This window comes from Eptesicus fuscus, chromosome 3 (genome assembly GCF_027574615.1).
Source record: "Eptesicus fuscus isolate TK198812 chromosome 3, DD_ASM_mEF_20220401, whole genome shotgun sequence".
Classification (NCBI taxonomy): Eukaryota; Metazoa; Chordata; class Mammalia; order Chiroptera; family Vespertilionidae; genus Eptesicus; species Eptesicus fuscus.
The window spans coordinates 43,519,192-43,663,370 of record NC_072475.1 but is presented as its reverse complement, the minus strand read 5'-3'; the positions used below and the strand labels follow the sequence as shown (position 1 = coordinate 43,663,370).

At 40.1% G+C, this 144,179-nt stretch overlaps 1 protein-coding gene, 1 long non-coding RNA gene and 1 other non-coding gene across 3 annotated transcripts; 2 read left to right on the top strand and 1 right to left on the bottom strand.

Annotated features, from left to right (window-relative positions):
- Positions 1-45,379: 45,379 nt before the first annotated feature.
- On the top strand, positions 45,380-45,483 carry LOC114228372 (U6 spliceosomal RNA). Its single transcript, XR_003614517.2, has one exon. It is a non-coding gene; the product is annotated as a U6 spliceosomal RNA (small nuclear RNA).
- Positions 45,484-63,296: 17,813 nt separating this feature from the next.
- LOC129148567 (uncharacterized) lies at positions 63,297-72,902 on the bottom strand. The gene is made up of 3 exons (XR_008555544.1): positions 72,449-72,902; positions 70,531-70,657; positions 63,297-64,641 (listed from the first exon to the last, which is right to left on the bottom strand). It is a non-coding gene; the product is annotated as an uncharacterized LOC129148567 (long non-coding RNA).
- A 2,670-nt stretch (positions 72,903-75,572) lies between these two features.
- On the top strand, positions 75,573-121,847 carry EHHADH (enoyl-CoA hydratase and 3-hydroxyacyl CoA dehydrogenase). Its single transcript, XM_008157552.3, has 7 exons — positions 75,573-75,688; positions 80,276-80,379; positions 87,657-87,829; positions 91,329-91,440; positions 99,010-99,114; positions 113,300-113,641; positions 119,446-121,847. The coding sequence occupies exons 1-7, from the start codon at positions 75,615-75,617 to the stop codon at positions 120,705-120,707; spliced, it is 2,172 nt and encodes a 723-aa protein (XP_008155774.1). The 5' UTR covers positions 75,573-75,614; the 3' UTR covers positions 120,708-121,847.
- Positions 121,848-144,179: the final 22,332 nt, after the last annotated feature.

Below are 144,179 nucleotides of genomic sequence, written 5' to 3'. Positions count from 1 at the left end.
ACAGCCTAATGTGTCCCATTGAAGGCAGGCCTGCTCGCTTACTAGAAATGCAGGCACAGTGCCTCGGGGGTAATAAGAAGCCTCAGTGGGCTTATTTTGCAAATTGAGCCTTCTTTTGTAACAGCAAGTGTGACAGCCCTCCTTAGGACTCTAACAGAGTCTTTTTCAGTCTGGGTCCCAGATCCACTTTCTTTGGTTGAAGGTGGAAACTGCTGTCCTGGCTGCCACCTGCCTGAACCTGTGACCCATCAGCTCAGCCAGTCTCCCTGAGCTCTGCCTCCCTTTTATCCATCACCTTTCTCCAGTGCTTTGTCTTTGGCTATTTCCTAAGCCCTTTACCCTTAGAATCTAGAATTCCACTAATATATCCTCCTAGTACTGTTCAATTCTACTATTATCCTCAGCCCAGGAATTCAGAGTACAAATAAGCACATGGAAAACAATTACCATCTGCCAGTGGGAAGTCCTACATTGTTTTTCCTTAAAATTTTTAAACAATTAAAATTGCACAGGTACTACACCTTCTCTTAGGATTGCCCTGTAATATATATTGCTTTCTGCAAGATGTTTTCATCATACAGCCACACATATAAACATTATTACTAACTGGAACCACTCTATGAACTTATTGTAGATGTTAGGACTCTTGCTAGCCTTCTCTGCTTGACTATTTATACAAATAAAAAAGGACATAAGGAAAATTCTAGACTGATTAACACAAAAATGAAAAATAAGTTTTCTGTTTTGCAATATTTTTAACTTATCTTTTTTCTTTGACAAAACCTGCAAACTCAAAACACCAATCCATCAACCAACTTGTTATTTGGAGAATTCTGAAAAGAATAATTTTTTTTAAAAGCTAGTAACGCTCATGCAAAATAACAAAATCTTAATTTTTCAAAGACTTTATACACATTGATGGATTTAATGGGCCTTCATTTTCTTATTTACTGCAGTCTTTCCTCCTTCATCACACTCCAGCCTGAATTAGAGAATGGTAGGAGGAAGTGAGAGATGGACAGAAAGAGCCAATATGATGAATTTTGTTTTTTAGTAGCACTAATAAAAGTCAGGTCAAGGAAACATCTACAACAGATAACCAAACTGAGGTTATTAGATAGATTATCTGTTGCCACATCCCATAGTAGCCCAGACTCCCAAATCACTCATTGAATGAAAGCTCTCACTTGACTACAAAGAACAACGGCCAAGACAGATGACATTTATAATGGGCATGCCTAAGACGGCAAGGTCAGATCTCATCAGGACTATTTCCTGCTGATGAGGAAGTCCCTAGGCACTTCTGAAAGTGCTTTAAGCTTTTTATGTCTCACCCAGATATCTCCTGACCCTCCTGACACTTTCTCCGCCTCTTCAACTATAGCAGCATCGTGGGGGTTGAACTTCTACAAGGATACTATGAAAAAATTGGAGTAAAGGTAGATTTTAACCAAATTGTCTTGGAAATTGTCACTTGCCTATTTACTTTGGTAATAACCAGATTCCAAGAATTGGAAAGGACATTGGAGATCACGAAAAACAATTTCTTTATCTCATATATTAAAACTGAAGCTGAGGAAAGAGAATTGTCTTGCCAAGGGTGTCCTGAGACTACTCCATGGGCCCTTATAGTCTTAGTCCAATTCTTTCCTCATTGCATCATTGTGCCTTACAGAAAGTAAACAGACGACATGCTGAATTTATCCATTATTAATATAAGTCATCTTCTAGATAAAGAGCAAAGGCAGGTAAATGGTTGCATAATAGAACTTCATTATTTAAAACTTTATTTTACAATTTACCCTCTGTTAAAAGTGGCACCTGTGAATCTCCTGCTGAAGTGTAAAAAGCAAAAGAAATTTAAGTGTCTTCTATATTGTCTACTCTGGTGGTTCTCTGCCCAATTCATGTGGGAACTAGACACATGCCCCTCATTGACTATCACTCACGATGCAGTGATTCTCAGTGGTGACATTATGAAGGACCCCCCACAGACACACACACATCCACAGACATACTGAAAAGGATCTATAATAGGGCAGCAAGCAGAGTTTCAAAATGTCTCCCAAACACCACTCTTGCCCTGGCCGCCACCAATGGAAAAAGCACTAATCCCAAAAAATGGTGTCACACAATAAACCAAAGTTTCAGAGTGTCTACCCTGCCAAGCTTGGGGTATAAAGTGGTGAACAAAAAGTTAATACTAAATATTAACCTTGCGTTTCATTACTTAGAAGACACTATATATCCAAAATGCCTGACTTGGTCAACCACCAGCCCCAGGGTTAGATGGTTCCTTAATTTCTTTGACTATACAAAGACTATACAATGAAAAAGTCCCTTTTTTTACTTTACTGCATCTCCAGCACTCTTTATTCCCTCCCACTTTTATTTTTCTCCTTAACATTTATCACTGTTTAAACATAATTTATTTATTTATTGTTTGTCTTTACCAATGAAATAAGCTTAAGAGGGCAAGAATTTTTGTCTGTTTTTTCCACTGCTGTGTACCCAGTACCTAGAACACATAGTAAGTTCTCAATAAATGTGTTGATAAATGAATGCAAACACCTCTACACCTGCAAATTCTATTTGATCAATCTTCTTTTCCATCATGGTCTCCACCCCATTTCCTTTAGTCATTCTTGCATGCCTAGTATATTGGCCTTCCACCCTCCTAGAATTTTTCCTGCCAGCTGCACCTAGGCAGAGTATAGCCAGCGTAGGATCCATGATGAAATATCACATGATATATACTTCTTTTACCCCCACTCTCTTATCTTCTACTACACCTACTGTGCCAACACTTATCCCTATATTATCCCCACAATCAAAATTATCTTACTCTTTGTTCAGTCCAGAGCATTTCTAGAGAAAATCTAAGATTCATGCTAATGACTGGACCAATAACAATTCTTGGTTAGGACTCAATAATGCTCAAAATCCATGATAAACAGAAGAAATGGGATTAAAAATTAGAGCTGAATTTGAAAATGGGGCATGATGTGCACTACCTGGTATCTTTGGCTGAGTCAGACACTTTCTGAACCTATTTTCTTATCTGTGAAATGGGGGTAATAGTACCTACTTCATATTCATGAGAGTTATATTTTAAATGAAATGATGTATGTGAAAGCTCTTAGCAGATTTATAGGCATGTAGAAGGTGCTTAATAAAGTTAGCTGATACTCTTCTTTCAATTTAACCTATTTTACTAACCTCCAGGGATGCCCTCACTCTTTGAAAATGACTAATTCCTACTGAGCAAGAAAATCCATGCTTTCTGGTGTGACCTTCTTAATTTTCCTCTCTTCTCTCATTTCCATATCAGAATTCTATGTCTTCAGTCATCCTCTCTCCTCTTCTTTTCTAAGACTAGCCCTTTGTCCATGCCAATAGTTTTCAACCATGGCTGCACATCAGAATCACCTGGGGAGCTTTTCAAAAATGCAGGTGTCTGGGTCCATCACAGACCAATTAATATGAATCTCCGGAGGTGGGAGCATGGCATCGGTATTTTTTTTAAGTTCCCTGGTAGGGTGACAAGACAATTCAATAGGGGTTGGGGGACAAGATGGAGGAAGAACAGTTTTTTAAAAACAATTATTGCTGGAAATGGATGGATATCCTCCTTCAAAAGAATGAAATTGAATCCATGCATAAAAGTGAACTCAAAATGGGTCATAGACTTAAATGTAAAAGATAAAACTCTTAGAAAAAAAAAAAACATAGGAGTAAATCTTCATAACTTTGGGTTAGGCAAAACCTTCTTAGATACGACACCAAAAGCACAAGCAACAAAGAAAAAATAGATAAATTAAAATTTCTGTGCTACAAACAATATCAAGAAAGTAAAAAGACAACTCACAGAATAAAATAAGATATTTGCAAGCTATATATTTGATAAAAAAACTTGTACCTAGAATATATAAAGAATACTTAAACTTAATAAGAAGAATATTAATAACCTAATTTTGTAAATGGGTAAAAGATGTGAATCAACATTTCTCCAAAGAAGAAATACAGATGGCCAATAAGCACATTTCCTGAAAATGTATAGTTACCAGATGACCCAGCAATTCTTCTAGGTATATAATCAAGAGAAATAAAAATGTATCTTCACACAAAAACTTGTTCACAAACTTACATAGCAGCATTATTCATAACAGGCAAAAAGTGGAAACAAGTCAAATGTCCATCAATTGAATGAATAAATAAAAATGTGGTATATTTGTAAATGAATATTATTCAGTAATAGAAAGGAATGAAGCACTGATATATTCTATAATATGGATGAACTTTTAAAACCTCATACTAAGCAAAAGAAGCCAGTTATAAAAAAACATATCTTGTATAATTTTGTTTATATGAAATGATTAGAATATGAGAATAGGCAAATTTATGTATAGAGAAAGCAGATTAGTGGTTGCCTAGGGCTGGGGTGCTGAGGGGAAATGAGGAGTGACTGCTAATGTGTATGGGGTTTCCTTCTGCAATGATGAGAATGTTCTAAAATGATTGTGGTAAGGGTTGAACAACTCTCCTAACATACTAAAAACAACTGAAGATGAGAGAGAGAGAGAGAGAGAGAGAAGAGAGAGAGAGAGAGAGAGAGAGAGAGAGAAGAGAGAAGAGAGAGAGAGAGAAGAGAGAGAGAGAAGAGAGAAGAGAGAAGAGAGAAGAGAGGAGAAGAGAGAAGAGAGAAGAGAGAAGAGAGAGAAAGAGAAGAGAGAAGAGAGAAAGCAAGCAAGTAGCATTCGTCTCCCAGGTAAAGTCTGTTTGCAGAGACCAGTTTCTGAACCGCAACACTATAACCCTACATCTCGTGTGGTAACTTACCTTCTAGAGTCCTTAGGGGTAAAGATGGCATCTTCTAAACCTTTCCCCAATATCCTTAAGGAATAATACCCAACAAAGAGCAAAAATGTGATATCTTTAAATTCTTTTTTAAGTAAAAGAGTGTTCTTGGGAGAATGTTGTCGATTTTAATTAAAATTGCTAGAGCAGTGGAAAAAAACAGACAAAAATTCTTGCCCCCTTAAGCTTGCTCTCTTAAGCTTATTGTCACCTGGCAGATTGGTCATGTTGGCTATCTCGATTCATTCAACCCCCCCAAGTAATTAATTCAGCTGCAGTGCATAGAGGGAGGGTAGGTAGACAGTGTAAACCCAACTGACCGGTTCTGCCATCCAGAGATTGGTTGTTTTGTCATATACCAGTGGATGTGGCCTCCGGCCCTTAGGAACCATTCTTTTGACAGTTCCCCATGACATGGCTCTGGTTTGACTGACTTTGTTTACTAAATAAGTTAATTCCTACTTCTGGAGCAGCTTCAATTTTTAAACAGAAAGCCATCTATTGACAGTCACTGGTACACAGGATTTTATTGTTGGACATTAAACAATTAAGAGTTATTGTTTTTTCCCCTACAAGTACACTATACATGAAAATAAATATAAACTAGAATACAGACACTAGGAGTGGAAGAGAGGGAAATTCTATAGCCATTCTCGATCTTAAAGAGATAGTTTTACTTTACTAAATCCATAGTGCAGACTGCATTTCTTGCACAAAATAAAACTCTCTCTTGGCAAAATATATATATAAAAAGAGTCTGATCAATATCAATATATATATAAAAAGAGTCTGATCAACATTGATTATTAAACACATTATTTTTAAATTCTAAGAATTCAGTCTTTTCATCTGGCAGTGAGCTAACAGATTTCAATAATTTAAAATAACTTTAAAATTGCTTCTTTCAACCAAGTCTCTGGAGGTACACATAAAAAAAATTAAATAAATCTAGATGTTTACAAATATAGGAAACAATGTCATTTGTTTAACCCAGCCCATAAAAAACAGCAAAATAGGAAACCATACTTGTCTGAATATAGGACAAAGATCTGGTTCAGAATCAGGCAGAAGTTCTCCCTTCTATAACGCTAGTGAGTTTAACTGCACTCAGAAAAACAAAATGAGTGAGGGCACTGCCAAGATGTGAAGCAAAAGAGAATTCTAAATCCTCAGGTAATTTTGAAATGAAATGAGTTTACAGTTAGAAGATTCCCCAATAAGAAAATTCAAAAGGTATCATTAGAGCCATAATTTAGAAGCCTTGTTTCATGAGAAAAGATTAGAATATGAAATTCTCAAAACTAAATATTGATCATACAAGGTAAACATGACGAGGTTGGATGATAAGACATTTTGCTTCCTCTCTCACTAGAAAGGACTGCTAGGTCCCTGCCACAGACTAGAACATAAATTGCTCTAAGTGAGGCATTTGGAAAAGGCTATTAGATTAATCGGGTTGAGGAGTTGCCCAAAGGCAGAACATGTCACAATGTCACCTCTCTCTTCTTTACTATCACAATTTTCACCAGAATAAACCAGAGCCTTGGAAAACAAATTCAATCACAAACACTAACTTCTTGTTAACACTCCAAGCAAACTATCAAACCAACTTAACACACTGGACATATCAGAACTTTTCCATGTTGCCCAAACACCATGGAACAAACTATTTTCAGTATCTTGGAAAAATAGTCAGGTGCATTTCTACACAATTATGGAACATATTAAGAAACCATTTCTTAGTTTTCATGAAAGGATAGTAAAAAGTCGGAATTTAAGGGTAATTCCCCTTTTGCCTCTGGTGCAGGCTTTTAGGTTTTTGAAAATATAAATAAAATGTACAGAGTGACATGAAGAGCTACAAATATGTATAAATGCACCACTCCAGCTCCCATAATAAAAGCTTTTAGGGAAAAAAAAATGGTTGGACAAGTATTCATCTTCCCCAAATTGCAATCCCAAGATATTGGTTGTCACACAATTATGAAACAAAGGCAAGGTGAAGGGTGAGAAACAACAGCAAGGACAGCAGGAAGGAAGACCAGTGCTCAGCGGGCTCGATCCTGCTCCTTCTAGCCGGCCGGGCTTTCCCCAGCACCTTTCTGGTCTGGGTTCCGGGCTTTTCCTCCAATACAATCCGCATCATCTCTCCGAGAAACGAACCTCTCTGTAAGGAAAGCCAGGCCAGCATCCAGAGGTAACGTGCAGAACCGTAAATGAAAAATGTCCACGTCTCGCCGGCAGACAAGCAAAGGAAAGCCAGCTGTCAGTTTCAGACGCTGCTGGCTGTAACGGGGTTTCGGGTTTCTCTCTGTCTCCGTCGGTCTGTCTCTCTCACCTTGTCTCCCTCCATAACAGCAGCTTCCTAATCACCGCAAATCACAAATACAGTCTCCCATCTGTCCTTGTATAATATAGGCTGAGGAAACAGAAAAAAAAACAAAACCGAGTGCGATACTCACAACAATGAAGAATTCCTACACATGTCGTTCCATTTTCTTGCACCAGAAAGATGAAAGGTGAATGTAAAAAGCCTTGCAGGATTAGAGAAATGAGGGGGAGGGGAATTCCACCCACACAATCCAGCAGCCCACCGCAAAGGAGCCCGAAGGCTTGCTGACGTCACAGATTCATGAATGGATGTAAATTGGGCTGGTTTAGGATTCCGCACAGACTCCGCTGTGGTGTGTGCCTTGAAAAAGAAAGGGAGGGTCCAGAGCAGTGCCGGCCAATAGGCTTCGGGCGGGCATGGCGTGCCTCCTCTTAGAAGGAATCTGGTCACAGAATAAACAGAGCCCGCCAATCAGGCGTCTGCCACGGCCTCAAGACAGACTGGCAGCTTGAGGAGTGTGTGTGTGTGTGTGTGTGTGTGTGTGCGTGTGTGTGTGTGTGTGTGTGAGTCAGGTGTGTAGGTGTGTGTTTCAAGTTGTGATAATCAGGAAAACATTATTATTGCTATTGAATGAGGGGATCAAAATAGAATTTCAGTGGAATCAATGCTACCAAAAAAAGCATCTAGAGAAATGACAGTCTTTTATTCCTTAGAGCTATTTTCTTTAATGCTTTTCTTGCTGTTCAGCAATGTGTATGATGTGATGAGATTTTAAAAATAATAATAATAAAAGTCAGAGAAATAGTTTCCAAAGCTGATAACCAAGGGACATGCTTGTCCTGCACACCAAGACTTGTCAAGGCAAAATAATAGGGGAATAACCTGGTGATTAAGGAAATAAAAATATGTAAGACGATATTACATTGTAATTGTTTTGTAGAACAGTATCATCTTGCTGACCTTGCGATGCATCAAAAGTGGGTGTGGAAGAGTAACTTATTACTACCTTTAAATAAAGTAGAAAATTTCCTACTTTTGGTTTATTAAACTTCTGACATTCCTCCCAAAGAGCTCCTAATGAATCTTAGAGCAAATTTTAATTTTAGTAAGATGCCTTATTATTAACAGCAAAAACAACTGTATTAAATTTACCCAAAGAGCTCACAACATTTAAAAAAATTAAAATAAACTTTAACACCTTTATTAAAGTATAATGGATATACAAAGAACTGTACATATTTAATGTGTACAATTTGATGAGTTTGGAGATATACAAACATCTGTGATACTATTGCCAACATAGTACACATATCTAATATCTCTAAGTGTTGCCTTGTGTTCCTTTGTGGTTTTTCTGGTTGTTTTTGGTTTTGGTGTTTGTGATAAGAACACTTAACATGAACTCTACCCTCTTAGCAAATTTTGAAGTACACAATATAATATTGTATTCTAAACTATAGGCACTATGTTTATAGCATATCTTTAGAACTTATTCATCTAGCATAACTGAAACTTAATACCCATTAAATAACAACTCCCTATTTCCTCTTCCCTCAGCCCCAGGCAACCACTATTGTATTCTCGGTTTCTATTAGTTTGGCTGCACGATTTCTCATGTAAGTGGAATCATGCAGTATTTGTCTTTTTTGTGACTGGCTTATTTCACTTAACATAATGTCTTCTAGGTTCATCTATGTTGCCATAAATGACAGGATTTCCTTCTTTTTTAAGGCTGAATAATACTCCTTCATATGTATAGCCCACATTTTCTTTATCCATTCATCTGTCACTTACATTTGGATTATTTCCAAGTCTTACTTATTATGTATAATGCTGCAATGAACATAGGAATATAGATATCTCTTCAAGATACTGAATTCAATTCTTTTGAAAATATACCCAGAAGTGAGATAGCTGGATCATATGGCAGTTCTATTTTCAATTTTATGAGGAACCTCTATACTGTTGTCCATAGCTGTTGCACCATTTATATTTCCACCAGCCTTGCCAGCAAGGGTGTACAAGGGTTCCAATTTCTCCACAACTTTGCCAACACTTACTTATATTTTATCTTTTTTTTTTTTTTAATATATTTTATTGATTTATCACAGTGAGGAAGAGAGAGGGATAGAGAGCTAGAAACATCGATGAGAGAGAAACATCGACCAGCTGCCTCCTGCACACCCCCCACTGGGGATGTGCCCGCAACCAAGGTACATGCCCTTGACCGGAATCGAACCCAGGACCTTTCAGTCCGCAGGCCGACGCTCTATCCACTGAGCCAAACCGGTTTCGGCCTATTTTATCTTTTAATAATAGCCAACCTAAGAAGTATACGGTGATATATCATAGTTTTGATTTGTGCTTTCCTGATAATTAATGATGTTGGGCATTTTTTCATATACCTGTTGGCCATCTGTATGTCTTCTTTGGAGAAACATCATTCAAGTTCTTTGCCCATCTTTCACACTGGACTTAGCAATGATTTCCTGGATATAACACCAAAAGCACATCAACAAAAACAAAAATATACAAGTGGGACTACATCAAAGTAAAGAGCTTCTGCACAGCAAAGGAAACAATCAACAGAATGAAAAGAGCAATACAAAATGGCATAAAATATTTGCAAACCATGTATTTGATAAGGGGTTAGTTTCCAAAATATATAAGGAGCTCATACAACTCAAATCACAAACACAAATAACTTGTGACATTTATCTACTATTTAAAAAAGTGGAAAGTTACACAAAAGTGGAGATTAATACAATTTACTGCTCCTGTATCCCATCACTTTGCTTCACAACTACCAATGCTTTACTAATACTGATCACAACTTTTTTTAACTTGGGAAATGGTCTTAAGTCCTTGAATCTGGAACAACAGTGGTTAATATAAGGTCTCAGTTATGAAGTGTCCAGTGACCAGGAACATTCTGAACAGAGATCTGTTCTCCCAGTCAGATTATTTGAACAGCTGAGAGAAGAAAAGCATTTGCCTCTTTCTTATGGTGAGTTCAAACCTGACACTAGTAACTATTGCACTGCTTAGCTCATTTGGAGAAAGAAAACTAGTAACTATTGAAAACTTTTGTACACAAAGATGTTCAGTGTGCTATTCTATATATTAAAGCAACAGAATATTATTGGTAACATATTCACCAAATTTCCACAGAAACTTATTGTAAAATATCACTATGGAAAAAATAAACCAAAGAAATTTACCCAGGTAATATGGGAGTGCTCAAGACCAATACAGTACTGATATATTCTTCATAGGCTGAGTGCACCACATTGGACTATATCAATATGTCCAGGTCCCCAGATTATTTTAGAACCCACAAATGAAAATATAAGAAAATACATCTCTTTTTTTTTAACAGAAATCAAAACCAACCAGAATACGCTAAAAGAATCAGATTTACACAATTTTTTTTCTTTCAAAATAATACAGACTAACTCATAGAAGGCAGCAACCACTTTGTGGAACATGTCAATAAAATAGCCAATCTGTTATAGAGGCTTAGAGTTGCTGTAAGGTTTGATGGCAACATCATTAGGAATAATAAGTCCACCAGGAATCAGCATAGTCTCTGTGAAGCAATTCAACAAAACAGTCTGTAAATACTTCTAATAACTGCCACCTAACATGCTGGCTCACAATGTAACCTGGCAAATAGAAACCAGCTGGCTCTATGGACTTGCCATTTTAATAAGCTGAATTCAGTGTGGTTAGCATGCTTCCCTGATATTACCACAGAAATATCAACTGGGCCAACAAAACTTTCTCCATGTCAAATATCATGGGAAATCACTGAGAAGATAAGTTGTCCCTCCAAATGACAACATCTATAGAGATTCTTGGAGGAAGCTATTGTTGTTTTAGGGACAGAAGGCAGGCAGGGAAAGGGGACCATGAGAAATGTACATTGGAGAACAACACTGCTGGGAAACTTCCTGCAATGATGGAAATGTTCTATAATTTGCACTGTCGAATACAGTAGCCACATGTGGCTACTTAGCATTTGAAATGTGTTTAGGAACTGAATTTTAAATTATATTTAATTTGAATTAAGTTAAATTTAAAAGTTAATAGTCCCATGTGGCTGGTGGCTACTGGGGACACAGCAATTCGAGAGATATGAAGCTGAGTACCATCATCACAAGGAATTTTGTATTTCAGCGTTGGGCAGGCTAAGTGTGAAGACTACAAAGTCACTATCAAGGTGAGTAGTTCTTTTAAGATCCAAAGGATTCGGTTCAACTTTTAATGATGACTGAAAGATGATTCTGGTCTCATTCCCAACAAGATATTAAAAACTCATTATTAGAAAAAGACCCTAAGAATAGAAGTTAAAGTACAATTATTCTGCTATAAAAATATGAGCTAGTTTAGGTTGGATTTTTATTTTAGAAAAATTAGTTGTTTTTTTTTTTAAAGTAAAATAACATTTAAGTCAGAGTCTAAGAGAAGTCCAAAGTATTATGACCCTGTGACAATTTTTTTTCAGAAATACCAGGATAAAGAAATAATATAATGACCTCAAATGTCAATGCATAAAGATTTGGATTTCCTTCACCAGCAACACTGTGTAGTAGTGAAAAGCCAGTAAAGATTTGGGTTCTAATCCTGATGCTACCACTTATCAGTTAGTTATGTAAGTTCAGAGAAACCTGGGTTTCATTTTCTCATAATTAAAATGAGGATAATAATAGGCTCTGCCTATTTTGTGAAAGTTAAATAAAACAATGCTTGTAAAAAGTCTAGCACAATACCTGCATATAGAAGATACTCAGTAAATGATACTGGTAGCAGTTTTTATTTTATTGCTATTATTCAAATACCACGGGTCCTTCTACTCTCTCAACAAGAGAAATTTCAACTGTACAGAACCAAGAATGAAAAAAACACAGAAAAGAATACAACCTCTTTATTTTGCTTGTAATATAGCCTGAATATATCTTTGCAGGAAATTTAAAAAATATATATTAGTGACACATCTTTCCCCCCAAAGCTTATTCAAATAATTTTCCTTTGGGAGGTTGGGGAATACTCTATGAGGCTCTGAAGCAGAGGAGAGGAAAAGTCCTCAGGAAGTTAAACTATGTGACTAAAAAATCTCTTTATAAAAACAAAATAAATAAAAAGAAAGATAATTTTTTTCTATGTAAAGATGGAGTATGTATATAATGACATTAACTAATATGGAAAACAATCTGTCTACAAGGTGGGAACACTGGTCAGAGAATTTTCTACTTCCTTATCAGAATATTAATCCCAACTTTCCTTGTTTTCAAAGCATATCTTTAGTCAATGATTTCAATATTCAAATTTCAATACTCAAAGACCTCAGCAGACTATTACTTCTATTTTCTGTTGCTGTTGCTGCCCAGATCCCAAATGTCTATCTGAGAAAGTGATTTTTAAGAAACATCTAAGGAAAAACATTCTTATAAGCATCACTAAAATCATTCCTTGTATCAGGAAGATAGATCATCAGAAAGCTACATGCTACCTAAATATCATTAGCCTAGAGACTGATTGGCAGAATCACTATCATTGAGTTACATTTTAATGTTATAGTTGCTTTTACCAATAATTATTGTAAGGAGCAGTCATATTGCTTCTGTGTTGTCCATTATTCTGCATGTCTCACATATAAGGAATTCATAGGAGGAATTCACTTTAGAAAAGATTTCTGTTCTTGAAGAATTATTAGGCATCCACCTTTTAGATGACAACAGTTTAATCCACTGAATAGCCACTGTTTTGTCCCTGCTTCTGGGAAACTCAGAGCATTATGCTCAAGTCAGTCTATTTACTTATATCTATACATACTATATTTTAGCTTTTGTGGTGTATTTAGTATATTTGCTTTTTTATTCTTGTTTTGGGTTTGATTTACTTTTTGTTAACTTTATTGCATATATACTTCATGATAAGCACTTCAAATCCTTTTTGAAAAGGTAGACTATAAATAAAAATGCATGCAAAATACATACCCATTAACTTTTAAAAAGACACAAGTCTTATGTTGGTAAATTCAACAGTTATCTTCATGATAAAATAAAACTCTAAAGGTAGCACAATTATGGCAAACTTTGAAGAATATCATGAGTTGAAAGGATTTGAAGTCTTCAATATTTTTTACCAAAGGATAATAAAACAGAGAGTCAGCTAGAGAAAAGGAATTGCTTTGAGATTTTATATGCTTTTTTAGAATAAATCTTAATAACTTAATGACATTTTAATGTATTATCCCTGTCAAAAGGATGACTAAAAATGAGGGCCACAAGAATTCTTCTCTGATAGATAATGAAAATACACTGAAACAAATCAAAAGCAAATGGATTTCTCAATTAATAAAATATTTAACATCCCTGACACACACCACTCCATAATATACAAATTCTGGCAAGATATCATAAACCAAACCTTTGGGAGACTAAAATGAATATCTTGAGTTTATAAAGGCTCTCACATATTGAAAGAATAAAAGGAAACTTTATACATTATTTTACTCATTCACATAGAATTTGTCCTACTTTCTGAAAGGTCATGGAAAATGAAAACTTAGCCATCTAACTTCTATTCTTCTGATCCTGTTTTAATTTCCCCCCATTTTTAGCTAGATATAACTTGGCATTTCCACTTTAGCCTCAGAGTGCAGGCAACATAATCAGAAGATCAAAACATGGGAATAGTGGACATCTGCCTTTTTTTTTTTTTTAAGCCTGCCCCTGCATATTTTCCATTTGGGAAATTGTCTCTCCCCAACTTTCAGTCCAAATGGGTAAGATGGTGCAATCCCACTTGAATCTTGGGCTGCAAGAGTGACCATGGCATCAGGCTGGCCAATTCACCTTCTCAGACATATGATTAGTGAAATGACAGACACATGACCCAAGCCAACCAATGAGAGTTAGCTAAGTCATCCCCAGGATGTTTGCTACAACTATTGGAGGTGGGGGGAGCACATTTGTTTAATCAGGATACTCTGCATAATGTAAGCAGAGAGCTGCTTTGTCCATATGCAGGACGTAGGATACAGGAAAGCAGACCTGAGAGATAAAGAAAAGACAGATTGCTGACAACAGTAACTGAGAACCTAATTTCAGTGAGATCTGAAGCTACTTATTCGCTGGAGCTCCCAACTACATAAACCAATCAATCCCTTCCCTCTGACTCCCATGGTGACGATGCAAGCATCCCGCCCTGCCCCTGGCCGCTCAGCTCCTGCGTATGCAAATTAACCCACCATCTTATTGGGTTAATTTGCATACTCACTCCTGATTGGCTGGTGGGCTTTGCGAAGGTATGGTCAATTTGCATATTACTCTTTTATTAGTGTAGATGTCATTAACTGATTCTCTTCGGTCATACTTAAGACACCCCAATTACTATCCATTGCTTTTACTATGAGAGCTCCTTTTCTGACATTAATAATTTCAATACATTGGTAGATTTCACTTTCAAATTCTGTTTTCTAACTCTCAGATAGTGTTTGTATTTCATTTTGTCTTTGTCATCTTCAAATATTCTTAAGACCCAGTATCTTTCAATAGCAAGCTCTACCTTTGATATTTTAGAGTCAGTGATGTTTACCTGTTTGTACTATATGGCAAGCATTGGGCTAAGAGCTCTCTCTATATATATCTCATTTAATTCACACAATGATCTGAGGTAGATATTTTAAGCCCCATTTTAAGATGAGGAATGTGAAATGCAAAAAGGCTTAAATGATTATAAGTTACAAAACCAATTAAAAAAAACAGGCAGCAGTCTCTAAAACCTATGCTCTTATTATGCTGGTCTGTTTGTGGAAAAAAGATAATTTAACCGGGAGTCTTACACAAAAAGTATTAAAGCAATTGGGTCTATTTTTAGAGAGATATGTATAGTTATTGTTTAAAAAGTTACACTATAGTATGTATTAAAGAAGTCCATTTAAGGGTATGAACCATGCTCTGAATATTCCACAGGACTGGCAGGGTGACCTAAGATAGTGGTAAAGACAATAATAGTCAAATGAAAAAGCAATCTGTTAGAACCTATTTTATAAAGTGAATTATGCAGGACTACCCAGGTGCTTAGAGCTCCAAGAAAAAAGAAACACCTGGAATGCTTATTGTTGATAAAGCTAGAGATTTGATGTATTTGTTTTAAAAAATCGAAGTTATTGTGGGAAAAATAATTTAACAAATATCATTATATATTATACAATCAGCATTGTTTTAATGATTTTGACTTAATATTTGGGTGAGAGAATTTTTTTCAGTGTTTGGGGCCATAAAGTTCTTAATTCCGTCTTTGGGTTTTAATACATAATAATGTCATACATTTTCAGAACAAAGGTCATTGTCTCCTAAGCAGGAGTACTCCAGCTGCACCATCTGATGGAGCAAGCTGAACTAGAAGTATGGCACTAAGAAGACAACTACCTTGGTAAGTCTTTTCAAAAGAACTGTTATTGCAGCTTCTCCTTCAACAGGAGCTATTAAACATAGCCAGCGATTCTTAAAATGTTAAACACACACCTACCAGATGATATAGTCATTTCACTCCTAGGTAATCTACCTAGAGGGGATGAAAGCATACGCCCAAACAAAGACTTGTACACACATGTTCATAGCAGCTTGATTTGTCATAGCTCCAAAATGAAAAACACACACATGTCCCTCAACAAGTGAATGAATAAACAGTGGTAAATCCATACAATGGGAATACTCCTCAGCAATAAAAAGGAATGTACTGTTGATATACGCTGCATCATTGATGAATCTCAAAGTAATTACATTGAGTGAAAAAAGCCAGATAAAAGAGTGTATGCTCTATGACTCCATATATATAAAATACTAGGAAATAAAAACTAATGCACTGTGACAGAAAACATACAATGGTTGCCAGGAAAAGGAGATGGAGGCAGAGAGGAAAAACAAAGGACCCGAAGAAGCTTTTGGGGTGCTCCATATGTTCATTATCTTGATTTCTGTGATGAGTTTATGGGAGAATACTTATGTCAAAACACACCCAATCGTATACTTTAAATACATGCAATTTCAAATGTTATGTCACTTTTACCTCAATAAAGCTGTTAAGAAAATTATTTAAAGAAGACACAAACACAGCCAAAAACATGTATGTACTTTTAAAATTATTGCATGATGCTTTCTGATATTTTTAAGATAAAGAGTAAGCATTAAAAATAATGGCGTTCAGTGTGAACTAATAAGCAAAACATGTGTGTTCCCATCCCTAATATGCCTTTTCCATTTTAAGGTAAACAAACATTTGATAGATTCAAAAGGATGATAGAAAATGCAGTCTTTAATAGACCCTAATGACATAAAAGGGTTTTTAAGAAAGTATTTTTCAAACTGCAGTTGCAACACATTAATGGACCGTGAAATTGATTTAGTGGGTCATGACCATGATTTAATAAATGAGATAAAATAGAACAGAATAGAAAATAGTATGTCCCATGTGGCGAGCTTAAATATATTGTTTCAGGAAACTTGCTATATGTGGGTATATAATGGGACACTATGAAAATTGTATTTCTTACTGTGGGTTGTGGTACAAAAGTTTAAAACTTCTACAATATATACATTTAACACATATCTGTTTCTTGTTATTTTTTTTGTTATTGTTAATCCTCACCCAAGGATATTTTTCCATTGAATTTATTTTTTTTTTTTTTTTAGAGAGAGAGAGTAGAAGGGAGGGGGAGAGATACACAGAGAAAAACATTGATGTAATCACATCGATTGGTTGCCTCCTGCTCACACCCCAACTGGGGATCGAACCTGCAACCAAAATACCCTTGACTGGAATTGAATCTGGTACCCTTCAGTCTTGGGCCAACACTCTATTCACTGAGCCAACTGGCTAGGGCTGTTTCTTGCTGTTTTTTATGTCCCACATTATAACCCATGCCTGTTGTGCTAAAATATCTTCTTTATATAATTGTGCTCTTTGGAGTTTCAGCTATTTAAGTTCCAGAAATAATAATTGGGAACAAATCTGGTCCCAGAATACTTTGTAAACAATCTTGTACTTACTTCACAATTTATAAAGTAGTTTAAAGTAGCATAGGTGCTAGCATCATTTTATATGTAATTTATGCTCAGGGAGATTGATGCATCTAATCTACCTCTATGTAAACTCTGCAATCTACTGACTACACAGTAGTCCCCCTTTTATGCACAGGGGATACATTTCAAGACCCCCAGTGGATGACTGAAACCACAGATAGCACTGACCCCTATATATACCATGTTTTTTCCTAAACATACATACATTTTCATTTAAAGGAAGCACTTTATGGTTTTTCTTTGGCATATCTGAATTGCCAGCATCACACTCCTGCGTGTTAGGGCCATTATTAAGTAAAGTAATGGTTACTTGACCACAACCACTGCAATACCGTGACAGCCAATCTGATAACCCAGATCCCCACTAAGTGACTAATGGGCAGGAAGCATATACATGGTGAAGACGCTGGACAAGGGGATGATTCGTGCCCAGGGCAGGACAGAGCTGGACAGCAGGAGATCTCATCACACTACTCAGAATGGTGCACAATTTAAAACTTATAAATTGTTTACTTCTGAAGTTTTCCATTTAATATTTTCAGACCACAGTTAACTGCGGGTAATTGAAACCACAGAAAGGGAAACTGTGGATAAAGGGGGACTATTGTACTTTTAGATTCTATCCATTACTCCATGACCCTCCCCCAGTTAAAGACCTGTCTTCGATCATCCAATGACTATAATTAAAAGTGAATTTCAAAAGTGAAAATGCAAAGATGAAAAAGCCAGTTTTTGGTGACAAGGAGCTTTGGTGAGATGAATTACTACACAAAAGGGTGAAAGTGCTAAATTAGTGGTGTAGCCAGGAATGTCCTACTTGAGATTGGAGAGCAATACTAGAAGGAAGTTAACTAACATCTGGGGTGATAATATTCTTCCTTGCATGGGACTTTTTTACATAATGCAAACATTTAGTATTCCCCATGCCTGCAAAATAAAGTAAAATAAAATAAAAATAAATGAAATAAAAGTCTCCCAGGCATTTGTTTTAGGCACTAGGGGATTGGGACTGCTCCAGTTTGAGACCTAGAGGTTAGGCTATAGGGTGTTGCTCTCTGCTGCCCTCTATTGATATAGAGAGGTAAGATCAAGTCCTTAACAGAAAAACGTGTCTTGTCCCTTAGGAAAAAAATATGTTTCTTGGAGAAAAATGTACCAAGAACAAAGATGCCTGGCATTGAGGCTAAGCAAGAGCTCTGGGAATGTGGGGTAAGGCTGAATACAGACTGGAAGCCACTCTTCCTGGTTCAGACTATAAACAGCCAGTACTTGCTGTTTGCTTGTCTTTGACAAGTTGGCATGTTTGTAAAGGGAATAAAGGCTTCTCCTTATGTAAACACACCCTGTTCTTATGCTTTGGTTCATTCCAGGGCTTGAGTTAAGTCTTTTTCTGATTGAATTATCATTTTGGGCTAAGTGGTTATAATCAGTTATAAAAGGCGATGAACTGGCCTTGGCCGGCCTGGCTCAGTGTATGGAGTGTTGGCCTGCACACCTGAAGTTGGAGGGTTTGATTCCTGTCAAAGGCACATACCTGGATTGCAGGTTTGATCCCCAGCCTGGGTTGGGGTGTGTGCAGGAGGTGACCAATCGATGTGTCTCTCTCACATCAATGTATTTCTCTCTCCTTCTCCTTCTCTCCTTTTCACTCTCTCTGAAAAGCAATAGAAAAAAATGTCCTCAGGTGAGGATTAACAAATAATAAACAAACAAACAAACAATCAAATAAATGGAGGTAAGCTGAACTGGACCTTGAAGGGGATTGGATATGAGAGACAATTCTCTGAGGTCATCTATAGCAGATGTGAAACTGCAAGGCACATACAATACTTTCCATTCCAGCACAGGATTATAGTGTACATGTGCAGCAGAGAGAGACCTGCAATCCAGAATGGATAAGATGTTAAGACTGAGTCAATAAACTGTGGCCCGTTTTCAAAATGAGCCCCACGACTATTCATAAACAGGCTCACGCTATATAAACTCACACTTGGCACTACATCGACTCTCTATTAACACCCAAAAGGAAACAGAGACAGAAACCAAAAATCTCTCAGAAGAATATGTTTCAAAGTTTACTCATAAATATAATTAATTATAGGGCTAGGGAGTACACTTAAAACCACACTGGAAAGCGCTTGGTTTTCCATTACATGTAGTCATGCTACCCCAAAATAGGGTAATACTATCTTTACTACTAGTAGTAGAAGACAGTAGTTGCTATTAGTAGCAACCTGCTCCAAATTAATCAATTGGTCTATAATATATATATATTTACTTTTACTACTTCATAGTTTCTGATATAGTCTCCTCAACCTGGTTGAGAATAAAAGTTTTACATCTAACAATCACTGAATAAGTGATACGTAGACAGAGCAGGGTATAAGAGGGAGTGTGTTGGACATAGTACTTACTTAGATGCCCTGAATAATCAATATATAAATTAAACATACATATTTTATTGAATGACATCTATGTTCAAAATACCTTGACATGTTCTGTGGGGTATACATATAGGCATAAATCACAGATCCTGATCTCAGTCAATTTCATTAGATGAGATAAACACAATAAACAGTAAAATAAAAACTGTTATATTGACTTAAAATCATAACAGAAGGCATAGTGGTGAAGACTGTGCCCCAGTATCCAATCTCCTCTCTTTCCTTTTAGTTATAGAATCCTTACCCCCACACCACTCTTAAAGTTTTAGGGCACATGCCATGCTGCTAAAGACTTTTCTATTCTCCTGGCTGTAGATGGGACACATGAGTAAATTGTACACAATGGGATGAGAATGGAGCGATGCCTGGAACTCCCAGGTCTTCTGGGAAAGGAAGCTGCTTGTCCTGGATTCTCTTTCTCCCCCCCCCCCCCCCCCCCCCCCCCCCGATGCTTGAGGCAGCTTCTACCATGCAGGTGATGACCTACCCCACACAATGGCAGAGAAACAAAACAGGAGCCTTGGGTTTTGACTATTTTAGTAAACCAGAATTGTCTCTCTGTCCTAGAATACCTGCCTACTTTAGGCTTGTTGCTGAAGGCTGTAATAACATTCTTCCCTTTTTGAGCCACCACATTTTTTGACACTCTGTTCCTGCTGCTTAGTCTGTATCCCAACCAATATGTCCTGTTACTGGGTGGTATATGGTTGTTTCCTAAACGAGCAATATTGTTCCAGATATCCTGAGAAGAAATACTGACTCAGAATCAAAGAACTGGGAGAAACCTTAAAATTCAAATCTACTCTGTCTCCGATGTTTACATATGAAGAAACTGGAGTTCAAAGACTTGCCCATAGTCTTGGAATTTGTGATGGAGCCAGGAACGGATCCCTGGCCTCCTCAGTGTTTTGTATGACATCATCCTGTCTCTCTGTGGGATAACAGTGAGCACTAGTGCTGCCCTTTCTTTTCCTGACACAGGCAAGACTCGATTGGTACTCCCAGGACATAGAATACTGGCCTGAGTTCTAAAGGAAAGCCAACAAGAATTTTTAAAAGCACGTGTTTTGTCTCAAAGGTATCTGCAATCTACCACAGAGAAAATACTAGCACAGCTATGTGGTGCTATTAAACTAAGGACAACCAAACAAGAACAGACCCAAGCAATTAGAGACCTAATAACCTTTAAGTGGAAATGGTCATAAAAGTATTATAGGAGCAGTTCACTTCCTGATAAAAAGTGCTTTGGAAATGCAGAAAAATATGATTCAAGAGTGCTTGAATCCATTTTTAAGGGTTCTCTTAAAACCTAATTCAACATACCGGGGCCTGGGATTATATATTCAATTCTCATAAAATTCCTTCTTTTTCTTTAGCCTGAAAAATGTTAATGCTTTTATCTTAAAAAAAAAAACCCAAACAACACCCCAAAAAGCCTTCAGCCTAGAGATCTCTTCTGTATTGGCTAGTCCACAATAGCCATTCTTTAGCAGAAACCTCTCTTCTAAGCTGAGAGGAAGAGGTAACGCATACCACATTGTAAGCACGCAGCCTGCTATAGAGTATGTGAAGAAAGGGGCAGTTTGGGGGCGATATGAAAGGAAAGAATGAGAGGAGAGGGCCACTTCATTTGTTCATCAAGAAAAACTTGCTGCGCACTCAGTGTGTGCTGGACTTGAGCTGAGATCTGGGGATAAATACATGGACCCTGTCTTGAAGAACCATACAGTCTAGAGCTGGAAACTTTCCTTTCTGAATACATGTTCACACATAGAGTCTAGCTGGGATGGAATTAAGGGTGAAAGAATGCTTTAACTCCCACCCACACACCCCCAAAAAACCTTAATCTTTGGAGTAGGAAAAACCACTGCAGGCCACCTTCACTTTGTTCCTGAATCCTAATCTGCTCTTTTTCCTTTTGAGGTCATCCTAAGAAACAATTCCACGTTTCCCTACAGCCCCTGGTTGCTCTTAGTTAAGAACAATCTGGGCTTTCTGCCATCAAAACCACCATTAGCTTTCAATTGGCCTGAGTACCAAATGTTCCTCTTTCTCTCAAAACCCACAACCCCTTGGCCTATCTTACAGTCTCCTCTGGCCTGTGTTACATACCATCCACCAGTCATGATAGTTTGCAAACAAAAGCAGGTGCGCTCCCAGATCCCCTGTGGTGGTATGGCTTGACCTTGCTGTGAATGGACTACAGACCACGCTTATCCAACTTTAGGGGGAATATTATGATCTAAAGACAATTACTGCAAATACTCTTGAGGCATGTATTGGCCCTGAATTTTAAAATTAGCAAAATGATACCCTGGCTGGTGTGGATCAGTTGGTTGGAGCATCACCCCATGCACCTGAGGATCAGGTCAGGGCACAGACCTAGGTTGCAGGTTTGATCCCTGGTCAGGTGCCTACAGGAGGCAACCGATAGGTATCTCTCTCTCTCTCTCTCTCTCTCTCCAACAACAACAACCAACACTAAAATTAAAAAGAAAAGAAAATTAGCAAAATAAAGTCCTATTGAAGACCACCCATAATGGAAACAGTGGCCTCAAAATGCCATATTTTCTTCACGTGTATTTTTAGTCTGTTACTAAAGGCTCTATGTTAAATGGTCATCATTCCAAAGGCCACTTCTCTGGAAAAGAGGCTGGTGTCTTGAAGTAGCTTTCACTATAAATATAAAAAGAGGTAAGTGTTTGTGTGGGGGGGTGAGTAAGATTCCCAAAAAATAGTAAAACATACTATAATTAGTAAATAATGCAACATTTGAAAAATAAAATGCATTTTTCCCAAGAAGAGTATATGTTGGAGCTTACATCTTAGCTGGGCTATACCGTACTCACAAACTTCTTGCTGAATTTACATTTCTGGAGGAGCCTCCATCATAAAGCTCTTCACATATAGGGCATGTTGCTTTATGCTGCCCCCATAAATGCCTGATTATATCTGAACCAAATGAAAGAATGCTTTCTGCTGCTGCCACCTACTGAGAACTTGAAAAGTATGCTTAAAAACTTAAAAGAGAAAATGTAATATAATACTATTACTGAAGAATAATTTATGTCAGAGAAGTAGACAGGTCAATGTCCATATTCTTTACTTTTAATCAAGCTACCAATTATTTCAGAACCTCTAATGATGACCAATAAGGTAATGGTGCATAAAGAAAGTAAATAAGCTACACAAGACAGTACTAAGTGGCTTTGTCAAGCTACAGCTTGACATCATTATAATCATACTAGAGGCCTGGTGCACGAAATTCGTGCACGGGTGTGTGTGTGTGTGTGTGTGTGTGTGTGTGTGTGTGTGTCCCTCAGCCCAGCCTGCACCCTCTCCAATCTGGGACTGCTCGAGGGATGTCCGACTGACTGTTTAGGCCCGATCCCAGACCTCCCTGTTGCTGTCGGGTAATTTTTTTTTAACACTCTTTTCTCAAGCATAGGCCAGTAGGATCGGGCCTAAACGGGCAGGCGGACATCCCTCTCACAATCCAGGACTGCTGGCTCCCAACTGCTCACCTGCCTGCCTTCCTGATTGCCCCTAACCGCTTCTGCCTGCCAGCCTGATCACCCCCTAACCACTCCCCTGCCAGCCTGATTGCCCCTAACTGCCCTCCACTGCTGGCCTGGTCACCCCTAACTGCCCTCCCCTGAAGGTTTGATTGCCCCCAACTGCCCTCCCTTGCAGGCCTGGTCCCTCCCAACTGTCCTCCCCTGCTGGCCATCTTGTGGCAGCCATCTTGTGTCCACATGGGGCAGCCATCTTTGACCACATGGGGGCAGCCATCTTGTGTGTTGGAGTGACAGCCAATTTGCATATTACTCTTTTATTAGATAGGATAGAGGCCTGGTGCATGGGTGGGGGCTGACCTGTTTGCCCTGAAGGGTGTCCTGGATCAGGGTGGGGGTTCCCTTGGGGCATGGGGCGGCCTGGGTGAGGGGCCTGTGGTGGTTTGCAGGCCAGCCACACCCCCCAGCGACTCAAGCATAGGCCAGGCCAGGGGTGGCTGGAAGCAGGTATCTGGATTTATTTATCTTCCATAATTGAAACTTTGTAGCCTTGAGCGGAGGCCAGGGCAGGCCAGGGCAGGCAGGAAGCTTGGCTTCCTCCATCACCGGGGGGAACCCAAGCCTCCTGCTCGCTCCAGCTCTGTGGCGGCTGCCATCTTTGTTGGGATTTATTTATCTTCTATAATTGAAACTTTGTAGACTTGAGCAGAGGCCAGGGCCGGCCAGGGCGGGCGGGAAGCTTGGCTTCCTCCATTGCCGGGGGCAACCCAAGCCTCCTGCTCGCTCCACCTCCATGGCGGCCGCCATCTTAGTTGGGTTAATTTGCATACTTACTCTGATTGGCTGGTGGGCGTAGTGGAGTGATGGTCAATTTGCATGTTTCTCTTTTATTAGTGTAGATATCATTAATCATTTCATGTATCATATCATATCATATATATTATATATCATATCATTTTTCTCTAGTCTATCTCATAGGCAAAAACCCCCCAAAAACAGTCTATTCTTTGTGTTGAGAAAAACCTAATGCAGAACTACCAGAAAAATGAAGTACAAAATACAACTTTACTAATTTGAACAACTGTGAATTCAAAAATTATCAAGGGAGATAAACATACAAATATCAAGGGGAAGGGAATTGGGGGGAGAGAAGAAAAGGTTTGTGAATAAGCAATTCACATAAAAAGAGATGTGAAGGCTCGCCCGGCATGGCTCAGTGATTGAGCATTGGCCTATGAACCAGGAGGTCACAGTTCAGGTTCAATTCCTGGTCAGGGCACATGCCCAGGTTGTAGGCTCCATCCCCCAGTGTGGGGCGTGCAGGAGGCAGCCGATCAGTGATTCTCTCTCACCATTGATGTTTCTATCTCTCTCTCCCTCTCCCTTCCCTCTCTGAAACAAACAAACAAACAAACAACAAAAAAAGAGATGTAAAGGCCAATAAGAAAAATGTTCAATTTCAGTATCAAAGAAATGCAAATTAAAACACAATGAAATCAATCTCTAAACCAATGATAATCACATTTCCTTTCATTTGAAGAATGCTCCTTATTTATAAAGAACTTTCATGTAAAAAAACAAACAAAACAAATAAACACAATGAAATACCAGTTTCTTCTTGCAAAAGTGGCTAAGATTGCTTTTTTACATAGTAATATTTGGAAAGGGTTTGGGAAAACAGACACTCTTATATACAGCTGATGGTTAAATAATGATTGCACCTTTTTTGAAGTACAATTATTTGGCAAAAGGTATCAGTAGGCTTAAAATGTAAACAACCTTTGATTGAAAATTCAACTTCAAGGAATTATTCTAAACAAATAATCAGAAATTTGAAAAAAGAATCTAGCTATAAAGATTTAATCACATATTTATTTAAAACGAAAATAAATGGGAACATTATACTACTCATAAAGGGAGTATTTGTTAAATAAATGATAGCAAAACTGAACAATAGAATATTTATTTATTATTATTATTTTTAAATTTATTAATATTAATAATTAGTCCTATGGTAACCTGATATGGCAAAGGATAGATTTTTTAAAAATATTTTATTGATTTTTTACAGAGAGGAAGAGAGAGAGGGATAGAGAGTTAGAAACATCGATGAGAGAGAAACATCGATCAGCTGCCTCCTGCACACCCCCTATTGGGGATGTGCCTGCAACCAAGGTACATGCCCTTGACCGGAATCGAACCTGGGACCCTTGAGTCCGCAGGCCGACGCTCTATCCACTGAGCCAAACCGGTTTCGGCAACAATAGAATATTTATAACCTTTATAAATTATGTACTAAAATATATAAGAACAGGTAAAATATTCATGACAAAGTGTGGAAAATGGCAAGTAACACGATACTAGGTAACATGCTCATATACACACACACACACACACACACACACACACACACACACATATACACACTGAGTGGCCAGATTATTATGATCTCTGAATGCATAATAATCTGGCCACTCAGTGTATATATACTTATATATATTAGAGGCCCGGTGCATGAATTCGTGCGTGGGTGGGGTCCAGCCAGCCTGGTCAGGGGGAGGGGACATGGGCAGTTGGCTGGCCTGCCTGCTGGTCGAACTCCTGGTTGAGGGGACAATTTGCATATTAGCCTTTTATTATATAGGATATACTCTGAGTGGCCAGATTATTATGCGTTCAGAGATCATAATAATCTGGCCACTCAGTGTATATATATATCTGGAAGAATATATGTAATATTAACTATCTCTGGATATAGAGATAGTGGTAATTTTATTTTCTTCTCTTTGAATTTTCATCTAAATTTCTAAATTATTTGTGAAGTACAAATGTGGTACTTACTTTTGGAAAAAATAAATTTTTAAAAGTTGATAATTTATTTAATAAATACTAATTGTTATTTTAGCTTATTTAAACTATTTTAACTTAAGAAAACTTGTTATAGTTTTTTTCTCCCTAATGTTAAGGGATATATCAAATTTCAAAGCAGAGGTGGTGTGGAAATGATTCAATAATATACTATGCTGTAGTGGTTAATGTGTCTTTTCACTATAGTAAGGGATGCTCATGGCCGGGATAAGCTTTGGGGAGGTGGGAGGGTTTAGGACTAAGTCTTGACCAGAAGGTAGTTGTGTGTGTATGTCTGTGTGTGTGTGTGTGTGTGTGTGTGTGTGTGTGTGTGTGTGTGTATTTACTTATTTTGTTTTGCAAGAAAATATAAAAGCGAGGATGGCAATAAAAGATTATGAGATGAGTACAAAGGAAGTTGAGAAACCACATTATAGGAGGAACAGTCAACTGGTGAAAAGACAATAGAGTTGGGATCATAAGGAACAGAGAAGGTTTGGATAGCTACTGTAGGAAATGCAAATAAATATGAATCGAATGCCACCAATCAGCAGTGAGGACCCAACTGAGGAGGCAAAACAATCAATAGGGTGGCAGAAAAAACGATTAGGGAGGTACTGTGGGTTGGGCACAGTCAAAGGAGGAAGGGCCTGAGGCTGTCTAGGGTGGAGAAAGTAAGACTTGGAGAAAGTGATTGTTGAAATGGCTAATCTAGCTTGGATATTTCCAAGCTAGATGGGACACAAAGGGAAAGGAGTTAGGAATATATTCAGTTTGTTTACTATAGCATCTACTGCCATGTATGACACAGTAGAGCAGTGTAATATATTTTTAAGGGGAAAAAAGGGAGGAGACACTATGTAAGGAGAAGGAGAAGACAACAAATATAACTGACCACCTACTATGTAACGTTCGTTTGGTACAGATAAATACATCATCTTCTGTCTTTTCTTATTGGCTGGGCTTCTCCTTTGAATCTCCTTTATAAAATTTCCCTTTGACTTATCTACTCAGTTTCCTCCTAATTACCACTAAACTTCTTGAAAGAGCACTGTTATACAACAGGGCTGGCACAAAATCCCACAGGTATAGCCAATATATGATGGTGCTCTTTCCCACTGACACAAACCATAAACATATGTGAAACTGATGTCTAGCAAAGGGCCTTGTACAAGGTAAACATTCAATAGCAACTCACTAAATAAATGAATGCATACTTGTCACATATCAAGGTAGAGGTGGGAATCATCACATCTGCTGTTACCTTTCTTATTCTAAGGTCTTACTAAAATCTGAATACAATGTATGTAGGATGATCAAAAGGGAACAAATGATAGAACTTTTTACCCAATATCTGTAACCTCGTAGAAACAGGCTCCCTTTATGCTACTGGCAACAGCACCTTAGGTTCCTCATATGCAGGAAACCTTTGCTTAGGGTCAGTCTAGCTACTTGCATGCCAACTCTTTCCAAGGACAGTATTTTCCAGCTGAGGTGTGTTTGGGGATTAGGTATATTGTTTACCTTCCCTATTTTTATTATCCCATTTCTATACATTTACCTTCTATTCAACACTCCCCTGGGGGTTGTCCATTTGCAACACAGAGGAGGGAAAAAAAACACACACACACACACCCAAAACAACACATCACACTGCCTTTTTAGGTACAGAAACCTTTGGCAAAGTACTAATTCTATCTTGCACAGAGGATTCGCATGATCTCCAAGTCTACTCTGGCAGACACACTCTTTTTTTTTTTTTTTTTAAAGAATAGTTTATTGATTTTTAGAGAGAGAGGGAGGGAGAGGAAGAGAGGAAGAGAGAGAGAGAGAGAAAGAAAGAAATATTGAATTGAGAGGGCAACATCAATCAACTGCCTCCTGCATGGCCCTTACCAGGGATCAAACCTGCAACTTGGGCATATGCCCTGACCAGGAAACCAGACAGCAACCTTTGGGAGCACATGATGACGACGCTCAACCAAACTGAGCCACAGCCAGATGCACTCTTAAGTGGCTCTCATGATCCCCACCTCCTAATGTTGTGTGTTCCCTCCCCTTGAGTGTGAGTGAGGCTTGCTTCTAAACAACAGAATTCAGTAAAGGGGCTGGGATGTATGTGATTACATGCGTGTAATTATATGATGATGCTGTATAAAACCCTAGTGCCTGTCTTGCTGGAGTGTCTCCCTTGCTAGCTCTGAGGAAGCAAGTGGCCATGCTGAGGAATGCCACATGACAAGGAAGCTTGGGTCACCTCTATGAGCTGAGGGCAGCTTCTGGTCAATAGGCAATAACAATAAAACAACAACAAACGGAGGCTCTCAGTCCTACAACCACAAGGAACTAGATGCTGTCAACAACCACTTGAGCTCCCAAGATGAGAATCTAGGGAGCTTCCAGATGAGAATCTAGCTCTGGCCAGTACCTTGATTGGTGCCTTGAGAGACCCTACATAGAAGGCCATGTTCAGATTCCTGACCCTCAGAAACTGAGTTAATAAATGTGTTGTTTTAAGCTACTAAGCTTGTGATACTATTGTTATGCAGCAATAGAACAACCACAGAACTTAACACCATCCCAACCAGAGACAATTTGATTTACATTTATAGAAAGCAACTAAAATCCTGAAGGCACACTGAGTAAAGATTATAATGGCATACTCTAATACTCCTCTTATATAAATAACTAGTGACCCTGTGCACAGATTTGTGCACATTGAAAGGAAATTAATTAGAAGATGGCCAGGGGGGCGGGACTGGACAAGAGGCACCAGACATGCCCCAAAGCCAACCTTCCACGTCCCCTTCCCAATGTCTGCCAAGTGAGCGGGGTCCCTCGACATGGCCTGCGGGGATCCGGCCAAAACTGGCTCTCCAACATCCCCCAAAGGGGTCCTAGAGTTTGAGAGGGCACTCTGCAAAGTTTCTGTCATACAGGGTGTGGAAAGCAAACGCAAGTGTGCAGTAAATAAGATTCAGGGCCTACACTGCCCCAGCAACTACATAACCCACGGCCGAAGGTGGATCGCTCAGCCCCGTGAGGAATTGGGCTCCCTCCTCTCTGGTTTTGGGGTGCATCACCCGAGAACTGCTGCTGCCAAGTCACTGCAGCTCGGAAGCTCCTGTGTTGAACGTCTGCCCCCTATTGGTCCATTTGCAACACAGAGGAGGGAAAAAAAACACACACACACCCACAAAACAACACATCACACTGCCTTTTTAGGTACAGAAACCTTTGGCAAAGTACTAATTCTATCTTGCACAGAGGATTCGCATGATCTCCAAGTCTACTCTGGCAGACACACTCTTTTTTTTTTTTTTAAAGAATAGTTTATTGATTTTTAGAGAGAAAAGGGAGGGAGAGGAAGAGAGGAAGAGAGAGAGAGAGAGAGAAAGAAAGAAATCATAGCAACCAGTTGGATGGTTGGACACTTAGCATATTAGCCTTTTATATACATAGATAGTAAGAGCAAATATTCTGCCTGATGACTCAAGTAAGCATGGTTTACAAACCTAATTATTTTGTTAGTGATAGCCAAAATCAGTAGCAATGACCATACATAGTAAGGAGAATTATGAAAAATATAGAAGATATAGCCCTTTCTTTCCAATATCCTTTCTTTTCTAAGAGTCTTGTCTATGTCATCTAGGAGTTTCATTATATAAAGGTCTCATTTCCCAGTATGTTTCTAAAATAGCAAAAGCCTGTGGCATAGATAAGACACACAGAGCAGCTTGCAGGCTGCAGTGAAAACTGCAGAAGGGAGGATGAGGGTGTTAGTTATGTATTGTGGCAAAACAGATTGCCTCCAAATTAGCAGCTTAAAACAACACACACTTATTAACTCACACAGTTTCTGCAGGTCAGGAATTTGGAGCAGCTAGGTGGATAGTTCTGGCTCCGGGTCTGTCGTGAAGTTGCAGTTAAGCAGTTAACAAGGGAAAGCTTAACTGGGGCTTGAGGAACTACTTCTAAGAGTGTTCACTTACATAGCTGTTTGCAGGAGGCCTCCGTTCCTTGCCATGCAGCCTTTCACCAGGGCCATGTGAGTGTCCTCGTGACAAGGCAGCTGGGTTTCTCCAGAGCAAGTTAAGATCAAGCAAAAAGCTGCAGTGCTTTCTATGACCTAGTTTGGGGATCGGCAAACTTAAAGGGCTAGATAGCAAATATTGGCTCTGCATGTCAATATAGGCTTGAATGCTACTCACCTCAGTTGCTTTAGTGCAAAAACAGCCACATATACTATGTAAACAAATGGGCATGGTATGCTCCAATACAACTTTATTTATAAAACTAAGCAGCTGGCCCGAGACAGTAGTTTGCCAACCCCTGACCTGGTCTCCAAAGTCATCAGAAGTAAGTCATTAGGTACAGCCTACACTCAAGGGGAGAGGAATTAGTCTCTACCTCTTGAACTGAAGAATAAAACAATTTGTAGACCCATCTTAAAACCGTTCTGCTTTCCATGTTTTAAGTCCATTGCAGTGAATTTTGTGGGGAACACCCACCACAACATATAATTATGTTCCCCTCAAAATTCATATTCGGCTATAACCTCAGAAGGTGATCTTATTTGTTAAATAGGGTCTTTGTACATGTAATTAAGTGAATATGAGGTCATACTGAATACGGTGGGCCCTAAATCCAGTGACTATTGTCCTTGTAAGAAGAGGAGAGCCCTGAAATGTGTAAGGGAGGTTCCTCGTAATCCTTAGGACAAAGTACACTTACAGAGATTTTAAAACCCCTTTCTAGTAATAAATAGAGCTAGAAAAAACCCAGTAATTAGATAGACGTAAACAATGCTTATCAATCATCTTGACCTAATTAACACTCTTAGAACACTGCATGTAACTGCAGAATACTTACAAACTAAGAATTCCAGAATGGAAGTAAACTATGGACTTTAGTTAATAATGATGTTATCAATATTAGCTCATCAATCCTGAGAAACGTTCCACACTACTGCAAGATATTAAAATAGGGAAAACTGGGTGAGGCAAGCAAAAATATGGGAACTCATTGTACTTTCTACTCATTTTTATATAAATCTAAAACTGCGTAAATTTAATAAGGTCTATTATTTTAAAAAATATTGCCATTATTAGGAATGAAAGAAGATACCACATCAGATACTGAAGACACTAAGAATAAAACAGAAATATTATGAATGTTATGCAAATATGTGCAACAACTTAGATAATATGGACAGATCTTGAAAAATACAAATGACTTAAAAAGAATTAGAAAAAAGTGTCTTCATGACTAGTAAATAATTCACAATGAATCAAATTATAATAAAAATCTCTCATACAACTCAATAGAAAAAAACCCCAAACAATTTGATTTTAAAAATGGGCACATTATCTGAATAAATATTTTTTCCAAAGAACACATACAAAAGGCCAACAAATACATGAAAAGATGCTCAACATCACTAATCACCAGGCAAATGCAAACCATAACCACAATGAACTATCACCTCATACCTGTTAGAATCGCTATTATAAAAAAGACAATAAATAACAAGTGTTGGAAAGGATGTGGAGAAAGAGAATCCTTGTGCACTATTGGTGGGAATGTAAATCTGTGCAGCCACTATGGAAAACAGTATAAAGGTTCTTCAAAAAATTAAAAATTGAACAACCATATGATCTAGCAATTCCACTTTTGGGTATTTATCTAGAGAAAACTAAAATATTTACTAAAAAAGATATATGTAGCTCCATGTTCACTGCAACATTATTGACAACTAGAGGCCTGGTGCACAAAATTTGTGCACAGGGGCGCGGGGGGGGGGTGGGTGTCCCTCAGTCCAGCCTGCACCCTCTCCAATCTGGGACCCCTCGAGGGATGTCCGACTGCCCGTTTAGGTCCAATCCCACTGGGCTAGCAGGGATCGGGCCTAAATGGGCAGTCGGATATCCCTCTCACAATCCAGAACTGCTGGCTCCCAACCGCTTGTCTGTCTACCTGCCTGATTGCCCCTAACCACTTCTGCCTGCCAGCCTGATCACCCCCTAACCACTCCCCTGCCAGCCTGATTGATGCCTAACTGCTCCCCTGCCAGCCCGATCGCCCCCAACTGCCCTCCCCTGCAGGCCTGGTTGCCCCCAACTGCCCCACCCCTGCTGGCCTGGTCACCCCTAACTGCCCTCCCTTGCCAGCTTGGTCGCCCCTAACTGCCCTCCCCTCCCCTGCCAGCCTGATTGCCCCCAACTGCCCTCTCCTGCCGGCCTGATCACCCCTAACTGCCTTCCCTGCAGGCCTGGTCACCCCTAACTGCCCTCCGCTGCAGGCCTGATTGCCCCCAACTGCCCTCCCTTGCAGGCCTGGTCTCTCCCAACTGCCCTCCCCTGCTGGCCATCTTTTGGTGGCCATCTTGTGTCCACATGGGGGCGGCCATCTTTGACCACATGGGGGTGGCCATCTTGTGTGTTGTGGTGATGGTCAATTTTCATATTACCTCTTTATTATATAGAATAGCCATGATATAGAAACAAGTGAAGTGTTCATCAGTGGGTGAATAAAGATGTGATACACTTTTTCTTTTCAAGATGGCAACAAGTAGGTGGATCTTGCTCTCACCTCCGCCTAGAACCAAACTGTAAGTACAACTAATTTAGGGAACAATCACCCTGAATTACCAACGACTCTCTGAAGAGGAGTCCTATAACCAAAGATTGGCAGAAGAAGCCATCTTAAGACAGGTAGGAAGGGCAAGGATGCAAAAGGGGCTGCCACAGGTGGCTGCCAAGGTTACAGAGGAATATCTCAGCTGTGGAGGTTCCCCTGGAGAGGTGTGAAGCCTAAACCCCAGGATGGGCTCCCCAGTCCAGAGCTCCAGAGCTGTGAAGAGGTGCCCACAAAGCATCTGGCTGTGAAAAGCAGTGGGGTTTCTGTCCACCAAGGAGAGGCTGAGCCCGGAGACAAAGGCAAACTCTTAAAGGGCCAATGGGCAAAATTTCATTCACAGTCACTCACCCTGGGCTCCACCAGAAGGAGGGCAGTGCAGACTGGAGTAGCCTGAGGAGAGTCTGTGGTCTGTGGCTTTGGGAAGAACATAAGGGAACAGCCACCAGGATCCCTGTACTGAGCATCCTCTGATACCACAGGAACATCTTTCTTGGGCAGGCAATCCCCTCCCAGCACATCAGTCTGGGGAAAAGCAGTTACCCCACCCTCAGGAATCCTTCTCCCCCACCCTGAGGATCTTAAGACCTGCTGAGGAGTAAGTGGCACAGGCTGGGCATAGAAAGCTAGACAGACTCAGGGGGTGTCTGTGAATGGCTTTGGGGAGGGGCCATTCCCCCACTTTCCTGTGAACCTGAGTGGTGCTTCCCCTCATGGGAGATCCAATAGAAATATCCTCCTGACTTCCAGCTTCCAACAGACCCAACCTCTGGACTCAGGAGGCCCCAGCCTGACTCTAGAGGCTCTGCCCTGCCAGGGTCAGGGAAAAGTCTGGGACAGAGTCAGACACATGGCTCTGGGGTGAACGTTCATACCCATCATCTTCCCTAAAGTCTGAACAGCACCTCCTCTCACAAGAGATCCAATAGCCATATCCTCCCGATTTTGCCAGAGGCTATTTATTTTAGTGACTGAGAGTTTTCAGTGACTATGCCTAACAGGCAGCCGCAGGTACAGGTGGATCTCGGGGTGACTTGGGATGTTTGCTGACTTGCCCCTGTGCCTGGTGCTGGTAAAAGCTGGCCTTGGAGTGCAGCTTGGTCCTTCCCGTGCACAGCCAAGCCCAGCAGAGGAAGCCACAAACTGTGGATCACCTGTAGCGTCAAACCCTTTGCCAAGGGCCAGGCATAGATACTGTTTGACATTGTCTTGCACCAGAGTCCCTCCCAAGAGACCCAGAACCAACACACCAAGTGGCCAGCTTCAGACATCAGAGCAGGATCCAACAAGCTTCACAAACAGTATATCCAAAGGGAGGTCACAGCAGGCACTAAACTCTGCTGAGACACTCAACTTTTTTATTCTTTATTACTTTCTATTTCTTTTCTTTCTTTCTTCTATTATGTTTCCTTTTTCCTTTCTCCTTTCCTTATTCTATTTCTCCCATTTTTTCTTATTTTTTTTCATTTTTCTTTTCATATTGTTTTTCCTCTTTTTCTTTTTTTATTCTATTTCTTCTTCTTTTTTTCTCTTTTCTTATTTTCTCTTTTAAGTTCTTTTTCCTTTTCTTATTCTTACTGTTCTGTTTTGTTTGTAATACCAGAACCTGTACAGCAGCTTGCACACTGTGGTCAGGGTTAAGCTCACAGCCAGCCAAGCTGAGGGTTGATCCCACCCAGGAACAGGCCAAGAGCAATCCAGACCCAATTACAACAGGAGGGTCTACATAACCCACACAAGGGACATTCCTAGAGCATCCAGGTGCCTTCTGTGGAACTTCTCATCCTTGTTTATCCTATCTTAACACAGGCTAAAAATTGGCTTTCAATTTCTAATGTAAAATTATTTTTGTCATCTATGTTGTTATGCTGCCCCTATTTATTTGTATCTCTCTTGTCTGTTTTTCTTTGATGAGGTGTGTCATAAAGTACTGTGAAGTGTGTGTTTACTTTGTTACATTTATTGAGAAGTAGAAAAAAGGTTGTTCTATCCTGTCCAGGTGTTCTATAATTGTCTTTGATGTCTGTGCAACATCCTGTGTAAATTGTTTCTGCTAAGTTTGTATTGCAAATGTATTTTGAAATAAATTTTACCAGGATCCATCACACCATTTTGCTATGGAAACACTAGCATGGATCTCTCAACATGGCATTCATGATTTATTTCTTAAATTTTAGAGTAATGCTGAATATTATCTGGTTATGATTATAATTATTGTCCTGTGAGAAAGGCAAAGTGAGACATTATCTCATTTTCCAGATGAAGAAAGTGAGACATGGACAGAAATGATTAAATGAGACAGCACATGAGAAAGTACCTGTGACAGGGCCTGTTGTGCATGTATGTGTATGTGTACCTATACACACACAAAGATATACATGTACATACACATGTAATTTTTCTTTGCAATGAGGGGCAGAGCAGTAATTTTTTCTCTTTAAAAGAATACTAGAGGCCCAGTGCATGAAATTTGTGCACGGAGGGGGGGGGGCCCTCAGCCCAGCCTGCACCCTCTCCAATCCAGGACCCCAAATGGGGCCTAAACCGGCAGTCGGACATCCCTCTCACAATCCTGGACTGCTGGCTCCTAATCGCTCACCTGCCTGCCTGCCTGGTCACCCCTAACTGCCCGCCCCTGCCAGCCTGATCGCCCCTCACTGCCTCTGTGTGCCGGCCTGGTTGCTCCTCACTGCCACCCCCTGCCAGCCTGGTCACCCCTTACTGCTCCCCCTGCTGGCTTGGTTACCCCTAACTGCCCCCTCCTGCTGGTCTGGTCACCCCAACTGCCCTCCCTGCTGGTCTAGTTGCTCCTCACTGCCTTTCCCGCCAGCCTAATCACCCCTAACTTCCCCCCCTGCCGGCCTGGTTGCCCCAACTGCCACCCCCCCACCCCCACCAGCCTGGTCACCTCTCATGGCTCCCCTGCCAACCTGGTCACCCCACGCAGCCTGCTGTTCAGTCGTTTGGTCGTCCCTCACTAACCCCTCTGCCGACCTGGTCGCCCCACGCAGCCTGCTTGTTAAGTCATTTGGTTGTCCCTCACTAACCCCCCTGCTGGCCTGGTTGTAGGCAGCCATCTTGTGAGGGCGTGATGGTCAATTTGCATATTACCTTTTTATTATAAAGGATATTTACTAATGATTACAAAGCAAATTAGTGGAAGATCTAAAATTAAAGCTTTTTGACTTCTAGTCATGTATGGTCTTTCTAGCAAGCTCTATTCAGATGGCACAGATGACATTTCCATATCTGGTTATTAGCTTTTCACATTCATGACAAACTAATTCGTATTACAGTAGTTCAATTTTTAAAATACAATCCAGAGATAATATAGGGACACTTCCTTAAGCTTTCTTTCCTTTACATATTTCTACTGGCATTACACCATTTTGACTTCTTCCCAAGATCTCTTTCTCAGAACAGGAAAAGCCGTGGGCCAAATTCTGGTTTAGGTTAAGTTTGGCTTTGGCTTCCTTCCACTTTCTTTTCTGGTTCCTCTACTATTTCTTACTAGGGGCCCAGCATGCGAAATTGCACGAGGAGGTGCCCTCCCTCCCGCCTCCCGCCACTGTGAGGAGGTGCCCCGCCTCCCACCTCCTGCTGCTGCGAGGAGGTGTCCCACGGGGCACCGGGTCGAGAGGTGCTCCATGCACCTCCTGGTGACTGGTCGTTTGGTTGTTTTGGTTGTGACGCCTCTTGGCCTTTTATTATTATGATATGACAACTCGTTTTCCATGAAAATCAGTTCATAGGCAGCAACAGCAGGTAGAGCAATCGGACCTGGACAGTGAACTATGAATCAGAGACTAGGAATGCCACAGGAAAAAATGCCTTTGAGCAATTAGGAACTGGAAGAACTGTGAGATGAGCAATCTGAGAGCAACAGGTTAACAATTCAGAGTTTGACAGGCGGGGAAGGAGCAGGACAGAGCAGGCCTAACAAGGAGTTTCTGGAACCAGCACCAGCAGCAGGGAAAATGCAAAGTGCTTTCCCTTTAGTCCCTCTTTATTCCTCTCACTAAGGCAAATTCCAATCTAATGTGATCCTCCCATAGTAATGCCTGCAGCAGTTGTCTGGCTGACCGCTCAATATGGAGTGGGGGGTGACCACAGTTATTTTGGAATAAGGGTTGGTTTTCTTTACTCTGGTTGTTGAAATGGATGCAATAACATTAATTCATATGAAAAGGGAGAAACTGATCATTAACTTATTACAGCTCTTAAACATAGTCTGTTTTGAGGAGCGAACCAAAGCAGCCCTTCTCCAAGTATGGCATGCCCACTCCGCATTGAGTTGAATGCTCCGGACGGAAACAGGACTTGGTGGCCATGCACTCTGGGAAATGCTGCCTGACCCTCCTACTAGAAACAGTAACATATCAAAAGTTCCGAGATGTCTTACCGTAAGTACATGAGCTCATTTGATTTGATTTACTTTTATGGTTAGTGCTTTAGTGTCCTGCTCAAGAAATCTTTATATACCTCAAGATTACAAAGATATTTTCCTTTGAGTGTGTGTGTGTGTGTGTGTGTGTGTGTGTTTTTTTTTTTTTTTTAACTTTCTGGTCCTGATTCTTTTTTAAAAAAAATTGATTTCAGAGAGGAAGGGAGAGGGAGATAGAAACATCAATGATGAGAGGAAATCATTGATTGGCTGGCTCCTGCACGCCCCCTACTGGGGATCGAGACCACAACCCAGGCATGTGCCCTTGACTGGAATCGAACCCAGGGACCCTTCAGTCTGCAGGCTGATGCTCTATCCATTGAGCCAAACCAGCCATGGCTGGTCCTGAGTTTTATGTTTAGATCTATAACTCATGTCTATTTAATGTTGTGATCTAAGTGAGAAAGACGTATTTTTTTTTTTCACATGAAAATCCATTTTTTTTCCAGCAATATGCTTAAAAAGACTATTGTTTTCCCGTTGAATTGACTCAGCACCTTGATCAAGAATCAATCGACCTGCCTGGCAGGTGTGGTTCAGTGGTTGAGTGTCAACCTATGAACCAGGAGGTCACAGTCTGATTCCTAGTCAGGGCACATGCCTGGGTTGCGAGCTCGATGCCCAGTGGAACCAGCCTATCAATGATTCTCTCTCATCATTGATGTTTCTATCTCTCTCTCCCTCTCCCTTCCTTTCTAAAATCAATAAAAAATATTTTTAAAAAAGGAATCAGCTGAAACCGGTTTGGCTCAGTGGATAGAGCGTCGGCCTGCGGACTCAAGGGTCCCAGGTTCGATTTCGGTCAAGGGCATGTACCTTGGTTGCAGGCACATTCCCAGTAGGGGGTGTGCAAGAGGCAGCTGATTGATGTTTCTCATCGATGTTTCTAACTCTCTATTCCTCTTCCTTCCTCTCTGTAAAAAATCAATAAATATATTTAAAACAAAAACAAAAACAAAACAAAACAAGAAAAAAAAAAAGGAATCAATCAACCTTTGTATGTGTGAGTTGATTTCTGAGTGAACTATTCTCTTCCACTGATGTTTGTCTATCCTTAGGGCAACATTTGATAAATGTAGCTTTACAGACAACTCTTGAAATCACATTTTATAAGTCACCCCCTTGTTGTTCCTTTTCAAGATTGTTTTAGCTATTCTATGTCAGTTGCATTCCCAGCTAAATTCTAGAATCACTTGACAGTTTCTTCAAAAGTGCCTGTTGGAATTTTGATAGGATTGCATTGGATACATAGATTAATTTAGGGAGAATTGGAATCTTAACAATTTGGATTTTAATAATCCATGATCATGGTATATACATTGTACTTTTTATTTTGGTCAAAGAAATTCTTGCCCTCATAGAACTTACATTCTAGTGAGAAAAACTGTATAAAATAAATAATGCCAGGTAGCTATTTTTCTTTAAAAAAAAAAAAAGTATATCAGGGGTAAATAAAAAAAAAGGAGAAATACTGTAGAAGTACGGTAGTGGTGTCTCCAAGGAAGAGGCATTTGAGTCGCGATTTAAATGAAGGGAAGGAAGAAACAAAGAGCTTTCCAAGCAGCCTAGGCCTTGAAGCAGGAACAAGCTTTATGTCCTCTAGAAACAGCAAAAACACCTATGTACCTGCAGCAGACTGAGTGAGGAGGACAACGCCAGGCAATGATGTTAAGCATGTGATCAGAAGGTAGATCATGTGGGCTTTGTAGGGCATGGGCAACTATTGGAGATTTAAGGGGAAAAATCTGAAAGGGTCTTGGTTAAGATTCATCCAGTAATAAAAAATTTTTTAAAAAAGATTCAGCCAATACACATCTGTATGTCCTTCCAGGTTGTTAAAACACTGGAATATTTCAAATACAATTAGGATATAGCTGCCTCCATAGCAGCAATCGCACCTGCCATGCTGGCTCCTTTCCCAGGGACCCCCAGCCCCCAATGTTCCGCCCATGAACCAACAGCCAAGTAAGTTACCTAGCCCAGCAGAGGCTATAGAGTTGGGGAATTTAACCAGCTCAGGAATCTAAAACCATTGAAATTCATCAATCTAAAGGATGAGTAAAGGTTTCATGTCATTACAGTCCCAGAGCCTGCTTAGGACAGTGTGCCTTGAGCTTCCATTCCATCAAGGGTCTTTGGGGCCCAATGCCATTGTCTGGGCTCCCGCTCAGTCCAGCAGGAATAAGAGGTAGGCTAGAGAAATAGACTGAATGTTCCTGAGGTCTGAGATGAAGATAGAGGAAAGGGGAAATCCAGTGCATTTCTGCATAAACAATCCGTCTTCTCAGCACTTCCTGCATTGATTTGAAAGGCTACTGGCCTTTATAACGTTTATATATTAACCACACCAAACTTTGTTTCTATATTCAAAGTCATAAAATTGTGAACTACCAGCAGTTGTTTGTTTGTTTTTTCTAAATACATTGTGGCAAAAGGAAAATAGAAAATATCAACTTCTCCAACACTAAATGCAACCTTAACATTCTCAGAGCTGCACTCGATAAAGTCAATGCTTGTGTAACAATGTGTAGTTCCTGGAATCCTAACCTCAACATACAAATACAACAGTTGAAATAAAGCAATTGTAATTTCATATATGAAATTCATTTTACACACTATAGTACTGGAAAATTGGTACATATGTCAAAATCTTAAAAACATATTTCTCCAAAGTTGCATGAAATTTCTAAGGCTGCTTGCCATTTCCATCCATTTCACAAAATTCCTCCTCTTTAAAAATAAATTCTGCTGCTCTTAAATCTAGGACCCCAACATCCGATTATATAGTATTAAAGTTCTACTTTATTCTCATTTAATTTATTTGAACACCAACACCTTCAGTTTCATTACCTGAGCGATCACTAAATATCTGCTAACATAAAGTTGTAACATGGACCTAAACTAAAGGAAGAGCAACTGGAAAGATCAGAGAGAAATCTAAGCTCTACTTAGAAATAATCCATCTCTGGGCACCAGCATATATTCACTCACTTTCATTTTCTGACTGTAAACAACTTCATTCATCCAAAGACAAGACATTAAAAACCATATGTGAGCAGGACCTGTTTCAGTAGAACACTTGCTGGAAAACGTCATTGCTTTTTTCTTTTCGTTGTCTAACATAAAACTACTTGTGAAATGCCAAAACTGTCTTTCAGGTAGGTCTAGTACACAAGCTTGAGGGCCAAGCAGCACCTTAATGTAATCTTAGATGAAAATTATTCCTACAATTCTTCTTATATTCCAATATCATAATTTTTAAAATCAAAACTACTTACGCAACAGCAAGCTGATGTCTGGACAGACAGCACGAGACTGCCAGCAAGCCACCTATTTGTTCACAGACTCAACTTTGCTCCCGCGCTGGCTGGGATCAGGTTCTGGATCAGGTTCACGCTGATACACATGTACTGCGGCCTTGAGGCTGCCACCCCAGGGGAGAGGGGGGAGGGGGACAGCTTGTGAACTTAACTCCTGCTTGATAATCACTTATCAGCAACTTCTTAAAGGTTGATTTCAATGTGTTTAAAGAGAAAAATGTAAGGAAGATTATAGGGAAAGCCTGAAAACTCTCAATAGTCTCTGTCGGCTGGGCTTTGGGTTCAGAGGGGATTTTGTTTCCATATGTTTCTGGCAGGGGCAGCGGGGAGAGACACCCAACAGTCCTATGAGCTTTAAAAATCTTGCTTTCTTCCTTTGATTAAAGTTTTCCCAGCTCCTTAGGATCTAGCCACTGTATAATCATGGCAAAATACACACACACACACACACACACACACACACACACACACACACAAAACAACCCAGGAAGTTGCTTTTCTACCGCAATCTCCCATCACCCCCATCTTCCTCAGTTCTCACTAGTTAGGAAAATAATACAGTTCTTGTTAAATTTAGTGCTTTTGGACATTGAAACCACCTGCTGATCTAATGTACAGTGATAACTTGGATCCCAAATTCTGTTTCATCCCCTTTCCCATCTCTAACTTTCTTTCCCTTCTGAACTACTATATGTCTGAAATTTCTGAGTTAGCCTTCAAAGCAAAAACCATTTGTAGTGTACTTACTGTACTAATCATTGTATAAACATTATCTCTTCTTTCCTAGGCTTGCCATTTTAGGATCATCTCCAATTCTATCTCCAATTTAGCTCCTTCACTATTCCTGGTGGTCCTCTGTAATAAGCACTGAGTAGGCAGAATAATGGTCCATCTCTCCCCACCCCCACCCCCAAGATGTACATGCCCTAATCACTAGAACCTGTGAATATGTCACCTTGCCTGGCAAAAGTACAGCAGTGGAAAATCTAGTGAAAACTGAATAAAGTCTGGATTTTAGTTAATAGTTATGTCCCAATGTTAATTTTTAAAAACACAGTTTCTTTAAGGCTCAGGATTTTGAGATGGGGAGATTATCCAGATGGGTCCAAAGTAATCACGTGAGTCCTCTGAAAGGGTGAGCCTTTCCCAGCTGTGGTCAGAGAGAGGCAAAGTGAGGACTGGACTTGCTCTTGCTGGCTCTGAGGAGGGGGGAAGGGAGCTACTTGAAGTTGGAAAAGGCCAGGAAAGGGACACAGCCTTGCGGTACCTTGGTCTTAGCCCAGTGAGATTCATGCTGGATTTTGGACCTACAGATTGTAAGATAATAAATTTGCATTGTTTTAAGCCACTAAATTTGTGATAATTTGTTTTGGCAGCAACAGAAAAACAATGCAGGTACTTTAATTTCAAAAATGTCCCTTTGAACTATAATGCCTAGAACTGAATAGAATACTCCAAATGAGGTCTGATAATGACATGCTAAATGGCAATGTGGCAAAAGTACAGCAGTGGAAAATCTAGTGAAAACTGAATAAAATCTGGGTTTTAGTTAATAGTTATATAGCAATGTTAATTTTTTAAAACAATTTTTTAGAGCGAGGGAGGGAGGGAAATGGGGGTGGAAAGAGAGAGAGGGGGGAGAGAGAGAGAGAGAGAGAGAGAGAGAGAGAGAGAGAGAGAGAGAGAGAAATCATGTGCGAGAGAAACACCAATCAGTTGCCCTCTGGCACGCACCTCAACCAGGGATCGAACTCAAAACCTGGGTATGTGCCCTGACTGGGAATCAAACTTGCTGCCTTTCAGTGTACAGGACAATGCTCCAGCCAATTGTGAGCCAGAGCCAATGTTAATTTCTTAATTTTGACAAATGAGCTATGCTTATGTAAAATGTTAATTTAACATCAGAAGAAAGTGGGTAAAGGTACTATTTTTGCAATTTCTTTATAAACCTAAAATTATTCTAAAAATAAAAAGCATATTAAAACAAGAAATAAGTAAACATTTAAAAAGTTATTAGAGTAGCTGAGGTGGAAATAGCTTGGAGAGGAAAGAGATTAGAACCAAATAGGCCAGATGGGAAATGGTAGGAGTAATCTTGGCATGAGTTGCCAAGGACCTCAATAGGGTTAAAGTCATGAAAATAACTAATACATATATGATATATTTCAAAAGAAAAAAATCAACAAAACACTTGCAATAGCAGAGAGCAGAGGTAGGAACAGTGATACCATGACAAAAGATGAAAATTAGAGGAGGAATCTGGTCTGAGGAAAAGGAGATTCATTTAATTAATTAATTCAATGAGTATTTGTTGGTACCTACTGTGCCAGGCTCTATGTAAGGCACTGGGGATGTGATCGTGAGTTTATAAATGCTAAGTATGAAGTGACCCTAAAATGTCCTAGTTGGATTGTCCAAAAGGCACCTGGATATTATAAGTGAGAGGACAGAACTGAAATAGCTGAGAAAAGTGATATCAAGTGAGGAAGGAGAAGCTAAAACTTAACTGGGAACAGAATCACAAATAGGGGAAGAGAGGAATAACAAGACAGGAAGGAATGGCCAAAGAGTTTTTGAGAAGAAACAGGGTAGGGAAACCAAGATAAAACAAAGATCAAAGAAGAAGAAGGGTTCCATCAAAAGCACTATCCAAGAAATGACACACAAAGACCATAAGACAGATGGTTAGAAAGATGGAGAGAGATCACTGACGCAGAGGAGGTGACTCAGGAGAACCTGTGACACTTTTAGTAAAGCCAACATGGAACCCAGACTATGAAGTCAAAACTTCCTTACAAGAAAGCATTTCTGACTTAAAGGCCTTTGGGAAATGGGATTCCATTTATTATCCTGCTTCTCAAACTGGGGTATTCAAAACCACAGGATAAGTCTGTATGCAGCATCAGCTTTATTTGGGGATAAATGTATTGAAACAGAGAGATGAATGCAAAATTTACAATAAATTCTGAAATGTAAGTATAGAATGTCTTTATGGGAGGTCACCTTCCTATTTCTAGGGCTACAAATTCACTCTCCACTTTTATAAGGGGTACTTGGGTACAAATCATAATGGCCAGCTATGCTGAAATGTGTGCTTGCTATTAAAACTCAGGATGCCTAAAATTTAAAAATAACTTTGTGAACTATGGCCTCATATGGAAAATTACAATAAGCATTTCATATTCAGACAAGAAAAATAATGAACAAAATCTTGAATTTATATTTACCACTATTTTCTATTGCTATTTATAGTAACCATATATTATTTATTCTTTATGCCTGTAGCTAGAGCTTAGCTACACATTTAGAGGGAAGTCAGTGTCATATACTCAGATGCTTAATCAATACTATTTGAGAATGATACTAAGCACCACCAATACTATATACATACATACATATACACACATATATAATATATATACATAATGTGTGGTGTGTCTGTTTATATCTGTAATTTTGTTTACTGCAGTTTCAGTCAACTGTGATCCAAAAATATTACATGAAAAATTCCATAAATAAACAATTCATAAGTTTTAAGTACTGCACCATCCCACTCTGTCCTGCCCAGGCTGTGGATCAGCCCTTAGTCCAGCATATCCACTCTGTACAGCTACCTGCCTGTTAGTCAATTAGAAGCCATTCGGGTTATCAGATCAACTGTCTCAGTATCGCAGTGCTAGTGTTCAAGTAACACTTATTTTACTTAATAATGGCCCCAAAGCACAAGAGTAGTGATGCTGGCAATTGGGATACGCCAAAGAGAAGCCATAAATTGCTTCCTTTAAGTGAAAAGGTGAGTACAGCACAATAAGATATTTTGAGAGACTACATTCACGTAACTTTTATTACAGTATCCTAATATATAAAGAGCCAGGCGCCGTCATGACCGAACAGACGACCGGTCACCATGAAGTGCATGGACCACCTCTCATTCCCCCCTACCCCCCCCCCGACCCCAAGCCATTCGCCAGGAGGGGGGTGGCGGCGGGTGGGACTGGGGACTGTTGAGCGGCAGCGGCGGGCTGCTTCACAGGGCAGCAGCGAGCTTAGTGGAGCAGTCACTGGGCAACAGCAAGTTTCGCAGAGCAGTCACAGGGTGGGGGGAGTTTTGTGGAGCAGTCGTGGGGCGGGGGGAGTTTCGCAGAGCAGTGGCGGGGTGAGGGGAGCCTCAAAGAGCAGAGGCAGGGTGGGGGGAGCCTCGCGGAGCAGTCGAGGGGCCGGGAGCATTGTGGAGCATCCCGGGGCAAGGAGCTTCATGTAGCATTGCAGGGCGGCAGAGGCCAGCGACGGAGGCCAGGCTAGGCCTAGGGACCCTAACCACTCACAATTTCGTGTGTGCTGGGCCTCTAGTATTATTACAATTGTTCTATTTTATTATTAATTATGTTGTTAACCTCCTACTGGGCCTAATTTGTAAGTTAAACTTTATCATAGGTATGCATGTATAGGAAAAACAGTATACAGCAGGTGCTTGAATAACATCATTTTGTTAGATATTGTTTCATTATAATGTTGATGAGATGCCATAGGAACTTCACTCTTGTTCATATCAATTAGTCTATGGTATAATAAAATTTTATTATACATCGTTTGGTTAAAGTTGCAGAACTTATCAATGACATTAAGTGAAGACTTGCTGTATACAGGGTTCGGTACTACCTGTGATTTCAAGCATCCAGGTATCGGGGGAGACTCCTGTATATATATGCATATGGACACACAGGCTGTTAACGTAAGTGTTACTATAAAAACTGGTGACTGTGCTTCAAATTTTAATTATATAGAAACAACTGAAACCTTGACTGATGTGTAGGGCACCATATACCAGTAAAATGGAAGTACAGTTTTTATATGTAATTTTTTGCCAACTCAATTAAAATACTAGTTTGGGGCTTGCTTTGGCAGCACATATACTAAAATTGAAATGATACAGAGAAGATTAGTATGGCCCCCTGCGCAAGGATAAAACACAACTTTGTGAAGCATTCCATATTGTTAGAAAAAATAAAATAAAATACTACTTTGGCATTAGGTCTTCATAAACCAGGCTAAACATAAATTTGAAAGCTTTGCTCTGATATTTTCCATCTAATTTTAAACAGCCTTGGTCTACAAGCCACAAGGCAATGCTTTCACCAAGTAAAGATTTCTTTTATATCTTTTGTGTGAAGCCAAGTAACCGTAAGTAATACACAGGAGCTTCTTGAAAATGTCATGGGAAAAATATGTAGGCTTAGTACATTTTAAAAAACCAATTGTCTAGTCTGATGTCATCTGAGTCGAGATAGTAATATCATCATCATTTATTACTCCAATGTTAATTCTGATAAAGATTTTTACTGTTTAAAGAAAACCAATTTTACAGGTGGTCAAAACAAACCAGCCTCTTTTCTAAATGCTTAGGTTTCTAAACTAAAAGTTTTACACCACTAGCTCTCTTTACTCCCGTCCAGTATACATTGTCTGAAAGTACCCCCTGGGGCTAAGAAACAAAACACTAATGCAACGCTAAACCTGGAAGACAGAATTACAGCTCCTGCAAGCATTTCATCCAGCCTAGGGTGTCGGCTTTCACAATGAATAACAACTATGAGGGCATGTTGTCACTTCTTAGCATCGTCTAATGCCTTGTTCATCTCTGCTGTCACATTTTAAAGGAATTTAGACATTGCTGTGTTTTGAGAAAGCAAATCTCAGTTGATATCCTAGGACATAAAAAATTATATTTTTCCTACTTGACCTCTATAATCATGAGACTGGTAGAATTCTGCAATTTGGTGTTACCGAGAGAAGTTGAAGAAGTGTGTTCACAAAACCAGCAATTCAACTCCCAGGCACACCCCCGCCCAGAGCTCCCCAACGGCTGTGCCACAGCCCCTGAGCGCGCACTGACTGGCTCTAGGTGTGCCCCCATGGATCTCCTCAGCCCTCTAGTCAAGCACAAGCCCCTGGGCCAGGGACACAGCTTATTTAATGCAGTGGATTGTATAAATATTATCTATCATTTTCCATGTGTGCTCTGACATAGAAAAGGTTAGGAAACATTCATAAAGAAGTCCTTGCAAATGTATGGCAGATATATACACAGAGATATATGTATATATTGGAGCAATATTTGTAATAACTAAAAACTAGGATATTTCAAATGTCCATCAATCAATTTATCTGCTAATAATTTCTGAAATACACACACAATGTAATACTATACAGCAGTGAAGACTAATGACATGAACAAATCTAAGACTATAATGTTCAGCAAACAAACCAGTAAGTTCCAGAAAAATATATATAATATGATTCCATTTTTATAAAGTTCAAGAACATGTAAAATTAATCGATAAACTGTTTAGGAATACACAGATGTGATAAAAGCATTCAAAGAAGCAACAAATTATTAACACAAAATTCAGAACTTTGGTTACCTCTGAGGGAGCAAGAAAAGCTTGGGATCAGAGTGAAGTACAAAGGAGATACTAGAGGTAATGGTAATACTACTTTTTTTTTTTTTTTTAACTGAGCTGGAGGTACACATATGTTCCCTATATAGTTATTCCAGTAAGCCTTACGGATATTTTATAAATATTTTGTATCTACTCAATATTTAATAAACTTCTTTTATAAAAGCCCTCCTTTGTCCAAAGGTAGACAGTGACTGCATCTGCCACCGCTGCAACACTAGGAGGTACGTGGAGCAGGAGGGACAGAGAGCACCAACTTATACGGACCCTGCAGGTCAGACACTGAACCTTTCGCAAAGGCCCTACCAACTCAGACACAACTGCACCAACAAAAGACTTGAAGTTATACAATAATGAAAATTAAAACTAAATTCAATATGCTGTCATTTTATGAGGTACCATATATGCAGATTTTAACATGAAATAAAATATGGATTTAAAGAATCAGGACTGAATAGACTGCCAGACTATGGATGAGTGACTCCTCTTGCTATTTTCTGAACAGGCAACACTTCGTTGTGTATTTAGACTACACAACAGACATTTACAGAACGACAATACTTTAATTCATCACGTACATCCACCGATGCTTGTTTTTCAATGCCATTTAAGGACAGGTTTATAAAGCTTCAAGAGCAAGAACTGGGTCTGTTTCAACCGATAAAACTATCAAGAAAAACAATGAAATCCCTTTTAGGAATCCAGGCCTGTACTCTGTCTCCTTGTGGTTTAAGGGCTAAACTATGGAAAGTCATTTTTCTAAGCATTAGATATTCTGCCAATCCAGAAGAGATATATAAACTTACCCTCCAAATTAATTAAATTTACTATTTTTGATTTAAAATATAAAAGAAATCCAGCTTTAGTGTTCCCTTTAATATTACAAAACCATTAAAAAGCATAGTTAATGTTTACACAAAGGCTATTTTCCCCTCTTTTTTTTCTTTCAAGTTTCAATGGGTGAGTGACCTTGCTGGAATTCCCCTGCAGTTCTGGAGTATCTATTTGGAAGTTTCAAATAGAAACTACTCTCACATGATACATGAGAATGGTATGCCAAGTGATATCAGTCTGTACCTCGAACCTGGATATCACAGATGAATCAATAAACTTTATACAAAATGAAAGGCTTTTCCCCTCGTAAGCCACATTTAAGAAAGGATCACATTTAAATATGTATAACATTATGTATTCATAGGATCAATGATACACAGAAAAACTTCACATATTTACCCAATGCAAGAAATATACCCTTAATACAGCTTTAAGCTATCAAAGACAGGGCAATTGTTAAGCATGTCAAACACTAAGCATGCTGAAGTGGGAATCTGAGTCCATAATTAATCCATTATATTTCTATAACTACCTTAAAATCTAGATGATATAATGCATTCTTTTTGTTTTGCTTTATTTTGGTATTTCTAAAATAGCCATTTTCATCCAGAAGAAGCTATTTCAGATTTACTATGAAAAGACTTATGGAAAACCTGTCTTTTCTAGCGGGAGTTGGTTATGAAACTAACCCTAAACCACTGAAAATCAATACAGTCATAAGCAACAGTGGGGGTGATTTAGAACAGAAACCAAATATTTCCCCAGTGCAGGCCACACCTCTAGTTTCACCCTTGGCACTTCTCCCTCTCATTTTCAGAAGACGAAAGCACAGTAAGTGTTTTAGCCTCGTCCTCTATCTTCCTCTCAATAGCTGTTTCGGGACAGACAAAAATTAATCATTTCACAATCTGAGTTTCCACAGAATGTACTTGTGTTTCGGAAACTGAGATGAGTGAATGGAGAAAAAGTAGAGGGAGGACGCTTCTTAAATACTTTTCCTAGAATATCTCTACACTGTTTTATAACTGGCTGGAATCTTCTGTGAAACATCAGACCTTCCTGGGCCGCCGAGAAAATGAGTAAAGAAGTCTCTGGGGGCCGACTGCAAGACAGACATTATCAAAAGAGGAAGGAAGCGAGGGGTTCTGCTATTTGGAGTAGGGATATTCCTGGGAAACTCACTCTAAAATAGAAGAAAAACAAGGTGCCAGTTGTATCAAGGCACCCCTGGTTGGAGCTCATTAGAGACACGTAATCTGGAGACACAGCTTACTTCCAAGTGCCTTCTGTCTGAACGCCTAGGAAGTTGTCTTTAAGTTCCACAAAAGAGCCTGGCTTTCTTCTGGAAAGTTGGGTGTGGCTTTCACTCACCACCATGAAGGTCAGAAGCAGAAAGCAGCTAGAACAGAGCAGCGTTGAGAAACACAAAAATGAATGAAGAGAAATGGCAATGATAGCATAGCGGCAGGTGCTGGCTTCCTCTGTCCATCAATAGGAATAACTAGAAACATGAAAAGTTATACCATATTATTTTCATTTCTTTTTTTTTTTTCCACATCACTCTCTCTTCCCTTCTGTTCTTCAGTTTGGACAATTTCTACTGACCTATTTTCAAGCTCACGTATTCATCCCTCAGCTGGGTCCAGTCTGGTGATAGCCTGCCAAATACATTCCTCACCTTGGATATCATATTTTTTATTTTAATATGTCAATCTGACTCTTTAGTTTGTACTGCTAAAATTCCTCATCTGTTCATGCATATGCCCCACCTTTTCTACTAGATTGTTTAACATTTCTATCATAATTCAAGTCCCTATCTGGTAGTTCCAACATCATGCCTGGTTCTCTGGGTCCAAGCTCAGTGTTAAGCCGGCCTTGGCAACGAGGCTTTCTGCATCCCCACTCTAACCCTATGGCAGTGAAACGCTACTTTGTATCCGTGAGGGAAACACTGCAGAAAACTCTCTAGCACCCTATATCCCACATTAAACACAAGGCAGCAGCAGCTACTGGTGGAGAGGTTCCTGCACCTCCTTAGGGCAGAAAGGCCTAAAACGTTGTCTCTCCAGTCTTCTGTTTTGCTCTCAATCTTTTATGAGCACCAGTGGAAGCTGCTGTAAGTGTAATTGTGTCCCCCCCTCACCCCCCAGATGATAAGTTGAAGCCCTAACCCCTGGTGTCTGTGAGTGTGATTTTATTTGGAAGAAGGCTCTTTGCAGATGTAACCAAGTTGAGATGAGGTCGTATTGGAATAGGGTAGGCCCTAATCCCACATGCCCGGAGTCCTAATAAATAGAGAAAACAGGGTGGTGTAGGAACCCCCAGACCTCATTGCCCGACAGAGGGTCAGCAAGATGGCAGAATAGGAAGTCCCAGATCTAGCCCCCGCAGATACAGTAACTTACCAATACGTGGCCTAAAAAGCCTTTATGTGGCCTCCAGAAACCAGTTAAGAAGTCACAGTATCCCAGGAAAGCTCAAAGCCAAGAAGAGCCACATTGGCATGGGTAAGAAAGACATTTCATTTCACCTGTTATAGCCCTTCCCCCAACCCGGCAAGGTTCATCCTGATCAGAGTAAACACCCAACTCACAACTTGCCCGTCAGGAGGGAAAGAGAAGGTAGAATGTATGTGTAAACTTCCAGCTTTTTGGGTGACTGCCTCCGAGACTGAGACTGGTTTCTGTCTCACCTGAGCTAATTGGCACACTTCGGATCTCCAGAGCAGGGAAGAGTACCGAGGCTAGCTGCAGCACCAGACAACCTGCAGTACCACAGAGCGACACCAGAGGGAGCAAGAGGTTACAAACTCCTGAAAAATAAACTGGTGAACCTCTCTAATTGGGAAGGCACATAGCAAGCCCAGAGAAGATGCATCTCCACATAAGATTCGGGAGGCCCCCAGAACCTATAGTAGGGCTGATGATGAAGGTATTCCCCCGTATGAAACCAGCCCATAGAACTGGGATAGGTGACTGTTTTTTCCAAAGGCACAAATCCCAGCAAAAATAGTAAGGCATCTGAGGAGACAGAAAAACATGACCCAATCAAATAAATAAAATGAAACTCCAAAATTGACCCTAAAGAAATAGAGGTCTAGGTTCTGGCTGGTGTTTCTCAGTGGTTAGAGTGTCGGCCCACAAACCAAAAGGTGCCAGGTTTGATTCCCAGTCAAGGGCACATATCTGGGCTGCAGGTTCAATCCCCAGGCCTGGTCGGGGTGCTTGTGGGAGGCAACCTATTGATGTTTCTCTCTCACTTTTCCCCTCCCTCCTTCTCTTCCACTCCATATAAAATAGTCAATGGGAAGAATATCCTCTGGTGAGGATTAAGAAAGAAAGAAAGGAAGGAAGGAAAGAAGGAAGGAAGGAAGGAAGGAAGGTCTATGAATTGACAAAGAATGCAAAATAATTCTTAAAAATGCTCAATGTGCTACAAGAGAACACAAATAGACAACTAAAGAAAAGCTGAAAAATGATGCATGAATAAAATGAGAATGTCAACGAAGATAGAACGTCTAAAAAGAACAACCAATTCTGAAGCTGAAAAATACAAATACTAAAATTCACCAATATATGGAAATTAAAAAACACACTCTTGAAAACCATGAGTCAAAGGAGAAATCACACGGGACATTAGAAAATATCTTGCGACAAATGAAAATGAAAACACAACAAACTAAAACTTATGGGATTCAGCAAAAGTAGTATTAAGAGGGGAGCTTGTAGTGGTAAAGCTTACATTAAAAAAGAAATATGTCAAATCAACAACCTAACTTTATACCTCATTGAACTAGAAAAAAAACACTAAACCCAATTAGCAGAAGGAAGGAAATAATAAATATTAGTGTAATAATAAACAAAACAGAACAAAAAAAAATCAATGAAACTAAGAGCTGGTTTTTTGAAAAGATCAACAAAAATGACCATTCTTAGCTAGACAAAAGAAGACTCAAAACAAATGACAAACATCTGAAATGAAAGAGACATTACAATTGATACCACAAAAATAAAAATAATCAGAAGCATCTACTGTAAACATTTATATACCAACAAATTGGATAATCTAGAAGAAACTGATAAATTTCTAGAAACATACAAACTACCAAGGCTGAACCATAAAGAAATAGAAAATCTGAAGAAACCTTATCTAGCAAGAACAGTGAATCAGTACTCATAAACCTCCCAACAGAGGAAAGTCCAGGACCAGATGGCTTCACTAAAGAATTCGAACATTTATAGGAGAATTAATACCATAACTTCTCAAAGTATTCCAAAACAATAAAGAGGAGGGAACACTTTCAAAGTTAAGTTATTTTATGAGGCTAGCATTTCCCTGATACTAAAATGAGACAAAAATACTACAAGTAAACTGCATACCAATATCCTTGATGAATATTGATGCAAAAATCCTCAACAAAATTTGGGAAACCAAATTCAACAATACATTAAAAGGATTATACAGTTACACCATAACCAAGAGGAACTTACTTATGGAATGCAAGGATAGTTCGACATACAAAAATCAATCAATGTAATACACCACATTAACAGAATGAACAACAAAAAATATGATAATCTTAATTGATGAAGAAAAAGCATTTGACAAAATTGAACACCCTTTCATTATAAAAACAGAGATTAGAATTATGCTGCGACAAAGCAAGGAATGCCAAGGATTGCCTGTAAACACCAGAAGCTAAGAGAAAGGCATGAAGCAGATTCTTCCCTAGATCCTTTGGAGAAGAGAGCATGGCCTACCAACTCTTTTTTTTTCTTCTTCTTCTTTTCTTTTAGTTAATCCTCATCCAAGGATATCTTTCCATTGATTTTTAGAGAGAGTGGAAAGGAGAGGGAGACACAGAGAGAGAAACATCTGTGTGAGAGAGACACATCGATTGGTTGCCTCCCACATGTGCCCTGACCAGGGCCAGGGGAATGAGCCTGCAACCAAAGTACATGCCCTTGACTGGAATGGAACCCTGGACCCTTCAGTCTGCGGGCCAACACTCTATCCACTGAGCCAAACTGGCTGGGGCCCAACTCTTTGATTTTGGACTTCTAGCATCCAGAGCTGTGATGGAATAAATTTCTGGTATTTTAAGTCATTCTCATTTCGTAGTACTTACATTATGGCAGCCCTAAGAAACTAATACAAGGGTCCCATAGAAAAGAGCTTAATATGAATGCAGACTCCCCTCATGTCTTGGGCTCCTGGTTATTTTAAACTGTTACTCTAGCCCGTACCCAGACTTCAAGAATTCATTAAGATTTTAGCTGCTCTCTTCTTATCCATTTTTATGGTAGCTGCCTCTTCCTCCCATGTTCTGCCAAAGGTAAAAAGAGTTCCCGTGTCCCATCTCTCCTCAGAAGGGCTTATTTCTCTTTGGAATTTTAGTTCATTTGGTTGCCTTGTGATCTCAGCTCTCTATGGACTCAATAAAAGTTGGCTTTGTGGATGATCAGGCTTTTTCTCAGTGTAAGGGTAGGAGAAATAGCCTCTTGCAACTCTCAACATCCTAAACAGAAGCAAAATTCCCTCCCCAAAATTTAATGTGAACTTTTTTAGATTTGAGAGTTTATTTAATTTTCACATGTAACTACAAATGCTTTTAAATCTAAAACCACATCTAGAAAACACATTGTTTCATTTATTTGCTGTTTATTAATGCTTTTAACTTTGGCACAAATTTATATCTAAAAAATGTTTCCACCTTTTCATATCCCATGCTTATCATTAAAATCTCATATGATTTCACAAATATCCTTTATCTTTGTATTTGTTTCCATTTTTATCTTCATTCTATATATGAATCTGCAATATATATATACTATCTATATATATATAAAACCCTAATATGCATACAGACTGAACAGCGGAATAACCAAATAACTTAACAACTGGTCGCTATGACGTGTGCTGACCACCAGGGGGTGCGAGGGGAACATGGTGAGCATCGGCAGCAGGCAGCAGAGCACAAAACATGGCAGGCAGTGGCAGGATGGTGGAGCAGGTGAGCGGGGTTGCCAGACCACAGCAGGGCATCAGTCACTGTCATCAGCATGAGCCTCTGGTGGTTACTGAAAATTCTTTGCTCCCGTGTGCCGCGGTCCTGCCGCGGTCCTGCCGGGTGCTTGCACATGCTGCTGGCACCGGCCCCGCTCTTACCCGCTGCTGGCGCCTGGCGTCAGCCCTGATCATTCGGCACTGTCAGCGGATGTGAGTGGTGGCTCCTGGCCCTAATTGCCCCTTAGGGCTTCTCCACCTCCCCCTGCTCCTGAGGGGCAATTGGGGCCGGCAGCCGCCTCTCGCACCCACTGCTGGTGACGGCCCCGCTTGCACCTGCAGCCAGCGCCAGCAGGCACCTGGGACCCAGGCTTCACTCACAGCCCCGGCTTCGTCCGGAAGGTCATCTGGAAGGATGTCCGGTCTAATTAGCATATTATGCTTTTATTATTATAGATTGAAGTCAGTCTTCTCTTGTGCTTTCTTTTTTTTTTTTTTTTCTATTTATATGTACTCCTTTATTTTCTCCAGTTAAGTTGGGTGTCATATTCTGCACATCAATTTTTACATGCTATGGCAATTTCAGAAAAAGATACTACCACTATACTATGTTTACCTTATTCATTTAGGAGCAATTTACTGAATTCTAACTTGCTGAAAGTATTATTTCTAATTGCATATTGAAAGCATATCTGTAAAAAGCAAGTGTTGAATGAACAGTATTTGAATGAGTATAAATGTAGACTGACATTCTGAGAAACTCTCAATTTAAATGGGATTTCCCCATTATCTCAAAACTACTTTGATTTATGTATAGATTCAACCTTTATTTTATATTCAGTCACATTAAGGAAACTAAACAATATTATATTCACTGAATTAAGACAATTAAGCAATTCCATAAATGATTAATTCATTAGTTCATCCCACAAATATTTTATTTACTACCTTCTATGATCCAGGCCTTGTTCTAGACACTAGGGTTATAACAGAGAACAACCAAACAAGGAAGACAAAACAATTCACCTTGCTTTCATGCAGCTTACATTCTAGTATTGCAAGAGAGAAATAAGATAAATAAGGGAAATATAGATAATATTACTTACTAAGAAGTGTTAAAGAGAAAAAGAAAGCAAGAAAAAGGGATTAAAAAGTGTGTGTGGTGAAAGGGAGTAGGGGGTTGGCAATTAGACCTCACTGAGGTGACCTCTGAGTCAAGCCCTGAAAGAGGCGAAGGAAAGTGCCACATGGTACCTAGAGCATTCCAAGCACAGGGAACAGCACCGGCAAAGTCCCTGCGCACAGTGAGTAAGCTGAAGCAAGAGCATCTGGGGAAGAGAAGTGGGAGAGGTAAAGGGTTTTCATTCTTGAGGTAGGAAGCTTTTGCAGTTTTAAGCAGAGTGACATGATGTGCCTTCTGTATTAACTGGGTCACTTTGGCTCCTATGTTAATAGATTGAAAGGGGCAAGGGTAAAAGCAAGAAGATAAATTAGGAGGCAAGTGTAAGGGGTAGCAGTAGAGGTGATTGGATTCTGGTTATATTTTTAGGGCACAGACAACAGGACTTTCTAAAGGATCTGATTGCAGATGTGAGAGAAAGAAAGCAGTCAAAGATAACTCCAGGGATGAGAAACAGGATGGATGGAATTGTCTGTTACTGAGGAAAAAAACTAAAAAAAAAAAAAAAATTGTGATGAGAGGGAATATTAAAGTTCAACTTTGAATATGTTAAGTTTGAGATGAATATTAAGCATACAAATGGAAATGTTAAATTGGCAGTTTTGAAGTTCAAAGGAGAGCTCAAGCTGGAGATAAAAATTTTCAAGTAAAGATGGTATTAAATCCTTGAGACCAGATGAGATCATCAAGAGAAATGAGTCTAGGTAGAAGGAATAGTCAGAGAAGTAGGAGGTAAGCCCAAAGGGTGTCATGTACTGGAGGCTAAGTAAAGAAAGTGTTTCCAGGGAAAGATAGTAATTATCTATACCAACATTGCACAAATTATTTAATGACCACACATTCAATTTAGTACATATGTACCAATCTGTAATAATAAAGGCATAATAAGCTAATTATACCAGACATCCTTCCACACGACCTTCCGGATGAAGGTGAGGGAAGCCCGGGTTCCAGGTGCTTGCCAGTGGCCGGAGGGAAGCCCAGGTCCTGGGTGCCAGAGGGAAGCTGGTGCTGGCAGCCGGGGGAAGGAAGGCCTACTTTTGCACGAATTTCGTGCATTGGGCCTCTAATCCTATATAATAAAAGCTTAATATGCTAAGTATCCAGTTGTCTGGTTGCCTGCTCAGCCAATCAAAGTGTAATATGCTAATGATATGCTAAGGCCGCTCAACCACTTGCTATGATGTGCACTAACCACCAGGGGGCAGTCTACTGGTCGATCAGTTGCTATGATGTGCACTGACCACCAGGGGGTAGATGCTCCGACTGGTAGATTAGCTTGCTGCTGGGGTGTGGCTGATTGGGACTGAGCGAGACAGGCTGGATATACCCTAGAGCCCTACCATGGTCCCTCCCCGAACCTCCCACGTCCCTCCCCAACCCTAATCGTGCATCAGTGGGGTCCCTCAGCCTGGCCTGCACCTTCTTGCAATCCAGGACCCCTCGGGGGATGTTGGAGAGCCGGTTTCGGCCCAATCCCGCAGGCCAGGCCGAGGGACCACACTGGTGCATGAATTCATGCACCTGGCCTCTAGTTTTAGAATAATTTTAATATTTTAATATCTATATTCATTTAATATTTTAACATCTATATTCTACATTGGATGAAAATTTTATTGATAATTAGGATTCACTTACTTAGTTTTAGAGTATATAAAATACTATTGTAGAATATATTATTATACACATATATATGTATGTATATATTTTAAAATATATTTTTAAATCTAGAACAACATTTTCTGATATACTATTCCAAGGGCTATTAAGATTTTATGAGCAAAAGTGTTCTGGCAACACATAAATTTGAAAAGTGTATTATAAATTTCCAAAAAAGAATGCAACATTTTCCAAACTTAATTCAGAATGCTTTTGCTTTAGGAGTCTTTTTTAGCTGTGTTAGCATTCTGAATAACACAGTTGGGAAACAGTGAGTTAAAATCCTGGACATATTATTTTTGTCCTCACTATAGCAAAGTTTGTGTCAGCAAAGACGCTGGGAGATATTTTCTTTCTGCCACTTCACCACTTTTACTGAAAACAAGATCTTTCTGCTTCTACACCACTTATGCTAAAAGATATGATGATGTTTGCATTATTTTTACACTGATAGTTCTATCTGTCTGTTCTCAGGTTTTCCACTAGTACTCATCAAACACCAAACCGACGAGATGCTTGATTTTTCTAAAAATGAACATAAAGTTCCAGTAAATATGTAAAGTACATTCAATTAACACATTTTAAATTATTTAGAATAATGTATATTTAGAGATTAAACATACCCAATATGTTCATTAAATCAGCAACATGGCATTCATAATGTTTTTGGTAAAATTACTTGCCTTTTATGAGAATTGTCCATTTTAATGATTGTGTGATGTTCTTATTATGTCTCCTGACATTTTTTTCTTTTAAATGTATAGAACATAAATTATTTTTAAAACGTACATATTTCCATTATTTCTCTAAAAGTCTAAAGTTGGCTTAGTTCCCCCTTTTCAACCTTAAAAAAAGGGGGGCAGGACAGAAGATTTGACTTCAAAAAGTACTGTTTCTCTTTAGGTCAAAGATAGAAAGGAGGTTAAAAAAAAAAAAAAGAAAGAAAGAAAGCTGAAACCGGTTTGGCTCAGTGGATAGAGCGTTGGCCTGTGGACTGAAGGGTCCCGGGTTCAATTCTGGTCAATGGCATGTGCCTTGGTTGCGGGCACGTCCCCAGTGGTGGGTGTGCAGGAGGCAGCTGATCGATGTTCCTGACTCTCTATCCCTCTCTCTTCCTCTCTGTAAAAAATCAATAAAATATATTTTTAAAAAAAGAAAAAGAAAAAGAAAGAATGAAAAAAAAAAGTCAAAAAGAGCACATTTTGCTGGCAGAACACCATTTAGCTAAATATTCTTGTCTTGTCACTCAAAATACCCACTTTGTTTAATGAAGTACTGCAGGTTCCTGAAAGCTCTGCAGCCCAGGCCCTGCTTTATCTCTGGCCTGCAGGTGTCTCCATGTTTCTCAGACTCCGTTTTAAATGGGAAAAAAAAGTCAAAATAGAATGAAAAAAGTATATATCTCATAAACAGAAAGACAGACTCACATACCATATAATGTCCCACTTAATTTCACATACACACACTGTAACTCTGATTTTGGCTGCTATACTGGGGAAAGATTCACTGGCTTTACTCCCAGCTCTCCACCCCAATTCAGTTGTTGATTGTGTTAAAACCAGTTTTATTGAAATACAATCCTATATAATAAAGCGGTAATATGCAAATTGACCGTCCCACCCTTGCACAAGATGGCTGCCTCCATGTGGTCTAAGATGGCCGCCACAAGATGGTCGGCAGGGGAGGGCAGTTGGGAGGAACCAGGCCAGCAGGGGAGGGCAGTTAGGGGCAACCAGGCCTGCAGGGGAGGGCAGTTAGGGGCAACCAGGCTGGCAGGGGAGGGCAGTTGGGGGCGACCGGGCCAGTGGGGGAGGGCTGTTGGGGGTGATCGGGCTGGCAGGGGAGGGCAGTTGGGGGCGATCGGGCCGGCAGGGGAGCAGTTAGGCATCATTCAGGCTGGCAGGGGAGTGGTTAGGGGGTGATCAGGCTGGCAGGCAGAAGTGGTTAGGGGCAATCAGGCAGGCAGGCAGGCTAATGGTTGGGAGCCAGCAGTCCCGGATTGTGGGAGGGATGTCCAACTGCAGGTGGGATTGGGTCTAAACGGGCAGTAGGACATCCCCCAAGGGGTCCCAGATTGGAGAGGGTGCAGGCTGGGCTGAGGGACACTCCCCCCCCACCGCCCCAGTGCACGAATTTCATGCACATGGCCTCTAGTTGACATATAACCTTGTATTAGTTTAAGATTTACAACATTATGATTTGATAGATGTATATATTGCAAAATGAAAAACCTATTTCTAAGTCATCAATCATCTGCTTCAAAAGGAAGGAAACCACAGCAATTGGAATCTCATACTACCTCATGATTAAAGTCAGAGAAACTAGAGTAATTAATGTGCTGGTTGGTACGTTTGCCAGCAGACTTTCAAAAATATCCAACTAAGTTTGAATCACCTTGGAAATGTCCTGGATATAATATAAGCAGAGGCTGGTAGCCATGACTGTCATCTCTATGTGCATCTTATACCAATAGGGAATTTCCTAATACAAAGCAAGTTTTTCTAGAAGAGCCACTTCACAATTTTATAGTTAAATCAAATAGGTTTTCTGGGTTCCTATGCAAGACTCAAATGTCCATGACCTGTGCCACAGAAAAAAAATCACGATTCCTGTCCAATTACCATTTCTAAGCCAAGCCTTTAATGAGACAAATTTACAACTGTCTTTACCCATTAGGGAGGATGTTCCATATAACTTTACCCAGTTTAATGTTACTATTACATTCTTTGTTTTGTCCTCTTTATGTCTTAATCCTTTTGTACTATATTTTTAGAAGTTACCTCAAATATCTTTTAGAACAGAGCAAGATATAAATAAGCTTAATTAACTCAACTTTTAAAATATTAAGTCCGCACAACTCAGGTTATAGGTCTCATTGTTGCAAATATACATCTCTATAAGTACAAGTTAAATTCGTTCATTTAATAAATAAATTCTAAGTGCCTACCATGTGTCCAGGCACTACTCTGGGTATTGGGGGAAACACTGGTAAATAGTGTCAGAGATAAGTACCATGGAGAAAAATAAAGCAGGGAAGAGGAATAGGAATGGCATGGGGTGGTGGAGAGGCTATAATTTGAAATAAAATTTACTGGGGTGATAAGTCATGACTTGAAGGATCTGAAGATGAAGTATGAAGCCACCTCGACATCTAAGGCAAGAACATTCCAGGTTCAGGCAATATCAAGTACAAAGTCCCTGAGGCAGAAGAAAACTTCAATTTCTGAGCATCAGCTAGGAGACAAGAGTGGCTGGAGCTGTTAGGAGATGATAAGAGAGAGAGGGGAGAGCAAAGGCAGATCAGGTAAGGCCTTTATAAGGACTTCGGGTTGTAACTGGAGTGAAATGAGAAGCAATTAGAAGATTCTGAACAGAAGTTAAATAACCTAGAAGAATTTGCAGTATGTGAAACATCTAAATGACTAGTGGTAGCCGTGGAAACAATTAGTCCACAAATACCGACTGAATTCATACTATTTGCTAGGATTTCCCTAAGTAGTGGGCATATAGTGGTAAATAAAACAGGCATCAGTCCTTGTCCTCATGAAGCTTTAATTTTGTGGGTAAGAACATTAACAAATGGCCTGGCTGTTGTGGCTCAGTAGTTGAGCATCAACCCATGAACCAAGAGGTCACTGGTTTGATTCCCAGTCAGGTCACAAGCCAGGGTTGCAGGCTCGATCCTCGGTGGGGGGCATGCCAATTGATGATGTTTCTCTCTCATCAATGTATTCATCTTTCTATCCCTCTCCCTTTCTCTCCCTAAAATCACTAAAAACATATATATATATATATATATATATATATATATATATATATATATATATTAAGAATATTAACAAACGATTAAGCAAATATTACAACCATGCCAGGTGTGAGATGAACTGGGTGACTTATGAAAGAATAACGAGGAAGAACAGTATACTCTAGTCTGGGCTGTGGGGGAAGGCCTTTGAAGAAAAAAAATATTTAAGGTGAGATTGGTAACACGAGGAGTGAATTAAGTGAAGAGGTATAAGAAGGACAAGAGCATTCTAAGCAGCAAGTATCTGCAAAAATCCCTGAAGAAAAAAACAAATGGCACCTTCAGGGAATTGGAAGGCTATGTGGTTGGAGTTAAGTAGGCAAAGAAGAATGAATGGAGATTTTAGGTTGAATTCAAACAGGAGGCCAAAAAGATTAGAGTTGTGTGCTCTAAAGATGACTCTAAAAACAACGAGATTGGAAGTGAGAAGAGTGAATTCAGGAAACCAGTTAAGAGCTATTGCAAAAGTGTACACATGATGGTGATAGCATAAGTGTAGTGAGAACAGAGAGATGGGTAGTTTGAAAGAAATTCACGAGGTTGAAAAGATACTTTGATGATGAATTAGATTTATGAGGGTGGAAGAAGGTCCAAGAGACTGAGGCTACCTAACTACTTTTCTTAACCTTTTTTGTGGGTAAATCCTACCTTTTCCTTGGGGAAAAGATAAATATCAATGTGATTCTTTAGGGAGGGAGGACCAACAAAATTCTGGTCATATATAATAATGAATTTTTATGCCACGGTTGTCAATTGTTATACACAAAAGTGTCTCAATTTGCACAATCTATGCAATTTCTTCTGTTTCTACCAATGCATGAAGTTTGGCTATGACTGTTCATAAAAATAAAGACTTGGATTCTACATTTTAAATCTTCTGATAAATATTCATGTCTCTAGGATTATATATATTTATATAATTTGTAAAGAGAAAAAAATCAGTATTTTCTGCTATAAAATTCCACCCAAACTTAAATAAATATTCCCAGGGCACCAAATGTAATTTTTCAGTACACTAAAGAATTAGTTCTTCACCAAGAATTGGAATATACAACCCTTGGAAGAGAAAGCCATTCCCTATTGTTGTTCATAGGTACTACAAAAGTCACCTGTTGCTAACCAATGCTATTACCATTTGTTTTTTAAGAAACAGTTGAATAAGTTAGTCAGTGACTTATTTATTTTAAATAATTAAAGACACATTTAGTTATTCAGAGGGAAAAAAATGGCATTTTCTCTTCTAGAGAGGCTCTTAGTAATAGGTATTCTCTGTAGCCTATCTTCCAGGGAATCCTCAAACAATGCTAAGCTAAGTGGGAGTGTTTTGCTTGCCATTAGGCCAGAAAAATAAAAGTAACAAAATCCTATATAATAAAACCCTAATATGCAAATCGACTGAACAGCGGACCAACAGGAGGAACGACCAGTTGCCATGACACGCATCTGCCCCCCAAGAGGGAGGCGATCAGTGGTGGTGATCAGGGGTTGGGGCTGGCTAGTGGGCAGCGCCAGGCTGCCAGACAAGGCAGGTGCCAGTGGGGCCCCCTGATCGCCCTGCCCACCAGTCGCCCCACAGATGGTCCTGATCACCGGCCAGGCCTAGGGACCCTACCCTATACACTGGGAACAGTCTTAGATTTAAAAATTAAAACCTGGCAAGGCTACTCTAACACTGAAAAAATAAGATGCAGCGATGACATGCATGGACTCTGGCTTGCACATTTTGTGGTCAGCCCTGATTCTGACACTTATAACTGTGTGACAAAGCCAATTACTTAAACTTCTCTCTGCTTCAGTTTTTCCACCCATAAGATGGGGAAAATGGTACTACTGCCTCAGAAGGATCATGTTATGTACTACTTTTTATAATCAGGGCAAAAAAAAAAAAAAATGTAGCTGCCCATACAACAGCAAGATGCCTTTCACCTGTATGAAAAGTATGGTCACTGGTGCATGCAGTGTCCTGGATTGCGAGAGGGATGTCCAACTGACGGCTTAGGCCCAACATCCCCCAAGGGGTCCCGATTGCAAGAGGACACAGGCTGGGCTGAGGGACCAGGCAAGAATTTTGTGCACCGGGCCTCTAGTATTTAAAGAAAAAAATCCTATATAATAAAAGCCTAATATGCTAAGTGTCTGGTTGACCGTTCAACCAATCAAAGTGTAATATGCTAATGATATGCTAAGGCTGCTCAACCACTCGCTATGACGTGCACTGACCCCCAGGGGGAAGACAGTCGACCGGTCAACCAATCGCTATGACATGCACTGACCACCAGGGAGCAGATGCTCCGATCAGTAGGTTAGCTTGCTGCTGGGGTCCAGCCGATCGGGCCTGAGCGAGATGGGCCGGACATGCCCTGGAGCCCTCCCATGGTCCCTCCCTGCCAGCCAACCTCCTGTGTCCCTCCCCAGCCCTGATCATGCCCTGGTGGGGTCCCTCAGCCTGGCTTGCACCCTCTCACAATTCAGGACCCCTCAGGGGATGTTGGAGAGCCAGTTTCAGCCCGATCCCGCAGGCCAGGCAGAGGTAGCCCACTGGTGCATGAATTTGTGCACTGGACCTCTAGTTTCATATAATGTTTCTACTAGTGTGAGGTTGAACCAATATTAAATGTTATTAACAGTCTGGGTGTCAGAGTAAATGGTATTATCATGTTATATAAAATACCCAGAAGACCTATAGGCTTTCTCTGTACTCTTTAACATTTTTTAAAAAATATCCCATTAATTACACCAAGTCAAACTGATACTGTTAATTCTTTTGTTACAAGCAGTATGAAGTGAAAAGAAATAGCCTCCTAGGAATCCAAATGTGTAGAAAGGCATTAGTACTAAAATGATACTCCTAGAAAAGCAATTGCAACTCATAGGAAAAATGCATTTTATTTAACGACCAAGTACACAAATACAAACGCACACATTCACAAAACACTATTAAACACTATTATTACCAGGTGAGATGCATTGTGAAATTTTCTGCTTTATGTTCATTCATTTTTTTTTTTTTAAATGTGGGTCACCCAGCCAGTGTAGCTCAGTGGTTGATTGAACCAGGAGGTCATGGTTTGATTCCTGGTCAGGGCACATGCCCTGATTTTGGGTTGATCCCTGGTAGGAGGCAAGAGGCAGCCAATCAATGATTCTTTCTCATCATTGATGTTTCTATCTCTCCCCTTCCCTTCCTCTCTGAAATAAAAATATTAAAAAAACAATAAAATGCTTAAATAAAAAATATTTTAATGTGGGTCACAACTTAGTAACCAATTTTGCAAACCACAAATATGTTACAAGACATAACAGCCCTAGAACATTATCAATGCTAACTTATAATTTTAGGGCTATTTATAATCTCCCTCTTTCTTAGAATTAGCCCCTAAGAGAACTCTATGTACTCAGAGAAAACAAAAATTAACACAGCCTCGTTACCACGTATCCAGCCTGGACATAGTGCCTTCAGTGTGCTTAAATCACCTACCTTCCCAGGTCCAAAAGCTGAGGGGATGACTTGCAACTATGTCTATATTGCACATTTTATCTAACAGTCCTTTCTATGCACACTACTTCAGCTAATCCTCACAACAACCCTGTGAGGTAGGCAGGGAAAATACTATCAGATTTACGTTTCAGGTGAACTTAAGGCTCAGAACAGTTAAGTAATTTTCCCAGTTATCAAATATTTGGGAAGAGGCAGAGAGAATAAGAACCATCAACTTTTAGGCTGAGGCTCTTTTCTCTAAACCACATAGCCTCAGAGAGTATAACCTGACCTCAAATATTTTTACCACTTCATCCTCCTTTTCTTATTGTTAACTCAAGTTTTTATAGGCCACAACAAAAGATGTGATTCTAAACTGATCCTGCCAAGTTTATACTTCTCTAGCAATGAAAATTTATGGCCACAGGATATACAGTATATTCTCCTGGAAAGCACTGTTTCCTTGGCTCTAGTCTAAAGGAACATAGGCAATATGAACATCCTAAGATGAAGGAAGATGGAGAGATCAGAGAAAGAGGTATACAATGGAATGTATTAATCGATTTTAGTCCCTTTAAGCTTTTAATTTTGTGACAGAGTTTAATGGAGAGCTTTAATGCAGATGAAACTTGAGACTTTTGAAGAGGATCTAAGTCTTGATGAAGTTATTCAAATTCAAATCTTGAATGCATAATGATGGTAGGCCTCAGGGTCTTCAAAAACTTGTACTTGATGCTTTAAAACAAAACAACACACACACACAAATTCTACTAGCAAGTCTAATAAAAATTGCTTAAAGGATTTTGAAAAGCTATAATGCTTTGACCAGAATTAATAACAACACTAGATACCATGCTGAAAGAACTAAGAAAAAAACAAAAAGAAAAAGAGATTTTTAAAGAATATAGTGTACAGAATAGCTTAACATGTTCATTGACTTATCTATTTGATTAATATTCTTCACTTTAAATTGAAACAGAATTTAAAGTTCTTACCGAACCACGTTGGTCTGTAGTAAAATAAACTGATTTAATGATTATTTCCTGAATTGCTATCCATGACATCTGATTGTCTTAAAGAGCTTTTGATCTTTGAAAGCACGGCCAAAATATTTGTTGGAAAAGATGAAATAAAATGAAATTGATTTCATGGGGTAAAGGGATTGAACTAGGAATATTATTTGAAAATATTTAAACAGGGAGGAAAAAGCAACAAAGCCTTTAAGAATGAAAAAATTCACAACACTCTGCAGGTTCAAATGAATAACATATCATAAATCTTACTGACTACTTTAGTGGTATTTCTAACTTGCTTCTTTTTAATTTATGTGCTCCTATAAACCTGCCTTTTCCTCCAAAGAAAACCTTAAGGTTTTAAAAATTAATGATAAAAACAGCAAGTAATATTTACTGAGTTTATACTTTGTGCCAGGCACTGCTCTTCATACTTTATATAAATTCACTTAGTCCTTACAGCAGCCCCATGAATGAGACACTACTATTACGCTCAATTTACAGATGAAGGAATTGAAACCACAGAGAAGAAATGGAGGTAGTTTATCCAGCTGAGAAAGAGTGGGGTTAGGGTTTAAACTCAGATCTTCCGGCTCCAGAACACCAAGTTACATCCAATGCTTGACTGGTTTTCATGTAAGAAAATTGACCAGGACTAAGGTTTTCTGCAAATCAGCATTGTGCCCTGTAACCATCTTTCACTGCATATATTCTGATTAGAATGTGTAGTGACTAATTTAAGTTTCCCAACAGTAGTTTCAACAATCACTTCTCAGAAGTGCCATCCTGTCACAACAGTTTTAAAATAAAGCATGCCACTAAAACATTGACAGTAGTAGAAGAATATAGGCAACTTTACTTCTTTTATCTTTTTGGTGATATATATATCTTAATATTCCTCTCTCTCTCTCTCTCTCTCTATATATATATATATATATGCTAATTTTTATAAAGAAGACATGGATTACCTATACAATTAAAACATTCAAGGTAGAGTAAGCTTTATGGTAATAATGAAATAATAATAGCTATTACTTATCACCTAAATAGGCAAATCTTTTACATACATTATCTTTATTCTTGAGTAAATTCCTAATTTCCAGATGACATTGAAGCTTGGAATGAATAATAAACTTAATTTACAGAACATGTAATAGATCCTAGAAGCCAGATTCAAACCTGTCTTTACTAGTCTAGAATCCATGTTCTTTCTATTCTATAATGCAGCCCCTCCAAATGCCAAATATCTGTCTTTTGTTATTAAACACACGGAAGAGATCTTTCTAAAATTTTATAATCTTCTTAAATAGAAAATTCTGAACATAACTTATTTAAGTTCAAACTTATCATTTTGAATATCCATTAATATAGAGCTATTTTCACCTAATTGAATGAGCCTGGGTTATTACAATTTTAAAATTAGTTGGTTTGCTTTCTGATTATCTTCTTGCCCCTGCTTGTCAATGTGCCTGCCTCTAATAGGAGCACTTGGCACAGCAACAATTTGCCGCTTCTAATATACTGTGGAGTTAAAATGCCAGTTAATTAAGCCTGTTAGAACTACGTCTAAGTAAATAAACTGAGTAATAACCTGAAAAAAGCATATAGTTTGTGTCTTATATTTGGGATTAATTTTTAAATTTATTTCCTGGTTAAGGGTAAGTGGAGCTTGGTGGAAAAATGACCAGGGATAAGTTAGCTATCAGTATTTAAATATAGAGATAATAGATACTTGTGCTATTTTTAAAAGTCACTTTATTGCACTATAAAAAAATCTTAGGTTTGAAAGCGACTTTCGTATTAATCTAGTTCGATCTCCCATACATTGAGAAATCCCCTCTGCAGCATTGCTGATGTTCAAACCTTGCTTAAGTAACCCTAATGACCTGCAGTTCACTGCCTCATGACACAATCTGCTCCACTGTTGACAAGCTCTATACCTTCTCTCAGCTAGAATTAATTTTGGCCTCAACAGAAACAAATGTACTCCCTATGGAGTTCCTCCAACTCTTCAAGTCTTCTATTTTCTGAACAAAATAGTTCCAGGCCCCTCAATCTAGATCATCACAGTTGCCCTTTCATTTAGTCACAAAAATGATTAAAACAATTCTCTTTTCCTTCAAGGTTTATCAAACAAGAAACCAATTTTTGGACATTCATGTTTTGTAGGCTAATAGATCTAGTTAATCCATCTTGATCATACACAATTGGAATACTAGGAAAGACTTATGGACATAGCTCGAATTCTAATTGAACAGCAATAAATTTTTGAGTTCTCCCTTCTTGCCGCCCCTCCCTCCCAAATACCACAAAACAGAATCTTAAAAGATAGCCTTAACCATAATGTATTGCTAGATTTAAATGTTCTCACTCTTAGGCTTTTATCTACCTTCCCATCACTTATTTCCTGTAATGATACTAAAACATACAAAATTCTTTAAGCTACTTTCACAATCATGAGCTAGCCTATGACAGGTCCAGCTCTGAGGCCTTAAAATTCTGACCTTTTTTTTCCTCTTGGATTAATTGAGTTTCTTCCTAGAATTTTTTGTTTTCCAGAAAAAAATTTAAATAGTTTACGTGTAAAATAATATATACACATTTTATATACACAATGTATTATATATCTATGTGCACAAACCCACACATATGTATACATAAACATATTTATACATGTATCTTCCCCATTTCTATGTTAGCTACATGTAAGTTTTACCTTCATGTTCATCTCTTTTTTTGCTATATGTTACCTTTACCATATTCACCAAGACTCAGAAAACAAAATCAACCCTTGGATTCAATTCCTTGCTATCCATTCTGTTAGCAAGGATAAGGAGGAGTCCCACTCTAGGCATTCTGCCCAATGATTTTTTCACTGTGTGACTAGTTGTGATTAAACCCAAGGATCTCAAGAAGCAAAGCATCATTTAACTGCAATGATTATAAGAAAAATACTCTGTCAAACTATGGTATAAAACACCTGACATACCATAACTGTTCTATTCCATGAATCATGATGCAGTCCCTAGATTAGTGGCCTTCGTTTTGATTTTTAACAAGTTACACAATTAGTGGTATCTTATGGGTAGGTATCTTACACAGCTCATTCTCAGCAGATCTCAAATAAAATGAAGATTACTATATCTTTAAATTTCTTGTATAACTCATTTTACTCACCTATTACTATTATTCCACAGTGAAAGTGTGGAAAGACAAAGATGGCTGGAGAAGTGAAAGTCACCAGAAATTTTTGCTGCATCCCAAAGCAAATCATCAGCCAATTTAAAGTAGTATCAGTATAGAATAAGACTATCCATATATATCTAAATTATCTTTCTAGTTTATGATTTTACTAACAGAGAGAACAAGCCATTCTTTGAAATGCCTTAGGCCATTTCTAAAAATCAAAACAAAGTGAAATAATAACTAAATATCTATTTAAAGAGTAGAGTCCCTAAATAGGAATTCGAATAAAACAAAGCCCATCCCATTCACTAATGAGAAGCTCATTGGCAAGAACCTGGCCAATGCAATACAAACATAGCTTGCAAATGAAAGTATCATCCGCATCACCTCATGAAGTCAGCAACATGCTATAAACTATATAGCTGTATTGAATTCAGCAATACTAAGCACTTAGTTCATCACAAATCCTTATTAATAGTAATAATATAATGTCAAGGTTAAAAACCTATTATATCACCAAACCTTCCATGCAGCTCTATAAAAAAAAAAACTTAACTCACTTATGCAACTCCATTCCTCTGACTAGCACACGTAATTATAAGGACAAAAGTCATAAGGAATTGTAGTAGGCTCCCTTAATTATGAAATTAGTCTAAAGCTTTGCTGTTTGCTCGTTTCTTAGTATTGTAAAAATAAAATCATGTTCACATAAAAAAAAATTAATCCACCAGAAACAGTATACAGGAAAATATGAGTCTTCCTATTCTAGACCTGTAGTCTCATTCCTCAGGAATACCTGTGTCAATCATCTATCTATCTATCTATCTATCTGAATAAATATAACATAATAGTGTATTATATAGATTTAGAGAAATTTTGCATGCATATATAAATGTATGCTTTTGAAAACATACTATACATACAGTTCTATATTGTTTTTCTCAGTTAACAATGTATCTCACAGAGATTTTTCCATATTTCCACCTATGGATCTGCTTCATTCTTTCTAAGAGTTGCAAAGTACTATATTGTATTAAGGCATTTATTCAATCATACCTTGGTGGGGGATATTTAGGCTACTTCTAGTTTTAATTAATTAATTAATTTGTTTGTTTGTTTGTCTATTTAAAATAATAATATTATGAATACCTTTATATACAAATTTTTGTGTGCAAGTACAAATATATCCAAAAGATGAATTCCTGAACTGCTGTCTGATTTTAGAATTTAACAATTTCTAAATAAGAAGCCAGTGTATCTACAAAGGGGATAAGGAAAATCACAAGTTTAAAGCTTAGTGATTAAAAGTTGCCAAGCAAAATTAGAAGTTAAGATTTTAAAAATTAACAAACTCCTAAGCTAGGAGAGGTAAAAAAGAAAAAGAGAGAAAATTTATCCCCTGGGATAGAAAGATAAAAGGCCCAGAGAATAAATCATCTGAGAGATTTTTTTGAAAAGAAAAACAAAAAAGAAAATAGCACTAATAAGACAGGATAAGGAAAAAAAGAGATTTTAGGGCCTCTTTTCTTGTTTCAACCTAAGGCAGTGGTCGGCAAACTGCGGCTCGTGAGCCACATGAGGCTCGTTGGCCTCTTGAGTGTGGGGTTCTTCCACAAAATACCACGGCCTGGGCGAGTCTATTTTGAAGAAGTGGCCTTAGAAGAAGTTTAAGTTTAAAAAATTTGGCTCTCAAAAGAAATTTCAATTGTTGTACTGTTGATATTTGGCTCTGTTGACTAATGAGTTTGCCGACCACTGACCTAAGGCATAAAACTGGCCAGAATATTTGAGACTTATATTATTCTAGAACCAAAGTTGGATGTAAGATTATTTAAATGACTATTTGAGGCCTCATTGCTATAAGGTACCCATAGGTTGATAAGATTTACCAGACTACCAGTGTTGAAAGAAGCTCTCAAAAAAAAAAAAAAAAAAAAAAAAAAAAAAGGAAAGAAATAAAGAAAAGAAAAAAGAAAGCAGAGTAGTAATCTAGTAATCTTCCAGGAACGATATAGAGGGAAATAGTAAGGACTGCTTCATAAACACAGAACAAACCTCTCTTTGGAAGGTCCACATTAAAACTTAATTTAGCCCTGGCCGGTTTGGCTCAGTGGATAGAGCGTTGGCCTGAGGAGTGAAAGGTCCCAGGTTCAATTCCGGTCAAGGGCATGTACCTTGGTTGCGGGCACATCCCCAGTAGGGGGTGTGCAGGAGGCAGCTAATCGATGTTTCCCTCTCATCGATGTTTCTAACTCTCTCTTCCTCTCCCTCTCCCTTCCTCTCTGTGAAAAATCAATAAAATATATTTTAAAAAACCCACTTAATTTAAAGAGATTCAGCGTATTTTTCAATCACAATCTTACAATTTCTTATTCCAATCCAGGGCTATTCTCTCATCTAAAATAAAGCACAGTTGATAACTTACCTTTCCCAAAGTGCTAGGATTTGAATGCCACAATACAAAAGGACTCATGCTTTTGTCCATTAATGGTCCGTGGATTTCTTTAAATGAAGTCCATGTTAGAGTCCATGGATATCAGTGTTCTGCAAAACTGAAAACCTCAAGAATGTCAATGCACAAACCCAAGCTACCACTTGGATACCAATTTATTATGAATGCTAGTTATAATAGTTACCATTATGAATACAGACATTTAGATGTGCAAAATAAGTGGATATGACATTGAACAGCAGATTGAGGTAGCAAAATTAAACTTTGTTTTTAAGTACGACATTAATATTCAAGTAAATCTAGAGGGTCTCAAAACCTAACTTTATATCATATTTATATACATTGAAAAGTTGACACCAAAGCAAGACCTTACAATGATTTGGATACCAACACTTTCCAGACATTGGGAAAACAAGTTTGAAAGGCAGGCAAACTTTTAAAATTTAAATGACTGTAATATTTATTTACATGTCTACTTCTTGTTTTTTCAACCTATTTTTAGGAACATCTTAGATTTTTTTAAATCTAAAAATGCTTACTAGTTTCTTCTTTGTAAAAATAACACACAAAGGCAACAAAACAAAAACAAAGCCATAAATTCAGGTTTGCCTACTGCATTATATCCAATCTAATAATAAGATCTAGAACCTCCCAGGAGCCATTATCACCTCCTGGGACTGCAGCTAGATAGTGATTCATGCTCAGATCCCATTACACAGCCTGACAACCAAAACCAATCTGGTTACAGTACTTGTTCTTTAGATCCATTCCCACTTTTCATCACATTTACAACATCTGAACAAATAGTTTACAAAGGAAACAATTTAATCTTCTGTGATTTATTCTTTTGGAGGCCTCCTACAACTAACTGTTTGGAAGAAGTTAACCTTATGTGAACCCACCAGGTGGAATCTCTGACTGGATTTTTATAAATTACTATTGTCACCTCAGTTATGAAATCTCATTCACATCTCAAACGTAAAAGTACCCCAATATAAAAAAAGAAAATATTAAGAAAAAGGAAAATGAGTTCATATTTATGAGAAGAAAGCACTTAGAACACAAATTAGAAGCTCAGTGCTATAGCTGCAGCTTATCCTTTGATGGCCAACTCCTTTCCGGAATCATTCATCTGGAAGTTCTTTCCAGAAGTGTGAAGAAACCTGAAAGAAGTCAAATTAATCGCCTTCTCTTGCCATGCCAAAAATAAAATAAATAAATAAAATAAAATAAATATGAAGGCACATTTCTAAATTTCAATAACCACAAAACAGTGTCCGGAATCTCTCCCACACCGGCATCCTCATAAACCACTGGTTAACGAACCACGCTGGAGTCACTTCCACATTCAGAGGTAGGGGCACCAAAATTCGGGACAAGGTTCCCCCCAACCCCACCCGCACCCCCCACCCCCGGTGAGGCAGTCAGTTCCGTGCGTTCATCAGTTCGTATTCGACAGCATCTAAAGAATGCCCAACAGTGGCAAAAGCACAGGATGCAGAGATGGAAAGGCGACGTCTCTGCCCGCGGCTAGCAGAGCTGCACTGGGGTCAGTGCAGGCGGCAGCTGAACTCTAGGGCAGCGCATCTCAGCGCCCGGGCTCCATCTCTCCGTCCCCGAGCGCCAAGGCCCCGGAGCCCACGACCCCCAGCCGTGACCGAGTCCTGGAGACTCAGTCGGTCTTTCCTCGACGACCCCGGCCCTCACGACCCCGTCCCCAAAGTTTCTCGTATCCCCATCACCCCAGGAGTTCCACGCCCAGGAGCCTGTGCCCCAGCCACTCCCTAATGGGAGATCCACTTCCCCGGGCCCGAGCGTGGGGCCCCGAGCACACTGGGCCACCAACCCTAACCCCAGCCTTGCCAGGGTCCAGGTTCGGCCGGCAGGTTACCTGTCGGGGACTCCAAGGTTCCAGGAGGACCAGCGAAGCTCCTCCCCGCCCATCGCGACTCCCCTCACACACCCGGCACCGCCTCCGGGGCGGGACTTCCTCTGTCTCACTTCCGGCCAGTGGTCCCGAGGCCGCTGCACCGCGGAGAGCCCAGCCTCTCTATTGAGGTCATTTCCGACGGGTTCCTGGGTCCCCCCCCGGGATCCGGGGGCTCTGCAGGTCTCGTTCACCGCTTCTTTCCCGCCTGCGTTCCTAATCGCCGCTGTGTAATGCAGCCCCGAGAAGCGCCTTTTTGTTTTTCAAACTCCGGTGCCAACCTCTGCAGCCTTCTCTTCAGTAGACACTTGCCTCTGCTCCTTCTGTACCTTGAGCTCATCTCTCCTCCAAACTCCTCTGTTCCCTCGGAGAAATCACCAGGTTGTTCTTGCGATTCATCTGATTTTTCCCGATTCTCCTGTCCGAATCTGCCTCTCGGTTGTAACGGTGTTACCGAAGCAGGTGACGTAAGCTCTGTGCCTGTTTGCTCAAGTGTGGAGCAGATAACACCAGTCGAGGACACAGGGTTGGGGTGTGTGTTACTTGAGACATAGCACGTGGAAAGCGAAGGCACAAGGAAAGCATTCAAGCGTTGACTATTACAAGAGCTCTCTTGTTCCCTGTTGGACCATGTAAGTGATAAGGAAGGCAGGAACCCGTGTTCCTGGTATCCTTTCCACAGCTTTTACTTAAGTGAATAATTAATGATGCCGAGCACTTTCCCCCTCAAATTGTGAGCTCCCCCGGACAAAGATGGCATATTCCTCACCCAAGGATTTTTTTCCCATTGATTTTTCAGAGAAAGTGGCAGGAAGAGAGAGAAACATCCATGTAAGAGAGACACACGATTGATTGCCTCCCACACGCGCCTGGGGGCGGGGGGGGGGGGGGGAGGGGCGGGGCGGAGAATGGGATGGAACCTGCAACCCGGTACACGCCCTTGACCTGAATCCGCTCTAAGCACCTGCCAGGGCCAAAGATGGTATCTTAATAGGAGTTAACTTCAGCCCTAGTTGAAAATCACCTGCTTAGTTAGTGTGCTACAGGGGAAAGATGAATAAAACCCAGACCCTGTCCTCAAAAACATGAAGATACTTAATAAATTATGGACAGGAGAAAGTCATCCCAGGAAAAAACAGGAGGGAACAGCTTAGTTGAAGATTTATCCTTAGAACAAAGAAATTCAAAGAATGTTAGAACTGAAAAAATTTTCAGAGATAATAATTTAGTTAAGCTCTTGATGTTACAAGTAAAGAAAATTGGATCCAGAGAAGCAAGGGATTAAAAGTCATATAATTAGTGGCAGGGTTAGGCCCAGAGGTGAAGTCTCCAAATGCTCACCACCTCCCCCATCCCCCAAATTTGTCTCAAGGTGTTAATAAGGTAAAAGCAGATCCACCTTTAAGACCTTCACTCTCAAGTAAAAAAAAAAAAAAAAAAAGAGTAGGAAAATTCCAGTCCAGAAGAAACAAGAGCAATGTAACCTAGCAGATACTAAACAATTATGATGATTATTTTGTTTAAAATAATAGAAATGTAGCCACTTTAAAATGGAGCCAGTGTAGCCATCCGGAGGAATTACCTTGACATCTTAGGCCTCAAACCTTTAGAATGTTAAAACAGGGCAAAATAACCTTTGGACGGGGCCTAAATCAACATTGTGTCCCAAAGAACTATTTGCAAACATAGCAAGAAAGCAGATATTATGACTACTGAACTGAAAATTAAATTTTTTTTTTAAAATTTGCATCACTATGTTAGTTTTCTGCATCAATAGAAATGCTTTCCTTTTATGGATGTAATTTCCCTCTTTTTCCTTTCCATAAATACCCTTTGCCTTTGTATTCTAATTGGAACACTATTTGGTTTTCTGCCTGAGTCAGTGATTCCCCAAAAAGCTATTGTTTTCTATCTCAAATAAATGCTCGTTGCCTCTCACTTCGAAAAATATTTTATTTTTTGGTTAACAATTTGAACGATCTGGTCCGGACACTGTCGGGTTCATTTCTCACACAGTAGTCCCCTCCCCCCCGGCAAACTTCGTATATTTACCCAGAAATTAGGGGTTACGTATCAGCTCCTATGAGCTCTACCCGACACAATCAGTTCCTGAAGATAAACACAAAGACACGTGAACCGGTAAACATAAAGGCACTGCCGATGACATGGTGCAATTTTTTTTTGTTTTTATTTTATTTTTTTTTTGGTCAATCCTCACCGGAGGATGTTTATCCATTAATGTTTAGAGAGGGTGGAAGGGATGGAGGGCGGGGGAGAGGGGAAGAGACACATCGATTGGTTGCCTCCCACACATGTCCCAAAGGCCCCAGGATAGAACCTGCAACCAGGTAAATGCCCTTGACTAGGAATCGAACTCTTGGCCCTTTGGTGCAGTGCCCCCCCCACCCCCATACTCTAACCACTGAGCAACACCAGCATGCTAGCATCTGCTAAACTGGCTTGCCACACTTAGATTCGGCCCATAGGAGCCCAGAATAGGCTCAGGCAGTTTATCATTTACACCGACAGCAACAGCAAGATCAGCAGGGTCTATCAGCTCCCGGTGTCCCTAGTCCCACAGGCCGACACCAAACAGGAGGGCTAGAGGACAGACGACGGGAACCCGTGGGTCCTTGTGCTGTTGAGGAGCAAGGCGGGGTGGGCACTTTGCAGGAGCCTGAGAGTGAGCGCCCCCTTAAACCTGACCTTTCACAGAGGGTTGCCTAAGGGGCAGGATGGGGGTAGTGGGTAGTCGCAAAGCAGAAAGTTCTGTGTTCAACCGAAACTAGGGAGCCACGAGAAGCGACTTGTGCCTGACGCCTCCAAAGTGGGCCAGCGGGTTGCAAACCTCGACTTGCTGGCAATTGAACGCATTTTCCGTCGTCCTCCCCCCGTCGACTGGGTGGTAGGAGCAGGTAGCGGAGCCAACACGGAGGAAGAGGATGAGCGTTGGCAGAGCTCGGGGCTGGGGTCCGGGAAGCGGGGCAGAGCCGCGACGGAGGAGGGGCGGCGGGAGGCGGCGCCGCGCTCGCATTGGCCCAGCGGGCGCCCCTCCTCGCGGGGCCGGGCGCGCGGGGAAAGAGGCGCTGGCCGCGGTGGGAGGCGGCGGCGACCCTGGCACCGAGGAAACATGGCAGAGTATTCGCGGTTGCGGAGCTGCCTGGCGCTGATTCGCCTCCGAAACCCGCCGCTCAACCCAATCAGGTAACGGGCGCGGGTCGCCTCCAGACGGGGTTCGGCGAGGCTGTAGCTCGCCGGCCCGCGGTGCAGGCTCTGACTCTTCCCCGGCTGATCTGAGCAAGACCCAAACGGAACGAGGACTTATGCCAGGGCCTTTTACATAGCTTACCTTGGTTCATCTTCGCAGAGAGCTCCGTTCCCTGGGGAGGAAACCGAGGCCGAGAGGCAGACAGATGGCTGCAGAGTAGGGGCGCTGGCCTGGAACCCGTCTGCCTGTGCCAACTTCGCGCTGGACGCGCCTCCTTGCCTGCAACTCTGACTTCGCAGGCCTGCTTTCTGTTCCAAAGGTCTTGGTGCTAAGCTGGCTGGACCTTGATCCCTCACTTCCCAATCTCCAGCCGAGGCCACCCACTGAAAGCTTTAGGAATCCGACAAGGTGGCTTCACCTATGCAAAAATAAATAAAGGCCCTCATTAATGCCAACGCAGTGAGGAAAGGAGAGCTGTGCCCTGGCCCAGAAATGCAAATTTCTCCTGATATGTTCTAAACCTCCAGACCTTAGCGCTTTCGCAGACGATCCATGTCAGCGTAAGCCTAAGTAGCATTTTCTGAAAAACTGTGCACTTTACCCTCTTTTATTCCATCATGAGTACCTTTTCTGTTAAACTTTGTAACCCAGATTTGTGCGGTGCTGTATGCATGACTTTGAAAAGTGAGATTAATGCGCTCTTATGAAAATTAATGAAATTATTTTATAGGTTTGATTCTTCCATATCTCTGAAAAGAGTATAGTGATCGGCCCTAGGAAAAAGACACCTTTCTACAGGGAATAGGATTAGCAGAAGTTATCATTTAAATGACTCTGTAAAGTATAGAAAGACCTCTTTGTTTAAATTCTCATCACATGCTGCTGGAGCAAAAAAAGGACTGAGATGAGGTGACCTGCTAATTTTAACTGAATTTTAATCCTGTCATCAGATTTGATTTTATCATTAGTATTAATATTTATTCTTTTTAATATGAATTACTGCATTTAATAATACAAAAGAATTGCAGGAGTAAAACCACTCAAGGATGACATGTTTACTCTCTTGCCATTCTCAGAAGAAAGCAAAATATTCATTATTTTGGTTTTGATGAAGAAACACTTCAGCAATATGATTACATATACATTTTGGACTTGTCTGTATTCTAATTAGAATTATTAGATATTAGAACTGCCTGCCTCAACCTCTGCTCATAATGGGAAACCATGCCCATCAAGAATTTGAGGGAGAAAGTTCCACAGTCTAATACCCACAGCTAGAAATATTTTCTTATAACTATTTTTAATGTTTAATGAATTTAATCCACTGTCACCCACCTTGCAGGAGAAATGTTAGTATCCACCTCATAAAGTTGTGACGTCGAAATGTGCCGGAGATTATAAGTTGGCATTTAACAGAGGTTAGCTATCATTGCTTCTATTCATCAGAAGCCTGTTACAAGCCCCTACCAACAGGCCCTGCTGCTCAGGAATCATTTCAGCTTCATTGAGATTTCCCCTTCTTGGAAATGAATACTTTCTTGCTTTTTTTTCTATCTGTGTCTGAAGTTCTGTTTTAAGTAGAGTATATATCCCAGAATGTTCGTCCAAAAGGTTCCCAATTTTTTCTTCTTTTGCTTTGTATTTTTCTTTCCCTCCTCTTCCTTCCTTTTCCCCTTCCTATTTCTAATTTTATGTGGAAAATTATCTCTTCCTTGCCCACTGAGAGATTCTTATTTTAATATTATTTTGGCCCAAACAAATGGTTTAAATCCTTCTTGGCTAATTTAGCCAGCTATGTTTTCTTCAATGCAGGTGAATGCCAACCCTCTTTACAAATCAGGACATGCCTGATTACTAGGCCTGTCTCCCAACACACTTTTTTTTTTTACTATAATTCACTCAGTAAGAAACCCCATGTTTTACATTGCAACGTAAGACATACAAATACACAACTGAACACAAAGTTTCATGAAATAAAACTTATCCTTACTTGTCATATAGCTTGATACATTCTATTTTATCTTCTCTTCTATTTCTTTGTTTTAAAAAAAAGTGCTGGTCACAAGCCACAAACTTCTCTTGATGACATATGGATTAAAAAAAAAAAAAGGTCACTAAAAAGACCTCCTATCGTCACAGAAGCTAAAACGTTTTGGTCAGCACTCATGAAAAGTTATCTTTACTCTAGACTCCATTTTTCCATACCTGACAATATTAAGGGGAGAAAATAATTCCTTAATCTCTGGGACCTTGACATTACTACCGGCTGTGATCCCTTTCGCGTGGCTTGATGCTAGTAAAGCTGTATCTGTTATAGCCATTTTCAGTTTTCTTTTCGCCCCTGTGTTTGATTTTTGCAAAATTGACAAGGACATAAGAAATAAAAGAGCAGGGGTTGAGTGACATGGGAAAAGCCAGCCTCTTCTCACTGGCACTGATTAAGTTCATTTGGGCTAATTTTGCAGCCATCATTTACCCAGAAGGAAATACGTGCCTTTTGGACTTCTCAATACTATGGAGGGTTCAGAATCTGTTTTTCTTAGCAGATTTGGTTTCTAATTAACAATCGAAAGCAAGAGGTTTTGTTTGATTTCATCTATGTTAAATGAAAAGTAATTAGGGAATTATCTTATTTCCTTTATTCCCTGAGGCTTTAACTCATAGTTGCTGGTCTGAACCATCTGGCTTTTTTGAGAAGTTTATTATTGTTTTTCCTTTTGTATTAATATTTTTTTCACCCTGTATGCTCAAGAACAGACATTTTACCCAGACTACTCAGAATTCCATGGCAGAACAGATTAGACTCTGGTTCTGTTATTTTTCACCACTTTTCCTAGGTTCTCCTCCTTCACCATCCCTTGGCACTTATTGATTCCCTGCTTCTTGACATAATTCTTTTCTCTTGGCCTTTGTGACTTTGGGCTCCCTTGGTACTGAGTCACTCTGCTGAGCCTCTCCCACTTCTTAAATGAGGGTGTATCCAGAAGATCTACTCTCGGTTCTCTTTTCTTTCCCGTTGGCAGGCATTTAACTATCTTCTCTGTTGATGACTCCCTCATCAATTGAAACTTGACAAAATCTACTACATGTCCTTTCTTTCCCTGACCTTGCCTTTACCTGCTAAATTAGTGTTTAGGATTAGGTTTGACTGTCAGGGACAGAAAACTCTAAATAGTGGATTAAACAAGAAAAAGTTGATTTTTCTCATAGCAGTGTACGGCTGCTCCACAACTACCAGGGACCCCAATTCTCTCTCTCTTTGCCCTGCCATCTCCAATATATGGTTCCACCTTTTGGTCCATACAGGCTGCTCCTGATCTAACCATCACCTCTTCATTCCTGCCAGGAGTAGGGAGGAAAAAAAGAAAAAAGTATACCTAGTCCTTTAAGACTCTTCTAGAAAATTGCATATGCCAAATCTGCTTCTATCCCATTGGTCAGAACTTAATGCCTTGGGCTAACCTTACTGCATAGCAGGCTGGGAAATGTAGTCTTTATGTTGGGCAGCTATGTTTTCAGCTAAAAACCATATGTTTACTACTGCTTTGAAGAAGGTGGGGAGGTAGGGATATTTAGGGTAACTTGCAGCCCCTGCCACATCTGTTTCTTTTAGAGTATTTCAGTTTTCTTATATTTTGCCATTATGACAAATTGAACTTCCCTCTGAACTTTCACATCACTTTCTTTGTATCTATTACAGCATTCATCTTAGTGTGATATTTTGCTGTGTATATGTTGTTCTCCCTGGGGTATTACAAACTCCTTTCACTGTATCTAGAAGATGTACAATAGTATTTTTAAATTGATTAGTGCCAATTCTAAGTGTTCAAAGTTACAGCAGAGTGCAGAAAAATGCTATTTAAAACCAGCTGGGGCATCAATCTATTTTAAAATTAGATACGATAATATCTATCCTGATAGGTTTTTGTGAGATTAAATGAGATAACATATCTGAAAGCCTCTAGTGTAGAGCCTACATGTAGATGTTTTAAAAGTTCAGTGCTCAATTCACTATAAAAACTAGAGTTTTTATCCATTGTGTATGTGTTTAATTTTTCATTGTTAGGAAATGGAAAATTAATGCTGGTGGTCTTGATCCAGCATCTAGAAAGGTTCAGGAATCTGGAGAAGTGCTGTGTGTAAATTAATCAAGAGTCCAGAGATAAAACATAATTTTGGAAGGCATTTTGGGGGCCAGAGGAGCTTGGCTAAAGAAACCAAGTTCTCCTTGTCTCAGGACCCCTTGCTTTTTATTAACACAAATTATCCTAAGGCAAAGTAGATATACACTTCAAAGGCCAGGGTTTAGTACACAGAATCCATTGTCAGATTGGAAGAATTACCTCCGGCTGTTCAGGTGTTTGGCCAGGAGGAAGCAATAACATGTAGATTAAGATGCCCTTAGCTGTCTGGCAGCAAGCAATTAACTTATGCAAATCCTTTTCAGGTTTGGGGAAATGTCCTCAGCCATTTCCAGATGATTCAGCCCTGCTGACATGCTGGAGTTGGCTTCCAGCAGAAAAACCTCTGAGATGGTAGAAATTTAATTCTGACTAATGCTTTATTTATTTATTTTCTTTTAGTATAGCTGTCTTCAATGGAATAAAAGAGGGACTACAGAAAGCTATAACAGACCCTACAGTAAAAGCCATTGTGATTTGTGGAGCAGATGGCAACTTCTCTGCAGGTACCAGTACCTAACCCTCTCCTGTTATCTCTGGAATTCAGCCTCACATTGATACTGCATAAGCTGTCCCTGTGGGTAATGCCATAGTGTGGGTAATGGATATGGGAGACTTGAGTGGGAATGAGAAACTGTGGAGAAAGAGACTGTGGAATTACAAGAGAGACCCAGAGAAGAGTTTGACTTTATTCTCTTTTATATTGGATTGGACCTTTGTAAGATATTTAGTTGTAGACTTGATAGCTATAATACCTGCTGGTATATACCTGCTGGTATATACCTGCTCTATATATCTCCGCCCTATATGAACTTGAACAAATTCCTTTAATCTTCTGAATTTCAATTATATTATGGAATTGTACACTTGAAACCTATATAATTTTATTAACCAATGTCATTCCAATAAATTTATTTTAAAAATAAGTCAATCTCTCTATTTTTAAATAGTTTATTTTTTAAAATATATTTTTACTAGAGGCCCGTTGCACAAAGATTCGTGCAATAGGCCTTCCTTCCCTGGCTGCTGGCACCGGTTTTTCTCCAGTGCCCGGGACCCGGGCTGCAGTGGAGCCAAGCCTTCAGCCTTCAGTGGAGCCAAGCCTTCAGCCTTCAGGCTTGGCTCTGGCAGCAGAGCCTTCAGTCTTCAGTCTTCAGTCTTCAATCTTCGCTCAGGCGGAGCCTTCAGTCTTCGCTCCCTGCCTGTGTATGCAAATTAACCTGCCATCTTTGTTGGGTTAATTTGCATACTCACTCCTGATTGGCTGGTGGGCGTCATGGAGGTACATCCAATTTGCATCTTTCTCTTTTATTAGTGTAGATTGATTTCAGAGAGGAAGGGAGAGGGAGAGAGAGATAGAAACATCCATGATGAGAGAGAATCATGGATTGGCTGCCTCCTGCATGCCCCCTACTGGGGATCGAGCCCGCAACCCTGGGCATGTGCCCTTGGCCGGAATCGAATCCAGGACCCTTCAGTCCGCAGGCCAATGCTCTATCCACTGAGCCAAACCAGCTGGGGCATCAATCTCTCTATTTTTAAATTAGATTCAAGAATATCTATCTTGATAGGTTTTGTGAGATTAAATGAGATAACATATCTAGTGCAGAGCCTACATGTAGATGTTTAATAAATGTTATTTTTATTTCACACAGTCTTGAAATGGAGTTCATTTTTCTTCTGCTAATTACCTATCTTGGTGACCATGACACTTTTTGCTGGGTTATTCCTTGAAGATCCAAAAGTATTGACAAAAATATGGCAAAAGTATCTGAAATGGTGACTCAGTGATATTTGTGATATCTGTCCTCTTTTCCCAACTGAATATATTATACCCTTTGACGAAGTCACATGAATAGGAGGGCCTATGTAATCTTACTGTAGCTAGAGGAATTTAATATATGTTAATGGTAGCCTGAGAAGAAACATATTGGAATTATGACAACAGATAAATATAAATATGATAATCATAATAATTATCATTTATCTTGCCTGTTATGTACCAGGACTATGTAGGTTATTTGCTAATAATGAAAATAGTATTTTTCACTTATTATATTTTAATTCTCAATAAGTCTATAATATCTATTTATAGCTTAGAGGGCTGAACCTGAAAGAGATTAAAATAATATGACAAACATAAACCAGCTATTAAATAGCTTATTCAACTCTTTGAAAATTTATGACATGGAGAAAAGGATCAGAATTATGGAGAACTTGATATTTCTTTGTCAGTAAGGAGATATAAGAGAGAGAATGTAGTTCAAGTTTAGGGCAGAAAAATTATTCTTCTAGAAAAGCATTAAGAATTGTCAGATTTGACTTAGTGGATTTATATAGAGCAATGTACCCAACAACTGCAAAATAATACATTTTTCTCAAACCTGCAACATTTACAAAAATTGACCAGCTATTGGAACATGAAAGCTTATCTCAATAAATTTTCACTTAGAATATGTTCTCTGACAACAATGCAATTGAACTAGGAATCAATAACAAATATATAACTGGAAATTCTCATCTTTAGAAATGAAATTGATCTCTCTGAGTCAAAGCAGATATCATAATAGAATTTAGAAAATAATTTGAACTGAATGATAATAAAAACACAACATATATAACAACAAATACAGCTAAAGCAAAACTTAGCAGAAAATTTATAGCCTTACATAATTCAGGAAAGAAAAAAGACAAATGTAATGAGCTAAACATCTGTATCAAGGAACTAACAAAACAAACAAGCAATAAAATAGATCCAAATGAAGTAGAAGGAAGGAAATAATAAAGAGGAGAAATTAATGGGATAGCAAACAAATATGAATCAAGAAGATCAACAATGTCAGAAGTTAGTTCTTTGAAACACAAATGAAATTGACAAACGTCTGGAGAATTTGATCAAGAAGAGAAAAAAAAAATGACAGTAAAACAATGTATATAACAAATGACCAAAGTGTTATCACTGCAGATACTGTGTAGCCTTTAGCAAACTGAAGACTATATAGCCCACCAAAACCGACTAAGGAAGAAATAGAAAACTCAAATAGATTGGGGTTACTGGTTGGGACCTCAGTTCTTTTCGTCGATGCAGAAAAGATTTTAAGATCAATGAAAATGAAAGGAAAGTGAAATGGAGTTTATGGAAGATATACTCCAAACAAGTAGCAGTCCAGTCAAGAGAGAGAGAGAGAGAGAGAGAGAGAGAGAGAGAGAGAGAGAGAGAATGGCTGGGCTGCTTTAGCTCACTGGGAGGTCAGAGAAAAGGGGGCCTTGTAGGCAGGTTATGGGGGTTAGCCCAGGACGAGACGAGCTGCTGCTGCCCATTGCTCCCCTGGTTGCAAGTCTCATGGGGTCCCCTAGAGATTGGGGCATACATGCCAGTGGGGGAATGGCATGGATGTGCTTTTTGGAGGGAGAGTGCACCTTGGGTCCTTTGTCCTGAGCATATTTATTCATTTATTGCAGGTGGAAATCTTAGGGGAGGTCTCAGGTTCAAAGTACAGATATCTGTGAGGCCATTCTTCCCTGAAGGCTCTAGGGAAGAATCCTTCTTTGCCTCTCTGGCTCCTTTCAGTTGCTAACAATTCTTGGTTGCCCTTGGCCTGTTTCTGCCTCTGTTTTCCTGTGGCCTTCTCCCCTGTGTCCATATTTCCTGATCCTAGATAGATCCACCCTAATCCACTATGACCTCATTTGGAAAGACTCTATTTCCAAAAACAGCTCACATTCACTTGTTTGGGAGACGTCATTCAACCGAGTACACTTCCCAACTCATATTTTGAGGCTAGCATAACCTTGATACCAACACCTGTCAAGGACAATATGAAAAGCAAAATTATAAGCCAATTTAATTCATAAATACAAATATAAAAATTTTAAGCAGTATATTATAAAATGGAATCTAACATATATAAAAATGTAATATATCACTTTTATCTTAGTACTACCAGATTGGTTAAACCTTAGAAAATTAATGTAATTTCAGCTTATTAAAAAGATTAGAGGAGAAACAATCATGGTTGTTTCAATAGATGCAGAAAAAGCATTTGATAACATTTGACATGCATTAAAGATAAAAATTCTTAGTAAACTAGGTATAGAAATGGTATGTCTTAGGCTAAAATATTCACTTTTAGAAACCTACAGCAAACCTCAAACAAAATGGTAACTTAACAAGTTTTCTTATAAGAAAAGCACAGACAAGGCTATCTGCTATCACCATTTGTATTTGATTGGCCATTGTGTTCTAGCCCTGACCAGCCTAGTAAGACTAGAAAAAGAAATAAGAGGTATCAGGATTGGAAAAGAAGAAACAAATTTTATTATCCAGATGATTGATATGATAGTGTTTGTAGAAAAATTAAAGATATCAGAAAATTATTAGTTTAATAAGAGAATTTAGCAATTTTGCTGGATTTAAAATCAATTGCATTTTTATATGCCAGAGATAGTTAAAAAGTAAAATCACTATATTCTTGTCTGTGCCTTGATTTCTCTACAATCCTATCTAATAAAAGAGTAATATGCAAATTGACCATCACTCCAAGGCACAAGATGGCTGCCCCATGTGGTCAAAGATGGCTGCCTCCATGTGGACACAAGATGGCCGCTACAAGATGGCCTGCAGGGGAGGGCAGTTGTGGGCAGTTAGGAGTGACCAGGCCAGCAAGGGAGGGCAGTTGGGGGGAACCCAGGCCTGCAGGGTAGGGCAGTTGTGGGCAGTTAGGAGTGACCAGGCCTGCAGGGTAGGGCAGTTGGGGGAGACCAGGTCAGCAGGGGAGGACAGTTGGGGGGGACCAGGCCTGCAGGGGAGAGCAGTTGGGAGGGGGGGACCAGGCCTCCAGGGGAGGGCAGTTGTGGGCGATCAGGCCAGTAGGGAGGGCAGTTAGGGGTGACTGGGCTAGCAGAGGAGGGCAGTTGGGGGAGACCAGGCCAGCAGGGGAGGGCAGTTGGGGGGGGCAGGCCTGCAGGGGAGGGCAGTTAGGGGTGACTGGGCCAGCAGGGGAGGACAGTTGGGGGCGACCAGACCTTCAGGGGAGGGCAGTTGGGGGGGCCCAGGTCTGCAGGGGAGGACAGGTAGGGGCGACCAGACTGGTAGGGGAGGGCAGTTAGGGGTGACCAGGCCAGCAGGGGAGGGCAGTTAGGGGCAATCAGGCCGGCTGGGGAGCTGTTAGGCATCGATCAGGCTGGCAGGGAGTGGTTAGGGGTGACCAGGCTGGCAGGCAGAAGCGGTTAGGGGCAATCAGGCAGAGGCAGGTGAGCGGTTGGAATCCAGCAGTCCTGGATTGTAAGAGGGATGTCCAGCTGCCCATTTAGGCCCTATCCCACCCATCCTAAATGGGTGGTCGGACATCCCTCAAGGGGTCCTAGATTGGAGAGGGTGCAGGCTGGGCTGAGGGACACTCCTTCCCCCCATGCACGAATTTCATGCACCAGGCCTCTAGTTAGGATAATAATAATACTAAACTTGGGTAGCAAGTAGAAGAAGGTATAACATTTAAGAATGTGGGCTTTGGTCAAATTGTCTGAGTTCAAATCCTTAGTTTACCAATTACTAGTTATATGTTTGAACTAGTCACTTAACACCTCAAAGCCTTAACTTCTTTACTTGTATAATGGGGATTATCATACTACTCAATATAGGTGTTAAGAAAATTACATGAGAAAACTTAGCACTATGCCTGATGTGTTTATCCAGTAAATATTAATTGCTGTTATTACATGAAAAACCATTTTAATCTAAGTTATAGGCATGATAGGCTTGAGATTCAGTTGAAATTCATCTTGTTTCTCTAATACCAAAGAAATATAAATAATAATGATAATAATAGATTAAAGTGTAAAATATGATGGGTTAGTGAAATGAAGCATGATCCCTTAATTGATATTAGATGAGGAGCAGGTAGAAAAAAAGAAAAAGAAAGACAAATAGGCTGAATATGAAATTAACTTGTACCAAGCTTAATGTTTTCAAAGAATACATAATGTTATAGGGAAAGAGCTCACTATGTATACCATTATATGAAAAAAAGGAAAATATTAAAAAATGATTTTACAGAATGCTCTCAATATTGCTACATATATATCTATAATAATAAAAGCGTAATATGCTAATTAGACCAGACAGCCGAACGATCTTCCGGACATCATTCCAGATGTCCTTCTGGATGAAGCCATGGTGGTGGGGGCTGAGGCAGAGGTGATTAGAGGTGATCAGGCAGGCAGGGGAGCAGTTAGGGGCTATCAGGCAGGCAGGCAGAGTGGTTAGGGGCAATCAGCAGGCAGGTGAGCAGTTAGGGGTGATTAGGCATGCATGCAGAGTGGTTAGGGTCAATCAGCCAGGCAGGCGAGTGGTTAGGAGTGATCAGGTAGGCAGGCCAGTGGTTAGGGGTGATCACGCAGGCAGGCAAAGTGGTTAGGGGCTATCAGGCAGGCAGGCAGGTGAGTGGTTAGGGACCAGTGGTCCTGGATTGTGAGAGGGATGTCTGACTGCCGGATTAGGCCCAATCCTGCAGGGATCCCTGTGGGACTGGGCCTAAACCAGCAGTTGGACATCCCCCAAGGGGTTCTGGATTGCAAGTGGGTGCAGGTCGGGCTGAGGGACTCCTCTGCCATCCATGCATGAATTTCGTGCACTGGGCCTTTAGTATTATAATAAAAGGCTAATATGCAAATCGACCAAACCGCAAAACAACTGGTCGCTATGACACAAACTGACCACCAGGGGGCAGACGCTCAATGCAGGAGCTGCTCCTTGGTGGTCGGTGTGCTATCACAAGGGGAGCGCCGCTCAGCTAGAAGCTGGGCTCATGGCTGGTGAGCGCAGCAGCAGTAGCCTCTCCCGCCTCTGTGGCAGCACTAAAGCTGTCCAACTGCCGGCTTAGGCCCGCTCCCCACTGTCAGTCAGACATCCCCTGAGGGCTCCCAGACTGCGAGAGGGTGCAGGCCGGGCTGAGGGACCCTCCCCCCGAGTGCATGAATTTCGTGCACCGTGCCTCTAAGTATATATTATAGTGAACTTCCATTTAATTCTCACATCAGTCATTTAAGTAGGTATTGAGACAAAGGTTAAATAACTTACTCAAGATACCAAAGCTATTTATATATGTGCATTGGGAAAAAACTAAGAATTCACCAAATATTACATTGTTATCTCTGTGGTGATATTTGGGGTGATCTTTAGGTTCTTTATAATTATAAATATTTTTCAAATTGTCCATAATGTATGCTATTATTATAATTAGAAAAAGCAATAAATATTGTTATTGTTATTGATAATAAAAAATCTATTAAAGTAACATAATTCTAAGCTGGTTGATTAATGTATAACTCACGAATATGTATGCATTTTACCCTGAGACTTTCTATTGTACTAACTCATGCCTGTAACAAAGAAATGGCTTGAAATTGCTGTGAATAGGATTAGTGAGCAGTATCATGCAAAAAATGGAAGGGGATGACTCAGTCTCAGAATAATGCTCATTGTAGGAAAATCTCTATTCCCTTTCTTTAAGCTTCTTAACTTTTCTAAAGGTAGAATTGCTACCTAGCATATGGAGAGACAGATTTTAGAAGATTACAGGATTCCTAAAAATATTTGAGAATTTTCTATCAATCTACATTTTCCAGCTATTTTTGTTCTTTTACTGTGTCTCCACATAAAAGATGAAGTGTTTCATGGCTCTGAAGAGGTCTGAGATTCCTTAAAAATTATCTGGTACCTTATTGTTATGGAACAAAGCCCACCTCTTTCTCAACTCTCTTTTTCTTGTCTTTGTGTCCTTAGGTGCTGATATCCATGGCTTCAGTGCTCCTGTTTCTTCTAAGTTCACATTAGGAAATTTAGTAGATGAAATGCAGAGAAGTGAAAAGCCCTTGGTGGCAGCAATCCAAGGCATGGCTTTAGGAGGCGGACTAGAGCTGGCCCTGGGCTGCCACTATAGGATTGCCCATGCAGAGGTAACAGCTGGGTTCCATGTGGGACTTGGTGTGTGGGGTTTTCTTTAGGGCAAGCTCTACACTGAGTGGCAAGATTATTATGACCACCTGACGTTTGTAGGCAAATTAGCCATACACTGCATCGTATGGGATATGGAAGCCAAAGGCCTATTCGAACACCTTTGCTGTCTTCAGTTACCAAGATAAAACGTCTCCAATTCACATAGGAACACAAGGATTGGACAGTCGAGCATTGGAAAAAAGTCATATGGTCTGATGAATCACGTTTCCAGTTGCATCATGCAGATGGCAGAGTGAGAATTTCGTGGAAACAGCATGAAAGCATGCATCCCACATGCATGAATACAACCCTTCAAGCTGGTGAGGAAACCAAACAGTGTTATGGTTTGGGGCATGTTTTCCTGGCATGATTTGGGCCCTTTAATTTGTGTGGAACAATGTCTGAATAGCACAACATACCTAAGTATTGTTGCTGATCAAGTTAATCCTATCATGTTGATGGCGCATCCCAATGGAGATGGCTTCTTCCAACAAGACAATGCGCCATGCCACAGTGCTCGTATTGTGCAGGAGTGGTTTCAAGAACATGAGGGAGACTTTACCTTGCTTAGGTGGCCCCCACAATCACCAGATCTCAATCCAATTGAGCATTTGTGGGACGAAGTTAAAAGAGCCATTAGGCAGCTGGTTCCACAACCACCAAATCTCACAGAACTTGCCAGGGTTCTTGTCCCAGCATTAATGGTGCTTCCAGGGTTCAAGGTGCCCCATGTTGGGCGCCATATGCCGGGGTTCTTGTCCCAGCATTACAAAGGGTTCTGCAATCTGGAGAAAGAAGCTGCATGTAGATTCAATAAGGAGTCCAAGGATGAAAGATAATTTTGAAAGGCATTGGGGGTCAGAGGAGCTTCAGCTAAAGGAGCTAAAGGCTACTCGTAGTCTAAGGACCCCGTGCTATTTATTAACACAATTTTTCCTAAGGCAAGGTGGAGATAATACACTTCAAAGGGTAAGGTTTCAAAGGGTAAGGTTTACAGAAGCATTGTCAGGTTGGGGAATAGGAGGCAATAACATGCAAATTAAGATGCTCTGAGCTGTCTGGCAGTAGACAATCCTATTCAGGTTTGGGGGAAGTGCCATTTAGCTGTTCCAACAGGTAAACTACATATGTGACTCAGCCCTTGTTGAGCCCCCCAAGCTTCACTAACCTTTTGATGAAACTCTTGTAATTATGACATGTTGGAATTGGTTCCCAGCAAGAACTGGACAGTGCTATTCATCAGACATGGTATCAGATTCCTCACATCACCTTTCAACATCTTGTGGAGTCAATGCCAAGAAGAATCACTACAGTATTGAAGGCAAAAGGTGGCCCAATGAAGTACTGATGGCGTGGTCATCATAATCTGGCCACTCAGTGTAAATGTAGTTATAAACATCCAAGGTGATCTTTTAAATGGTTACTGGTTGACATATCTTAGGCTTTTCTAGCATGGGTGCTCAGCTATTGTGTACCAGTTCAGTGATACTGGTTGTTAAAATCTCAAAATACTCTAATCACTGAGCAACTGGCCAGGGCGCTTTTACCACTTTTAAATGGCTAGGAGGGGCATATGATAAGGCCTGAAGCTCACCCTCTTAACTGGATTGAGGTTGCTGACTCTCTTCTTCTCCTCCTCCTCCTCTTCCTCCTCCTCCTCCTCCTCCTTCTCTTCCTCCTTCTAAATTTACTCATTTAAAGTGTACAATCCAATGGTATATTACTATATTCATAGAGTTGTGCAACCATTACCAAAGTTTAGTTTATTTATTTATTTATTTATTTATTTATTTATTTTTTTTAATCCTCACCCGAGGAGATTTTTCCATTGATTTTTAGAAAGAGTGGAAGAGAGAGGGAAAGACAGAGAGAAACATTGATGTGAGAGAAACACATCGATTGGTTGCCTCTTGTATGCGCCCCGACCAGGGCCTGGGCCGGGGAGGAGTCTGCAACCAAGGTACATGCCCTTGACCAGAATCGAACCTGGGACCCTTCAGTCCACAGGCCAATGCTCTATCCAATGAGCCAAACCAGATGGGGCTCCAAGTTGATTTTAGAACATTTCATTACCATAAAAAGGAACTTCATTTAGGAGTAATCCTCCATCTTCCTTCTCCCCTAGTTCTAAGCAACCGCAAATTTACTTTATTTTCTTTTTTTAAAAAAAAAATATTTTATTGATTTTTTTACAGAGAGGAAGGAAGAGGGGGAGAGAGTTAGAAACATCAATGAGAGAGAAACATCGATCAGCTGCCTCCTGCACACCCCCTACTGGAGATGTGCCTGCAACCAAGGTACATGCCCTTGACTGGAATGGACCCCGGGACCCTTCACTTTCCAGGCCGACGCTCTATCCACTGAGCCAAACCAGTCAGGGCCACATATTTACTTTCTGTCTTTATGGATTTGCCTATTTCAGACATTTAATATAAATGGATTATACAATATGTTTTATGACTGTCTTCTATCACTTAGCCTAATGTTTTCAAGGTTCACTCATGTTGTAGCCTATATCAGTGCTTCATTCCTTTCTGTGGCTGAACAATATTCCCTTGTATGAATATGCTGCATTTTGTTTATTCATTCATCAGTTGATAGACATTTGGGTTTTCCTACTTTCTTAACCTTAACGAACACTATGAAAATTTGTATTCAGGTTTTTCTGTGGACATGCTTTCATTTCTCTTGGGTATATACCCAGGAATGGAATTGCTGGGTCATATGGTAACTCTGTTTAATTTTTGAGGAACTGGCAAGTTGTTTTCCAAAGTGGCTGCACCATTTTCCATTCTCACCAGCAGTGTATGAGGGTTTTGTATTCTCCACATCCTCTCTTACACTTATTATTGTCTATCGTTTTTATTGTAGCCATCCTAGTGGATGTAAAATGGTATCTTGTTGTGGTTTTGATTTGTATTTCCCTGATGGCTCATGATATTAAGCATCTTTTCTAATGTTTAGTGGCCCAACTGTAGCTCTTTTTCTGAGAATGTCTATTTAGATCCTTTGCACATTTTTAATTGGATTATTTGTCTTTTTATTATTGAGTTGTAAAACTTCTTTATATAGTCTAGATATACAATTAAAAAAGGTTTTCTCCCATCCTGTGGATGTCTTTTTACTTTACTGGCTGATTGGATCTTTCAGGACTCTATAAAGCTGTTTTTGGAGACTATTATTTTTGTTGACCAAGACAGGTCATAATAGAGTCGGAAAAAAAAAAATGTGTAAGATGCTAAGGATGTGTTTCAACATAAAGACTTAGGGGACAATACAGCTCTTTTTATGCTGTTAATCAAATTAAACGAGAGGGTGTGCAATAATTTTCCTTGTAGCAACTCTTGCTGAATTCTATGAAACAATGTTTTTGAGAGTTTAGGAAACCCAGGGGAATGATCATCTTTACCCTCTATGTCATCTCATTCGATTGACCTTCATGCCTTTACACTTTGATAGGCTCAAGTGGGCTTCCCAGAAGTCAAATTAGGACTTCTTCCTGGTGCAAGAGGATCCCAGCTTCTCCCCAGGCTCATTGGAGTTCCTGCTGCACTCGATTTAATTACCTCAGGTCAGTATAAACACTGCCCGCAGTTGTCTAGGTAAATGTGGGGAACTGGAATAGGATTTAGAAAAATCTTGGCTTCACCATTCCATACCCATGTGATCTTAAGAGGATACTTGAACTTTTAAAACTGTCAATGTTCTCACCTATAACATGGAAAGAATAGCTTCTCTGACAGCTTCTCAAATGTTACCTTGAAGATCAAATGTGAGTGTCTTTTAAATGAAAGTGTATACAAACTGCTAATCACATTTGAGTGTTGTTTTTTTTTTTTTTCATGAATATGTCCTCTCTCTTTTTTTAAAAAGAATTCTTTATTGTTGAAGGTATTATATACATATGTCTCCTTTTCCCCCCATTGACCTCTCCCTTGCCCTCCCATCCCCCAGCACATGCCTTTGCTCCCCTACTATCTGTGTCTATTGGTTATGCTTATATGCATGCATACAAAGTCCTTTGCTTGATCTCTCCCCCTTAACCCCACCCTCCCCTTTCTTCCCTCTGAGGTTTGACAGTCTGTTGGATGCTTCTATGTCTCTGGATCTGGTTTTGTTCATCAGTTTATGTTGTTCATTATATTCCACAAATGAGTGAGATCACATGATATTTATCTTTCTCCAACTGGCTTATTTCACTTAGCATAATGCTCTCCAGGTCCATCCATGCTGTTTCGAATGGTAAGAGTTCTTTCTTTTTTAGAGCAGTGTAGTATTCCATTGTGTAGATGTACCACAGTTTTATAATCCACTCAATGAGTGTTTTTTTTAAAAAGTATATTTTATTTTATTGATTTCAGAGAGGAAGGGGAGAGAGAGAGAGAGAGAGAGAGAGAGAGAGAGAGAGAGAGAGAGAAACATCAATGATAAGAGAGAATCATTGATTGGCTGCCTCCTGCACACCCCCTACCGGGGTTTGAGCCCACAACCTTGGCATATGCCCTTGACCAGAATCGAACCTGGGACCCTTCAGTCCACAGGCTGATGCTCTATCCACTGAACCAAACCAGCTAGGGCAATGAGGGTTTCATTATAGTTCCAGTGTCTACTCATAGACACTGGTGTTCACATAGGGTATATTATATTCAGATCTAATTTACAAATTTTAATATAAACTGGAACTAAAACCAGAATTTTCCAGGAAAGATTTCAAGTTTTAGTGTGGAAATGACTGAATTTTTCATTTCCCAAGTATTAACTATGAATTTGTTCTCTTTTAATAGGAATGTAAAGATTAAAACACTAGAAAACATTTAGAGACCCTAAATTTACCAAATACCATAAGATACATAAAGATATTTTCAGTTGTGATAAGGTTGAAAGAAAGAACATTTATACTCTAAACAGGTATAAATAATTATGAGACGTTGGGTCAGTCACTTTGCCTTTTTGTGCCATAGTTTTCTTATAAATGTGGGTAACAATAGTATCGGCCATCTTTACAATATGGTAAAGATAAGTTAATACAATGTGCTTAGAACAGTCCTAGACATGGTAATAACTTCATAAGTTTCAGCTATATATTATTATTCTCCTATCTGTCTTCTTAGTTAAGAGGAGATTTTAGTAAAAATAAGATGAAGATATTGGTAATAAACTTGAAGGAGGGGCAATAAAAAATAAGATGAGGATATTGGTAATAGACTTGAAGAAGGTGCTTTAGAATCAAAGGCCTGAGTTTGAACACCAGTTCTACTACAGTCAAACAATATGCCTTATATAAGTTAAATTTTATTCATTCACCCAGCAACTATTATTAATCTTCTCTCATATGGCAGGCCTTGTTCTAGGCATTAAGCCTATAGCAGTGAATCAATCCAACAAATAGTTCTGCCTTCATGGAGATTATATGGAGAAAACAACAATGAAGGTCACCATCTAAATATATAAGAGCCAAGCGACTGGAATGCCGGAACGACTAGAATGACTGGAATGACCAGTCGCTGTGGTGCGCACTGTAGTGGCCAACTGCCCCGAGCCCCAATTGGCCCCCCCTAACCTCCTGCGGCCCCTCCCCCCAGCCAGCCCGGTCCCCGATTGCCCCCCCCCAATTGGGGGCGGAGCCTGCTGGCCAACTGTCTGCAGCCCTTCCCCCCCACTGGCCCACCCCCGATGGCCCCACCCGTGCACGAATTTGTGCACCAGGCCTCTAGTATTGTCATATTTCATCAATCAAAACCACAGTTTTCTCCATATCTTTGAAATCAAGATGCCTCTTACATTCATTGTGAGTCATGGCTTAATTGGAAGTGCTATTTCTTTCCTAGTTTCTATGGGTCAGAAATTTGGGACCAGTTTAGTTGGATTCTAGTTCAGACTTTCTTATGAAGTTTCAGTCAAAACATTTATTGGGGCAATAGTTATCTGAAAACTCGACCAGGGCTGGAGAACATGCTTCCAAGATGGCTCACGCACATGGATGGCTAGTTGGTGCTGACTGTTGGCAGAAGGCTTCATTTCCTCTGCACGTGGACCTCTCCATAGAGTTGTATAAGTGTCTTCACAACATGGACACTGGCTTCCTCCTGAGTAATCCAAGAGAGAGCAAGGTGAAAGCTGTAATGTCTTTTATGTCCTAGCTCTGGAGTCCCGTGCCATTTTTTCTGAACTATCCTGTTAATTAACAGGTCTTACTTATTCAACAGGGGAAAAGACTTGATATCAAGAGGGCTAACACACTGGGGGTCATCTTGGAGCCCAGTTACCACAACTGTATACTCAGATATATGCTTACCTATTATATAAGTAATATATATATATATATATATATATATATATATATATCTCCTACCTAATAATAGAAAAATATGCAAATTGACCGCACCTTCGCTACGCTCAATCCACGCCCACCAGCCAAGCCACACCCACCAGCCAATCAGGACACGTATGCAAATTACCCAAACCAAGATGGCGGTTAATTTGCATATCAAGACAGCGTAGAAAGAAGCGAAGAGCTGCAGAAGGGAGCAAAGCTGTGGAGAAGCAAGCAAGCAGGGGGGAGGAGAAGGGAGGAGTGGAGGCGGGGTAGGGGGAGAAGGAAGGAGAGCAGGCAGGGTGGGGTAGAGTGCAGCAGGAAACCCTATTGCAGGATTCTTCCTGCAACGGGAACGCTAACATATATATATATATATATATATATATATATATATATATATATATATATAGTAGGATAGATGGAGATAGGTGCTAAGGAGAACACTTAAAGCAGAAATGGGGAATATAAAATGTTAGGGCTGGGGATGATATCTTAGGTAGGGTAGCTAAGAAAGGCTTTTCCACATAATAACATCTGAGTAAAGAGCTGAAGAAGGTGAGGAAGCTTATTATGCTGATATCTGGAGAAGGTTTGAAGTGAGTAAAGGGAAGAGTAGTAGGGGATAAAGTTACATCATGTAGGGTCCTGAAGATTACAGAAAGAACTTTGGCTTTTCTTTTGAATGAAGTAGAAAAGCATAGGAGTGTTTTGATCAGGGGCGTAACATGCTCTCACTTATATTTTTAAAAGACCACCCTGGCTATTGAAAATATATTAATTAGAGGTAAAGGCAGAAAGAGGAAGACTAGTTCTAAGGTTGCTATAATAATCCAGGGGAGAGATGATGGGAGCTTGGTCCTGAGTGGTAGCAATGTAAATGATGAGATGGTCAAATTTTGGATATATTTTGATAACAGGGTTTTGTAACAGATCAGATGTGAGGAAAAGAGGAGGGTAGGGGATGATCCTAATGGCCTGAGCAGCGGGAATGATGGTGCCATGACTGAGGTGGGGGTTTCTGCTGGTAGAGTAGTTCCAGGGAGGAATCACAGTGCTTAGTTTTGGATGTGTTAAGTTTGAGAGGCCTGGTAGACAAGCAAGTGGAGATGTCAAGTAGACAGTTGAATAGACTGGCCTGGATTTAGGAGTGAGGTCTTCTGAACTGTTAGCCTCTTTTTTCTCATCAGTAAAAAAAGCAATTCTGAGGAATAATGGAAGGTACATGACATGCTTCTGTAACAGATTTTTCTAAATGGTAACTGTGGGGAGCAGAATAATAACCCCCCAAAGGTGCTCACATCCTAATCCCCAGAACCTGTGAATATGTTACCTTACATTAAAAAGGTACTAATGTGGCCCAACCGGTGTAGCTCAGTGGTTGAGCATGGACCTATGAAACAGGAGGTCAGGGTTCAATTCCCGGTCAGGGCACATGCCCAGGTTGTGGGCTCAATCCCCAGTGTGGGGTGTGCAGGAGGCAGTGGATCAATGATTCTCTTTCATCATTGATGTTTCTATTTCTCTGTCCCTCTCCCTTCCTCTCTAAAATCAATAAATATATATATATATATATATATATATATATATATATATATATATATATATTTAAAGGTACTAATGTGATTGAATTAAGGATCTTCAGTGGGAGATTGGTTTGTATTTTCCAGGTGGGTTGAATTTATCACAAGAGTCCTTAGAAGAGGGAGGCAAGAGGTCAGAGAAGAGAGCAGATACTACACGGATACCTTTGTAGATGGAGGAAAAGGCCACAAGCCAAGAAGTGTAGGCAGCCTCCAAAGGCTGTAAAGGACAAGAAAGCAATTCTTCCTTAAAGCCTCCAGAAGGAACACAGTTCGTTCTGCCGATCTCTTTTAGACTTCTGACATCCTAAACTAAGATTACACATGTGTGTTGTCTTCAGATGCTATGTGTTTGTGGTAATCTGTTATAGCAGCAATAGGAAACTCTTATGGTAGCTGTTAATAATGATGATACTAAGAATCTTTCTTTGTGGTTTGGAAATATATATATATATATATATATATATATATATTTTTTTTTTTTTTTTACTAAGAAAGGATGTTAAAAATAATTGTCACTAAAAGGTAAATATTCCTTACTGATGTAGGGGAAAAAACACCAGTGTTGCAGGAGCTGATCCCATACAAAATTAATCAGCAAATAGATTTGGATTAAATTAATAAGTAAGTAGCTAACATATTCTGATCTTCTGGAATCCATAAGAGAGGTAATTCTGGAAAGTGGATCGGTGGCAGCACCAACTATTGCTTCTCCACAACTCCCTTAAAGTGCCAGCTGAAAACAACCCCATCTTTAGCAGTGATCACAAAAGATGTGCTTGAACACACTGCAGTTCATTCCCTGATGTTCTCTGTCCAATCAGGTGACAAGAACTGCAGTGCCCTGTTCTTTCTGCTTTTACATACTAGGTCCCATTCTCCTTGTCCACGGAACAGCACAGAAAGCCTCCCCTCTGTTCTCTTAGAACTTATCCCCAGCCCTAATGGGATTCTTTATGATCATTCATGGTACAGGGATGCCCCCAGATCTCTAGACTTTGATGAGATCCCTCTTTTTATCTAGAACACCCGGGGAATGGCACTTTTATCCTGCCTGCCTTCCAGATTTAGGTATAGGTGAGGTTTCTCTATATTTTAACAAGGTGTTGAGGGTAAGTTTTACACCAAGGGCTCTTAGGCAGCAATAATAAGTATCAGCAAATTTCATTTCATGATCAAAACAAAAGAACCAGACAAACCAAAATCTCAAAACTAAACCCCAAATCTAAAGCCTATGAAAATATTGTGACATAATAGGCAGGGCTCTTATTAGAGCCCTTTGGACAGTGGCTGTCCTCTACACTGGGGGCAGCACAAGAAGAAACAAACTGAACTTTCAGCCTGAGAATTTGGGTTGTATGTACAGAGCTGGGTCTTTAGGTCCTTGGCAGAATAAAAGTACAGTACCTGGAATCTCATTGACTCTGTCAGTAGAGCTTTGGTACTCCTCTGCTTTTGTGAAATCCAGGCCAAAAGAAATTATTAAAGCTGAAGGAGCCCTGGCTGGTTTGGCTCAGCGGTTAGAGTGTCAGCCTGGGGACCGAAGGGTCTCAGGTTCGATTCCCTCTCAAGGGCACATACCTTGGCCCATAGGGGTGCGTGTGGGAGGGAATCAATTGGTGTATCTTTCTCGCATTGATGTTTCACTCTTTCTCTCTCCCCCCTTCTCCCTCCCTTGCACGCTCTCTAGAAATCAATGGAAAAAATATCTTCCAGTGAGGACTGTTAAAAAAAAAAAAAAGGAATTTTCAGTCCATCAGTGAGTAGTTCTTGTTACCCCTGGTTAGTTGCCTCAAAGATCCTTTTAGTGCTCAGGTTCCCATCTTTCTGTCCCCTCCCTCCCTTCCTTCCTTCCTTTCTTTTTTCTTCACTTAACCTGAGGAAGCTGATTCACTCACCCCACACCCAACTGATTTTATACACAGGAGACTTGACCCCCAAAGCCTCTCACCCACTCCCCACCACCCTCCTCACCCCAGGAGGAAATCTGGGAAGCCTGTTTTCAAAGGCACTTCCAGAAAACTGTCCAAATATTGCTGTTACAGAGTGATCCATGCCAAAAGTTTTTGAACTGTCTATCTGATCAAGCCCCATTTGTAGCTCTTGGAAGCACTAATAGGAACTAGGAATGGAGGGTTTGTGTCAGAGATGACATCTGCCAACACTGTCTACAAGAGCAGCAAAGACCGTGGAATTATTGCCATCAATACTGATTTGATGATCACTTTTCAAAAGGAAGATGGTATTGGCAGGAAAGCAAGTAATATGTCAAACTTCTGGAACCCCCTAGAGGTGCCATTCTATACTGGAGGCTGCCAGAGCCACCATTGGACACTGGATGTTCCTGACAACACCACCAGACACCAGATGTCACCACCTGAGATGTGAGATTTAAGCTGCTGCTGTTGCTTAGTGTCACTAACTCCTGGACTAAAAACCCTTAGTAGAGCACTCCATTCACCAACCTTGGTAAATCCGAGAGAGAGAGAGAGAGAGAGAGAGAGAGAGAGAGAGAGAGAGAGAGAGGAGAGATGAGAGAGAAACATCCACCAACTGCCCTGACTAGGAATTGAACCTGAAACTTTGGTATGTGCCATGACCAGGAATTGAACCCACACCTTCTGGTATACGGGATGACGTCCCAACCAACTAGGGCTAGCCTGTGTAATTTTTATTATAACTTATATAATGTCAACTTAATATGTTTTTCCTCTGCCCAACTATATTTATCTTCGGGCACTGTCTTTTGTGTGTTTGTGTGTGTGTGTGTGTGTGTGTGTGTGTGTGTGTGTGTGTGTGTGTATGTATAATCAATGACAGCCTTTGGTGCATATGCTATGAGATACTGGTACTACTCTGCTACTACCTCTATGATTATAATTTAAAACAATCACCTCATATTTATATAGAGATCTATAGTTTATAAAGTGCTTCTATAGATATTACTTCTGTAGTAAAGAGAGAATATGTTATTTTCATATAATACTCAGAATTACTAATGTAAACATAATTAGTCCCATTTATCAACAAGGAAATTATAGTCCTATACAGTTCTTTATGGTAACACAAATAGCAAAAGATAGTGCTGGAGCTTGAATCCACATTTTCTGGTTACCCCTTCAGTGATCTTTCTACTACAGCTGTCATTTATTTTATTTAACAGTAGGTTTATATTCAGAACAGAGGCCCTCCCTGCTTTTGCTTTAATCTCACAAGTTCTGTGACTTGTTTTGTTTTGTTTTAGGAAGACATGTTTTGGCAGATGAAGCACTCAAACTGGGTATTCTAGATGAAATTGTCAACTCAGACCCAGTTGAAGAAGCAATCAAATTAGCCCAGAGAGTTTTAGGTAAGAAGATAATAAAAATAGCCCCAAATTGGAAACAAGCTAAATGTCTATCTTAACAAACTCCTTAAATATCTTCTGGTACATCCAAGTGATGCGATATGACACACCTTTAAAATGAATGAGAAACTATGTATTGATATGGTATGAGTGCCGTGATATAGTATATTAAGTGTAAGAAGCATCATTGTGTAGAGTGGTTTACCATTTGTGAAATAAGAAAGAGGGGATGGGACTGAATGTCTATAGGGGGAGAATGTATATATGTAACTGTTTGTATATAAAATATTTCCATAAGGATTCATAAGTAATGGCTAATGATTGTCTCTGGGAATGGGGTGGGTCAGCCAGAGACACAATTGGAAGGAGACTTTTTTTGTTTACTAGAGGCCCAGTGCATGAATTCATGCACAGGTAGGTTCCCTTGGCCTAGCCGGTGATCGGGGCCAATTGGGGGGCCAGCTTGCCAGGGGTGAGGGACCATGGGAGGTGGGCCCCAGCAGCAAGCTAACCAATGGCTGATTCGGTGAGGAATCGGGCTCCCTCCTCCCTCCTGTCTGGGTCCCGGGGTGCGGGTGAACCAGATTTGGGGCTGTCAGGGCCCCAGCAACAAGGTGCGCGTCACAGCTACCAGCCTGTCATTCTGGTCGTTCTGTGGTAATGGTTGCTTAGGCTTTTATATCTATAAATTCTTCCGTACCTTTTGAATTTTTATTAAATGAATGCATTTTCTATTAAGAAATATAATTAAAATTAAAACAAACAAGCAAATAAACATTTCAGCAAATAGAAGACAAGCTCTATAATTGACTACGATAAAAGCATGGTTCTGTTTCTGTGAGCTATGTTTTCTCTCTCATTGGTTTCTCACTGTATGGAGTCATGCCTTCCTTTAAGAGTTCTTTGGTGTGCCACTCCTTGAGTTTTTCTTTCCTTTTCTAGCTGTTTCTTTTTGATGTGTGGAAGTTGGCAGCAAGATGGAGAGGGTTAAAGAGTGTTAGAAAAAATAATTGGAAAGAGTGCTGGTTACAGGCAGAGCAGGGCGTTCATCTCGCTACTTGGTGGCAGGCAATGGCTCAGTGTCATTCAAAGGCATTCTTTTGAAAAAGACATTCTTTTGCTGACCCTGGTAGGGAACAAACACTTTTCTGAAATAATCGTTCTTTTTGTGGCTCTAGCCAGTTACTGTCAATGCAATAAGAAAAGCTTGAACTGGAGAGGCCAGGGTCTGTGGGGAAAAAATACTGGTGACTCATAAAGAGAATCTGCAAGCCTTTGCCCAAATGGGAATGAGTTTCCTGCTGTCTTTCTCTGCCTTCCAGACAGTCTTCAGCACATTTTCATCCCTGGTTTCATTGTGCCTCCTGAGAGGGCTTATTGTTGTGTTGGAAGTCACCTGGTTGGCCAACAGCAGAGGCTATTTACATTTGGAGGTGCCTAAATTATTTTTGGTTGGGGGCTTAAATAGACTGTTATTTATTCCCGTGGTCTTAGTTTGTAAAGAACCTGATTTCAATAGGGAGTGCTTTTCCTGAACTGATTTCCTCAGATTCAGATTTGAGAGTTAAGTTCCTTCAAGAAATAATGGGGATCATGGTCTGGTACATTTATAAAATTGTCTGTTTTCATTTTTAAAAATTGATTTCATTTTTAAAATTAATTCAAATTAAAAGTTTTAAACAGGTGTGTGTTTTTTTTAATTTATAAAATTTATAATAAAAGTCTACTCAATCTCAGCCACATTACACAGTTTGTCCACTTGATGGCACCCAAACATTGAGGAGGAATCATCTGCTTTAAAGCTTGGTAGTTCACCTGTTAACAGTAGGGGAAATGGTTCTGGGCTTTGGACAATTATGTATAACTATTTTAAATAATAGTCATGAATACTATTTAGAAATACATAAAATTATTTGTGTATAGAAGTTTCTAAAATATAAACTTACATATATTCTATAATTATAGCTACATAAAAGGTGTATGAATACAGAAAAAAAATTTAAAAGAGATATGCAGAAATGAAAACAAGTTAGTTTTAACCCCAAAATTTTATAAATGATCTTTTCTTTGTTTTGTTTTTTTCCTTTATTGGGGTATAATTTACACACACACAAAAATTCTTCCATTTTAAATATAGAGACAGATGAAATTTTGTAATTGTTTACAGTTATGTAGTCACAATAAAGAAGATGTAGTTCTATCACCCTAAGAAGTATTCTCATGCCTCTTTCCAGTAGATTCCCTCCTACAGACAGCCACTGACCTGCTTTCTGTATTGTTTTTTTAGAATTTCTCATAAATGGAATCACACATATAGTATGTAATCTTTTGTTTGACTTCTTTCACTTACCATGTTTTTGAGATTCATCCATATTGTTTCATGTATTAATATTTTCTTTTTTTATTACTAAACTAGAGGCCCGGTGCACGAAATTCGTGCACGGAGGGGGGTTGTCCCTCAGCCCAGCCTGTACCCTCTCCAATATGGGACCCCTTGAGGTATGTCCGACTGCCCGTTTAGGCCCAATCCCACCGGGATCGGGCCTAAACGGGCAGTCGGACATCCCTCTCACAATCCAGATCTGCTGGCTCCCAACTGCTTGCCTGCCTGCCTTCCTGATTGCCCCTAACTGCTTCTGCCTGCCAGCCTGATCACCCCCTAACCACTCTGCTGCCAGCCTGTTTGCCCCCAACTTCCCTCCTCTGCTGGCCTGGTTACCCCTAACTGCCCTCTCCTGCAGGGTTGATCACCTCCAACTGCCCTCCCTTGCAGGCTTGGTCCCTCTCAACTGCCCTCCATTGCAGGCCGGGTGCCTCCCAACTGCCCTCTCCTGCTGGCCATCTTGTGGTGGCCATCTTGTGTCCACATGGGGCAGGATCTTTGACCACATGGGGGCAGCTATATTGTGTGTTGCAGTGATGATCAATCTGCATATTACTCTTTTATTAGATAGGATAGAGGCCTGATACAGGGGTGGGGCCAGCTGGTTTGCCCTGAAGGGCGTCCCGGATCAGGTGGGGTTTCCCTTGGGGTGTGGGGCGGCCTGAGTGAGGGGCCTGTGGTGGTTTGCAGGCCAGCCACACCCCCTGGTGACCCAAGCAGAGGCCCTGGTATCTGGAATTTATTTTCCTTCTACAACTGAAACTTTGTAGCCTGGAGCGGAGCCGAGCCTGGGGCTCCATCCGAGGCCAGCCGGCAGCCATTTGTGTTGGGGTTATAATTGAAACTTTGTTGCCTTAAGCGGGTGGGCCTGGCCAGGGTGTGTGAAAAGTTTTGCTTCCCCTGTTGCTGGCAGCAACCCTGGCCTGCTCTCTCAAGCTCCATTCTGCCGCCATTTGTTTGAATTTGTTTACCTTCTATAATTGAAACTTTGTAGCTTGAGTGGAGGCTTAGGCCTGGCAAGGGCAGGCGGAAAGCTTGGCTTCCTCTGTTACCTATGAAACCTTGCTCTCTGTGGCTGTAGCCATCTTGGTTTGGGTTAATTTGCATACTCGCTCTGATTGGATGATGGGCATGGCTTGTGGGCGTGGCTTGTGGGTGTGTCGGAGGTATGGTCAATTTGCATATTTGTCTATTATTAGAGAGGAAATAGTAATCTATAGTATGGATATATCACAATTTGTTTACCCATTTATCAGTTGATGTACATTTAGGTTATTTCCACTTTAGGCCATTGACAGGGAATTGAACCCAATGACCCTTCGGTACAAGGGCCAACGCTTTAACCATTGAACACTGGTAGGGCGGGCTCCAGTTTTTTGTTTTGGCTATGACCTGCATTGTGTCTCTTTTGGTGTTTAGGGCTTAGAATCCTATGGAAAATTCTGGAACTTTTTCTTTCTATTTTTATTTTATTTTATTTCTTTACTAGAGGCCCAGTGCATGAAATCGTGCACGGGTGGGGTCCCTAGGCCTGGCTTGCGATCAGGGCCGATCAGGGCCAGGCCAATCAGGGACAGGCTGGAGAGGAGGTGACGGTTTCTGGGCCAGCCACAGAAGGAATGGACACTGGACACCGATGCTACCATCGTCAGCACCCTGCCGCCATGTGGTTCCCTACTTCCCCCCCTTCCTCTTTCCCTCGCCATCGCATCGCCACCACAGTGGGCTGATTGGGGCCTGCTGGCCAGGGCGAGGGATGGGTTATGGGAAGTTGGCTGATGGCCCCAAGGAGGGAGCCAGAGGGAATCCCCTGGGAAAGGGGTCATGTCTGCCATCACCCACCCCTGGTTCCCTGTCCCAATTCAGGGGCCTGCCAACCAGGGGGAGGGACCATGGGAGGTTGGCCAGCTGGGGTAGGCTGGCTGTGGGAGCACACTGACCACCAGGGGGCAGCTCCTGCTTTGAGTGTCTGACCCCTGGTGGTTAGTGTGCGTCATAGTGACTGGTCGTTCTGGTCATTACAGTCACGTAGGCTTTTATATATATAGGTTTTTAATTTTTATTGATTTCAGAGAGGAAGGGAGAGGGAGAGAGAGATAGAAACATCAATGATGAGAAAGAATCATTGATTGGCTGCCTCCTGCATGCTCCCAACTGGGGATCGAGCCCACAACCTGGGCATGTGTCCTTGACTGGAATCAAACCTGGGGCCCTTCAGTTCACAGGCCGATGCTCTAGTCATGGAGCAAAACAGGCCAGGGCAATTTCTTTCTATTTTTAAAAATGAGTTTCACTAGAATTCTATGATTTCCTGGTGCTGCTTTGTAATAGGTAAATGCTAGAGAGACAAAAGTAGAAAAATGGAGCAGATTAGTGAAGGACTAGCTCAGAGAATCTTATCTACATTTGCCATTTATTATCTTACCAAATGTGAAGTTTAGCTAGGCTTACTTATTTTGCCTTTCATTTTCATTTAAAGTCTTTTTAAAAAAATATATATTTTATTTTTTTAATTTAATAAATCTTTATTGTTCAAATTATTACAATTGTTCCTCTTTTTTCCTCCCATAGCTCCCTTCCACCAGGTTCCTACCCCACCCTCTGCCCTTACCCCCTGCCACTGTCCCCATCCATAGGTGTACGCTTTTTGTTCAGTCTCTTCCCGCACCCCCCACTCCCCTTTTTCCACGAGAATTGTCAGTCCACTCCCTTTCTATGCCCCTGATTCTATTATATTCACCAGTTTATTCTGTTCTTCAGATTTTTAATTCCCTTGGTTTTTAGATTCATTTGTTGATAGATACGTATTTGTTGTTCATAACTTTTATCTTTATCTTTTTCTTCTTCTTCCTCTTTTTAAAGAATACCTTTCAGCATTTCATATAATTCTTGTTTGGCAGTGATGAACTCCTTTAGCTTTTTCTTATCTGTGAAGCTCTTTATCTAACCTTCAATTCTGAATGATAGTTTTGCTGGGTAGAGTAATCTTGGTTGTAGGTTCTTGCTATTCATCACTTTGAATATTTCTTGCCACTCCTTCTGGCCTGCATAGTTTCTGTTGAGAAATCAGCTGACAATCGTATGGGTGTTCCTTTGTAGGTAACTAACTGTTTTTCTCTTGCTGCTTGTAATATTCTCTCTTTGTCTTTTGCTCTTGGCATTTTAATTATGATGTGTCTTGGTGTGGTCCTCTTTGGATTCCTTTTATTTGGGGTTCTGTGTGCTTCCTGGACTTGTAAGTCTATTTCTTTCACCAGGTGGGGGAAGTTTTCTGTCACGATTTCTTCAAATATGTTTTCAGTATCTTGCCCTCTCTCTTCTTCTGGGACCCCCGTAATTTGGATGTTGGTACACTTGAAGTTGTCCCAGAGGCTTCTTACACTATCTTCAACTTTTTGGATTCTTTTTTCTTTTTGCTTTTCCGGAGGAGTGTTTTTTGCTTCTTCATATTCCAAATCTTTGACTTGATTTTTGTGATCCTCTAGTCTGCTTTTAGGTCTCTGTATAATATTTTTTATTTCAGTCAGTGTATGCTTAATTTCTAGTTGATCCTTTTTCATATCCTCGAGGGTCTTGTTAAATTTATCTGCCCTTTCTAGGAAATTCTTGAAAAACCTTATAACCGTGGTTTTGATCTCTATAGCCAGTCTTTTGCTTTCCTCCATTTCCTTCGATTGTGGCCTGTCTCTTTGTCTCCACATTTTAGCTGCTTCCCTGAGTTGATGGAGTGGCTTTGTGTGCTAGGTGTCCTAGCAGGGCCAAGTAGCTCAGCCTCCCCAGTTACCTGTGGTGGACACTCTTGGTGCATCCCTTTGTGGGCTGTGTGTGCAGTCTTGTTGTAGTTAAGCCTTGATTGTTGTTGGTATCACGGTGGGGAGTTGATCTCCAGGCCAATTGGCTGTGAGGATCAGCAGTGTCTCCACTGGGAGAGCTTCTGTGCTCAGTTTGGATGGGGCGGAGTCTCTGGGTGGAGCAGACAGCCTTGGTTTCCCGTCAATCCTGCCCTAAGAGGGTCCTGTTCTCAGTGTCCTGTGGCAATGGCTGCGCGCACCTCTGAGAGAAGGCTGCTCTCGAGTTTCGCCCACTGCCAGACACTCCAGTTTCTCCCCGAATGAGTCTGGTACCCAAAGTCTCACCTGGAGCTGGATTTCAGTGCAGTCGGGAGGTTTTGTTTTCCTCTGGAACGAGAAAGCCAGATGCGAATTTGCTGCCTGCCCTCTCCGCGCGCCACGCGTAAGCCAGCCACGTATTCAGCCACCCGCCCTTTCCGCGCTCACGGGTCTCTGCACTTCCACAGCTCCTGAGTCTCAGTGTCCTTTTCTCTTTCCTTCTAGTTGTAGGATTTTCACTCAGCCAGCTTTCCGGTTGTTCTGGACGATGTCCGCTTTGTCTTCTAGTTGCAGTTTTAAAATTGTTGTGCTAGGCAGCAGTATAGGTGTTTACCTTATGCCGCCATCTTGGTTTTTTCCATTTAAAGTCTTATGCTTTTCCTTTCTTTTTATGTTTCCTTGATTTCCTTTTTTTTTTTGTTTTGTTTGTCTTTAAATATTGTATGTGGTTATTTGGCAGAACAAAATTGATGGGTTGATTTGAAGAAAAAGCTCCATAAGACTGTATTATATAAATATATATTGATATTTTATAATAGGTATTATTATAAAATATGTTAATAAAATATACCAATAATAAAATATATGAATACAAATCTGTAGTTATGTGAAGCTGGTACCATTGTCTTGATCTAGAGGAATGGTTCTCAAACTTTATTGTGCTTCAGAATCACTGGGACAGTCTGTTAAAAGAGACTGTAGGACCCCCTCACCACTTTCTGACTCAGTATGTCTGAGGTGGGGCCCAAGAATTTGCAGCTCTAACAAGTTCTTAGGTGATGCTGATGGTGTGTTCTTGAGCCCACACTTTGAGAACAACAAGGGGAAGAATGGAGATAACTTTTCCTAGTTTTGACTTTTTACACCTGGCATGCAAATACTACCAGCAGTCTTAAAGATATTTGTAAATCAGTTACAAAAGGTATGGTTAAAATACATACATGTATGTTGCACACCTTGTGAATATACTAAAAACTACTGAATTGTAAACTTTAGAACAGTGACTTTTATGGTATGTGAATCATATCTCAATTTTAAGATACATGTAAAATTTTCGTTTCCTTTTCCCATTTGTAAAAATATTCTATTAATTCAGCCTATTCCCACCCCCATCCTTACCCCCAACCCCACTTCTGAAATATTGACCTAAAAAAATAAAAAGTAAAGGTTAACAGCACATATTTAGTTTCCACATCCAATAGGAAAGGAGAGAGAGAAGGGAATTTCCAAAGGCAATATTGCAATCAGCAGTTTTGGAACCAGTTATGTGTGGGAGGGGATTGTAGAAGGTTAGCATGTATCTAAAAATGTGATTTGGGAAGTTGCTGCAAATTTCTCTACAAACTTAATGTGTATCCTGGAGATTTAACTGTGAAAGTTAATTAGTTTCATGCATCTTAATACTCTTGTTATATGAAGCCTCTCAGACTACTGCCGGGCAATAGATTTAGCAGAGCAATTCAGAATTACTTGACCAAGCCAGATTGCTTTGGCTACACTGGGGAGAGCAGGGTTCTGTAAAATGCTATTTATTTGCACTTGCATTTGGCCAGTAGCCTGTTTTACCCAAACTGAGTGAGAACTCCTGATTACCATGTGCATATTTCTGGCATGAAGCTGAAAATGTGTGTTGTTATTCAAAGACGGGCACAGGGGACCTCTGACTGGGAGCCTCAACTCAGGAACCAAATGCTCTGCTTTTGTCCCTGTAACGACCCCTGGTCCTGTGACTGCACTGGGCTGTGTTAGCCATTTTTAACAATTCTAATTCTGCCTAAAGACCTGGGTCTTCTTGTTCATGTTGATTTTTGCGGCTTTCAAAAATCTTAGGGTTCCATATGTCTTTCTCTTCATTTTATCTTTTGCTCTTTGTAATTTATTTTTACTCCCTGTGAACATTTATATAAACTTATTTCACAGGAGCAGAGCGACTCTGCCTTACGTAGGAGGCCTAAGCACATGTCTACATTTAACTTCCCAACTTCTGTGGGTGACTCCCGCAAGCCTGGGGAAGTACAGTTCTGTCTGCTCTCTACAGAGCTTCTGTGACAGACACAGCTTACTCTTTAGCAGAATTAGAGAAGAGAGAATCCTTTATGCCTCAGGAGACCATTTCTCTAAACAGCACGCTGTGTCGCTCTTCATCCTAGGCAGGAAAAAAAAAAAAAATCTCTTCCTGTAAGTTTACCAGAAAGGAAAGAGGGAAAATAATTGCCTCCTTTTCTTCCATTAGGAGCATGGTTCACTTTAAAAAAAAAAATCAAAAATTTAATATTATGCCTTAGAAAACCTTGAAGAATTAAGAAAAAAAATGTGGCCGAAACCGGTTTGGCTCAGTGGATAGAGCGTCGGCCTGCGGACTCAAGGGTCCCAGGTTCGATTCCGGTCAAGGGCATGTACCTTGGTTGTGGGCACATCCCCCGTGGGGGGTGTGCAAGAGGCAGCTGATCGAGGTTTCTCTCTCATTGATGTTTCTAACTCTCTATCCCTCTCTCTTCCTCTCTGTAAAAAATCAATAAAATATATTTTTAAAAAAATGTGAATGGGTCAAGCAAATAATTTGACCATAAGCACTTTTGAATCAGAAATCAGTTCTTCTCTTACCCATTTTCCTATGCAGCGAATGCTAGTGCTGAACTGCTCACACTTGCTTCTCTTATTATGTAGGTACAGTTGAGTGACTTTAAAACCACCAGGACTCTAAAACTACCAAGTGTGTAAGAAATACACTTTGAAAACATCAGACCTATAGACCCAAAGGGGAAATTCTGAATATATTGTGTAGTAATAAACTGAAATTTGAAGATAATAACATCCTTCAGTTACAGCTATAGCAAGAAAGGGATGGGAAATTGTACAGGGGGAAAAGTGGTCTATGATGGCGCCCTGATCCCAGCCTCTCCAGTGGACACACTTCTCTTGGCCCTAGGCTGGTTTGGACAGATACCGTGGGAAGCTCCCAGGATGCCCACTGGCAGCCCGAGAGGTTCTGAGTATCCTCAGGGTAACAGGCTTATGCTGACCAGCAACATTTACTGTACACCATGAACCAGGCTTTTCTTTTCTTTTTCTTTTTTTCCCCCTTTCTCTTCTCTTTCCTTTTCAATCTCTGGCTCAGGGTAAACTTGCCAGGAGCTGTAACTGTCCTTGGTACAGTGGCTGGCATAACATTCTGCTCTTGGACCTCCCAGAAGCTACACCTCACCATCAAGAGTTGAATTGTTTAAAAATTACTCATGCCTACCTTTAAAGACGCTTAACTGAGTCTATGGTGGAGCCTGGGCATCTTAACCTTTTTAAACGCCTCAAAGAACTGTGATGTGTGCTATGGTGTTGAGATGGAAACAGTGGCAATGTCACAGGAACAGAGATCGCTACAAGATATCCCAGTCTATGCCTGTACTAGGCATAGATTGCATCGGTCCCCTATTTATGCTACAACACTGACAGCTCATCCCTCTTCCCTCAACCTCTTGGTTCCTCCACACACATGTTCTCTTTCTACTGTCCACTCTTGTCTTCCTTTTGGGCCACCAGAAATTAAATCAGGTCCTGGAAAGGTTTCCATCCTTCTCTGCTGAACTTGCCTTTCCATAGCTCGAGGACTGGGCTAACTCATTGGGTACATGGGCAAGTAACTGGTAGCCTGTTGGGTAGAGTTCATGTTTTTCCAACAATAGTAGTGTGGATAGGGACCCATGCTGCTAACTGCTGTCTTTCCTTCCTTTCCTGAATCCTATTCTTAACATCATATGGTAAAGCATCCATTTAAAAATCCATTCTTGCCCAGCCAGCTCAGTGATTAAGCATCAACTTATGAACCAGGAAGTCACAGTTTGATTCCTGCTCAGGGCACATGTCCAGGTTGATCCCCGGTGGGGGACATGCAGGAGGCAGCCAATCAATGATTCTCTCTCATTGATGTTTCTATCTCTCTCTCTCCCTTTCCCTTCCTCTCTGAAATCAATAAAAATATATTTTAGAGATAAAATAAAATCCATTCTTTTCAGTTCTAAGTAGCAATCGAGCATTAAAATAGTCTCCCTTCCTATGTTAAAAAAAGTTGAAATTATATAATGTTTTACAGATATACTTCCAAGTGGACATGATTACATCCCAATCATACTCGCTCTCTGTTGGACACATAGTAACACAGGAATGCCAGACAGGCTCACATTCATATGTCTTTTTAAGTGAAACTGCTTTATGAGGTTTGGTAGGTTTTATGTTTAACCAAAGTGTACATTTTTGATATGATGTTTTATTCTTGAAGAGATGATAGTATTTTTTAGAAAACAGTTTATGGTATACTGTTTTAGAAAACAGTTTTGATAATGTAATTTATTCGACATTTATTCTCTATACATATGTTTTTATTGATTTCAGAGAGGGAGAGAGAGATAATCATCTATGGGCTGCCTCCTGCACTTCCCCTAATGGGGATCAAGCCCGCCACCTGGGCATGTGCCCTGACCTGGAATTGAATCGTGACCTCCTGGTTCATGGGTTGATGCTCAACCACTGAGCCACACCAGCTAGGCATACATTTATTCTTTTATGCAAACTTTACGAATCATTCTATTGATTTATTTTTAAAAAATAGAAAATAAGGGTTCTGATTAGAAATTTATATGTAATGTATGTATATGGAAATATTTTTATGCTTTAAATATTATATCATTGGCTCTCTCTCCTAATTAAGGTCTTATTTTATGTTCTTCAATAAAATGTTATATTATCTTCTTAAAGGTCTTATATTTTCTAGGAATTTTTAACAGCTTTAATGAGGCATAATTTACCTTATAGAGTTATGCAACGTCTCCATAAATCAGTCTTAGGGCTTGTTCACTGCTACAAAAAGTGCCCTCGTGACTTTCTGCAGCTAGCCACCAGCCTTAGGCAACCACGGATCTTTCCATCTCTATACATTTGTCTTTTCTGGACCTATACTATAAACAGCATCATACAATAGGTAATCTTTTGCATCTAGCTTTTTTTCAGTTAGCATAATGTTTTTGAGGCTCATCTGTAGCATGTGTCAGTAGTTTGTTCCTTTTATTGCTGAGTAGTGTTCCATTGTATGGCTATACCACATTTTCTTTATCCATTCATCAGCTGATGGATATTCAGATTGTTTCCAGTTTTGAGTTCTTATGAATAATGCTGCTATGAATATTCATATAAGTTTTATATAGCTGTATGTTTTCATTTCTCTTGGGTGGATTCCTAGGAGTAAAATTGCTTGGTTGAACAATAAGTTTATGCTATCTTTTTAAGAAACTGTCAAACTGATTTCTAAAGCTGATGTGCTGTGTTACATTCTCAGGGTTCCAGTTACTCCACATCATCACCAACATTTGATATTGATGTCTTTTCTATGATAGTCATTTTAGGGGTCTGTATTAGTTATACATAGCTGCATAACAAATTACCCCAAAATTTAGCTGCTTAAAGTCAAACATTTATTAAACTCTTACACTTTCTGTGGGTCAGGAATCTGGGCATGGTTAGCTAAAGCCTCTGGTTTTAGGATTTCACATAACATTACATTCAGGTGTTGTGAGAGCTGTATTCATCTCAAGGCTAGACTGGGAGAGAGGATCTTCTTCCACGCTCCTGTGGGTGTTTGCGGGATTCTGTTCCTTATGGCCCATTAGACTGAGGGCCTCATTTCCTCTCGGGCTGTTGGCTGAAAGCCTCCTTCAGCTCTTTGTCACATGGGCTTCACCAAAGGGCAGCTGGCTGTCATCAGAGTGAGGAAGTGAGAGAGCAAGAGAGGGTGAGATTTTTGTACTTTAGTCTCAGAAATGAGGTTGTTTAGAATCTGCCTATACATTCATTGTGTTTTGAATTTGCATTTCCTTAATGACTAATGGTGTTAAACGTCTTTTCACATGCTTATTAGCCATTTGTTTATCCTCTTTGGTGAAATAGCCACTAAAGTTTTGTCCATTTAAAAAATGAGGTTGTTTGCCCTCTTATTATTGAGTCATCAGAGTCCTTTATATATTGTGGATACCGATACTTATTAGATATTTGTTTTTAAATTGTATTAGATTTTCTATTGCTTTGATAATAAATTACCACAAGCTTAGTTTAAACAACACACATTTATTTTTTACTGATCTATAGGTCAAAAGTTCAGTAGGGTCTTACTGGGCTAAAATCCAGGTGTCAGCAGCTTCACTCCTTTCTGGAGGTTGTGGGGGAGAACCTGTTGTTGGTGGAATTCAGTACCTTGCGTTGTAGGACCAAGGTCCCTGGGTTCTTGCTGGTTGTAAACTGAGGGCTGTCCCTAGTTTCTAGAGGCCATGGTGTTTCTTAGTTCTTGGCCCACTGCCTCCTTCTTCAAAGCCACATCACCAATAGGTTGAGTCTTTTCCATGTTGCAGCTTTCTGATCCTTTCTCATCAAATCTCTCCCTCACTATATAGCCAGGAAAGATTCTCCTCTTTTAAGAACTCATATGATTGGATTGGGCCAACCTACATAATACAGGATAATCTCTACATCTCGAGGTCTTTAACCTTAATCACATCTGTAGAGTCCCTTTGCCATGTAAGGTAATAAGTTCATAGGTTCTGGGGATTAGGAAGTGGACATTTGGTGGAGGTGGGGGAGAGGGCATACATATTTTCTTTCAATCTATGACTTATCATTTCGTTTTCTTAATGATGGTTTTTGAAGTACAGAAGTTTTTAATTTTAATTATTATTAAAACTTCTAATAATTGATTGATTTTTCTTTCATGGATCATGCTAAAAACACTTCGCCTAACTCAAGGTCACAAAGGTTTAACCTATGTTTTCTTCTAGAAAATTTTATAGTTTTCGCTCTTCAATGTAGACTTATGATCCATTTTGAGTTAATTGTTTAAAAATATATTTTTATTGATTTCAGAGAGGAAGAGAGAGGGAGAGATAGATAGAAACATCAATGATGAGAGAGAATCATCGACCAGTTGCCTCCTGCACACCCCTCACTGGGGACCGAGCCCTCAACCCGGGCATGTGCCCTGACTGGGAATCAAACCATGACCTCCTGGTTCATAGGTCGATGCTCAAACTATGCCAGCTGGGCTAAGTTTTATATATGGTGTTAGATAAGGATTTAAATTTATTTACTTTCTGAATATGGATATCCAGTTGTCTCAGCAAACGTATTTGTTGAAAAAACTCTTATTTTTTCTCTCAGTGAATTGTTTTGGCACCTTTGTTAAAAAGCAATTGGCCATAATTATAAGGATTTATTTTTAATCTCTCATTTATCTTCCATTGATTTGTACATCTGTCCTTGTACCAGTATCACACTGTCTTCTTTTCTAGGTATTTTTAAGTCTTTGTTACTATTAGGAATCAAGTTAAAATTACCTTGAATCTAAAATATTATTAACTCAGTGCTATTTTCCTTAAAATGACTGACAGATTAATATTTAATCTATTATAAAATTGGAATAATAGGAAAATGCTGCTTTATGCTTCAATTAGGTAACTTGAAATTGCTTCGGAGCCATTAAATTCTTAAGGAACTAAGTTGCGAAGATGTTAGAGACCTTGGTATTCATGTTACATTAAATATCTTGTTGAATCGCATTTAATTTTGTACTTTGAATTTGAACAGTTATCATTATTTACTCATTTTCTCTTAGTCTAAGTAACATTTCCAAAGACCTGATTTTCTTTCTTATTTCTTCCAGATCAGTCTCTAGAGTCCCGTAGACTCTTCAACAGGCCAGTGCAGAGCTTGCCCAACATGGACTCTGTTTTCAGTGAAGCCCTTCTGAAGATGCGGAAGCAGCACCCTGGGTGCCTTTCTCAGGAGACTTGTGTCCGTGCAGTCCAGGCTGCCGCACAGTATCCCTATGAGGTGGGCATCAAGAAGGAGGCCGAGCTGTTTCTGTACCTCCGGCAATCAGGGCAGGCTAGAGCCCTGCAGTATGCTTTCTTTGCTGAGAGGAATGCACATAAGTGGTCAGTTCCCTCCGGAGCATCCTGGAAAACGGCGTCGGCCCGGCCCATCTCCTCCGTGGGCGTTCTCGGTAAGAACATGGGGTCGTTAATGTCATTCTCCAAATCTGCACATGTGACGGGCTACTACCATTTGCTTAGGGCCACTGGGTTCCAGGTTCTATGCTAGATATATTACATGTGTTAGCTAGCTTAATTTTCACCCCAGCCCGTTAACTATCTTCATTTTACATGTGAGTCCTAGAGACACTAACCTTCTCAACAAGGAGCTAAATACTAGTAAACACAAGTGGTGTGAGAGTCTGACACTAGATCTGTCTGAATCCAGACCCTGGGCGTTTTTCACTCATCCCAACCTCTTCTCTGTTCGAATCTGTCACTCCTGAATTTCCCAACAATGATTATTATTTGTACCACATTTTAAGGTGTGTCCTGTCACTCTTGAAGTTTCTGTCTTTCTGGTCCCTGGAACCATTCCTTTCCTTCTCCTAGTTCAAAACCAACTATCCTCAAATCCATCTGAACCTTGAAACAGGGCTTACCTTCTTTTGACACCTGGAATTTTTCCAAACAAATGCCTTCCTTCCTCAGAAGCTAGCTCTCTGATTGGCTTCTTTGGGCCACTTTCCTAAGCTTCACTTGCTCTTAGTCTTGGTCCAAGAATGATCTTTTGTGGATTTTAAATCCTGTGAAATGGGAAGTAAAATGTTATATGCTTCAGCTCGTGTACAGTCTTTTGGGGGATGAGGTTCATAGTTTACTAAAAGCACCTTCTTCCTCTCTCTCTCTCTCTCTCTCTCTCTCTCTCTCTCTCTCTCTCTCTCTCATCTTTCTTTCTTCCTTCCTTTCTTTCCTTCGTTCTTTCAACTTTCTTAACCCTCACCAGAGAGAGAGAGAGAGAGAAAAAGAGAGAGAGAGAGAGAGAGAGAGAGAGAGAGAGAGAGAGAGAGAGACAGTGATTGGTTGCCACCCAACCCAACCTGCAGAGAAAGAGCCCACTCTATGCATCTTCTTAGTGTTATCTTAGTCAAGTTTTAGTATAAAATAGTTGGTTTTTAAATTTTTCAATCACATTGACATACAATATATAAGTTTAAGGTGTACAACATAGTGACTAGATATTTATATAATTTACAAAGTGATAACCCTGCTAAGTCTAGTACCCATCTGATACCAACCATAGTGGTACATGCTACATACAATGGAATACTGCTCAGTCATAAAAAAGAATGAAATCTTGCCATGTGTGACAACATGAATGAACTTAGAGGGTTATGCTAAGGGAAATAAGTCAGACAGAGAAAAACAAATACCAGATGATTTACTTATATGTAGAATCTAAAAAATAAAATAAATGAACAAACAAAACAAAAACAAGCTCATAGATACAGACAATATTTTGGTGGTTGCCATATGGAAAGGGTGTTGGGGAGATGGGTGAAAAAGGGGAAGGGACAAGGGTCAGCAAATTTTTTCTGTGAAGTTCCAGATAATGAATATTTTAGGCTTTGTGGGCTGTAAGGGTCTCTGTTGCAACTACCCAGCTCTGCTATTGAGCACAAAAAAAGCCATAGAGAACACAAAAACAAATTAGCATGGTTGTATTCTAATAAAACTTTATTTATAAACACTGAAATGTGAATTTGATATAATTTTATGTGTCATAAAATATTATTATTATTATTTTTTGGTTTTTCAACTGTTTAAAACGTGAAAACATTTTTAGCTTGTAGGCAATACAGAAGCAGGCAGTGGGCCGGGTTGGGTCTTTAAGGTCTCCTCCAAGGTCTCAGAGTTGTTCTCTGCATTTTCTATCTTCAGGTGATAATGAGGCATCTTACAGGGGATTTTATGGGCCAATCATACATCCCACACATACCCCTCAACCATTTTAGTGTCCAGAATTAGTCATAGGATACAAGGGATGTGGAAAATACAGTCTCTTATGAGTCCAGGAGGAAAATGAAACGATATGGGGAAGGGACAGCAACATCTTTGCCATTGAATAGTTTTTTATTCCTCTTGCCTTTGCTTAAAACATTATTCCATTTTCATTTTCCTTCTCCAACCTGTATAGTTCAAGTTCCTCAATTTTACCCACTTCAATATGTTCTTTCTTCAAATATCTTTATATTGAAGCTTTTCTTGATTCATTCAACCAAATATAATCTCTTTCCTTTGAATCATCAAATAAATTTAAACTTCTCAACTCACATCATTTACTTTACCGTATAGGATGGATATTGGTGAACTTTTCTTCATCCCACTACTAAATTATATGAAATTAATTATATGAAATTTCATATTTTTTAACAGTTTTATTGAGATTTAACTCATATACCATAAAATTTTTTAAAGAGTATAGTTCAATGTAACATAGTATAGCAGCTACGGAAAACAGCATGACAGTTCCTCAAAAAAAATAAAAATAGAGTTACCATATGATCCAGAAATTCCACCTCTGAGTATATACCCGAAATAATTGAAAGCAGGGACTTGATTAGATATATGTACACTCATGTTTATAGCAGCATCTTTCATGATAGCCTAAAGTAGAAACAATTCAAATGTCCATTAGTGAATGAACGAATTAACAAAATGTGTTGTGTACATACAATGGAATATTATTCAGGCTTAAAAAGATAGGAAATTCTGACACATAATAAAAACAAAATAGATGAATCTTAAGGATATTATGCTAAGTGAAATAAGCTAGTCACAAAAGAACAACTTCTATATGATTCCACTTGTATATGAGGTACCTAAAGTAGTTGAAATCATAGAGATAGAAAGTAGAATGATGGTCACCAGTGGCTGGAGGGAGGGAGGAATGGGGATTTATTGTTGAATGGGTACAGAGTTTGTTTTTCAAAATGAAAAGTTCTGGAGATGGATGCACAACAATGTGAATGTACTTAATACACTAAACTGTAAACGGATGTAAATTTTACAGGTATTTTATCACAATTAACATTTTAAACAAATATATATAGTAACAATGTCACCAAAAAAGAATACACTTCAGCCGGAACCGGTTTGGCTCAGTGGATAGAGTATCAGCCTGCGGACTGAAAGGTCCCAGGTTCGATTCCGGTCAAGGGCATGTACCTTGGTTGCGGGCACATCCCCAGTAAGGGGTGTGCAAGAGGCAGCTGATCGATGATTCTCTCTCATTGATGTTTCTGGCTCTCTATCCCTCTCTCTTCCTCTCTGTAAGAAAATCAATAAAATATATTTAAAAAAAAAAAAAAAGAATACACTTCAATGATTTTTAAATATTCACAAAGTTGTGCAACCATTGCCACAATCAATTTTGGAACATTTTCATCACCCTGAAAAGAAACCCTATACCCATTAGCAGTTATTATTACTCATTGTCCTTCCCCAGCCCATGGCAACCACTAACCCACTTTCTGTCTCTATGGATTTGCCTAATCTGGACATTTTTCATATAAACGGAATCATATAACATGTGGCGGTTTGTGTCCAGCTTCTTTAACTTAGCATATTTTTAAGGTTTTTCCATATTGTAGCATATATCATGCCTTCATTTCTATTACAGGTGAATAATACTCCTCTGTTTGTATATATCACATATTGTTTATCCATTCATCATTTGATGGACATTTGGCTTGTTTCTACTTTTTGGCTATTTTGAATAATGCTGCTCTGAACACTTACATGAAAGTTTTGTGTGGACACATGTCTTCAATTCTCTTAGGGATATATGTACACGTCCCTAGCTACCTATCTCCCTATCTCCCTAGCTAGGAGTGAAATTGCTGGCAATTCCATATTTAACATTTGAGGAACTTCCAAACTGTTTTTCCACAGCAGCTGTACCATTTTATAATCTGCCAGCAATGCATCAGGGTTCCAATTTCTCCACATCTTCACCAGAACTTGTTCTTGTCTTTTTAATTATAGCTAACCTAGTGAGTATAAAGTGGCAGCTCATTGTGGTTTTGATTTGAATTTCCTTAGTGACTATTGATGTTAGGCATCTCTTTATATGCTTATTGGGCATTCGCATATCTTCTTTGGAGAAATCTTTATTAGACCCTTTGTCTAATTTTAAATTGAGTTGTCTTTTTTTGTTAGTAATCCTCACTTAAGGATATTTTTCCATTGATTTTTAGGGAGAGTAGAAGAGAGGGGGAGAGAGACAGAGAGAGAGAGAGAGAGAGAGAGAGAGAGAGAGAGAGAGGGAGGGAAACACTGACATGAGAGAGAGACATTGATTGGTTGCCTCTTGCATGTGCCCCAACTGGGGCTGGGAATCGAGCCTGCAACCAAGTTACATGCCCTTGACTGGAATTGAACCCAAGACCTGTTCTATCCAGTAAGCCAAACCAGCTAGATAAAAGTGAGTTATTTTCTTATTGTTGAGTTTAAGAGTTCTTTATATATTCTGATACAAATCCCTTATCAGATTTGTATGATTTGCAAATACATGATTTGCAAATATTTTCTCCCATTCTGTGGGTTCTTTTTACTTTTTTAATGATGTCCTTTGAAGCACAAAAGTCTTAAATTTTGGTGATGTACAATTTATCTTTTCTTTTGTTGCTTGTGCTTTTTGTTTCATATCTAAGAAACTGTTGCCTAGGTCATGAGATTTACGCATAAGAGTTCTATTGTTTTAGCTCTTACTTCAGTCTGTTATCCATTTTGAATTAATTTTTGTATATAGTGTGAGGTAGGGGTTCAACTGCATTCTATTGCATGTGGATATCCAGTTGTCCCAGTATCATTTGTTGAAAAGACTATTCTCTCCCCCATTGAATTATCTTGCAAATCTTGTCAAAAATTGTTTGCCCATAAGTGTATGAATTTATTCCAGGACTCTCAATTCTATTCCATTGATCCATATGTATGTCCTTATGCCAGTACCACACTTTCTTGAATACTTTAGCTTTGTCATAGGTTTTGAAAGTAGGAAGAGTGAGTTCTTCAACTTTGTTCTTATTTTTCAATATCGTTTTTGTTATTCTGGATTATTTGTATTTCTATACAAATTTTAGGATCAGCTTGTTAGTTTCTGCAGGGAAAAATAACAGTTGGATTTTTAATAGGGATTGCACTGAATCTGCAGATCAATTTGGGTAGTATTGCCATTTTAACAATACTAAGCCTTCTGAATAATGAACATGAGATTCTTTTCCTATATTTTGGGTCTTCTTTAATTTCTTTCAATATTGTTTTTGAGTTTTAGTGTACAGGTTTTACAATTCTTTATTTAATTTATTCTGAAGTATTTTATTCTTTTTGATGCCATTGTAAGCAGAATTGTTTTCTTAATTTCATATTCAGATTGCCCATTGCTAGTGTGTAGAAATACAATTGATTTTTGTATATTGATCTTGTATCCTGCAACTTTGCTGAACTTGTTTATTAATTCTAATAGTGTATGTGAATCCTACTCATTGTTATGTATTCTAAAGCACTTAGCACAGTGTCTAGCCTTAACTAGTATTGAATCCATGTACACTGAGTGGCCAGATTATTAAAATCTCTGAACGCATAATAATATGGCCACTCAGTGTATATCCTATATAATAAAGGCTAATATGCAAATTGTCCCCTCGACCATGAGTCCAACCAGCAGGCAGGCCGGCAACTGCCCATGTCCCCTCCCCCTGGCCAGGCTGGCCGGACCCCACCCATGCACGAGTTCATGCACCGGGCCTCATATATATAGTGAGTGGCTAGATTATTATGCGTTCAGAGATCATAATAATCTGGCCACTCAGTGTATATTCCTTGAATTGATCTCTTTAAATGCCACATTGCCACAGAAGCCTTGCATCCACTGAATAATTTTCCAGTTCTCAATATCATTGAATCATTTTTTCTCCTTTACTCTTATTTACAGGCTTGGGAACAATGGGTCGAGGCATTGTCATTTCTCTTGCAAAGGCCAAGATTCCTGTGATTGCTGTGGAATCAGACAAGAAACAGCTAGAAACTGCTAACAAGATAATAACCTCCTTCTTTGTAAAGGAAGGATTGAAAATGCAGCAGAGTGGCCACACTTGGTCAGGACCAAAACCCAGGTTAACTACATCTTTGAAGGAGCTTAGTAGTGTAGATTTAGTCATTGAAGCAGTATTTGAGGAAATGAATCTGAAGAAGCGGGTCTTTGCTGAACTGTCAGCTGTGTGCAAGCCAGAAGCTTTTTTGTGCACCAATACGTCAGCCCTGGACATAGATGAGATTGCTTCATCCACTGATCGTCCTCACTTGGTCATTGGTACCCATTTCTTCTCACCAGCTCATGTCATGAAGTTGTTAGAGGTTATTCCCAGCCGATACTCTTCCCCCACTACTATCGCCACTGTTATGAACTTATCAAAAAAGATTAAAAAATTTGGAGTAGTTGTAGGCAATTGTTTTGGATTTGTTGGGAATCGAATGTTGATTCCTTATTACAATCAGTCGTATTTCTTGTTGGAAGACGGCAGTAAGCCAGAGGAGATTGATGAGGTGCTGGAGGACTTTGGTTTCAAAATGGGACCTTTTAGAGTGTCTGATCTTGCTGGGTTAGATATAGGTTGGAAATCTCGAAAGGGGCAAGGTCTTACTGGACCTACATTGCCTCCAGGGACTCCTGCCCGAAAGCGAGGCAACAGGAGATATTGCCCAATTCCTGATATGCTCTGTGAATCAGGACGATTTGGCCAGAAGACAGGGGAGGGTTGGTACCAATATGACAAGCCATTGGGTAGGATTCACAAACCTGATCCCTGGATTTCCAAATTTCTGTCACAGTACAGGGAAACCTATCACATTGAACCACGTATCGTTAGCAAGGATGAGATTCTTGAGCGCTGCTTATATTCGCTCATTAATGAAGCATTCCGTATCTTGGGAGATGGGATAGCTGCCAGCCCAGAACACATTGATGTTGTCTATTTACATGGGTATGGATGGCCAAGGCACAAGGGTGGGCCCATGTTCTATGCGTCCACAGTTGGGTTGCCCATAGTGCTAGAGAAGTTGCAGAAATACTACAGGCAGAATCCTGATATTCCCCAACTAGAGCCTTGTGACTATCTGAAAAAATTGGCTTCCCAAGGAAACCCTCCTCTGAAAGAATGGCAAAGCTTGGCAGGACCCCCCAGCAGTAAACTGTGATTCAGCCTTTCAGGTTATGCCTCACATGCTGGCATCAGGTAATGCTCACTGAGCATTAGATTTAAATCCAAAGATCCAAAGTAAAATTGCTCTGAAATACAAAGCTAAAGAAATAATCAGCTAAACCTCCTCTTTGGGTCTGCTGCCTGATGATTCTAATGGGTCGAATATTCAGTAATGTGCTTCCTATGCCTCTGAATCTGTCCCTACCAGATAAACTATTCCAATCCCAATGAATAAACTCATGTTAATACTTTTATAGCTAAGAAGAGAGCCTCAGAAATAAGGTGAGGTTCCCAAGTGCTTTTATCATTGGAGACATATGTAATCATTTAACAACTGATAAAAGCAACTAAGTTATAAATTAATTTTGACCCCCTTCAGCCTCATACACATAGCACTAATAGGAAATCTTATGGATCCTTCATTCAATAAACATTCACTGTGTCTCCCCTGAGCATCAGACCTAGAGCCCAGGCAGGCATTAATCCAGCATGGATGCCTGTGATGAAGTTCAGTCCATAGTCTCAGACGTGTAATGGAGATAGTTGTCAGGGTTGAGTCAGCAGTGAAGGTCACTGTGAGTGAGCATGAAAGCTGCCCAAGGGAAGGCAGAGTGTCAAAGGCGGAACAGAGTTGAAGTTACAGGCAAGACACAGTTGGGAACTGGTGAGGGGCCAAGTACTTCAGACCAGAATGGGGAACTCAGAGTAGCTTGGCAAGTCATGCTCAGTACTAGTAGATCGCTTCTGTCCAAGGCCCACTCACACATGTTCACAGTTGTGCTTGCTGCCTGCAAGGGGCTCAGTAATGTTTGTTGATAATTACCTTGAGATCAGGGGATATCCTGGTCTTTCTTTGCTCTTTTATTCATGGAGAAATAATAGGTAGTAGTATGTTGTTGACTTAGTGTAAGAAGGGATCTTAGAGAACATCTAACCTCCTCCAATTCTATCTTTGATTTAGATTCTGTAATGATGACAGTTTTCCTGTCATGATAAGCCTTTGTGTTATTGGGTGTGAAAATGGTTGAGTCTTGAAAAAAATCCAAAATTATTATAGAACAAATTTCTTATAACTTTGTTATAATTATAAGACTTCCCTTTTAATGTTTTGTGTGGTTGGTTAACAGTTGGGGGGGGGGGGGTTGGTCAACACAAAAACTCGTACTCAGATGTTTTCATCAGAATTATTCATAATAGCCCCAAATTGGAAACAAAGTAAATGTCCATCACTGATGGATGGATAAACAAATTGTGGAATAGCCATACAATAGACTATTCAGCCATAAAAAGAGATGAAGTACTGATATATGCTACAACATGATGGACCTTGAAAATACTTTGCTAAGTGAAAGAACCCAGTCACACAAGGCCACATATTGTATGAACATTTATATGAAATGTTCAGAATAGGCAAGTTTATAGGAACAGAAAGCAGATAGAGGTTGCCTAAAGCTGGGATGACTGGGGGTGAGAAATGGGGAGTGACTGCAAATAGGGACAGGATTTCTTTACGGGCTAATGAGAATGTTCTGAAATCATTGTGGTGATGGTTACGTAAGTCTGTGAGTCTACTAAAAACTATTGAATTGAATACCTTAAAGGGGTTAATTACATGGTGTGTAATATCTCAATAAAGATTTTAATAAATAAGTAAATAAATGGGCTCAAGTTGTTGGCCTTCAGTGTTGATGCTGTTTTCAAAATATTTTTACCTGTGAACTCAAACAAAACCATCAAAAGTTCTGATAGAGAAGTCTTGAATGAATGTACTATGTTTTTCATTGTAAAAACAACAATAAAAACCCAAAACACCCTTAAAGTATGCCTCAAATTGCAGTTCAATTTAAAATAGTTTTGGAGAAATCAAGATGGCGGCATAAACACCTGAACTTGCTGCCTCGCACAACCACTTCAAAACTACAACTAAAAGACAAAACGGGTATCATCCAGAACCACAGGAAGGCTGGTTGAGTGGAAATTCTACAACTAGAAGGAAAGAGAAAAGCACACTGAGACTCAGAGAAGGTGCGGAAGTAAAGTGCAGAGGTACGGAGACGTGCGCAGAAAGGGCTGGCAACTGAGTATGCGGTTGTTTTTTTTAATCCGGAGGGAGACACAAGCTCCCGACTGCTCTGAACTCCAGTTCCGGGCGAGACTCTGGGGACCCAGACTCATATGGTGAGAAACTGGACTATCTGGCATCGGGCGGAACTTGAGGGCGGCTTTCTCTCAGAGGTGCTTGCAGCAATTACTTCGGGACACTGAGACCCGGGGTCCTCTTAGAGCAGGGCTGGGGATCAGCCATAGCTGTTTCCTCTGCCCTGAGACCCTGCCCCACCCAAGCTGTGCGCAGAGGCTTTTGCATATGAATGGCTTGGCCCTTTGCAATCTAAAATTACCTAACAAACTGCAGCTGGGTCAGAGAGACCCAGAACATCCAAAAAAAGGCCCAAGGCCCCACAGCAGCTTGCATTGCTTCACAGCTGGGCCTCATCTGGGCACCTCCAAACCCCAAACAAAGAAGAGAAATCTGCAGATCTCTCCGTAGCTCCTGCTGGGTGGCCTCAGGCAGAGGCTAAATTAGCACCTCCTTAGAGATCCAAGAGCCAGTGGACCCAGTGGTCAGAGTGGGACCATCCAGATTACAACTCCTCAGATTCATAAGGGACACACTCAGGGGGCAGACTCAGTGAGCACCAAAGCCCCACTGGAGCAAGTCCTGCCCCATAAGGGTGTCTCCAGCACTGAAGTTCTCCCATCGTAGACACAGCTGATTCTCACAGCCAATTGGCCTGGAGGCCAATTCCTCCCAGTGATACCAACAACAATCAAGACTTAACTACAACCAGACTGTGCACACAGCCCACAAAGGGGTGCACCAAGAGTGTCCACCTCAGGTAATTGGGGAGGCTGAGCCACTGGGCCCTATAGGACACCTAGCACACAAAGCCACTCTGTCAACAGAGGGAAGCAGCCAAAATGCGGAGACAAAGAAACAGGTCACACATGACAGAAATGGAGGAAAGCAAACTACTGGATATAGAGTTCAAAACCACGGTTATAAGGTTTTTCAAGAATCTTCTAGAAACCGCTGATAAATTTAGTGAGACCCTCGAGGATATAAAAATGGACCAACTAGAAATTAAGCATACACTGACTGAAATAAAGAATAATATACAGAGATCCAACAGTATACTAGAGGATCCCAAGAATCAAGTCAAAGATTTGAAATATGAAGAAGCAAAAAACACCCAACCAGAAAAGCAAAAAGCAAAAAGAATCCAAAAATATGAAGTTAGTGTAAGGAGCCTCTGGGACAACTTCAAGCATACCAACATCCTAATTATGGGGGTGCCAGAAGAAGAGAGAGAGCAAGATATTGAAAACCTATTTGAAGAAATAATGACTGAAAACTTCCCCTACCTGGTGAAAGAAATAGACTTACAAGTCCAGGAAGCACACAGAACCCCAAACAAAGAGGACCACACCAAGACACATCATAATTAAAATGCCAAGAGCAAAAGACAAAGAGAGAATATTAAAAGCAGCAAGAGAAAAACAGTTAGTTACCTACAAGGGAGTACCCATATGACTGTCGGCTGATTTCTCAACAGAAACTATGCAGGCCAGAAGGGGGTGGCAAGAAATATTCAAAGTGATAAATAGCAAGAACCTACAACCAAGATTACTCTACCCAGCAAAGCTATCATTCAGAATTGAAGGTCAGATAAAGAGCTTCACAGGTAAGAAAAAGCTAAAGGAGTTCATCACCACCAAACCAGTATTATATGAAATGCTGAAAGATATTCTTTAAGAAGAGGAAGAAGAAGAAAAAGGTAAAGATAAAAATTATGAACAACAAATATATATCTATCAACACGTGAATCTAAAAATCAAGTGAATAAAAAAATCTGATGAAAAGAATAAACTGGTGAATAACATAGAATCAGGGGCATAGAAAGGGAGTGGACTGACAATTCTCGGGGGAATGGGGTGTGGGGGAGTGCGGGAAGAGACTGAACAAAAATTATACACCTGTGGATGAAGACAGTGGAGGGGGGGTAAGGGCAGAGGGTTGGATAGGAACCGGGTGGAGGGGAGCTATGGGGAGAAAAAGAGGAACAACTGTAATAATCTGAACAATAAAGATTTATGTAAGAAAAATAGAATAGTTTTTAAGATGTATATTGCTGGAGTTTATATAAATTGGTTCTTGAAATTAAAGTCATCAATATAAAAGATTTCTGAAAGTAGTCTCCAAAGTGACTTCTTTTCAAATTAATATAAACACACACACATATGTTAACTTTTTCTTCTTTAGTGGAATTTATTTTCAGTTCTTTAAACTCATTTTTACCCTACACTATCCTCTAGATTGGGGCTTTGAAACTAGACTGTCTATGAATAGGTTTTATGAGTCAATAATCCCTGACATTTTATGCTAATGTTTGTGTATATGTATCTGAATGCATTTCTTAGAATAGATACCATATTCTCATAAGTGTTTATGATCCAATAAAGGTTAAGGACCAACACTTTATATAGAGATAAAATGAGAAGAAGAAACATGAGTTTATTTATTTTTACTTTATATCCAAGGAGGCAAACCTAATTCTAATTTGTTGGGTCCTACATAAAACAAAATGATGAAACCTTTCCAGAATATGCTACCCCATCCTTGAAAATGCACTTACTTAAAAGGCTTATTTTGTTGTTGTTAATAATTTTAAAACTACCTATCTTAAAAAAAAAACAAACCCAAATAGCCTCTGAGTGACATTCTAAAAACATGTTCTAATGGTAATTGACTCTGATGAGAAGGCTATATTAGAAACACCCTTGAAGCTTTGCCATAATACTGCAGTTTTAAAGATGAGACTAATGACATTACTTAAATCAGTAGCAGCACTGTGCAGCTGCGGTTGCTACCTACGTATTCATTTCCAGAGGAACAGGTGTGCAAGAGAGCGATAAAATGAGGGACCCTAAACTCCCCTGATTAATGAGTTTACAGAATGGTGTATGCAAATCATACTCTACACACTGTAGGAACCTGGAATTTCTAGGGTCTTACATTTGTCTTTAAAATAGACCCCTATAAATCAGAAATATTGTGGGCTCACTAGATGGTTTGAATCCGTTTGGTAACCATTGATGAACTTAATATAAATCAATTCTCTGAATGGGGGTTAAAAGCAACTTTCCGCAAGAACAAAATAGTCTTTGACTACTCTTGGGACTATCGGTGCCATCTGCTTATCTTGCCAGCATATATATATATATATATACACACACACACACACACACACACACACACAGACACACACACACATATATATAAAGATTAACAGATAATTAATGTTGTTTGGACACCATCATTACATAGCTCTGAGTGACATCATTTCATACTGTGGTCCAAGGGGTTGCCATTCACACAGAAATAATGTGAACAGTACCCCTTAGAGGTGTGCAACACCTAATATTATTTCCAGGGCACTCCATGTAGAGATTCCAAGCCAAAAACTCTTCCTTCTGTTTATTGCTGTATGTATCTTTCTAAACAAAAGTTAGTTGACAAGAGTAGAGGGAAAGTCTCCATTTAGATTGATGTCCTTAATGGGACCAAATTTTTAGAAAGATTAAATCTTATCTTCTTAGTTTTTTTTTTTTTTTCCAGCACCCGGAGAAAGAACATGAGAGAGTTGCACAGGGCTTTTAATTCTTTTTATTTTATTTTATTATTATTTTTTTTATTTTATATTTTATTTTAATCCTCACCCGAGGATACTTTTCCATTGATTTTTAGAGAGAGTGGAAGAGAGAGGGAAAGACAGAGAGAAATACTAGTATCAATGTGAGAGAAACACATCGATTGGTTGCCTCCTGCTCTTGCCCCAACCAGGGCCTGGTCCAGGGAGGAGCCTGCAACCGAAGTATGTGCCCTTGACCAGAATCAAACCTGGGACCCTTTGGTGCTCAGGCTGACACTCTATCCACTGAGCCAAACCCGCCAGGGCCAGGGCTTTTAATTCTTGTTCAAAGAATTTTAGGGCCCTTCAGTTGTAATGTTTACTTGTTCTCTTTCATTCACCTTAAAATAGCCTGGCAGAATCAGTACATGAAAGCATCTGATAAGATGACACAAGCAGAGCTGATCAACCTATCTTGTGTACATCTTTCCTAGTTAGAGTTATTCCACCTTTTCTAAGAGGAAGTAGTGCTATCTGGAGCAGCTGCTAATTCTAGCAGTAAGGTGAGATCCTTAGGATGAAGTAGGGCAAAACCTTCTCCCACCAAGTCATAAGTGCACTGGATTCCTGAAGCCTGCTTGGGCCTAGAGAGTTGCTGATTTGTAAATTTTGGCAGAGACTGTTGGCTGTAATCACAATATTTCTCTTCTGTAGTGGGGGCATGCAGGAGGCAGCCAATGGATGATTCTCTCTCATCATTATTTTTTTTTCTCTCTCTCTTTCCTTTCCTCTCTGAAATAAATAAATATTTTTTAAAAAAGAGTCAGATGATGTGCATTCTTTGACTTTTGTTGTTGTTGTTGTTTGTTTATTTTCCATCTTACTGCCTGGAACACATATGGGATGGGGGGAGTCTGACTCACTATACTGGATCATGAGGACAAAGGTCATGCCTTAGGGCCGTGGTCGGCAAACTGCGGCTTGCGAGCCACATGCGGCTCTTTGGCCCCTTGAGTGTGGCTCTTCCACAAAATACCACAGCCTGGGCGAGTCTATTTTGAAGAAGTGGCGTTAGAAGAAGTTTAAGTTTAAAAAATTTGGCTCTCAAAAGAAATTTCAATTGTTGTACTGTTGATATTTGACTCTGTTGACTAATGAGTTTGCCGACCACTGCCCTAGGGATAGCAGAATGGAGGGTGCTATGCAAAGAGCTGAGGTCCAAGAAAACTTGAGGATATTGTTTGTCGATTCCAAAGAAATAACCTGGAAGACTGGCTGTGAACGACATGGTTTTATTAGGACTCCATGCACACCAGTGGCAGCCAGCAAGGGAAATTGCTGCCATATCAGGGGCAGCTGGTCAGTAAAGTTTCCATCATACCTGGGTGGGGCTGGGAGTAGCCAGTAAAGTTTCTGCAACCCAAACTTTCAGGGTTATATAGAGTACAAAAAAAAAAAAAAAAAAAAGCAAACGGGGCATGCGGGGTGGCTGTGTGAAATCAAAACACAAGCTGTTTCTCTGCAGTTGTTTCCAGTCTGAGCTCACATTCAGAAGCAGTTTCTCCCTTGACCGAGGAGCTGGCCAGGCTCCCAAGCTTACATTCCACTCACAGATGGCCTCCACCATAGTCCCACAGGGAGGGGGAGTTGGAGCTTGGGAAGGGGCCCATGCTCCCATGTAACATACAAAATGCTATGAAGAGCGTGGTCCTAGGACCTCTTGCCACTCTGCCTTCCAACAGTCATTTACGTGAGAGGGAGAGACCAATTCCTATCCTGGATAAGCCAGTGTTACTGTATGTGTACAATGACTCACAGCTGACCCTAATCCTAACTAATGCACATGGGGTCCAAGAATTAGGAGGGGATTTTTTGTTTTTGTATTTGTTTTCCTCAGTGTCATAGGTAATTCTGATGCACAGGTTTGAGAATCTAGTCTCATTAAACAGGATTTCTTGTTTTAAGAAAAAAGATTTTGCCAGTGTGATGCGGTTTTCAACTTCATGTTGAATTGCTCATAAATGTTTATGCTATGTTTCACATTTAATTGATGTTGGCAGTTCATGGAGACACAAGTAAGAACCTGAGAATAGGACTTTAAATCAACATTTAGTAGGAAAGAGTCTCACAGGCCTACTCGAACCTCAAATTGACTCCTACTTAATTAGAGATAAAAACACTCACAAACACAGTATGTATTATCAGAAGAAAAAGTGGTCAGCAATGGCACAGAGGAAAAGAAGAGTAATTTGAGAAGCAGAATCTCTCAACCTGACCAAAACACAGGTGCTGAATCTGGGGTGCACCAGCCTTCTGTTCACTCAATCAGAGATCTCCAAAGCGGGGTGCCCCTTCCCACGGCAGTGTGAAAGATGATCCATAGAGATGCAAACAAAAAATATTTAGTACAACTATTACTACCTATTTCTGTCTAAACACCAGAAATTAACATTCCATGTACGTATGGATGCTGTTGTCCTCGCCAGGTTGCATCTGAGACAGCCATAGGTCAGGAATGATGTTTCCTTAGGGAAGAGGGCGAGTTCCAAAATGCAGAGAGGTTGACAGTGGCACCCTCCCTCTTCCCTTTGCTTCCAGCATATTGAGAAATATTGCAAATTTTGCATGCTGGGGTAAGCAGATATTTAGGCTAAATTACTTAATTTAGTTTCATTAACCCTCACAAAAGATTCATTGAAAGGAAGCATGATTGAAGATAATACAAATAATGCAAACGATGGTGAACAACAAGAAGACGGCAGAGCTAGTAGTTCTGGAATTAGCTCTTGGTCAGCTGCATTACAAGGTAGAATGAATTAGTCAGACCTGGCAAGAAGTTGGCCGAAGTATTTTGGAATTATCAGGATTATTGGAAATATTGATTTATAACCTACCATTTATGATGAAGTCAATAGTATAAAACCATCACCTATTAGCAGAATGTTTTAATATGTTTATTTCATCATCTCATCTTTTATACATTTCTATTTTATTGTGTTTTATAATGTACATATATGTCAATGTCATTGTAAAAATATATACTTTGCAAACATCCTACATATTAGAGATGTATACTGAAAATTTATGGGATGTACTACCTAGATCCTCTTTTGGGAATGAAAGTTTATTCTCCCAGCTGCTAGGAATGATGCCAGAATATGGCCTTTTTGGGGGATTGCCTTGCTCAAGGTCACAACGTCTTCCAAAGGTAGCTTGCATCCAGTGATTAGAGTGTAAGTGTCTGATCCTCTTGTCCCAACTCTGAAGGGCTGACAGCTCTGGAGCCCCCAGTGGCATTGTACTGAGGTATGGCATTGCAGCTCAACTTCTCCCTCTGCTCATTCCTGCTTCTTTCCCTTCTATTTCACAGGTTAATCCCAAGAGCACTCCCTAAACATTCTGCACACTAATCTCCATCTCAGAGTCTGCTTTCCAGGGAACCCAAACTGCAACAATGGAGGGGGCGTGCTAAAAAATGTTTGAAAACCAGGGATCCATATGCTATCAACTCTCTGATATTTGTTTAATAGACTTTTGTCTCGCATGTCATTAATTTTTATAAATATTACTAGTGGCCCGGTGCATGAAATTTGTGCACATTAAAAGGGAATTAATTACAGGAAATAATTTAATATTGCTATTTGCCCTTTCTCTATAATAGAAGTGTCAGAGATGAAAGAAAATTAGTAAAATGTATATGAAAATCTTTTTCCTGTCAGAGTCTGGGGCGTGCCACAGGACCGAGAGTCAAGTCCCTGCCCACCCGTGTGGGCCTTGAAATTGCACGAGACCTAGACCCGGCTGGCCCCACCCCCGTCAAGCCCCGCCGGGCAGGTTGTGGGGCGCAGCCTCAGGTCCCCTGCCCCAGCCCGGCGCCATGCAGCCTCAGGTCCCTGCTGGTCACTCATTACGGGAACCCCGCCTCCGCTGTGGGCGCAGCCATCTTGTGATGGTGTGAGGGTTAATTTGCACATTACTTCTTTGTTATATAGGATATGTGTGCTAGGGAAAAAAAGCTGTGCATTCTGTTTGATAATTATGTTAGTTAAGTTTTCTATGTAGCCTTGATGATGTTTTAGCATGTTTATGATATAGTCCTGCCTCCTCCTGTGATCAGGGTCAATGACCCATGCCAGGGCAGTGACTCCTTTCCTTGGCACAAAAAGCCAGAAATGATTGAGTGGGACATATAGCTCAAAAAAGGGTCTTACTATATCCTTTGTAGAAGCATTTCCCCTCTAGAAGCCAGGACTTCTAGATCTCAGAGTGTTAATTGCTGATACAGGAAGCAAAATTTCCCAAGTAGGTCACTGGCAGTGATGATAAATGAGGCCACTTCTACTTCCAGTGTTTGGTTCCTATAACCTTATATTTTAACTGTTAAGAACATACCACCATATAGTATATAAGGATTATTTATTTATGGTGTGAACTGCATCCTGAAGGATGGTACCCCATCCTCACAGGATATCATCTCCAAGCTGGCACCTCAGTGGTTCCTTCAAAGAGATATTCCATTACTCTGTATGGAAAGCTAATAACTTCTGGGCGGTGTAGTATCTGATTAGAGTAGTGAATCCATGGTCATATGCCCACCTCAGTAGTACCTTTGTTTTAAAGTGTCCTTTGTTCTGATGCAGTATTATGTATGCTCATATCACTGGCTCAGATCCTCTCTAGGTCCTTGGAAATGAAGCCCTGCAGTCAGGAAAGGAAAACTCACATGTGGAATATATGTCAATTCCAATCAAGATGAATCACTGAGCTGATGACCAAAGAGTTCTGATTTAAACGGCTTACCACCAAGTCATTGGTTGGTCTCCTTGAAAGATAGTACAGCATCTGAGCAAGTTTTACATTCTGCAACTAGATCAGCCTTGGAGAGTGGGAAGGAGTTCATTTGGTTGGGCTCATGTATAGCTTCCATCCCTTCAACCAAGCCTACTCTGTTCATGGGCCACTTGACTTGTGCCAGTTCTAATGTAGGCAATGATAGCACCTGGTTGGTATCAGCTAGCCTGGTCACTCTATCTACTTGGTTGATTAATACATCTTCTCGAGTAGATGTTTTCTGGATAGTATTAACATGTGATGCACACCTCTTCACATGTGTGCCTACTCTGATAGGCTCATCCCTAAATTCCCCAGTTCTTGCTATTCTCTATCTTCTGATATTTCTCTGTCTAGGCCCTGACCAATCATCCAAACTATTTGCCATTGCCCATATACACTGAGTGGCCAGATTATTATGATCTCTGAATGCGTGAATTTGTGCATGGGTAGGGTCTGGCCAGCCTGGCCAGGGGGAGGGAACATGGCGGTTGGCCGGCCTGCCTGCTGGTCAAACTCCTGGTCGAGGGGACAATTTGCATATTAGCCTTTTATTATATAGGATATACACTGAGTGGCCAGATTATTATGCGTTCAAAGATCATAATAATCTGGCCACTCAGTGTATTCTTACTTCCAACCACTCCTCTGAGTCTTTTGATTTCTTCTTCCACCATCAGCCATGGAAGTTCTGGTATTTCTATTTTACTAAGCATGCCATCAGTTTCTCCAAGCCTCCAAAAACCAACCTAGCAGTGTGTTAGTAATGTGCCCCATAGTCTTTGCCTGGGCATTAAGTCTGTTTCATGAAGAGTGTTTCCATAATGATAAATTCTCCCTACCAAAATTTATGTTCTGTCACCCTTGATCCAGCACCCAAACATACTCTCCAGGCTTCTGCTGATGTGTGTTGGCTAGATCTTATAGCTTCTTGAGGAAATAAAGTTAGTAGTCTCAGCCCATTCCTGAATGAGTTATTTTGTGAGTTATTTCTAATTATTGTTCTGGTGGTCAGGGCAGGGGGAGGTATTTCCTAAGCAGGGCATGTATCTTGCAAGGGAAAAAGCCTCTGAATTGTCTTTGAGCAAGTGGGGAGCATAAGTCTTTAGCAGGGATGGGGTGAGCTTCTTCCGCAGGTCCAAAGTGTTCAGGGGAATCTCAGAATTTGCCATTTTCAAATTCATTGACTCAGATGTCCTAATTTTAAGTCACAGTGTCCCACTTCTTCCCATTCAATGCCCTAACCTTGGCATAGTAGAATTGCCATGAGAATTCTACCCTCTCTGGAACTCCGTTTCCCTTCCTTTATAAATAAGTCCTGAGCCTGACCCTCTGCTTTTTTTGCCTTGTGATTACAGATTAGTGTCTTATATGCTGCTAGACTGTGATGTTCACGGTAGTCACAGTTTGTCTCATCTCAGGTTGGTAATTAGTCACCTTCACATCTTGTATTGTGTTTCTTTAAGGCAGTAATAGCTCCCAGCAACAGCCACCTGACTCCGTGTAATTACAAATTCCTATAAACCTCTCAAATGCCTGAGATATTGCCCTCATTACCTTCTACAGATACCCATCCTAACGTCTCCACTGATGAAAGTTTTAGTTTTTGCACAGTAACAGCATGCTAGGAGCTATTGATACTCCACTGATCACCAATGATGCCATTTTCATTACTAGCTGGCTGGTTCGTGATCCAACCCCCATATCCCATTTTAAAGTTCACTTCCTAGGACCACTTCTGCTAGCAATAGTCACAGATTGAGTTCCTCAGGAAAAAAGACTTTGAGGTAGAACACTTGTAAGGGAGTGAAGAAAGCAGGATTGAGCAGAGAGAGTTGAACTCTGAGGCAGATACAGCAGAAGCTTCAGCAAACCCTTGGGGAGTTCTGAGGCCCAGACAGCCTTCAGAGATGGTCTGAATTGAGGCAAGGGAACTAAGCCTTTCTATTTCCACCGTCACTTACTTTTGGATATGGGAGGAGTGGAGAGAAGCATGGCCTTGGACAAGGCATCTGCCTTTAGCTAAAGTCCAAATCCTTGGAGGAACTCAGATCCTTAGTTTCTCCTGGCAACCAGCGCCAGCAGCTGGGGGAATAAGTGCCTTGGTATTGAGGGGGGCAGGGGTAGTATGGGGAGTGCATCACAACCTCCAATACACAGCTCCTGTTTGTAGACCTTCTGTATTGCTCTCATCACACCTTATCCGTGGTTTGATCATTCACTACAAGAAGCCCCAAACTCCCAGCCATCTCTCATCACCAGAACTCAAACCTGTACATCTTTGTTCCAGATAAACAATAATAGAATATATGTCACATGCCAAATGAATAATGTAGACTACTAGTACTGTAATTCAGAGAAGGAGGTGCTCACTAAAAATTAATACCCATTAACTTCAAGGAGGCTATTCTATTCTATTCCTCTAGTCCAGTGGTCGGCAAACTCATTAGTCAACAGAGCCAAATATCAACAGTACAACGATTGAAATTTCTTTTGAGAGCCAAATATTTTAAACTTAAACTTCTTCTAACGCCACTTCTTCAAAATAAACTCTCCCAGGCCATGGTATTTTGTAGAAGAGCCACACTCAAGGACGCCAAAGAGCCGCATGTGGCTCACGAGCCGCAGTTTGCCGACCACGGCTCTAGTCTATTCATTTCCCCAGTCTCCTAGGTGACTATTTTATACCTCTTATTCTTTCAAATTTTATCACATCTCTCTCCATCCTCCTTCTCAGCTGATGTCCTTGCTTTCTTCATAGAGAAAACAGAAGCAGGCAGAAGAGAATGCCCACAGGCACCCACCAACACATCTACCCACCTCCCTGCATCTGTGCTCATTTATCCTGCCTTCCCTCCTAGTTCTGAGAATGAACTGTCTGTGTGCCTATCACAACCCACCTCCTCCACTGTCACCCACTCAAATGCTAGTACACTCTCCCAGCAATCCCCTCCTCTTTCTTCTGCATCATCAACTTCCCTCTGTCTATGGCTTCTTTCCAACCAGCATATAAACAAGCTATAATTTCTTCCATCTCAAAAACAGAAAGCTTATTAAAAAAAATTCTCCTATCTTAAAAAAATCTCAATCTTACTTCCCTTCCAGCTACCAGTGAGTTTCTCTTCTTTCCTTCATAGCAAAAGTTCTATATTGATTATTCTTATTATTTCCTATTGTTTTCCTCTCATTCTCTCTTGAACTACTTCAGTCAGGCTTGTATCCCCACCACAAGACCCATACGACTTTTGCCAAGGTCACCAATACCTCTTTTATTGCTAAATCTAATTGTTAATTCCTGGTTCTCATCCTACTTGACTCATCGATCATTCCCTCTTCCTTAAAAACCGTGCTCCACCTGATTCCAGGATATCAGGACTCTGTTGACTTCCTTTATCTCTCTAGCTTCCTTCTTAGTCTCCACTGCCGGTTCTTTATCTACTTCACCTCTACTAGTAAATGTTAGAAGGCGCCAGGGCCCAGTCTTTAAACCTCTTCTTTTGTTTATGTACACTTGCTCTCTTGGTGATCTCATTTAGTTTCATAGCTTTAAATATCCCCTATACCTTAAAATCTCCTAAATTCACACCTACAGCCTGGATCTCTTTCCTGTCAATTTGACATTTACATTTGGATGTCTAATGGATATCTAAAACTTCACATTTTAAAAATTGAGTTCTTGATATCTGCCAGTCTCTCCCAACACAGGTTTTTCCTACAGCTTGCCCCATTCTCGGTAAATAGCAGTTCCATCCCATCACTTGCTCTGGACATAATGTCATCCTTGACTCTTCTCTTTACCTTCCACTCCACATTTAATCCATCAGCAAATCTTGGTGGCTCTACCTGCAAATATATTCAGAATACAACTACTTACCACTGCCTCCTCTGCTGTCATCTTGGTCTAAATTACCTCTTACCTGAGGCAACAGGATCCTACTGGACTCCCTGCTTCAGCCCTTGTTTTACTATGGCCTACTATATTGATACACAACAGCTGAGCAACTCTCCTATTCAAAATTCTTCTGTGGTTTCCCATCTAATTTAGAATAAAACCGAGATTCATTCCAATGCCACAGGCTCTATGTGATCTAGCCTCTCTACCTCTCCAACCTCATCCTAGTTCTCTGCTTAGATCATTCTGCCCTAGCCACCCTGGCCTCCTGGGTGTTCTCTGAATATGCCAAGCAACCTCCCACCCCACGGCCTTTGCACCTCCTATTCCATCTATCTAAAACTCATTTCTCTGCTCTCTGCATAATGTGCTCCCTCTCTTTTCCCTGTACATTTGAAGCAGGGAGTCCAATGTCACCTTGTTAGAAGGTCCTTCTCTGACTACCCCTATACAAGGGCAACCATTCCCTTCCCCATAATTCCCTTCTCCTTGACCCTGCATTTTCTCCATAGCACAATTACTAACTGCCATATTATATAACAGCTGGTAGCTGTTACATGAAAATGAGATGTATTTTAATAAACACTGCCTTTATAATTATTCTAAGTGTATATACATTTTTGGGGGGACACCCTATATTTATTTTTTATGCTCCCCTCTCCCCAAATATAAGTGCATTGAAAGCAGTCATTTTGGGTGTTCTGTTTGTTGTGTCTGAAAACTAGACCAGTGCCTGGTACATAGGAGATCTTCAATATATTTGCTGAAGAAATCAAAATCTTATTTGGGGTGGTTAACGTGCAATACAATATACAGATGATGCATTATAGAACTGTATCCCTGAAATCGATATAATTTTATTAACAAATGTCACTCCAATAAATTCAATAAAAAATAAAATCTTAATTTACCCATTGTCTGAGACTAGCCATTCTAAAATATCACACCTTGCATTGTGTATGCTGGGGGTTAGCTCAGACTATCTTAAAAAGACTCAAGGAAATATGTAAAAAGATTGCTTATCCATTGTCTGTTTCAAAACTGTTTAGTACAGCTTAACATAAGATGGTGTAAATATTTAATTTCCAATGATAACCTAATTTTTGCCTTGTCTACCAACTCCTAGTTATAGAATACATAATCTAATAAAAGAAATTTTTTTTCTGATCTGTGATTTACATTAAAAAATACTTATGTCTAGCCAGTGTTGCTCAGTGGTTGAGCATCAACCCATGAACCAGGAGGTCACAGTTCGATTCCCAGTTGGGGCACATGCCTGAGTTGTGGGCTCAATCCCTAGTAGGGAGCATGCAGAGGTAGTCGATTGATGATTTCCTGTCATCATTGATGTTTCTATCTCTCCCTCTCCCTTCCTCTCTCTGAAATCAATAAAAACATATTTTAAAAATACTTACAAAAACCTAAAAATAAAATTATATTTTGTTGTATAATGAACAAATTCTCTTTATTTAATATAATATTACCTAAAAAGAAATACAAAACTTAATATTTGTATTTGTGCGAAAATTTGAAATCTGTACTGTTGCAGAAAATGTTTTGTTATATTGTTATATTTTCAGTTATACAACTGGTCCTCGGTAATATCTCATAACTTAGACTCTCTGTCAGAAAATGGAATACACTTTAAGTAAAATTTAAATAAATCCTTTCAAGAACCAGGTATAATGAAAAATATTTTTTTGCTGAAACTCCCCACTAGATGGTGCTGCTGAGAAGTATTCTTAAAAATTCCAATTTGGGGATCCACTTTTAACCAAGCAATAGAATTTAACTCATATGTTTAATGATTTTTTTTAGTAACAATTGTTTTTATAACTTTAGACAAATGTTCTGTAGACTCCTAGAGCTTGTACGTGGATGTGATGTGGGTCAGTTTCATAAAGAAAAAGCAATCTGAGTAGGCGGAAATTGGAGACAAAATTTCAGCTGCAACAGCATTTGAAATTATTAGATTTCCAGTGTTCATCATGTTCTTGGCTTTCAATAACCTTTTTCAATCTTAAAATTGCATAAGGTATACATAATTTTCTTGTAGATTTTTTAAATCTACAAGAGTGACTATTATAATACTACTTTGATTAAAAACCCCAATTGCTTATTCTTAAATGGTTCATGAAAAGCCAGCTTTATTAATTCTTTAAAAATGGGCAAGAGTTTTTAACTGAAAAAAATAATTGATCTGTTGGATTTATGGTGCTTTCTAAAAAGATATGTTGTCTAGAATTTTTTCAGTGTATAATATAGACTATATATACCAATATAATAGTATGAGCTATTAGTAAAAATAACAATTAGTCTACTTGAACATTTCCTAAGAGCCATTAATTTCAATGTGAAAACAATAGATATAGGTAGCCAGAGTCTACATATGCCACAGCTGTGAAGGTTTTATGGAAATCTGAGGGTCAAAGATTCCATTTTCACTGTGGAATGGAATCTTGCTGTGAAACAGGCATTACGTTTTCTTTTCTAGATTAAAGTTCAGCTCCTTTACTTTTTATACATTGATTCCGTTTTCCATCTTTTAATCATTTGCCCCCAGCTTTCTTAAGATGCAATTGACCTATAACATTGTGTAAGTTTAGGTTGTACAATGTGATGATTTGATATCTGTATATATTGTGAATCGATTAACACAATAAGATTAGTTAACACTTCATCGCCTCACATAGTGACCGTGTGTGCGCGCTGAAAATATTTAAGATCTACTCTCTCAGCAACTTTCAAATATGCATACAATACAGTATTGTGAACTATAGTCATCATGCTGTACATTGGACCCCTGGAACATATTCATCTTATAACGAGGTTCGTACCCTTTGACCACCTTCACCAATTTCCCCACCCTCTTGTTCCCGGCAACCACCAATCTACTCTGTTTCTATACGTTTTTTGTTGTTGTTGTTTTTTTAGATTCCATGTAATAAGTGAGATCATACAATATTTGTCTTTCGGTGTCTGACTTATTCCACTTAGCGTAATAGCCTCAAGTTTCATCCATGTTGTCCCGAAGGGCAGGATTTAATAATTATTGTTAGATTATCCTAGTGTTACCAGAATTGGGATGAGAAAAGGAAGGCACCGTTTACATAATCACTTGCCTAATCACCTACAGTTATTTGCATAAGTTATAAATCTATCTGAGCAAATGAGAGGTAGACCCCAACAGAGAGAAGAGGAGCCTGGAGTGGGGTTGGGATTTTGCAAAGGTCTTCAAAGACTTCCTCTCAGGAAGAAGGGAATCCTAGATGGCAGCATCCAGGAGCAGACCTCTGTGCTTGAGGGCATTGAGGCTACAGACTATGAGACTGTGACTGGAAAGAGAAGGGGAAAGAAGATCAGGCTGTATGAGCAAAACTCAATGCACTTCTTTCTCCTTTTCTCTGCAGCTGATGGTCTCACTTCCTGGTGCCTCAGCCTGGAGATGGGGCAAGCGGAGCTCAGTGGCAGGGCAGCGGCAACGGTTCCGCTGGGCTGCTGGCAGGGGAGCAGCCCCAGCACACAGACCCCTTTCTTCTTCCTTGGAGGGAGTGTGAAGCTGCTGTCAGTGGAGCCTTGTTTCTCGGTCTCCATCCCCCAGTTATCAGAGGAAAGGTTCTGCACAGCAGTCTGTCTCCCATGCCTGGGCAGGGCTGTTGGAGGACAGCACAAAGAGAAAGAATCCCAGCTTATTAGCACCCCCCTGTAACTCTTGTGGAGTTCGGCAGCTTGGCAATGCTAGCCCAGATCCCAAGGCCAGAGGCTGGCTAAGCAGAGGAGGCAACTTAGGGAGGAATCTTGATCTGATGGCCAGAGTCATTTGTTTCTTTGCTACAATCGTTAGTCGAATAATTAAAGCAGTAGCTGTCAAACTTTTAAGACCATATTGTATTTTCGGGAGAGAGAGGGGGTAGAGAGAGAGAGAGAGAGAGAGAGAGAGAGAGAGAGAGAGAGAGAGAAAGGAGAGAGAAAATGCATCCAGAATATGCTTTAATATATGCATAATAATCATTGTGTTTACCATAGAAACAACTTGCACAGCACTTACTATTGTAGATCACCATTCTAAATATTCCGCATGTATTAACTCAGTTAATTCTAACAACAACCCAATGTGGTAGGTATTATTATCTTAGTTTTCCAGATGAGGAAACTGAAGAAAAGAAAATATATATATTTTTTTACCAAGGACACACAGTGACAAGCCCAAGATTGTAACCCAGGTGGTCTGACCTCAGAGTCTATGTTCTTAACTATTATGCCATGTGATGTGTACCTATTTATAATCACATACATATACCACTGTAATAATACATACATTATGAAATATAAACATACATGGACATTTTTAAAGGTGAGGGTAAAAATAAATAGAATTTCTGATATGTTCTTCCTTTATCCCAATGGAATGTTTTATAATTCCTCATTTTAGAGACCACTGTTTGAGAGTTGGGAACCCTATGGAAAGAGAAAATGTGAGCTCTACCACTGCACCAGTAATACAGTGGGATCCCAATCCTTTTGAGCACCAGGAGCCTTTTTACTGTAAAAGCTTTGCAAGTGCTCTTATACGAGCTGTACCCTTCATATTTGTTGATTGAGAAAGGACACAATGATTAAAGCTGTTAAGTAAAGTTTGTGCTTTTAAATGAGTTTATTTTATTATCTACAACAGCATGTACATAATGTGGAAAGCATTCCACACATATGCAAGTCACATTAAAATTTCAGTCTACACAAAATACTTGGTACATGTGTGGATGGATTTGCCTGCTTCTTATAATAACTCCAGGCCCTGGGAGTTCACAAGATGTTGAGATCTGCTGATGTGGTAGCAAAAGTGTGGGTTCAGGAACCAGCCAGAACTAAATCTGAATTCTAGTTCCATGTGTGTAACCTGTGTGCAACCTGGGATAAGTAACAAACCTTTCTGAACCAGAGTTTCCTCATTTGTGAATTGAGGATAGCTCCACCTTGCTTGCCTATTGAAAGGAGAGCTATATATGAAGTCTCAGGTACAGACTGGCACAATAAATGATCGTTATTCTCAGAAGCAGGTCTACCCTGAAGCAAATGAAACTTAAAATTCAGGGTGTGGCATTTGCACCGGCCCTTTCCAAATTTTTGGGAAGCCCCTAGCAATTTTTTGATTTGTGATTTTGTGTTTTTTTTTTTCTTAAAGAGGTCCCCTAAAGTTATGCATATTTCAGGCTCACATTGGTTCGTCCCCATTGCTATCATGCAACCCTTGGCCTCTAAATGGAGGGTCTGAGGGATGAGGTACTATGATGCCAACTGAAGTGCCCATCCCTCTGGTTAGGAGTAAAGACAAGCAAGTGATGGGGTGTGTGTGTGTGCTGTGAATTACTGAGGCACCATTCAAAGCCAGCTCCCAGAGTTAACACAGATATCCTCTGAGAGGATGTGAAAGTGATGACACCAAGCCTTCAGTCTCCTGGGGGTGTGGGTGTGGAGGGGGAAGTACTGTGAGGGAGCTGAGATGCTTCCTGACTCCCCTCAGCTCTGCATAGCAACCATATCAGCAGGGGTGCACTTCCCCATCTGCCTAGTCAGACTCAGAATTAAGATTCTCTCTTAATTATTATTTTTTTTACCAAGGACACACAGTGGCTCTAAATAACATCCTAAATGGGTGGTTCTCAATTCTGGCTGCACAGGCACAAGTACATCAATCTGGGCAGCTTTGATAAAAGACTCACACTTGGGTCCACTCTGATCTCCCTACTTATTTGGCTTTGGGTGGGGCCTGGCACTAGTATTTTTACAAGTTCCCTAGAAGATTCCAGTGTGCAGACAGGGCTGACAACCACTGTCTAAATTAGTATGAGCAGTTTCAGTGGGACAAACAGTGATGTCATACTAGTGGCCAGGAGTGGAGTAAACAAGTGTGGGTGGCACAAACCTTTCTTAGGACAACTGGGAGTCAGGCACTGTGCTGTGAACCAAGATGCTTAAGAGCAATGACTATCTCCAGCCCATAAGGAATTTGCAACCTAGTCGGGGAGAAACGCACAGGCTGCTGTGATGCTTAGAAGAAGGGCTTCGGTTCAGCAAGGATGTGTCAAGGTAGGTTTCCTGGATATGTTATCTGAGTTATAAAGAATAAAATAACTATACAGATGAAGAAGGGAAAAGGGGAGGGTGGTCCAGACAGAGGGAACAGTCCCTGCACAAAAGCTTGCAGATATGAACTGCATTGCGAGGCTGTGATAGTTAATTTTATATATCAACTTGACTGGGCCATGGGGTGCCCAAATATTCGATTAAACCTTACTTCTGGGTGTGTTTGTGAGGGTGTTTCCAGAGGAGATTAACACCTGAATTGGCAGATTGAGTGCAGAAGATTGCTCTCCCCAATGTGGGTGGGCCTCCCCCATTTCAGGCCTGAATAAAATAAAAAGTCAGATTGAGAGAGAAGTCCCTCTCTGCCTTCCTGTCTTGGAGCTTGGGCTATGAGTCTTCTCCTGCCTTCCAAGCTGGCCTTGAACTTGAACTATACCATCAGCTCTCCTGGATCTGGACTTAGCCTCCATTATCCTGTGAGCCAATTCCTTATAAAATATCTCTTTATGAATTAGTTCTTTCCTCTGGAGAATCCTGACTAATGCAGAAAGTCTATTGGTTGGAGTTCAGTTGTGGGAATGATACACAATTTGGGATTACTAGAGGAAAAAGTAAAGCAATGATCATTAGTCAGGTGGGGTGAAGGGGTAAAGAGGTCAAGGGACTAGAGGCAGCTGGCAGGGGCAGCTGGCCTGGCCAGAGCTATGCCAGATGAGCAGCCCCTGTGGACAGAGGGAGATGGCTCAGCTGGCAGCATGACTAGGGAGAGCCACAAACCCATCCACCCTCTGGACCTCAAGCTGGAAGAGGGTCCACAAGGCTCTGGACAAACCTAGACAAAGGGGGTGATAGAACAGGGGAGGGGAACACCTTGCTAGGTTTGAGATCCTCGGGGCTCATGTGGAAGGCCCTGGGCACACCCCTGGAAGGGCTCTTTGACAAATAAAGAGTGAGATTTCCAGCGATCCTAGCCTGGCAACACTCTTTCCAAAGCTACCTCTCGTTGGAGCTCAATAATATGTGTGTATTCTCAAGAATGCATTTTGTTTGAAAGTTTTGTTTTTTAGTTTTTTTACATCTATCTTTAAAAAAAAAAAAATTTTACTAGAGGCCCATTGCAGGAAGATTCCTGCAAGAATAGGGCTTCCTGCGGTGGGCTTTGCTCCCGTCTCCGCTGCCTCGCTCCCTTCTCTGCAGCGTCACTCCCTTCTGCAACACTTGGCTTCCTTCTATGCTGTCTCCATGCCTGTGTATGCAAATTAACCACCATCTTTGGTTGGTTAATTTGCATACCCACTCCTGATTGGCTGGTGGGTGTAGCCGAGGTACAGTCAATTTACATGTTTATCTATTATTAGGTAAGAGTGATTTTTTTACAGAGAGGAAGGGAGAGGGATAGAGAGCTAGAAACATCAATGAAAGAGAAACATCGATCAGCGGCCTCCTGCACACCCCCTACTGGGGATGTGCCTGCAACCAAGGTACATGCCCTTGACTGGAATCAAACCTGGGACCTTTCAGTCCACAGGCTGACGCTCTATCCACTGAGCCAAACTAGTCAGGGCTACATCTAACTTGTCTGATAACATCCCTCATGCTCTGCGATCAGAAGTTTGTTTCTTCTTCGTCACTGGGGTAAACATGCTTTTCCGTGTGTATTTCTAGATCATTTAACCAGTTTGTTTGTTCTTGCTTATATTTAACACTCTGACTCATGATAATACTGTTTACTATGTTCCTGGCACTATGCTAAGCATTTCACATACATAATCTAAATTACTCCTCAAAGCCACTCTCAAAATAAGTATTGTGAGTCCCACTAAGAAGGAAAAGAAGACAGAAATTTTAAGAAACTAGCCAAAGATTATCTGATTCCAGTTTTGTTCTTAATTACTCCATGGTTAAGTATATACTTCTTTATACCAATATCTAATTGTCTCAATAGCATTTATTAATGATTCCTTTTCTCACTGTACTGTTTATGATTTATCAGAAGTGAAACTCTTAGAGTTTGAATTAATCTGTTACATCTCTGTTTTCTTATTCAACAAGTTATTATGTTTTTAATGTAGTGCTCCATTGCTTTTATAATTATTATAACATGTTTTAAAATTTAATGAGCTAAAAATACAGTAGGATGAGTCAGTAATCATTATGTTTTTAAAAAATAAATATTAATATTCTTAGAATTCTTCTTGTTACTATGCCAGAGGAATTGCACTCTTATTTGTTATGTACCTTAAATTAATCTGCTGAGGCTTTAATTGATAAATCTACATATTAACCTTGGAAATGGAAATATACTTACTTTCTTAATCAGGAGCAGGTATGATACAGCACTCAATTTATTAACAACGCTTTCTATAATTTCTCTGAATAAACTTGCCACAAGTTAAATTAATTCCCATCTATTTAATCTGTTTTTGTTGTAATGGCAACAATAGAATTTATTTTTATAGAATTTCCTTATCAGATATCAGTATATATACAACACAATGCATATGCATACAATATATACATATACTATACATATATACATTTTTTTAGTCAGCCCTGCAGCTAAACTCATTACTTTAGTAATTTTTAGTTAATTTCTTTAGATTTATAGATCTGCAATCATGCTATTTGTAAAATAGATATGTTTGTTTCTTCCTTTCTACTATTTATACATAACATTTTCTTTTCTTTTTGAATAGTTATGGACAAAATTTTTGGGACAATAAATCCTAATTTGAGAAAACCAATTTGTGTTTATTATTATTCTTTTTTTTTTAATCCTCACCTGAGGCTATTTTTTCATTGATTTTTTTTTTTTTTTTTTTTAAGGTAGACTGGAAGAGAGAGGGAAAGACAGAGAGAAACATCCATGTGAGAGAAACATATCAATTGGTTGCCTCCTGCATGCACCCTGACCAGGTCCCATGCCAGGGAGGATCCTGCAACCAAGGTACATGCTCTTGACCGGAATCAA

Excerpts from the sequence above, each read along its gene's own strand:
- EHHADH (XM_008157552.3), top strand. The coding sequence starts at position 75,615 with ATGGCAGAGTATTCGCGGTTGCGGAGCTGCCTGGCGCTGATTCGCCTC. Across the intron at positions 80,380-87,656 it reads AGATGGCAACTTCTCTGCAG|GTGCTGATATCCATGGCTTC; the intron begins GTACCAGTACCT and ends TTGTGTCCTTAG. Across the intron at positions 87,830-91,328 it reads ATAGGATTGCCCATGCAGAG|GCTCAAGTGGGCTTCCCAGA; the intron begins GTAACAGCTGGG and ends ACACTTTGATAG.